The sequence below is a fragment of the Zea mays genome, chromosome 5, assembly GCF_902167145.1.
Source record: "Zea mays cultivar B73 chromosome 5, Zm-B73-REFERENCE-NAM-5.0, whole genome shotgun sequence".
Lineage (NCBI taxonomy): Eukaryota > Viridiplantae > Streptophyta > Magnoliopsida > Poales > Poaceae > Zea > Zea mays.
In genome coordinates, this window is record NC_050100.1 from 12,776,347 (window position 1) to 12,917,359 (window position 141,013).

General features: G+C 45.2%; 12 protein-coding genes and 1 long non-coding RNA gene across 18 annotated transcripts; 8 read left to right on the plus strand and 5 right to left on the minus strand.

Annotated features, from left to right (window-relative positions):
• Window positions 1-9,999: 9,999 nt before the first annotated feature.
• LOC103625966 (choline/ethanolaminephosphotransferase 2) lies at window positions 10,000-10,810 on the plus strand. The gene is made up of 4 exons (XM_020537651.1): window positions 10,000-10,033; window positions 10,121-10,171; window positions 10,326-10,403; window positions 10,638-10,810. The coding sequence occupies exons 1-4, from the start codon at window positions 10,013-10,015 to the stop codon at window positions 10,737-10,739; spliced, it is 252 nt and encodes an 83-aa protein (XP_020393240.1). The 5' UTR covers window positions 10,000-10,012; the 3' UTR covers window positions 10,740-10,810.
• A 17,315-nt stretch (window positions 10,811-28,125) lies between these two features.
• Window positions 28,126-31,542, plus strand: LOC100191788 (putative pinin_SDK_memA domain family protein). 3 transcript variants are annotated; one of them, NR_163963.1, is made up of 11 exons: window positions 28,126-28,290; window positions 28,375-28,476; window positions 28,567-28,632; window positions 28,741-28,893; window positions 28,994-29,107; window positions 29,528-29,599; window positions 30,120-30,203; window positions 30,297-30,397; window positions 30,545-30,612; window positions 30,726-30,810; window positions 30,923-31,534. NR_163963.1 is itself a non-coding variant. In NM_001360670.1 (10 exons), exons 1-10 carry the CDS (start codon window positions 28,216-28,218, stop codon window positions 31,301-31,303), a joined length of 1,233 nt encoding a protein of 410 aa, NP_001347599.1. In that variant the 5' UTR covers window positions 28,159-28,215; the 3' UTR covers window positions 31,304-31,529. The 3 variants fall into 3 exon arrangements, 1 of the variants encoding a protein (NP_001347599.1); NR_163964.1 differs by having other exon boundaries at window positions 28,159-28,290; window positions 30,545-30,810; window positions 30,923-31,542; NM_001360670.1 differs by lacking the exon at window positions 30,545-30,612 and having other exon boundaries at window positions 28,159-28,290; window positions 30,923-31,529.
• Window positions 31,543-34,174: 2,632 nt separating this feature from the next.
• LOC100126971 (ethylene receptor1-25) lies at window positions 34,175-39,371 on the plus strand. 2 transcript variants are annotated; one of them, XM_008646365.3, is made up of 7 exons: window positions 34,175-34,359; window positions 34,513-34,629; window positions 34,752-35,698; window positions 36,297-36,665; window positions 36,978-37,244; window positions 38,496-38,623; window positions 38,821-39,371. In XM_008646365.3, the coding sequence occupies exons 3-7, from the start codon at window positions 34,793-34,795 to the stop codon at window positions 39,053-39,055; spliced, it is 1,905 nt and encodes a 634-aa protein (XP_008644587.1). In that variant the 5' UTR covers window positions 34,175-34,359; window positions 34,513-34,629; window positions 34,752-34,792; the 3' UTR covers window positions 39,056-39,371. The 2 variants fall into 2 exon arrangements, with proteins under 2 accessions (XP_008644587.1, NP_001295562.1); NM_001308633.1 differs by lacking the exon at window positions 34,513-34,629 and having other exon boundaries at window positions 34,224-34,359; window positions 38,821-39,238.
• Window positions 39,372-40,356: 985 nt separating this feature from the next.
• Window positions 40,357-41,593, plus strand: LOC100381526 (uncharacterized). Its single transcript, NR_145329.1, is given in 1 exon segment — window positions 40,357-41,593. It is a non-coding gene; the product is annotated as an uncharacterized lncRNA (long non-coding RNA).
• On the minus strand, window positions 40,886-41,722 carry LOC100277538 (uncharacterized). Its single transcript, NM_001348011.1, is given in 2 exon segments — window positions 40,886-41,542; window positions 41,659-41,722. A coding segment is annotated over 1 exon segment (171 nt). The 5' UTR covers window positions 41,496-41,542; window positions 41,659-41,722; the 3' UTR covers window positions 40,886-41,324.
• Window positions 41,723-42,550: 828 nt separating this feature from the next.
• LOC103625967 (pentatricopeptide repeat-containing protein At2g13600) lies at window positions 42,551-46,682 on the minus strand. The gene has a single exon (XM_008646366.4). The coding sequence runs from the start codon at window positions 45,570-45,572 to the stop codon at window positions 43,206-43,208; it is 2,367 nt and encodes a 788-aa protein (XP_008644588.1). The 5' UTR covers window positions 45,573-46,682; the 3' UTR covers window positions 42,551-43,205.
• On the plus strand, window positions 43,112-49,061 carry LOC103625968 (pre-mRNA-splicing factor 18). Its single transcript, XM_008646367.4, has 2 exons — window positions 43,112-46,735; window positions 48,482-49,061. The coding sequence occupies exons 1-2, from the start codon at window positions 45,998-46,000 to the stop codon at window positions 48,872-48,874; spliced, it is 1,131 nt and encodes a 376-aa protein (XP_008644589.1). The 5' UTR covers window positions 43,112-45,997; the 3' UTR covers window positions 48,875-49,061.
• Window positions 49,062-56,181: 7,120 nt separating this feature from the next.
• LOC103625969 (uncharacterized) lies at window positions 56,182-58,505 on the plus strand. The gene is made up of 5 exons (XM_020537930.1): window positions 56,182-56,593; window positions 56,678-57,057; window positions 57,137-57,484; window positions 57,590-57,856; window positions 57,948-58,505. Exons 1-5 carry the CDS (start codon window positions 56,446-56,448, stop codon window positions 58,503-58,505), a joined length of 1,701 nt encoding a protein of 566 aa, XP_020393519.1. The 5' UTR covers window positions 56,182-56,445.
• Window positions 58,506-58,572: 67 nt separating this feature from the next.
• LOC109939426 (uncharacterized) lies at window positions 58,573-59,512 on the plus strand. The gene is made up of 5 exons (XM_020537611.2): window positions 58,573-58,737; window positions 58,810-58,920; window positions 59,000-59,078; window positions 59,167-59,271; window positions 59,356-59,512. The coding sequence occupies exons 1-5, from the start codon at window positions 58,574-58,576 to the stop codon at window positions 59,491-59,493; spliced, it is 597 nt and encodes a 198-aa protein (XP_020393200.1). The 5' UTR covers window position 58,573; the 3' UTR covers window positions 59,494-59,512.
• A 3,418-nt stretch (window positions 59,513-62,930) lies between these two features.
• LOC103628008 (serine/threonine-protein kinase RUNKEL) lies at window positions 62,931-63,923 on the plus strand. Its single transcript, XM_008648299.1, has 3 exons — window positions 62,931-63,419; window positions 63,612-63,739; window positions 63,833-63,923. Exons 1-3 carry the CDS (start codon window positions 62,931-62,933, stop codon window positions 63,921-63,923), a joined length of 708 nt encoding a protein of 235 aa, XP_008646521.1.
• An 18,774-nt stretch (window positions 63,924-82,697) lies between these two features.
• LOC100216792 (Ethylene-insensitive protein 2) lies at window positions 82,698-88,914 on the minus strand. Of its 3 annotated transcripts, XM_020553108.2 has the most exons (9): window positions 88,704-88,902; window positions 88,458-88,512; window positions 88,238-88,306; window positions 87,676-88,079; window positions 86,649-86,735; window positions 86,369-86,482; window positions 86,060-86,269; window positions 84,480-84,656; window positions 82,728-84,014 (listed from the first exon to the last, which is right to left on the minus strand). In XM_020553108.2, exons 4-9 carry the CDS (start codon window positions 87,925-87,927, stop codon window positions 83,274-83,276), a joined length of 1,581 nt encoding a protein of 526 aa, XP_020408697.1. In that variant the 5' UTR covers window positions 87,928-88,079; window positions 88,238-88,306; window positions 88,458-88,512; window positions 88,704-88,902; the 3' UTR covers window positions 82,728-83,273. The 3 variants fall into 3 exon arrangements, with proteins under 3 accessions (NP_001346429.1, XP_008681281.1, XP_020408697.1); NM_001359500.1 differs by having other exon boundaries at window positions 82,698-84,014; window positions 87,676-88,306; window positions 88,704-88,914; XM_008683059.3 differs by lacking the exon at window positions 86,060-86,269 and having other exon boundaries at window positions 82,701-84,014; window positions 87,676-88,306; window positions 88,704-88,909.
• Window positions 88,915-89,214: 300 nt separating this feature from the next.
• Window positions 89,215-94,117, minus strand: lox5 (linoleate 9S-lipoxygenase5). The gene is made up of 9 exons (NM_001112505.1): window positions 93,684-94,117; window positions 92,691-92,980; window positions 91,937-92,180; window positions 91,501-91,845; window positions 91,282-91,388; window positions 91,066-91,173; window positions 90,666-90,973; window positions 90,290-90,553; window positions 89,215-90,200 (listed from the first exon to the last, which is right to left on the minus strand). Exons 1-9 carry the CDS (start codon window positions 93,892-93,894, stop codon window positions 89,414-89,416), a joined length of 2,664 nt encoding a protein of 887 aa, NP_001105975.1. The 5' UTR covers window positions 93,895-94,117; the 3' UTR covers window positions 89,215-89,413.
• An 11,692-nt stretch (window positions 94,118-105,809) lies between these two features.
• On the minus strand, window positions 105,810-106,945 carry LOC100280642 (oleosin 18 kDa). Its single transcript, NM_001153560.1, has one exon. It carries the CDS (start codon window positions 106,840-106,842, stop codon window positions 106,282-106,284), a length of 561 nt encoding a protein of 186 aa, NP_001147032.1. The 5' UTR covers window positions 106,843-106,945; the 3' UTR covers window positions 105,810-106,281.
• Between the last annotated feature and the right edge of the window lie 34,068 nt (window positions 106,946-141,013).

Consider the following 141,013-nt stretch of genomic DNA (forward strand, 5'->3'; position numbering starts at 1 on the left):
TCATGTATAAGGGTGAGACATCTAGTTCTAGGCAACCAACCCGTGCCAAGTTGCCTAAGAAGGAAATTCCTAATGCATCAAATGATCATGCCATTTCATTTAAAACTTTTGATGCATCTTATGTGCTTACTAGCAAATCCGGCAAAGTAGTTGCCAAATTTGTTGGGGGCAAACACAAGCATTCCAAGACTTGTGTTTGGGTACCCAAAGTTCTTGTATCTAATGCCAAAGGACCCAAAACAGTTTGGGTACCTAAAGTCAAGAACTAAATTTGTTTTGTAGGTTTATGCATCCGGGGGCTCAAGTTGGATACTCGACAGCGGGTGCACAAACCACATGACCGGGGAGAAAAGGATGTTCTCCTCATATGAGAAAAACAAAGATCCCCAACGAGCTATCACATTCGGGGATGGAAATCAAGGGTTGGTCAAAGGTTTGGGTAAAATTGCTATTTCACCTGACCATTCCATTTCCAATGTTTTTCTTGTTGATTCATTAGATTACAACTTGCTTTCTGTTTCCCAATTATGTCAAATGGGCTACAACTGTCTTTTTACTGATATATGTGTCACTGTCTTTAGAAGAAGTGATGATTCAATAGCATTTAAGGGTGTGTTAGAGGGTCAGCTATACTTAGTAGATTTTGATAGAGCTGAGCTCGACACATGTTTAATTGCTAAGACAAACATGGGTTGGCTCTGGCACCGCCGACTAGCCCATGTTGGGATGAAGAATCTTCATAAGCTTCTAAAGGGAGAGCACATTTTAGGACTAACCAATGTTCATTTTGAGAAAGACAGGATTTGTAGCGCATGCCAAGCAGGGAAGCAAGTTGGCACTCATCATCCACACAAGAACATAATGACGACTGACAGGCCACTGGAGCTCCTACACATGGATCTATTCGGCCCGATCGCTTACATAAGCATCGGCGGGAGTAAGTACTGTCTAGTTATTGTGGATGATTATTCTCGCTTCACTTGGGTATTCTTTTTACAGGAAAAATCTCAAACCCAAGAGACCTTAAAGGGATTCTTGAGACGAGCTCAAAATGAGTTTGGCTTAAGGATCAAGAAAATAAGAAGCGACAATGGGACGGAGTTCAAGAACTCTCAAATTGAAAGCTTCCTTGAGGAGGAGGGCATCAAGCATGAGTTCTCTTCTCCCTACACGCCACAACAAAACGGTGTAGTGGAGAGGAAGAATCGAACTCTATTGGACATGGCAAGAACCATGCTTGATGAGTACAAGACTCCGGACCGGTTTTGGGCCGAAGCGGTCAACACCGCCTGTTACGCCATCAACCGGTTATATCTTCACCGAATCCTCAAGAAGACATCATATGAACTCATAACCGGTAAAAAAACCCAACATTTCATATTTTAGAGTTTTTGGTAGCAAATGCTTCATTCTTATTAAAAGAGGTAGAAAATCTAAATTTGCTCCTAAAACTGTAGAAGGTTTTTTACTTGGTTATGACTCAAACACAAGGGCATATAGGGTCTTTAACAAGTCCACTGGACTAGTTGAAGTCTCTTGTGACGTTGTGTTTGATGAAACTAACGACTCTCAAGTAGAGCAAGTTGATCTTGATGAGATAGGTGAAGAACAGGCTCCATGCATCGCGCTAAGGAACATGTCCATCGGGGATGTGTGTCCTAAGGAATCCGAAGAGCCTCCAAGTACACAAGATCAACCATCCTCCTCCATGCAAGCATCTCCACCAACTCAAAATGAGGATGAGGCTCAAAATGATGAAGAGCAAAATCAAGAAGACGAGCCACCTCAAGATGATAGCAATGATCAAGGGGGAGATACAAATGATGAAGAAAAGGAGGATGAGGAAGAACCAAGACCGCCACACCCAAGAGTCCACCAAGCAATCCAACGAGATCACCCCGTCGACACCATCCTCGGCGACATTCATAAGGGGGTAACTACACGATCTCGGGTTGCTCATTTTTGTGAACATTACTCTTTTGTTTCCTCTATTGAGCCACACAGGGTAGAGGAAGCTCTCCAAGATTCGGATTGGGTGGTGGCGATGCAAGAGGAGCTCAACAATTTCACGAGAAACGAGGTATGGCATTTAGTTCCACGTCCTAACCAAAATGTTGTAGGAACCAAATGGGTCTTCCGCAACAAGCAAGATGAGCATGGTGTGGTGACAAGGAACAAAGCTCGACTCGTGGCCAAAGGGTATTCACAAGTCGAAGGTTTGGATTTTGGTGAAACCTATGCACCCGTAGCTAGGCTTGAGTCAATTCGCATATTATTGGCCTATGCTACTCACCATGGCTTTAAGCTCTATCAAATGGACGTGAAAAGTGCCTTCCTCAATGGACCAATCAAGGAAGAGGTCTATGTTGAGCAACCTCCCGGCTTTGAAGACAGTGAGTATCCTAACCATGTTTATAGGCTCTCTAAGGCGCTTTATGGGCTCAAGCAAGCCCCAAGAGCATGGTATGAATGCCTTAGAGATTTCCTTATTGCAAATGGCTTCAAAGTCGGCAAGGCCGATCCTACACTCTTTACTAAAACTCTTGAAAATGACTTGTTTGTATGCCAAATTTATGTTGATGATATTATATTTGGGTCTACTAACGAGTCTACATGTGAAGAGTTTAGTAGGATCATGACACAGAAATTCGAGATGTCGATGATGGGGGAGTTGAAGTATTTTCTAGGATTCCAAGTCAAGCAACTCCGAGAGGGCACCTTCATTAGCCAAACGAAGTACACTCAAGACATTCTTGCTAAGTTTGGGATGAAGGATGCCAAACCCATCAAGACACCCATGGGAACTAATGGGCATCTCGACCTCGACACGGGAGGTAAGTCCGTGGATCAAAAGGTATACCGGTCGATGATTGGTTCATTGCTTTATTTATGTGCATCTCGACCGGACATTATGCTTTCCGTTTGCATGTGTGCAAGATTTCAAGCCGACCCTAAGGAATCACACCTTACGGCCGTAAAACGAATCTTGAGATATTTGGCTTATACTCCTAAGTTTGGGCTTTGGTACCCTCGGGGATCCACATTTGATTTAATTGGTTATTCGGATGCCGATTGGGCGGGGTGCAAAATTAATAGGAAGAGCACATCAGGGACTTGCCAGTTCTTGGGAAGATCCTTGGTGTCTTGGGCTTCAAAGAAGCAAAATTCGGTCGCTCTTTCCACCGCCGAAGCCGAGTACATTGCCGCAGGACATTGTTGCGCGCAATTGCTTTGGATGAGGCAAACCCTGCGGGACTACGGTTACAAATTAACCAAAGTCCCTTTGCTATGTGATAATGAGAGTGCAATCAAAATGGCCGACAATCCCGTCGAGCATAGCCGCACTAAGCACATAGCCATTCGGTATCATTTTCTTAGGGATCACCAACAAAAGGGGGATATCGAGATTTCTTACATTAATACTAAAGATCAATTAGCCGATATCTTTACCAAGCCACTTGATGAACAATCTTTTACCAGACTTAGGCATGAGCTCAATATTCTTGATTCTAGAAATTTCTTTTGCTAGCTTGCACACATAGCTCATTTAAATACCTTTGATCATATCTCTTTTGTATGCTATGACTAATGTGTTTTCAAGTCGATTTCAAACCAAGTCATAGGAATGTTGAAAGGGAATTGGAGTCTTCGGCGAAGACAAAGGCTTCCACTCCGTAACTCATGCTTCGCCATCACTCCGAGCAACTCTCTATTCCTTGGGGAGAAATGAGCATCAAAGAAAAGGACTTCATCCTTGGAGGAGAGAGTAAAAGCTCAAAAGCAAAAGGACCGGATTTCGTCTTTGGTATAATCTTAACTCATTTACTTTTGACCAAAGGGGAAGAAATTACTAAGGAGGGCTCTAATGATTCCGTTTTTGGCGATTCATGCCAAAAAGGGGGAGAAATGAGCCCAAAGCAAAAGGACCGCACCACCACCACCAAATTCAAAAACTTAGTGCTTTCCAAAAGTCTTTATCATTTGGTATCCTATTGTGTTCAAAAGGGGGAGAAAGTAGTATTTCAAAAATGGTATATCAAAACCCTCTTGAACACTAAGAGGTGGATCTCTTTTAGGGGGAGTTTTGTTTAGTCAAAGGAAAAGCATTTGAAACAGGGGGAGGAAATTTCAAATCTTGAAAATGCTTTTGCAAACTCTTATTTATTTACCTTTGACTATTTGCAAAAAAAAAATCTATAAAATGGATTTACAAAAAGAATTTGCAAAAACAAAACTTGTGGTGCAAACGTGGTCCAAAATGTTAAATAAGAAAGAAACATTCCATGCATATCTTGTAAGTAGTTTTATTGGCTCAATTCCAAGCAACCTTTACACTTACATTATGCAAACTAGTTCATTTATGCACTTCTATATTTGCTTTGGTTTGTGTTGGCATCAATCACCAAAAAGGGGGAGATTGAAAGGGAATTAGGCTTACACCTAGTTCCTATATATTTTTGGTGGTTGAATTGCCCAACACAAATCTTTGGACTAACTAGTTTGCCCAAGTGTATAGATTATACAGGTGTAAAAGGTTCACACTCAGCCAATAAAAAGACCAAGTTTTGGATTCAATAAAGGAGCAAAGGGGCAACCGAGGGCACCCCTGGTCTGGCGCACCGGACTATCCGGTGTGCCACCGGACAGTGAACAGTACCTGTCCGGTGCACCAGGGGACTCAGACTCCAACCCTTCGCCCTCGGGAATTCGCGGAGGCCGGCGCGCTATAATTCACCGGACTGTCCGGTGTGCACCGGACATGTCCGGTGCGCCAACGAACCGCGGCCTCCGGAACTCGTCATCCTCGGGTTTTCACGACAGCCGCTCCGCTATAATTCACCGGACTGTCCGGTGTGCACCGGACTGTCCGGTGTGCCAGCGGAGCAACGGCTCTCTGCGGCGCCAACGGCTCCCTGCGCAGCATTAAATGCGCGCGCAGCGCGCGCAGACGTCAGGGCTGCCCATACCGATGCACCGGACATCAAACAGTGCATGTCCGGTGTGCACCGGACACCCAGGCGGGCCCACAAGTCAGAAGCTCCAACGGCTAGAATCCAACGGCAGTGGTGACGTGGCAGGGGCACCGGACTGTCCGGTGTGCACCGGACTGTCCGGTGCGCCATCGAACAGAAGCCTCCAGCCAACGGTCAAGTTTGGTGGTTGGGGCTATAAATACCCCAACCACCCCACCATTCATAGCATCCAAGTTTTCCAACCTCTAACCACTTACAAGAGCTAGGCATTCAATTCTAGACACATACAAAGAGATCAAATCCTCTCCAATTCCACTCAAGCCTTTAGTGACTAGCGAGAGAGATTTGCCGTGTTCTTTTGAGCTCTTGCGCTTGGATCGCATTCTTTCTTTCTCTCTTGCTCTTGTGATCAACACTCACTTGTAACCGAGGCAAGAGGCACCGATTGTGTGGTGGCCCTTGTGGGGAAGTTTTGTTCCCGGTTGATTGAGAAGAAGGAAAGCTCACTCGGTCCGAGGGACCGTTTGAGAGAGGGAAGGGTTGAAAGAGACCCGGCCTTTGTGGCCTCCTCAACGGGGAGTAGGTTTGCAAGAACCGAACCTCGGTAAAACAAATCCACGTGTCACTCTCCTTATTTGCTTGCGATTTGTTTTGCGCCCTCTCTTGCGGACTCATTTATTATTACTAACACTAACCCCGGCTTGTAGTTGTGATTATTTTTGTAAATTTCAGTTTCGCCCTATTCACCCCCCCTCTAGGCGACTATCAGTCCGGTGTGCCAGTATGGGCGCGCCTGCCTTCTGCGCGCGCTGCGCGCGCATTTATTGCTCTGCAGGTAGCCGTTGGCGCGGAGATAGCCGTTGCTCCGGAGACGCACCGGACAGTCCGGTGCACACCGGACAGTCCGGTGAATTATAGCGGACTAGCCGTTGGAGTTTCCCGAAGCTGGCGAGTTCCTGAGGCTGCTCCTTCGTGGCGCACCGGACACTGTCCGGTGTACACCGGACAGTCCGGTGAATTATAGCGCGGGAGCCTCTGAAAATTCCCGAAGGTAGCAAGTTCATGGTGGAGTCCTCTGGTGCACCGGACACTGTCCGATGGTGCACCGGACACTGTCCGGTGTACACCGGACAGTCCGGTGCCCCCAGACCAGAGGGCCTTCGGTTGCCACTTTGCTCCTTTGTTGAATCCAAAACTTGGTCTTTTTATTGGCTGAGTGTGAACCTTTTACACCTGTATAATCTATACACTTGGGTAAACTAGTTAGTCCAATTATTTGTGTTGGGCAATTCAACCACCAAAATTATTTAGGAACTAGGTGTAAGCCTAATTCCCTTTCAAAACCGCTGTAGGAGGTGGTAATATGGAGGGACTATTTTATTGACGTGACGCGATAGTAAGATATAGAGAGAGAAATTTAGAAGGAATCGATACAGATAGTCTAAGACAATAACCATGAGATGGAAAAAATTCTACATCCCAGATACAAACACCTTCTTCTGCAGATACTCATATCTATCATTTGAAGGTCCACAAGAACGGATCAAAATTTACAATTTAACTTTTTAATAATTTGTTTTTTCCTATTTATATGGACCATGAATGTGAGGGAGTGCAAAACAGTTTCTTAGTATCTCGGATGCAAATTATTTTTTCTAGCAAACTCAAAGAAATCGTCCGACAATAGACACAGAAGTGACGTCGCTTGCGCACAAGTCCACGGCCCTCGTATAGTTTAACGTTCCCGCCAAAGTGACCCGCTAACCGTTCCACGTAAGTTAGCGAGGAGCGGCAAGTAGTCGCAGCGGCCCAGTCACGCTAGCCTCTGTCCCTGTTCTGTCGCTCAAGTCGTGATCGCTGCCTCTCTACGACTACGAGGACTTGACCTGGAAAAAGAATAACAAAGCTAGTAATCGCATTTTCTCCACCGGTAACACTTCTCATTGGTTCTCTAATCAAAATAGTGCTGCGCGCGAGCCAGTGGACCGAATCGGAGTCATCGGCCATCCCTTCCCCGTTCCCGCTAGTCTCTGCGCGTATAAGAACCGCCTCTCTGTCACGGACCGAAGCCGCGGAGAGCTCAGCACTCAGCAGTCAGAAGTCAGCAGCACAGCACAGACCACACGGAGCGCGCAGCGTCGATCGGTCTCGGTCTCCGGCCATGGCGGTGGCTCAGCAGCACCACATCAAGGCGCTGACGCCGACGTGGTTCCTCGTCAAGGTTACGCCGGCCCCGGCGCCGAGGGAGGGCGGTAAGAAAGCCGCCTACTCGCCGCTGCTACTGTCGCCGGCGGTGTGGCAGAGGGCGCAGAACGAGAAGGAGAGGGACGAGGACGGCCCCGAGCGCGCCGCCGGCGGCCTGCCGGTGTCGCCGAGGGTCGGCTGCATGGGGCAGGTCAAGGGGAGGAGGAGGATAGGCTGCTCGAGCGCGCGCGGACCTGCGCCCCCGAGGGGCTCGGGCTCGGGCTCGGGGTGCCGCGGCGCCGGCGGCAAGGTGGCGAGTCTCGTGCTCGGGATGTTCGGGATGAGGCGGCGGAACGCAAGGAGGGCGTCGCGTGCCTGCGCCAAGGTCAGGGACGTACCGCGTGGCGGCGGCGCGGCCTCCGCGCCGGGGAGCACTCGTGGTGTCCGTCGCGGGGCGGCCGTGTCGGTGGACGTGTTTGATCCGCCGTTGCCGGTGGTGAGACGGCCCGTGACCGACGGCAACGCGCCGAGCCTGTGGGAGCGCCGGCGCGGCGGCAGGGCCTTGGAGGGTCTTCAGCTGACGTAGACCGCTGCAGAGCTGGAGCTGCTTGCTGCAGGGACACACCACAACTGAGGTACAGGCACAGGCTAGAGCCGGCGATGCTGTGTTTGTGTGCTCTCTAGTCTTCTAGATCAGCTTTAGCGAAGTTTTGAAGGCAGGAGATTTTTTTTTCTGGTTTCAGAAGAGAACCGTTTCTGCAAAATTCCTATATATGACAATGATGCCGCGTTCCTGAGGAAGTCTCAGCGCGCGTACCTCAGTTTGTTTGCTGTTGTATCTCTACTACTTATTAAGTAAGCAATAGTAGTCTGCCTCTGACATGTTCTGCCAAGGATGTGTTCTGCCCCGCTCTGGTTCTGCCATCTACACGCCTCCTGCATGTGGGTCCTTGTCCAGCAAAAAATTTCACGGCCGCACGAGTTAAACCTGATCAGTTCAGCCATCAAACACAATATAGTTCAACATTAGAGTTCTTATTGTTGAGTCCGAGCCAACGCTTATAAGCTGCTCTATGTCTCCTTTACTAGACAGTATGGTACTAAGTTTTTTGCAAGACAATAAAACAGGCGTTCTGGGCTGAATTTTTGGTGCGGCCCATACTCCAGCTAGGTTTGGGGCGGCCCATACTCCAGCGACGGCTCTCCCCCGTCGATCCATCGTCTGAACCCTTCCTCCCTCTCACCCTCTCTCAACCCGAAACCCTAGCGCTCTCCTCCCTCCTCCCCACGCCTCCATCTCTCTCACCCCTCTCCCTCAACCGCCCCGATCTGGTTACCCGAGCGCGCATGGTGGAGAGACGGGAACGCCGACGAGCGCCCTCGTGCTCACACCTCTATCTCCCCCTTCTCTCTCCCTCAACCGCCCTGATCCAGATACACAAGTTCATGCAAGGCAGAGAGACGGGAGCAATATCCGGGATGATTCGGGCGAGCGCCTCACGTCCGCGGTTGTTGGGAGCTTCGCTCACCATCTCGTGCTCGCCTTTTACTCCGCTCATTCACCGGTAATGGGGTCGACGGCGTGGATCAAAACCGCCTGGGTGCCTTGGCATCATTCAACCGCCGCCGAGCTCCATCCGCAACAAACTCGAGCGGCCCTGCCTCAAGTCTCCGTCAGCGGACCCGGTCGTGCAGATCGTAGGGAACTTCGCCCCCATCGGTGAGCAGTCGCTGACTCCATCTCCAACGACCCCAGCGAAGACAGGTGACACCAGAGGTCCTGACCACGCCATCAATCAAGCAAAAATGGAACCAAAGGTTCGAGCTCCGCAAGCGGCAAGCTCCTTCTTCATCCACGCCCTCCCTCCGCCTTGGGAACCATAGGTCCGAGCTCTGCAAGCCCCCTTCCCCCTTCCTGCACGCCCTACGTTCTTGATTGATTCCTGTTTGCTTGTGATTTTGCATTTCGGAAATCGAATCTTGTCGTTCTTAGGGATCATTGGGGGCGATTTTAGGATACTAGAGTCTAGGGCTAAGAAATTGTATGGCATCCTGGAGTAGTAGGGCTGGAGTCCTTAGGCAGATGCCAGAGGCCTATTGCCGGGATCTCGTCGAGTTCGGCACCCAGCCTACGCCGTGAGATCGAGGTCGGACACGAGGCCGCTGCCTGGGCTCGCCGCCCTTGGGTTTCTTGTCGGTGCTGCTGCTCTTTGGGCTCCTTTGGCCGAAGAGCTTGGGCATGAAGCATGTGGGTTGGATGCAGGCGGGCTGGGCGCAGGTACTTGGGTCGGAGCTCATGGAAGATCTCATCAGCATCGACAAGACCGCGTAGCCTGCCTGAAAGATCAAAGTCGGAGACATGATGTGGCCATCCTCTCTCACGAGGACGTTCTCTGTCTTCAAGTCTCTGTAGACCACCCTAATCACGTGCAGGTACTCCAGCGCAAGGAGCACTTCTGCCTCCACCATCTTGCTGTCATTCCGTTCCTATTGGTCACACTGTCCTGATCTAGGCAAATTCGAGCTTTCATGGCGCTAATGTTCTGTAATCCGGGGCCCCGACCTTTAGCTTAGCATGAGGAACCATCTTTAGCTTTGGTGAGCAATCTACAGGGACAGGGGCTGCAAATAGCCACAAAAGCAACGGCTTTTGCTAGGTGCCCCCGTCTTGCAAGGCCGAAAAAGCTTGGTTTGCATATGTTCTACTTCTTCTGGATTAGATTAAGTAAACTATGCTCGCGTTCTTCCTTCAACCTAATGCTTGCACACATCAAGCTGTCGCTTTTTTTTCCTAGCTATCCACGCTGAGTGCTAACATTATCTTTTTATTCATTGTTTGGTTGACTGATGCTGGGATGATCTGCAGACCGAACATGGTAAGAGTTCAATTCACATGCTGTTACAATGAACTGTGCTTCTTTTAATTTGTTGAAATCCTGAGTATTGATGCATTTGTTTTCCAGATTACACTGACAGGTTTCATGTTTCTACTGACATCAGCATTCCTTGGCTTTGTAAGTAAAGTTTTCAATACATATGAAATGGTCCTGTATTGTTCTTATATATATAATATATGTGCAAGCTTTTTCCTTTCTTGATGATCATAGTACTACACTACTAATAATTCAGAAAGTTTGAGCATTATTATTGCTTCCATTCTACGTGCAGTTATATTCACCCCATCTAGATACAACACCCCCCAGATGGGTTCACCTTGCTCATGGACTGCTTCTCTTTCTTTATCAGGTTTGAAAGTCTTTATGTGCAATTCTACCACTTCTTTTTAATTCAAGGCATCTTCACATCCATGGTATTTAGGTTTTCGTAATCAATTTTGTGGATCTTAGGACCCCTGAATATCTTTCTGAACTTCTCATTGGGGTTTTCGATTTTCCTGGGATCTAATAGCTTCATTTTTTTATTGAAATATCATGTCAATCCTTCCATTTTTTTAGTTTACATCTAATGGTGTTTATGCAGACTTTCGATGCCGTGGATGGAAAACAAGCAAGGCGTACCAACTCATCAAGTCCTCTAGGCGAGCTTTTTGACCACGGTAGTCTCCAGTTGGAATTTAAGTAGATGTACTCAGTTTTAAGAAATATCGTATGATGCTGACAAGTTTGCATCCTGTGCAGAATGTGATGTGCTTGTGTGTGCTGTAAGACCACCTGTCAATATTTTTTATTTCAAGTGCAATGATTTTCAAGTCGTTGTGAGCTCATTATTGTTTTATTTTGTATACTAGCATCTGCCATAATGCAGAGTCATGACCTGGCTTGTGCTTGGTGAGCTGGGGGCCGACAAAACCGCTGCAGCCTCAGCCGGCACTGCCCGCCACATGGTGTCACGGACCTGCTGCAGCGTCATCGTCGGTTGAAGGTGTTGCCCTCGACAGGTGATCTCTAATTGCATTTAACAGACATGTATGTTAATGAGGTTTTACTGGCAAGTATCTTTCGCTACGATTATGATTGCTGAAGCAAAGATTACGATATGTCAACCACAAAATATATTAACATTTATGTACAAGCAAAGCAAAAGTATGTGTCACGCCTTAGTTTGCCAGATTATCTGCAAAGCTAAGCTCAGGTACAAGTCCAGAAAACTTCATTTTTCGTAACATATATTTTGTTGTAAATTGTGATAGAGGACAATATCAAATTTTCATATTTGAATGAGAATGGTGTCGTTTTCCTTGTCCTTCCTATATTCAATGAAGCTATTCTTTTAGTACTTATCATGATGATTGTCATAGAAATAGAACCACATAATATGATTTTGGTTAATTTTGCATGAAAACGTGGGCAGCATTTACATGTCTTCAGTATCAAAATATAACATATCCAACTACTCGACTACATCTACCTCCTCTCATTACTATAACATCCACCTTGTTTGTTTCTACTGCTAACAGGGGTTTACAACATCCCTCCCTACTGCCATTGAGGTTGAAGGGACAACAAGGATGGTGGAAGAGCAAACGGCTATGCAGATCTTGTTGGTCTATAGGCAAATGAGGTTAATATCTTCCAGAAAGGCGACACTTGGTACCCTGGTTGAACCACTTAGATTAACGAGATAAGGGATTTTTTAATTAGGCATAAATTGAGGGATTTTTTTAGTTAGGCATAAATTGGATTCAAATCTTGGGTCCGCCACTGATGGTTCGTAAAGATAAACATGGGAGCTTAATGTTTTATTTTGTTCACATGTCAAAGCAATTGGAAGCCTCTCTTTTTTGTAGGAATCTATAGATAAATGCACTGTTGAAATTGATGGTTAGTCACACCAGTAGTCTGCTCCTCAGGTTTTGCTGGTCTCACGCTTCTTATCATAGGTGACGAGAGCAAAGTCAAGAAGGAAATACTTGGCCCCTTGCCCCCTCCCCTCTCAAGGTTGGTTTTTTTGGTCATCCCTTGTACTGGTTTGGCTCTGCTATTCTTACTATTTTTGTATTCATTTTAAAAAATGTAAGGACGAACTAAAATCCACACTGATTTTGTAAAAATAGAACAAAATAGATGTTCAGTTTAGTTTGATGTCACTACATGTCGTCAAAATGAACTAGCTATCGAGTTCCGAAGTTGAGTGGCATATTTGTGATTGTCTTTAGCGACTTGATTTGATTGTGGTTTTCCACTTCCCCAAGAGCCAGCAAAACTATTTGATTGGTAACTAGGTGAACTTCAAAACATCAGTGCATACATGGACGATACATTGACATTTAGATCGAGGGAAAAACAGCAGTGTGATATGATATCATTCGTTGTGCAATTGAAGTCTCACTGCATTATCTGTTTTAAAAATTAAAATACAGCTTAAGGTTTTGAAGATCAGTTATCAGTATTTTGTCCAGCTAATTTACTTGCTCCATCGATGGGAAGTGGGCGAGGATTTGGGTGAGCTGTCTGCGTTGAAGGCGGGGAGGGGTTTGGGGAAGGGTGTCGTTGGTGGGGAGGAATTTGGGGAGCGGCTGCCGGCGTTGAAGGCGGGCGAGGATTTGGGGCGAGATCCGGCGTTGAAGGCGGGATGGGCTCGGGCTCTGGCTCTGTTGGCGTTCGCGTCGTAGAAGGCGGCATCTCGGCCAGAGCAGCGCGTGGGGAGGAAGACGCGCGTAGAAGGAGACATTGGGGAAGGGCGTTCGCAGCCGTTGGGGAGGGGCACCGTTAGTGGGGAGAAAGCAGCGCCTGGGGAGAAATATATGATTTTTCAAATATAGAATTACCACACCTGCGCCTATTGAATTCAGCCTGGAAGCTGCTCTGGGAGTTCTGCCAATCAGGCACATCATAGAATCAGCATAAATAAGGCACACCCTTTTTTTGGGAGATTCTGCACTTGCCTAACTAAATGATCCTCACGATGGAATAAAATTCACAGTATGTATGTTTATACCTTCTATCAATGATTTTACTAACCTTAAATTATTTTGATTAGATATCCATTTGGGGGCAGCAAAACTCAAGACAACAACTACGTAGCGCGTCAAGATGGCCATCGGGCAGCACGTAAGCGAGGATATCATATTGTGACTCTTTTGTCTAGGCTTCATTGGTCCCTCTTCCTCCAAGGCCCCGAAGATCTGCGCGACGATCACTATTCTCCGTGCTACTCGGGCGGCTATGAACATCGAGTTCAGCAAGGACATACTCCTTGACAAGCTCGCTAAGCTCAGCAACATGCAGATGTAGCAATGCATCGAGAGTATCCTTTTTCTACTTTTTCTTGTTCAAATATTTGGATTTTGGACTGCTTGAGGTACTTCTGTGATGTTTTGTGTGAATTTGCATCTTGTAGGGAGGCTCAACTTTTGAATCTATTGAAGCGCCATGATCAAGAATACAATGTTGATGAGATCAGCATGAATGACAAGCTCACCAACTGTGGCCATCAGATAACTATTATGTGCATATATGTGAATATACTTGTACGGTATATTAACCTCGCTTTTTTGCTGACTTGAGTTCATTGTTGTTTGAATTATTGTTCTAGCTTGAGGCGTGTGCTCATTCATTCTTTGACGAATTACGAGAATCACATGCAAGACTCCCTAACGGACGCCCATTTCCTCCACTATTCAACTTTAAGCAGGAAGTAAGTGATTCCAGGACAAAAATGTTTCCCATTGTGTCCCTAAATATTAGTCCTTTTTGAAAGCTTGATTACATATGAAAAATGATGTCAATTGGCCACAGGAAAATAGTGTTAATACATTCACTGTATAGTGTATACTTCATTTTGGTGGCATTTTACTGACACGCGAATACATGATGATATGCATTAGTGGTAAAATCACATGCACCGAACATGTCTTGCAATGTTCTATGTTGCCTGTCATGCATTGTGCCCTGCTTTTTTGCAACAACATGGTTGATTATATATGAGTGCTGCTTTCTTTCTAGATAGCATGCCTGAAGGAACACATTGCTGCTACCATAGCAGTGCAATTCTTCAGGTGGTGATAGCTATTGGTGGCATTCATGGGGCTTGCATTGTATAGTTTGGGTAAATGGTATGGGCCGGTGGGTGGGTGATGTCGAAGCCACAAGGTGGATGAGAGATGGGCTGTTGGTAACATGACTCTGAAATTAAGAACTTTGCCTTTTTTAATTGTGTTGGGCTGTGGCTGTGATTTCCCGCTGTAAGTTTACAGCTAGATTATGCACAAGAACCAAAAAAACTTTGTGGGGGAAGAAAGTGGAACATATATTGTTAGTGAAGAGGTAACTACTATATGGGTGAAGTGCAAAGATCCATACAACCAGTAACAGGCTATATTATTAGCCTTGCTCTTAGATAAGTTGTATGAAATGGAGGCGGCTAGGGTTATTAACATGGGGAAGGAGGAACAAGGAAATAGCCTCATCTCCCCAATATGACTCCCCACCACAATCCAATCCCAGCCGCCCTTCACTTCGTGAAGGCAGTTAAACTCAGTGGCGCGGTCACGTGTGTCTTGCATGATTGCTTCCTTATAATCTGGACTGACGCTTTCCTTTAAACCGCATAGATCCCTGAGCTATATAATCAAATTTGTTGTGTTCCCTTCCTTTGCAGCTAGCAAACGCACCACCGGAGCTTGTCAGCAGGCTATTACCAGAGCATGCTCGACGGCATTCAGGATTCGGTTCCTTATTTGGGAGTGGACCGTAGCCCGTAGGAAAATCTCGTTTTAATGTTGGGCTGCTGTACGCTGTCAGAGGGCAATCTGCATATCCCAAATCTAAGTTTTAGAACCTGACCATCTTGAGTTGCCAGCCTTAGAAAAACCCGAGGTGGCCTCTTGTGTCCATGCTCTGTCAGTAGCGAGCGGCACATAATGCTGGGGGGGATGGTTAGGTGTATTGTTAAGCACAGAGGGTAACTGACTGAGCTAATGTATTTTCACGTTTCATGTCTGTATCGAACTTGTACCTATGTACCCTGTACCAATCGCAGCTGATGTAATCATGTAAATGCTTCTAAACTACTTCAAGTTATCATGATGGCCAATTCGCAATTTTACAGTACACCAAACGCCCCAATCATTTCATTCTTGTTTTTTTTTAGGTTAGTGTGTTGGTTTGAAGACGAGGAATGGAGTGATTTATATCTGTTTTTTTATGATGGAATCATGGAATCAATGTTTGTAGGGGATGGAACCAAACCATCCGTGTTGCATGGTTTTAGGGACGAAATTGTTCATGTCCTATTTTTGTTTCAAGGGGTCAATGTTATGTTTCATGATTTTAGGGATGGAATCATTCATGTCCTGTGTTTGGTTGGTGAGTCTTTTTCCTACGTGTCATTATCTCTATACTATCTATTAAGTTAATAGTGTAGATGACGGCACTACCATGACTTTACCCTCCCCAGACCCCACCGGCAGATATGCGGCCCGTCGCGACATCTATTGGTCATTCCAGTTTCAAGGCCTAAGCATGGCGGCCTTGCATCGGATGCCCAAACCCAACATAACTAGCTTCAGTTCAGTACACCCGGTAGCTCGATAGCCCGACAATAATTAGCAACAACGACATACACGTAGAAGCGGTAGTTGAGTTTAAGTGCAGAAACAACCTAGCTCCAGCAGTGTGTAGCTAGCAGCAAGTCTACCGAGCAGCGCAATAGATTTTTTATTGCCTCTCACTTACAAGTATATTGTAGTATCTGTTCATGTATGCACACACTCACACCAAAACGCACACCAACTCTCCCCTAGCGTACATAAGCAGACCATGACTCCACCCTCCCCTAGGCCCGCGCACGCTCGCCAACACCCGTGTCACCTCCCGCACCCTCCGCACGACACGCCCCAACTAGCCTCTCGCTTCTCGCATTCACGCCGATTGGCTCTCGCAACGAACTGCCTTCGCCCGCAAACCATGACCTCCACGCCAGTCGCCAGTTTTCACGCCATCCGCAACATCTATGCCATGTCAGTCGTCGCATCCCACCCGCCCACTCCACAACATACTCTCGCCCGCTTCTCCACCCGCACCAAAACGCACACCAACTCACCTCTACCGTACACAAGCAGACCATGACTCCACCCCTAGGCTCGCGCACGCTCGCCAACACCCGTGTCGCCTCCCGCACCCTCTGCACGACATGCCCCAGCCAGGCTCCCGCTTCTCGCGTTCGCGCCGATTGGCTCTCACAACGAACTGCCTCCGCCAACAAACCATGACCTCCACGCCAGTCGGCAGTCTTCACGCCATCTGCAACCTCCATGCCATGTCAGTCGTCGCGTCCCACTCGCCCACTCCACAACAGACTCCCGCCCGTTTCTCCACCCGCAAGAAGGAGGGTGCCCACTTAGATAAGGTTGCATCGGCTTCTCCCGTAGCTGCCACTGCCGAATGGCGATTGGTTCCAATAATTGGTGGGAGCTTTGCTCACTAACCTAACCGGCCAACAACTCACGATCGAGTATTCGAGTGTTATCCCGCCAGATGCTCGTCCACAAGCTCGATGATGCCTAGATGAAGCTGACGCTGAGGTTCCGCCTCGCCGCCACCCCCGCAACGCCGTGATCGGCCTCAGGTCCGGATTTGGACCCGCAACAGTAGCAGTAGCCACCGTTGTTCCCGACCACAAGGCACCATCACTGGCGATGGAGTCGCCGACCAACAGTGAGTCTCCCCGTGATGCCCAGATGAGGTTGACGTCGAGGTTCCACCTTACCACCCAAGTGATGTTTGTTATTTCGTATATATGTTTCATACTAATTTTTTACTCCCGTGGCAACGCACGGGCACGAACCTATATATATATATATATATATATATATATATATATATATATATATATATATATATATATATATATATATATATATATATATATATATATATATACTAGGTAAGTGCCCGTGCGATGCCACGGAACATAAATTGCGAACTTCTCGATTTGTATATCAGTTATGCTTCCTGTGGAGCAAGGAAGCGAACGCAAGCCAGCCTTTTGTATTAGTGCATTCTGTTCAGCTCTTACTTGATCATCTCGTGTTCTCGTATGTGCCATGGCCGAGTGGCAAGCTCAACACTGGTATTGTTGTCTTGTCTCAAATGAAGTTCAGTTCCACAAGTTAACCGGAAATCTTCATGAGTGATAGCTATGTCAGATTCTTCCGCGCATAGGGCAAGTAATGCAAGTGATAGCTGTGTCATTTTACCCTCATTTTCTTGGGCATCACTTGTCTCAAATAAAGTCCATTAGAGGTTCGCAATTTATGTTCCGTGGCATCGCACGGACACCTACCTAGTTCTACAATGAAGGGCTTGTAGAGCAGCCAGCAGCTATCTCACCGTGCTGGCCTAGAAGCCAACTCTGTTTTATTCTTCGGAGGGAAGAGAAATCTCCACTGCTAAATACTCCCTCTAGTGATCTAGTCACAGGAACTTGTTTAGAATAAAAACTGGTCGAGCCTTTAAATCTACAAATGATAGTAGCTATTTTATTTTTTGTATTTCTAAAATATGTAAATTATATGTATAGATTTATATTCAGGATACCTATAAATATTTTGTATCCGAAAGTTTGTACGAACATATTCTAAGATAAAATCTTTCGTGAAAAATGCTTGCATATTGGACTTAGCACGATTTTTTTGCAAGTATCTGGATAAAAATCTACATAAATAACTGGAAAGTTTCTAAGGTAAGTAATGAACGATAAGTTTGTGTGCCTGGAAGGAGTAGAGTGGTTCCTTATTGATAGTAATGTCTATGAACAAATGAGGTCATTTGAAAAACTTAAAAATAATTAGGCTAAAAATGATTTTAGTGGTTGTTTTTTAAGAAAATCGTCTATAGAAATTATATTTTGACAGACGGTTTCAAAAAAATTTGTCAATAAAAATCGTGCATTTCTATAGGTTTCTTAAGGAACCGTATTTACAAATAACATTTCTATATGTGGTTTTTTTTTAAAAAAATCGCCAATAAAAAGATATTTTCACATGCGGTTTTTAAGTTGGGACCGTCAATTTTATTTTACTGGCACTCGGTAACCGAAACAATTTATAAAAATTACCTCCTAACGCAGACCAAGAGCTGTTTTTACTAGTGACGGGACATGTTGGTTTGGTTTACCCTGCCGGTGAATGGATGGGTGACATGTGTATGTTTGACCACAAATTTCTAACTAAGGGCTAATTTAAAATTTTAAATTCCTTCTGAGTCTAGAGATTAAGAGAAAATTAGATTAATTTTTCTCTCAATCTTCAAGAATCTCGAAGGATTAGCCATAAACATATATTCTCCGCACTTACCTCGATAGAGAAAATTCGTTAGTTTATTGGATAATTTTCGAGCTTTAGGACTAGTTTGGAAAACCCCTATTTTTTAAAGAAATTTCTATTGTTTCAAATAAAATTAGTTTATTTTTTAGAAAATAGAAATTCCAAACTAGCTCTTTATTTTTTTTGGTCGGGAAGTTTTCCCTTTTTTTCAACCAAGCTTGTCTTAGGAAAAAAAACAGCATCGAATACGCATGAATATAGGTAGAGATGTCTAAATGGGCCGCTCGGCCCGACTTGATCCGGATTCGTTGAAGCACGACCCGCTTAAGCACGACACGAATAGACTCCATTAATTATCTAAGCGGGTCGGACTGCACGACGGGCTCAACTCGCCGAACGAGCCCAACACGGGACGGCCCCAACTGGGTGGGTCGGCCCGATAAGCCCAACCCGAAAATGAACACCGTACCGGCTCGAGCCTGCCAATACATAAATCAAGCTTAAAATTAATTTATTATAAAAAATTGAACACATTTATAAATCATAATTGAAGTATATAACTAAATAAAATAACATATACTACAATAATACACATTTCACGATTAAATGATAGATTTTAAATAAAAATAAAGCTAGTATTTAATGTTTCACCTATTAAATAGGTCGAGGACAGGGATCGTGCTCGGGCTAACTCGACGGGCCAAAAAATTCGGAACGAGCTTGGCAGTCGTCCATGCCGGGCTAGGCCCAAGCCTGCATAGAATTGTTCTGTGTCGGGCTAGAATCGAGTCTAATTAGTCTTGTGAACTCGTGCTTATTGGCATGTACTAGGTGGGTGCCCGTGCGTTGCAACGGAAACATAGAATACTACGATAACTTATGTATAAATATGTGTTATAGTATAATGAGAAATGATTTTGTAATCCATTTATATCCATGTGTTTGGTTGCCTGTATTTGCTGGTACTTGCATCGCGGGATGCGATGAGCTGGTGTTTGGTTGTTGTCAACCAGGCTCTACGCGTGTGAGGTGTGTGTTTGGTTACCTGGGTACAAATGTGGAGTCAGGCTCGCACGATACTTAAAGCACCCTGGGCCAGGCTCTGCAGGCGCGAGCAAATTATTCGCATCTCTGGAGCCAGGCTCCCGCCGACCTGACTCATGCAACCGGGTTACCGGGAGAAGCCAACCAAACAGGCGGATATGTGAATTGCCAGTGTGTTGCTACAATTTCTATATATCACAGTTATGTTGCAGTTACGTTGCTACGATTTCTATATATCACATAGTTAGACCTTGTTTAAACAATATGTAGTACAATGCTGGTGTATAATTTCGTCTTCTTTGAGTGTTGCACGAGCACGACATGTCACAAGAGCTCAAACCAATAAAACTGGATTAAATTGAACCACACGTCAATCAGTGATTGACAAGACAACACATAACTCTTACTTTCAAATGAGTTCCTTATTGCAGCAATTATCAAGCCAATTTCAGATAAATATTAAGATGAATTAGAACTGTTTGAACCAACTTGAGAGCAAAATATAATCTTGTTTGATGCATATTATAGCCATAAATTTACATGGGAGATGTGAGTTGTGACATAACCAGAAAATAGGCATGCCAAGCATGTGTCTAAGCAACAACACGGCAACAGGCATTATTGCATTCAAACAGGGCATGAGTTGGTAAAGTTTGTTAAACTGAATGCTAAAGTTTCCTCCAAGAGTACTCTTGTGTTTTCCTTTGGTGATTCAAAGCTAGCATTTATAGGAAAACATGTATGAGCCTAGCTACAATAGCAGATGTCGTCCACGGCACCAAGTTCGTCCATTAAAAAGGGACCTCAACTCTGGTGGCTACCCTAATAAAATTGTGCCCCTTCCTAGAACACCAACTCCAGGCCATGACAAGGGTTGCGGAGCAGAGACCGCTGCGTCACATGCCATCATGTCATGCAGACATGAAAGCTGTAATTGGAATTTTATAGTTAGCACACATATTGCCATTACATTACTTTTCCACAGAACTGTATTTTCGTGGAGCATATAAAGGAGAATTTAGTGTCTTACCAAGTCATCTCTCCTCCTGCAGAAGCAAGACAAAAGCCTGAACAAGGGAGCTCTCCAACCTAACTTTTGCAATATCCTGAAAAATGGACTTGGCCTTCTCAGAACTTATAATGAGATTTTGTGGATGCTTAGTAGGTAAAAATTAACAAAGCAGAGTTATACATATAAAATGTAAAGTCAGTTAACCAAGCTTCAAAGACACCCAGCGAAGGCACTACCTTCAGCACCGTATTTGAAAGATATTCAGAGTTCAGTGAAGTACCATTTAGATGTGACCACCAAAGGATATAGAAATGTAGTTTACAGTGGTGATCATGACATCGATGTACCTTATATTAGCACACAATACTGGATTAGGTCCCTTAATTTCTCTATCGTAGATGACTGAAAACCATGGTATGTGGACGGGCAAGTTATAGGGTAAATCAATCTTTTTCCCCTGCACGTTAAGAGTGCTTTTTACTTGGGACCAAGTGGAACTCAGACATTCGGCTATCACGCTCAGGAAACAATGCAACAATCAGTCTAACAAATCTAGAAGCTAATTGGTGATAACAACAGCTTTTTTGGCGAGTGCAGAGGTATGCTGGTGGCAGAACTTACAGTGCATGCATTATAATGCCACTGACGCATATTGGAATAAGCTAGTCTTGGAACTACAATCTTCTTCTCAAATGAGTACTGGGTTTCTGAATATGGTATGCTTTCTGAATATACCGACATTGATCTCTAAAAGGCTTAATATTCATTAGTTTTGTTCTCTGCTAGCATCATCAATGAACAGAGAGACTGTAGGGGCACCACGCTAGCACATATAGGTTGAGGTGGAGCAGGAGAGGACATGAGAGGAGCCATAACATACCTTTGAGCTGTAGGTCGAGGTGGTCGACGCTCCACAGCAACTTTGCTACAACATGGAGGCTGTAACACAAACAAAAGGATAGGAATCAAAACTATAGTACTGAAACAACCATGCCATCAAATTGCAACTTTTAACCACCCCCGTGTCAAACAAACATCATTTACATTTTACAACTTTCTAACAGAACATAATATAATATTACTATCTGTGCAACTGTTGCCCATATATTTGGAATTAGAAGAATGGGAAAAGGTGCAAACACCATCCAAGTTAAAACTAAAATTGGAGCTAGAAAAGAGTTCATGTTATTGCATAAGTAAATTCTGAAAAAGAAAATCAGATTTCTGGAAGCATGAGCTCGATAGCAATTTGATGAGGAAGAAGAGGCATGCCTCGCACTTGGAGCAGGCGGGGTATTTCGGCTCGAAATCAAAAGGGAAGCCCAAGGAACCCATGGAACCTATCGAACGTGATGTGCGCCACATGCTGCACGTCCATGGGCAACCCAATCTCCATCCCATAGTTGTCGTCTTCGTCTTCGCCTTCGCCGCTGCTCGCCGGCCTGCACCCAAGCAAGGGCCTGGATATGTGAGTGTAAGGTTGTTACTTTGGATCCAAACAATATGATATAATCAACATTAAGAACATGCAGAGGCATCACCTCACACTTTGAGGAAAAAAACAGAAGATGATGTTCCAAGTCATGAAGTCAGAGATAGTATTAATAACTTTGAAGACTGACCCTATTACCTATCTGACTGAATGTAGATGCATCGTAAGAAACACCAAACACAAGCAGCATTGCAGTAGGCATTGTAGCTCACGTCAGCGCTAGGGAAATGACCTCGTGGAGTCACTGTTACATATCACAAGCACTGGCAAAGTTAATACTAATGAAGATGCACATAAACTGATAATGAACATGTTCACAAACTTATTGCTCACATGTTATATGTGACGAACAACATTCACCCAACTACAGGCAAAAATCTATTGGTGTAATCACAAACAGAAAATGACAGCTACGGTAAACAAGCTAGTTGACATGATTATAATCTAAATTCTTACTTGAAATACAATTTGCCTTGTTAAATTGAAGATTAGTAGATCACCTAGGAGTGCAGCCAGGATGGTATCAATGGTGATTCCAACCCACCTGTAAAACAAAGTGACCTCTATAAATTTTTATAGAGAACAAATGTAATTTTCTACTCAAATGTAATTACCATATAAGCTATAAGAGATCAGACAATCGACAACATCATAAAATCAATAAGCTTCTAGCGGTTCAGCAACAATTTCAGGAGAAATCTCTGATAACAAAAATAAAGCTTAGGGTAAAAGGAAAGAAGCAATTAACTATTGTAAGAAATAATTATGGATTTATGACTTGCAGACACTATATAGTAAAAATGCTGGAATATAAAAGTGAAGGAACAAAGATAGACTTTATTACCTACGTGCGCATGTGTGGACAGAATTTAGAGATACTAAAATAACAAAGGATCCTAGATCTCAAAAAGATTCTACGTGAGCATACTAAAAAAAGTGGTTACTTCTTTTTTTTGAAATGTAGAAACATGGTTACTTCAATTTGCACTCATTTTGAAGCGAAGAAACATGGTTCATTCGGTTTGCAAGGCAAGTACTTTTAACAATAAAATATTATTCTCCTTCCTTTATTTCAAAGTATAAGTCTTTTGAATTTTTTGGGTACAAAGCAAAAGCAAAAAAAACTATGTACGTAGAAACTTTGCAGAAAATAATTTGAGATGTAAGGTTACAGAAAATAATTTAAGATCATCTAGAGAAAGATAACTTGATCAAAGAGGGTGAAGTAGTTGCAGCAATGGTTGTCTCCCTTTCTGTTCCACCAAGTAGATCCATTAGTAATAGTCTTAGTGCACACATTTACAAAAAAACAAGATAAATTATTCAGACAAGGGAAACTATTACCTTGTAAAAAATGAGCTGCTTTAAAGATTTCCTAGCTCTTGAATGACAATCTACCAGACTAAAGATAAAATGTTAGTGTTGCCTATTTCTGACTGCTTGCAACAAGAGGCATGATTCTCACATAAAGAAAATATAGGTGCTAACCAACCTTAGACACAAGCTTTTCCTCATTAAGGTAATATATGTATTACGTACAACAAATAAAGATGATGATCATTTTGACCAGATGTGAGAGTTTTTTTGTTTTAGAGACACTTAATCATTAGACAAGGATACTTCCTGATGAAAGAAATAAAGATGTTTCATCCGATAACTGTAGTATTTCGCTTCTCATCTTTTTTTTAATCTCTTCCACGTCTCTAGAAGCACCACATTTTTTGGCATGTATAATAAGCCTTTTTACCTATAGTGTCAGATAAACACAACATATAAGATTAATAACCACAAAATATAAGATTAATAACCGATCAAACAAAATGAGTCTCCAATTTCAACGTAATATATGTTTGGTTGATCCACCAACTTTCAACTATTTCTCCACAACCACTCAATGAGTACTTTTTGTCTTATTGGCAACCAACCTGAGTTGGGCAGTAGAAAGCCGTCACATGTTTGGTTCTTGCACCTGAACCCCTCAAGTAGCGCATCCTCCTCAGAACCCTGCATTAAAATGTATAGAGGATACAAATTGGTGGTCAAGATTTGGTCAATTTGTCATGAAAGAGGTTTAAAAAATAATAGACAGGAAAAAGGAAAAAAACCTTTTACACAGCGTGGGCATGTGCAGTTAAAGTACCGCTTCAGATCATTGTATCTCTTCTTGGTGACTGTTGCAGTCTCAATGTAGCTTATAGATACCTGACAAGTGACAACAAACAATCAGGTACACAAACAACATTAACCAGAAAGAAGCACAACTGTTACCATTGTGGATCTATGTTCTGTAATTCCTGTAGTAGCAACAAGGTTGCCAAGGCAGCACTTGCACCAGATAAGAGCAGAAGGTATCGTGTGTGTGATGGGTGTTTCAGTCAGCTACTGAAAGTTGTGGATTCTGGTAAGGTAAAGTCTGAACTAAATACCAGCAAAGGAGCTGAAATTATAAGGTCATACACACCAAAGTTGTCTCGTATATTCAGGGATGTAAACTTACCTGTGGAAAAGGAAAAGGTGGCTTTAGTACAACGCTCCAATCAGAGAAATGAGGTCCTGTACACTCCAGTCCAAGCAAAATCTCAGAGATGGGGGCAAGTTGAGTGTCCAGCTCAATTTCTATCTGCAGAAGACAGTTCTCATTATCAATCTATATCGAAGAATCACATGTATAGTGCCTCTGTTTCCGAGAGAATGCATGACCCCACAGTGCTGAAGTCTGGCAGATCTTTGCAACAGCCTAATGACGACCAGAGGAAAGATCTTAACAACATAGAAGAAACCTTGCTCACTGAAGAAGTAAAGCAGCTTCGTGCACAGGTAACTTTATGAGTTTATGTCATTGATAAGCAAATAGTTTGATCCCCTTTCCAGAACTAAACGAGATGGTACTGTTAGACATGCGACCAGGCCGGAGCCGAGAAACTAACAGTCCTTACGCCCAATTGGCCAACAGATCTGGCGGCAGGGCCACTAAGTGACTTTTTATAACCAATTAGGGGAAAGGAAATGGAGAGGCCAGGGGGATCTGGGCAGCTAGGAGCACTCACAGTTCTTGGCGAGTTCTAAGGAGTTCATAGCCTTATCGAAGAGGTCGGCGGCGTCATCGTACTTGGAACCAAAAAGGGCCCAGCTCGAGAAGTCGAGAGCTTCTTCTTCGCCTTCTTCTTGGCTGCCGTGGAGGACGCAGTGGACCAGTATCTGGTCCCCGCGGGCACTGAGGTCGGACGAAGCTGTCCTTGCTTGGAGAGCAGCGTGGATCTCGCCGAGGAGATCGCGACCCTTGTAGGAAAGCAGCCCAGTGGGGGAGTGGATCGTGGGGAATCGGACGCGGTGGAGGTTTTCGACGCGAGCGAGGTTTTCGGCGCGGCTCGGTGGAGGAGGATTTCGCGGGGGCGAGGCATGGGCGCTGATGGCTGCTACGGAGGCGGCGGCGAGGATTTCGTCACTGTTTTGGTGGAGCGTAGGGACACGGGGCCGGGGGCGCGCGGGGGCACGGTGAAGCCATGCTGTGGTGGACGCCCTCGGTAGGAACATATAGATTAGTAGAGATAGTACATACTTGCAGGTCTAGAGAGGGGGGGGGAGGGATAAAATAGTGCGACATGTAAGTAACGGGTGTGTCCATACTTATATTGATAAATAAATATAACAAACCCCGCTCATGTGGAAGCCTCGAGAACTGGGTCTGCTCCTTTTATTAAAAAAACTCGACCTAGGGGATAAGACAGACCACGTGCACTATATTAAAAAGAAGACATTCTCATGCAAGTCGAGAAAACTCCTGAACCCTGTCCTACCCATACACAATGACACCGTAGCCCATGTGAGAAACGACCAAGACCGGACCTTAGACCTATGCTTTGGCGTGTGACAGATGAGAGGATTTTTTTAACCAAACCTAAAATTCGCTCCCACGGGGAGTCAAAGTCAGGACCTAAAGAGTGTTATTCAGACCACCTAACCAAATCAGCTAGAGGCTCTTTCGCGATCTGCCCCTTTTATTGAAGGACAGAAGTGTACATATGCAGTGAAACGCGCATTGATGATGTGAGAAATATGAAGTGTGATTGTACATCTGAACATATTAACTGTTTGCCATCTTTTGTGCAGTTTCAACAGGAAAAAGACGAACAATAACCGTGACCATGAAATGTAGCGCTTAGTAAATTATAAAGTCATAATATAACAGTATATATTAGAGGTAATAGTTGCACATCCAATAAACCCAAATAACTCAATAACAATAAGTATGTCACATAATTTTCTACGTGAAGAATGAAGCATTAACACTTTTGTCCCTATATCTTATCTTCTGGTTGTTGTCAAACTAAACTTCAATAAAGCAGTTCATCAGCATCCAAATTCCAGGTTGAAGAAATGACGTAAAGTTGTAAACAAGTCAAAAAAGATCAAATTCAACTTTGGAGAAAGAAAGCAAAAGAACTTGCATATAGACAGGGAAGTTAATATTGAAACAAATAGGTGCTGATCTATGTGAGTTACTTCACTGCATATCAACAAGATAACTCATGGATACAAAACTGAATGTCGCTTCCTGTTTCTAAGTCGCAGAAGGTTAAATCAGCGTAAAGACAAGAGCAGTACCAGCATATGCTTTTGCAGCTTCTCCTGATAGCACCACTAAAAGCTTGCAGATCTCCTTTATATCCTCTGCTTGCATAGTTCCTGATAGCACCAATTGAATGCCCTGCTTGTGTTTGCAACAATGGCAGGAGGTTAGAGGCTATTTGGACTGTTTCGGCAGTAATGTATAAAGATAAATATCTTGTATAAGTATTAGAAGTCGGTATACCAAAAACAATGGTTGGCTTCTGGCTGAGCTGCTTGCTTTTGATCCAGCCCTAGCAGGAGTATATGTAGAGAACAGCAACAAACAAACAAACAAACAGAAATAGTGGTTGCAGAGTAATTATGGTACTTTCAATTGAAGTCACAGGCCTGACATGACCTGATGAACACGATACAGTACTCAACCGCTTTTATAGATCATAGCAGCAGTGATGCTTCACAGTTTCTCTCCCTCCCTCCCAAGAACAGAGGACAGGGAACCCAAATCTGCCCAGATTCCTCCCGTTCCCCCGGCTGCGGACAACTAAAATTTTTGTTCTTTCGCAGGAAAAAAACAAAGGAAAAAAATTCGACGAAAAAAGGGAGGCGTTTCTCTCTCTCTCTCTTTTCACTCTCTGTTCCGAGGCGCCGGAAAACCACTAAAACACCTGGAGCCGGCCCTCGGACGGATCGACGAACGCGGGGGAAATGGAAATCTTCTGGAGGGAAAAAAGGGGAAACTTTTTTGGAGACAAATAGCAGACCACAAGACAACACGTTGAGGAAGCAAGGGAGGGGAATGGACTTGGCTTGACTCACGTCGGGTCATCGGTGTAGGTGCGACCGGACTTGGGTTGACTCATGTCGCGGCTCTGCCTTGGACTATGCGGTGCCGGTGGAGGCCACTGGCGAGGAGACAGCGAAGGCGACGACAACCGTCTCCGTGGCTTGTCCGGCATCCACCGCTGCGACGCCGACCGCGGCGTTCCCTTCTTGCTGTTGCCATTCGGAAGGCGCTGTTCGAGGCCGTAGCCCGGCGCGGGGGCGGTCTTGGCGGACGTGGGGGTGCTGCACGCCGTCGTGGTGGCGGCGAGGAGGCTGTCGAGCTCCCTGAGGCTACCCTGCGCTGCGGCCTCGCTCGGAGGAGGGGTTGCGCGGCAGCTCGAGCGCCCTGCGACCCGCCGGCCTTCTGTCGATATCGTCGGTCTAGGTTGCGTCGGCGGCGAGATCGGAGCTGGGCAGTTAGGTGAGAGAGTAGGTGAGAGAGGGGGCGTGGGGAGGAGGGATGGCGGGTCATCGCCTTACGCCGCCGGATGTCGCGGGTCGCGGAGATGCGCGGCGGTGTAGCGGAGGGGTTCGCGGCAGCGGGCGAGTGGGTCTGAGGGCGTGCGAGATGCGCGGCGGCGGATTTCGCGGCGGGCGGCGGATTTCGCGGCGGGCGTGGGGTTGCGCGGGGGCTGGCAGGCGTGCGGCAGCGTGGGTGGGGGGGGGGGGGCGTTGGGTAGCGGCGGGGGCGGTCTACATTTGGGTCTTAATAGTTGTAGAGATAGGTGACGAATGGAGCTATTTTTCCGTCGGTATGGTATAGTAATAACCCGGTTTGTCATCTCTAGACTAGGGTACCCAAACCCGAGCCGTCGTCCCCAGTGTGGCAGTGTGCCGCTCGACGCGCAGCCAAACCCAAACCCTTCCTCCCTCCCGACGGGCGACGGCGATGGCCGCCGCGACAGAGAAGACGGCTGAGGACATCCGCCGCGAGCTCCAGGAGCTCCAGCGCCAGCACCGCGAGGTACACCTCTTTCTTTGTCCGGCGCATCTCGAAGCCCCGAGCCTCCGTGCCGTCTGCCCTGACCCCCGTGTCGTCCCGTCGCAGATCACCGAGCGCCTGCGCGACCCCCGTGGCCTTCGCCGCGGCGCCCCCGGCCCTGGTCCTGGACCTGGCCCCCCCCGCCCGCTCCGCGGCTTCGTGAGACCCGTGAGCTTCTCACATGCCCCCACTCACTCCTCGTTTCGTTTAATCTATTTGTGTGCGTGCAATACATTTTTTTCAATGTTTATGATGTAGCATGTGGGTGCGGAAGTGGCGGATCAGGCTCCGCAGAAGCGTCGGCTGCTATCGGCCGTAGTTAAGGTATCCTCTATTTTCTCTCTCTTTAATCTCGGTTATGATTGCACAGTTTGTAATGGTCTGTTTGTTGAAACCCTAAAATTATCTCGTTGCTTGCCGTAACAAATGGAGGTTGATGGCGCTGAAAATAATGAAGAAGGCACAAAGGATGCCAATGGGGAGGGGCAAGAGGCGGGTTCAGGTGCCACTGAAGGCAGTGACAGGAGGACTTTCAACACTGGCGGGTTCAGAAGGGACGGGAGCCTGTGGATGCAGAGGAGGGTGGTGAGTACTGACTAGAGCTAAGTGTGGATGTACTGTGGGTTTTCTATTCATTGGGTTATATATGCTTTTGTGGAGCTTACCTTGTTTCGTTTGGTTATAGGACTATAATTCGCTGCCAGAGCCAGCTCCAAGGGAGCTTCCCAGGAATGAGGACCCGAGTTTGGTGAGAAGGAATAAGAGGATGCTGGGGCAGCTTCTTGTCGGTACATTAGAGGTAAAGCAATTCTCTGCACACTGATGAATCTGTACTTCTGCAAGAATGCATATCAACCTAATGTGATAGTTAATTTCTATTTCTGCCTCTAGTATTCCTTGAAAAAAAGTTGATTAGCTTTAACCTGGCCTGTTGGCCAGTGCCCAGTATTAGCAAACCCGCCAGCTGGACATCAACTTAACAAAATACTAAATCCATTTAGTATCTTGTTCCCACAATGTAATATTTATGCCTGCGAGTTTGATATGCACTTATTCCAATCTAAGGAGCTCTGCATTGACATGTTGCTACCTAGCATTACACCCAATTTCCAGGATTTCCTATCTTTCGATGATGGGTGTGCCAGTGCCTTGCACAACTGTCTGGTGTGACTGCTTGTGAAATTTTGCTTACCTTATTATACTCGTCCTTGCAATGCAGAAATTTCAACAAGAGGATAAAAAGCTATCCAACTCTGAGGCTTTTCTGCGCAGATCAGAGACTCAGCGAAAGGTTTGATCACTTTTTCCATCAAAGTTAATGACTGGTATTCAGTAGGGGCTATTTTTATGATGTAATAAGTGCTTTTGTATTGTGATTTTCATATGTGCATAATCTATGATAACATGTCTGGTGTTCCTATGGGCACAGCTTCTTGTGAAATTGTGTACAGACTACAGAGTGCATCTGGCATTTGTTTCTGAATAAACAAAAACGATTTATAACACATAGTATCTACAGGAATGCCAATTTTGATGTTGAAATTTATTCGTGCTAAGAAGGAACTTGTTAAAAATGAGACCTTGATATTCCGCATGCTCTCATACTAGGGTATACTTAGGATAATGCATCGTGGAAACAATCTTTAGTAATTGTGATTGATAGCACACAGTCAGATGCTCTTTATATTTCCAAGGAATTCTGTGTTCTCTTTAATTTGTCGCATCTAACATATGTAACTTGATGTTATAGATTCAATCACTAAAATTCATTTAAACATATCATGGATACTGAAATAATTGATTCGTTTTAGGCTGAGCAAAAGGTTCGTGAAGAAAGTGAAAGGCTGCGACAGCAGGAACGTGAGCAAATTGCAGAGAAGCGTAAGCGTGATATGGTAAGTTCACGGCTTGTTTTCATCTGTTACAACTACATATTTCAATTGATATATTTACTTTGCAATCATACAATCTTTGATGCTCTTTTTTAGACGCTCCGCGCTCGTGTAGCTGCTAAGGCAGAAGAAAAGAGGTTGGAGCTGTTGTACATTCAGTGGACTGAGCATCATAAAAGGCTGTCCAATTTCTTAAGGTAACTTTGCTGCTTTGCATCAATCTTCACTTTAACTTAGACCCAAAACTTGGAATCCTCATTTTCTTCACTTAAAGCTGTTTCACATGTTTATGTAGTAATTCTACTCTCTCGTTTGATGGATCTGTTATTTTCTGTGTTCTGCAGGTTATTTTTATTTCTGGTCCAAAAGTGTCCATATTGACAATTAAATTGAGGGAAGATACATTCTAATTGTATGCAGACCTGATGTTTGATAACTATTAGTGTATCTGTTTACATTGTATACTAATGAACAATATTTGTTCCATGTTTGACTCTTATCTCATTACCCCCTTACGTTTGGCAGGACAAAAGCTGAGCCACCTATTTATTACATGCCAACTAAACCAATTATTGATGATCCAGCCATTGTTGAGCAGAACAAGGAAAAGGTATATCATAGTGTCCTACTCAAGAATTTTATAACTTGTGCATACACATGTTCTTGCTCCTGTTCTATGAACGTTGTTTGTGGGTGAATCAAACTTGTGAGAAACACTACAGGTATTCGAAGAATGGAAATCTATGCGCAGGGCTGAGCTGACTCGGTTTCAAAAGCAAGTTGAGGAGCAATATCTCTCAAATGTGGAGAGGCAATTGGAGAGGATCCAGAATGCCCGGAACGCTCGGAAGGCGAATGGGCCTGGTAACATGCAAGAAATGGACAAGGAGCTGGACACCCACAGGGCGGAGCATGGTCCAAAGCCTCGGCGAGTTCCCGAGGAGGGCGGCAATGATGATGACGAAGATGCAGAGGACATGGCTGCGGAAGACGAGCTGATGGATGAAGTTTTGGGCATCAACGATGCAATCAATGAGGACCCATCCAAGCCGTCCGAAGAAGCTACTACTGAAGGTCAGCCAGCAACCGAGGAAGCACAATAGGATTCTTTGTTCACACAAGGTAGGCGTACCATTCCGGCATTCCGTATGCTTAGTTGCCGTCTTGTTGGGTGCTGTCTGTGCGTGTATTTTTGTTAGACGTCCCCCAATGGTTAGACTGTGTTTTAATATTGTTGTTTTGGCCTTTTGATGTTGAGGCCATACAACTGTCAATTATTATCTTATAATTGTTGTAAGCATACTATAATTGTTACCATGATTTGGTCGTTTTTTTTGTCGTCAGACGTTTATTGCCAGCAGGTTATGTTCTTTCACTACCCCGTGTAGCTGCCACTGTTGCTAGCGCATCCATCGTTCACCCATGTGTGGGAATGCACAATTTGACAGCTATCATCACTCATCAGCAAAAAGAACATGGCATTTAAGTAAATCCATTCGTTTCAATCAAATTATAAGATGTTTTAGTATTTTAGATATATTGTTTCTAGTATAAGTTTAGACATAGAGTATATCTAAATGTAAAAAACATGTATTTAGTAAATCTAAATGCAAAACAAAAAAAACTATATATAAAGAAACCAAAACATCAATGAGAAGTTGGCAATAGTTTGCCAAATATACCAACTCTAGAGTTACAAAGCCTATAGAGTTTCAAGAGTTGCAGTATAAATTTTTGAAGTATCTATTTTGCTGCTAAAAAAACTCTAAAAAACAACATATATATGGAGTTTAGAGTTATTTACCTGTCACTACTAGTGGTTATGAGAAAACAATTTAAACTCTAGAGCTGCTCCACCTAAAGTTTGAGTGGAGCTATTAGAGCAACTCCAGTAGTTCTCTAATAGACTTCCTAAATCAATAATTTAAGTAGTTAACACAAAAACTCATCTCCAACAGTTCTCTAAATGAACTTTCTAAATTTAACAACTTCTCATCTAACCTTATTTCCTCTCTACATTTGGCAACCATGTAGCAACTCCCTAAACAAAAATGTTTACTGCATTATGTAGATAATGAAGGTAATTGATAACATTTGTGACTTTATTTTTTTATGTGGATAGATACAAAACAAAACTATAACCTATATTTGGAGAACTCACATTTTTTTATTCCCAACGTTATTTAGCAACTTTTTAAATCTGTGATTTAGAGAGCTAAAATTTACATAACTATTAGAGTTGCTCTTATAAAGTAGAGCAGAGTCATACTAAACACGTCCATAATTTGAATGAAGTAACGAATAACATCTGTAGGTGCGTAGAAGCCATCATGTATAATTCTAAACAAGCTAACTTTTTACAAGGAAAAAATGAGTGCGTCAGTATTACTATGTATTACTCCCTCTGCTCCAAATTATAATTCGTTTGTTTTTTATCACGTTTTACCGATTTATCCTATTCAATTTTTTTTGCAAAAAATGAAAATTCAAAGACACATTTAAAGTATATTATGTGCTAAACAATATCACAACAAAAATTAACAATAATAATATTTTTTTTGAATAAGACAAGCCGGTCAAATAAAAAGCTCAAACGAATTATAAATTGGAATAGAAAGAATATTTATTATGTCTACTCAGTCTTGTTCAGGGAAAACACACTCAAGAAATTTTACAAATCGTTTTGAATAAGAATTCGGATCAACACCTGATATTGAAGGGGGACGAACTTGAGTGATTTGACTGCATGCTCGACCCTTTTTGATGTACTGAACTCCTGCAATATGTCTAAAATACCAAGGTAAAGAACAACATCGTACTCCTCAATGGTATCCGGGTTTTCAAGTTCCGTGTTCATGTCCTCATGCACTTTCCGAGCTTGAGCTGGCATATTCACCCCCAACTGTACACGGAACCTGAAAGCACAATACAGAATACACATGAATCGGCAACAAAATCCATCTAGATTTTTTTAGCAAGACTGAGAAAACTACTCTCCAACAAATTTCTATTTCAATTCCATCATTTGGGAATGGGCAAACATTCTAATCATATGGAAATATTCGTGCGAGTATTGTCCATCAATCCAGTGGTGGAAGAACATAAAAACAGTAAGAGTATGATAGTGATTCCAATGCAAGTGTATAAAATAGACAAACGTATAAAAATTTCAATATTGTAGAAGTGAGATTTTAAAAATCGTTGGATAAATTCAACAAATATATATCTAATATTTTAGCCGCTTAAAAAAACTTTCTACAATCTCACTTCTACAAAAAATATTATTAAGAGTATGTTTTTTTAATTATTATTAAGAGTATGGTTCAAAATGAAAATTCACTTTTTTTAGAGTATGGTTCAAAACGATCCTTTTTAGGTTAAGTTTGAATAAGACGTGCCGGACTTAAAATATATTATATACTAAACAGTATTATAGTAAAATTAATAATAATTATATTTTTTTTGAGATGAGTCGATCAAACTTAAGATTAAAAAATTAAAGGAAATTAAAAATTGAAACATAGGGAGTATTAATTTATAAACTGTTGGAAAGACTCCAATGAGTAATGTCCCATCAGATAAGAGGACACCCCCTGTCATCTTTTTGGCCTACCTTCGTCGTATCTCCAAGAGTCTAAATTTTATTTTTAAAATTATTATCTAAAGAATGATTTATATAAAAACATTTTATATATTTTTTCTAATCTCCAACAAATTTTTATATCTTATTTGAGCCATTAATGTTTCCTATCTTTGACTAACAAGAAACACATAATAGATGATGACTATATTTAGATAATCGTTTAAATAAGTTGTTGGAGTATTTTTTTTATAAAAAATCTCTACTCATATGAATTAGAAAAACTTTGGAGTTGCTTATGACTTTTCATGCCTTGTCTGTAGCCGCATGATGCAGATACAATACAGTATGGACACAGTGCTTAACTACCCCGTATGACCATATCACTGCAGAAGATAGCGTTCAGATCAAGACAGAAAACAAGCAAGACGATCTTAACCAAACAGCCGTCCACTGCCTTTTCTTTCTCCCGTTCACCCCGCCGTGCACGCTCTTTTTGTCCCTCGTGCCGACGACCGACCGACCGCCGCCGCCTCAAGGTCTTCGTAAAGCCACTCGCCGGCAACGAGCAGCCACCAGGTATGCCAGCACCTTCTCTTCCATTCCTGCTGTACGAAACCGAGCACGCAAACCCTAACTTAAGCTAATTGGGTATTTGTATTCGGATCTCATCTAATTACAGGTGTTTACATGTATTATGCCTACTAACTAACGCTGATTTTCGTTAAAAAGTTATCGGGTGTACATGTGTACATCCATTTCCTTTACTAGGGCCGTTTGGAATTGCAAATGGGAGTTGGAGCGGCGAATGACATGTGGCATGTCTTGTGGGATTTGCATGCTCTGCCAGTACGCGTGCTGCGTTCATGAGCTTATGCTATTCAAATGCCATTTGCTACGCATTTATGGCTATTTGGGATCGGGAACTGGCGTGGCAAAAACATTTTATCGATATGTTTCTTCTTCTGCAGGAAGATGTTGTGAGGACTGATGCAATAACTAAGCTTGCTGGATGGACGGATGCGATTGCATAGAGCCACTATGGCCTACCGATGATCTTCTCGTCAAGTATCAGTACATCTCAGACTTCTTCATAGCCCTTGCGTACTTCTCGATTCCATTGGAGCTCATATATTTTGTGAAGAAGTCGTCCTTCTTCCCATACAGATGGGTCCTGATCCAGTTTGGTGCGTTTATAGTTCTTTGTGGGGCAACCCATCTGATAAACCTGTGGACGTTCACCACACATACAAAGACCGTTGCGATGGTCATGACCATAGCGAAGATTTCTACAGCAGTCGTGTCCTGTGCAACTGCTTTGATGCTCGTTCATATCATTCCCGACTTGTTGAGCGTGAAAACTAGGGAGTTGTTCTTGAAGAATAAAGCTGAGGAGCTTGATAGAGAGATGGGACTTATAAGGACGCAAGAGGAGACTGGTAGACATGTTAGGATGCTTACACATGAAATCAGAAGTACTCTTGATAGACATACAATTTTGAAGACTACTCTCGTTGAGCTAGGAAGGACCTTGGGTCTGGAAGAATGTGCATTGTGGATGCCATCTCGAAGTGGCTCAAGCCTTCAGCTTTCTCATACTTTGCGCCACCAGATTACTGTTGGATCATCGGTGCCAATGAATCTTCCTGTCGTCAATCAAGTGTTCAGTAGCAACCGGGCAATCATAATACCCCACACATCTTCTTTGGCGCGGGTTCGACCTCTTGCAGGGCGATATGTTCCACCAGAAGTGGCCGCAGTCCGTGTACCTCTTCTACATCTTTCAAACTTTCAAATAAATGATTGGCCTGAGCTCTCAGCAAAAAGCTTTGCAATCATGGTTTTGATGCTTCCATCTGATAGTGCTAGAAAATGGCATGTGCATGAATTGGAGCTGGTTGAGGTCGTTGCTGATCAGGTTCGTGCTGTATCTTTTGCTATGGTTACTATAACATACTACTTCCATCCAGAGAAGGATGTAAATTTACTTCTGTCTCTATTCAATTCAAGCTATCTATACTTTTACTAAGTTTATTAAAAATATTATCAATATATATATCATCGGATAGGTGTATTTTGAAAATATGTTCCATGACAAATCTAACAACACTTATTTGACAGTGTTTTTTAGTTTTTAGTAAATTTAGTCACGGTTTGACTCGGTACTATGCTAGAATTACATTCTTTTCCGGATGGAGTATATGCTTGTAGGAGAGGAAAAACATGTTTACATCTTTCAAAATCATATGATACTGCTCAGTGATCATGATCAATTAAGGCATCCGTTAATTGAATAGGAAAGTATATTCACAGGTGCAATGCAATGATGACAAGACTACCTTCAAATCAATACATAAGTTCTTTTTTGAAAGCATTGGATTCTGAACCCAACTACCCAAATGCAAAAGACATGTGCTCTTGCTTGTTTTGCGATATCTACACCTTTCTGAAAGATAAAAGTTTAAATGGGTATTGCTAGCAGATCTATTGTTTATCTTTTTTTGTTTCTTCACCAGGTAGCAGTTGCACTATCTCATGCAGCTATTCTCGAAGAGTCCATGCGGGCACGTGATTTACTAATGGAGCAGAATGTTGCCCTGGATTTAGCTCGAAGAGAGGCTGAGATGGCTATCCGTGCTCGCAATGATTTCCTAGCTGTTATGAATCACGAAATGAGAACACCCATGAATGCAATAATAGCCCTTTCCTCCTTGCTTTTGGAAACTGAGCTTACTCCTGAGCAGCGTCTAATGGTGGAAACAGTACTGAAAAGCAGCAATTTGTTAGCAACACTCATCAATGATGTTCTGGATCTTTCCAAACTCGAGGATGGAAGCCTTGAACTGGAGATTAAAGCATTCAATCTTCATGCTGTTTTCAAAGAAGTATGCACCACAGCTAATACTCTTTCTGCTCCAGATTATAGGTCACTTTAGCTTTGCTCCAAGTCAAACTCTAACTTTGACCATGTTTTTTAAAAAAAATATCTTAACTTCCACAAAATCAAATAAATGCACAAACAAGACATTTCATGGAGGATTAATGAAACTGATTGACATTATTGTTAGTGTATATTTCTATAAGTTTGTCCAAAGTTAGAACTTAGGTAAAGGAAGTGACCTATAATTGGTAATAGAGGGAGTATCAAACATCTAGATACATGATGCAATAGCTCTAATTCTTATTTGGTATTACAGGTGATGGGTTTCATTAAACCAATTGCATCTATCAAGAGGCTATCTGTATCGGTTATGTTGGCACCAGATCTGCCGTTATGTGCAATTGGTGATGAAAAGAGACTCATGCAAACTATTCTGAACATCTCTGGCAATGCTGTAAAGTTTACCAAGGAGGGACACATCACGCTTGTAGCTTCCATTGTGAAGGCTGACTCTTTGAGAGAGTTCAGAACCCCAGAATTTCATCCAACTGCAAGTGATGAACATTTCTATTTGAAAGTTCAGGTGATATTCTAGAAGAGGCTTGTTTGAATAATTTTCCTTGAGCTTGTCAATGAGCTCATGATCTTTCCATAGTATCAATAAAACAAGAAGATTTATCTGCAAATAGTTGTATGCACTGTTCCCTCTTTAATAACAATAATAACTTAAAAGATGACCTGCATGCGTTGTGCAGAGCTCCAAAATTCAAAAATGAAACTGGAGCCATCCATTTGGTTGTCCCAAGTAGCAGTTTTGTAAAACCGAATTGCAGCCTGTCGAAAAATCTCAACTCTTTCATTGTACAACATTTGTAATCTGTTGTCTTATCTCCTTATGTGTGACTGAATTTCTCATGCACTCTGGTTTTGGATCCATCCACTATGTTCCTCATAATGAAGTATTTCATGCTTATTTAGTAGCAAAAGACAATATTTTTTCTTGAAAATCCTCTTAATTAACACGTGCATTTTCTTGTATGAATCGTTACCTATTCCTTTTAATCATGTATCTTGGTAATTAATTGCATTTGCATCATTAAACCTGGCTCGACTCTTGTGTTGCTTGATAGTTCATTTGTCTTGTCTATAAACTATGTGGGTCTCAGCTCTGTATAGGTCCATGTACAATTTTCCAATTCTTCCTATCAAGTTTACAAAAACAGGTGGGGCCTGTCCAGCTGTACCTGACTATGATTTGGGGTGGGTGGGGTCTGAATCTTTTACTTTATTCTTATAATCTCATGGTGTAGAATTTCTGCTGGTTGGGCCTGATGACATTTGGAATCTGATTACTTCTTTACACCATTGTGACATTAGTTGACTGTCATTCACTGCTTTTTATTTGAGTTGCCTGGATTGAATTAGTCTCAGGACTGACATAGGATAGGACCTAATATCGCATTAGCAAAAGCTAAAATGGTCTAGGATTAGAAGTGCTATACCAAATCTTCCATGAACTCCAGATAGCCCAGAGTCTTTTATAATGCCACACACAGAGCTTTGGTATGTTGAAAAAAATCATAGGTCAACCGAACTAAGTTATCACAACATTTACTCAAACTATATCAGAATTCAGAAGGTACAGATGCTTACATAAATTTCATTTTAGTTGATACCACCGGTCCTGGGTTTCATGCTTACAACTAGAAAAGGGTTCTATTTTTTCAGATTATGAACATACCATGGAAACATGAAGCAGGGTTTTACTTTTATATATGCTAGCAATTGTTATCTGTTGTGTTGCTTTACATTTCTGTTACTTACTCTTTTGCAGGTAAAAGATACAGGCTGTGGAGTTAGTCCTCAGGATCTACCTCATGTATTCACAAAGTTTGCTCATCCTCAAAGTGGAGGAAACCGAGGGTTTAATGGTAGTGGTCTTGGCCTTGCCATATGCAAGAGGTAGTTTGACCTTACAGCTCCTTTCTTGTAGTTCCTTCTGAAAATTGTGTTCTGGTGTTTTTTGTGACTCTTGACTTTCTCCTACGCAGCACATTTATTTATTTATTTTATGCATTGCCAGTACATGGCTCATTAGTGCTAACCTGGTCATCAATTCTTATTAGAACTCATCAGCATCTCTGCAAAATTCTGCGCAGGTTTGTTAGTCTTATGGGAGGGCACATCTGGATCGACAGCGAAGGAACCGGAAGAGGTTGCACCGCAACATTCGTCATCAAGCTCGGCGTGTGTGACAACACAAACACCTACCAGCAGCAGCTGGTTCCTCTAGTCTGGCCAAGCAGTGCAGACTCCAATTTGTCTGCTCCGAAAGTGCTGCCCGACGGGAGAGGATCTGTTTCCCTGAAATCTCGGTACCAAAGAAGCGTATGAGCTCAGTGTAAATGATTGACGGCATAGTGCCAAGTAGGGGATCGATTAGTGCCATTGTCTAATTTTGTTTGTAACCCAGTCATAGCAACATATAGTGTACAAATAATGTAAAGCCAATGGAGACTGCAGCTGTGTATCTGGGTAGCAACGCTGACTTGCTGCATTGAGTAGTATGTCCTACCAGCGGATTGAATTGCTTGTTCTGGGGTGTGCGGCGCGCGCCCCGTTGATTGTTCTGTTGTAACTTGTAATCCCATATTAATCGTGTAATATGAAATTCAATGCAAATACACGGTCACAAGCTGTTTTCGGTGCCCTCGCTCCATCAGTTGGTTCAGATCGTAGATGCTGCCAGTTGCATGTGTTAGATAGGACTGGAAAATAAGCTCGAGGCTTGCGAGCCGGCTCGAGCTCGAAGTGTTTCGCGAGCCTCGAACGAGTCGAGCTCCTTCTTTGAGCTCGTTTTTATAGTGAGCCGAGCCGTCTCGTTCCAGCTCGCGAGCCTTACAAAAATAATTAATTTATAGAATAATAATGAATATTAGATAATTTTATGGATAATAGCTCATTTTTTAGTTTTTGATGATGAATATATTATAATTTATAATTTAAATTACTCATAATGTTGAATGATTCTTTGATGATGAATATATTACAATTTATAATTTAAATTACTCATAATGTTGAATGATGATTATATATTTCAAATTTATATAATATTAATTCACTAAATAGTGCAACAATAAATACCATAATATGGCTCGTGAGCCGAGCCGGCTCGCGAGCCAATATTGAGCAGAGCAGCCTCTTTCGCTAGCTCGTGGAATAGACAAGCCGAGCTCGTTTAGGCAACCTCGGCTCGTTTTCAGCCCTAGTCTTAGAGTTGTTTGGAACCTCTATAGCTAATAATTAGTTGCTAAAATTAGCTTGGGAGGTTCTAAACACCCACCTCTGCTCGGCTCGTTCAGGCAAGGTCAACTCGGCTCGTCCAGTCCTTAATTTTCAACACTCAAGTATAATTTTAGATCACTGAATTTGCTATTTTATTTTCTTCATATATTTATTTTATTATTATTTTATTTTTTTTTCTTATACACATTTTGGGCCTTAAATATTATTAGCACACTGATTTCTTGTCTATCTATATCTTTTTGGACATTTTAAGCTGCAACTAGTAAACGGGCATCCCCTGTACGTATGGTATGGGTTAGGACGACCCTGCTTCGCTTCAGCGTGAGTGTGGCGCCAATTTTGCATCAGCGTTTGCTATCATCGTCACGACGAGAATGTACGGTGAATATACAAAGCACAACACAACAATTGTGTATATATAGAATAATGAGAAAAGGCAACCTCAACATACGATGCGGACGAGAAAAGAGCAATTGATGATAGACTGATACCCACCACCAGTACCACAGTCCACGCTCCTTTTCTTTTCTTTTTTTCCCTCCTTTGTATTGCACAAATCAGTGAGCGTGCAGTCGATAAAGACACACTTTCGGGACCTTCTTTGATCATGGAGGCCACAAGGCAAGAGCTAGGGTTCTAGGAAAAGTTGGAACCCCTTTTATACCAGTCAAAAAACAACAGACACTATTTTACAACTAACCCCAAACAAGAACCAATTTTTTTCCAAGAAAACAAATGTCTTCATCTCCTTTAATATGCACCACTACTGTGTGATCCACGAAATCACCATGCAGTTCGTTTGACTTTAATTCGTATCAACTTCTACTACTTTTTATCTAGAGTGAATTGTAGCTACAGTAGTCCGAACAACTAGACCCGTGTAACAAAAAAGCAAGGGACGTCACGAAATTACATGGAAATAGAAGTATGAAAGGCTGGAGATCGAAGCTCAAGATTGACTAGTTCACGTGTTTTGAGCGTACGATCTCTCTTCACGCTTACGCAATTTGCGCCTCGGATCATGCGCACCTTTTTTTTCTAGAGAAAAAAAAATACTCTTCAACAACAACAAAACAAAAACCGAGATGATACTCTTTTCACAGGACGTAGTGCTACTGCTGCACGACTCCTCCGATCTACCCTCCAAGGGCTTGTTCGGTTATTTTCAATCCATATGGATTGGAGGGGATTGATATGGATTGAGAGAGATTTTGACTTGCTAGGGATTAAAACCCCTTCAATCCCCCTCAATCCATATGGATTGGGGTAGAACCGAACAAGCCCCAAAGGAGAAGAAACGGAAGAGGGGGGGGGGGGGGGAGGGGGGAGAAGAAAGTTCTCTGCCAGCTGCTACGAGCTAGAAGCTGCTGGGCGCCCGGCCGGAGAAGGCCATGGCGAAGAGGAGGATGACGAGGTAGAAGAGGATGACGACGAGCTTCATCTGGAACATGGCGAAGAAGAGCTTCACCATGAACACCAGCAGCAGCGCGTCGAATATGATCGTTATGGCCACCTCCAGAGGCTCCATCGCCGCCGACCAGACCACCAGCAAAGGTGAGATCAACACTCTCTCAGCTGGGACGGACCAAGAAAACAAAACGAGAAATCGGTAAAGGTGGATGGGACCGGTGCGGTGAGTTAGGGGAGACCAAGGCGAGGGGAGAAAACCAGCAGAGTAGAAGAAGACGCACCTGACCCCTGAAGGCGACGCGTTTTCCGCTTCAGTGACACTGCTTCGCTTTGGAGCTTTGGCCTATCTGCACTCGCGGACCGCAAACCGGATGCATCGCCATTTACAGTAAAATATTCCTGCAGCGGTGGACTGTATGACCAACTGTACCGGACCCAAGGCGAGCTCGAACCTCAGATATGGCGTCTTGCAGTGGATACCCTATTCCTCCACGTGGACTGTCTGCGGGGGAGGCGGAGTGCCGAGCGGGAGGTAGGTAGGCGGGGTAGGAGAGTGGGAAAAATAATATAAAACGTGGGAGTTGGTATAAAGTTGAGATGTAGAGTAAACATGAGCGCAGAGAATTGTTGTATAGAGTAGAGAATATTGCTGATTAGGACGGAATATTCTTTTTAGAGTGGATTTTTAGAGTTGAATGAGTGCGGATAGCCTGATTGCGCGAGGCGACGAGGGTATGGCCAGACGGCGGGATGAGGAAGGTTCGGAAAGAAAGGAGCTGGCCAGCCGACGTGAACCACCGAGCTGACGGGTCGGACGGGCGCGGGGTGTGAAGCCGCACCCGCGCGTACACACCACCGCGGATGATGGATCACCCGTCAGCGCCACCGACTAGGCTAACCTATGTTCGTTTATTATAAAATTCGTATATTTTTATATAAATTTAGTTAAGTTTTAAAAGATTTAACTCTTCCGGAGACACGCGGTGGATCCTGATGACACGTCAGCAAGGACTAGTACGTTCTTAAAGAACGTCGCGTACCGACGAAATCGAATTAGAAATCGGCTAAGCTAATATTGATCCTATTATTTACAGTTACACTCCCAAAACTTTTCAGAAAGACCCATCAGGGAGGAGTAGGTGATGGACAATAAGATAGAGATAAACAAAGAGATAAAAGAATATTAGATGTATTTTGATCGACAATTGACCGCGATCCTCTCATATATACAAGACTTCATTAAAGGTTATCTTCTTGTCCAACGGAATGATGGATCCCTTCATAGTTCATAGGGACTCAACTCAAAAGAGAACCCATAGCACCAAACCAGGGTCATATGATCGTGAGTCAGTGAAACCAGCCCATTTAGTATATTTGCATCCTCTGAATCATCACCACTGTAATCTTCACTTTGTGTGTAGACAGATTCAAACTTTTGGAAATAGAAGCTGTAGTATCTCAAATGTTCTTCTAAAGCTGGTTTACATCAAGTCCTGTGTTGCCAAAAGTTTCAGGGACTGGGTAAAATAAAGCATCATGACAATAATGTTCAAAATAAGTGTACTCTAATTGCAGAACTTCAGAGCAGAATGCTCCAGCATGAAAGCATTCATGACCTGCCAACATAATCTGCTGATTGCTTTTGTTTGGAGGAGATATCCTTGAATGCTGTGCAAGCCACTGCATCAGGAGAACCCACATTCAAGAAATTAATTGTCCATCAACTCTGTTCTGCTACTTTACCTTCCTGAATACTGAGAAGATGCAATAGTCCTCATATGCTCAGAAGTCAGAACTGTCCCACTGCTGACTAACCATCACAATAAATTCAAGTAGTAAGTTCCAACATCAGCAAATCCAAGATCTCATAAATTTCCAATGATAAAGGATGCTTCTCTTTCCAAGAAAAGAAGGCATGGTATTGTCCCCTTAATTGCAACCAGCTGCACCCAGCATCTTTCTTAAGGCTAGCCCCTTGCATCAGTATCCTCGTCTCAGCAGCATCTTTCCATTTACCACAAGATGCATACATGTTTGAGAGTAGCACATAGCCTGCTGTATTATCCTTTTCCAACTCATGAAGTTTCTTTGCTGCCCTCTCACCAATCTCCTTGTTCCTGTAAGTGCTGCAAGCACTCAGAAGAGATGACCATGAACTTGTGTCTAATTCACTTGAAACCTTCATGAGAAGCTCTTCGGCTTCTGGCAAACAGCCAGCTCTAGCTAGAACATCAACCATGCAAGTGTAGTGTTTACTTTTAGGTGGGATGCCATGTGCCTGCATTGTTTCAAAATAATGTATGGCTTGCTCCACCAAACCACAGTGGGAACAAGCAAATAGAATAGCTAGAAATGTATGTTCGTTTGGTGCTATTCCATTTTCTATCATATCCTCAAACAACGAAATAGACTCTTCAGCAAAGCCATTTTCTGCAAGTCCCTGAACCATGGCAGTCCATGTGATATTATTTTTCTCAGGCATTTGATAGAACACCCTCCTGGAGCTGTCCAAATCCCCTGACTTGGCATACATGTCACAGAGAGCAGTCCCCATAAAGATGTTATCTTCGATTCCAAGCTTGACAATCTCAGCATGAACCATCCTCCCCATCTCTAAAGAGCACAAGTTTGCACATGCAAGCAGAACACTTGACAAGGTGATTTCCCCTGGAATATGTCCTGAAGCCAACATTGCATAAAAATAATTTAGTGCATCACCAAATCGTCGATTTTCTGCATAGCCAGAAATCATTGTATTCCATGAAACTGAATTCCTTGCAGGCATCTTATTGAAGAGCCCCTCTGCCTCCACCATTTTTCCATTCCAGCTATAACCTGAAATAAGAGAGTTCCAGCATACTGTGTTCTTTTCTGGGAGGGAATTAAAAACTCTTTGAGCATACGTGCATTGCTTGCATTTGCAGTACATGTCAATCAAAGAGCTGGATACAAACAAATTGGTACTAGAGCCCATCTTCAGTGCATTGGCATGTATTCTTGTTCCTCCCCTTAAGTCTTGAAGGGTAGCACAAGCACTGAGCACACTAGAGAAGCATGAAATGTTTGGCCTGCAACCGTCAGCAAGCATCTGGCTGTAAAGCTTCAATGCTTCTGCAGTATCACCTTTCTGCTCATGCCTTGCAATCAATGTACCCCAGGAGACCTCGTTCCTCGCAGGCATTGCATCAAGAACCCGTCGTGCTCCATCAAGGTCACCCAAGTCAGCATACACATCAAGTAATGCAGTCCATGAAACAACATCTCTCACCTCCATGTCATCAAACACCCTGCGTGCCGCAGCTGCATCTCCCATTCTTAGATACAGAGTGATCAAAGAATTGTGTACCTCGATACTCTTTTCAAACAAGTTGCATTTGACTGCCAATCCCACAACACCCATGGCAAGATCAAATTCACCAGCACCAACACAGGCCTTGATGACACAAATCAGAGTAACCACATTAGGTCTCACACTGCAGGTTAGCATCTTTCGAAAAACAGTGAATGCATCCTTATGGAGTTCATTGCGGACAAACCCAGAAATCATGGCTGTGAAGAAGGCAACCGAGTGGAGTGGGCATCGTTCATACAGCTCAACCGCATCCCTTACAGACCCACGCTTCATGAGCGCGTCGACCATGGTTGTGTACGACACGACACTCTTCTCGGGCATTCCGTAGAACAGCCTGCGGGCGGAGGCAATGTCCCCGGCCTTCACGTGTTCTGACACCATGAAGTCGTAAGTGAAGGACGATGCCGCATCGGCGGCAACGCAGTCTCGGAAGGCCTGGTCACGGTCTCCGGCGCGCGCGAAGGCAGCGTAGGCTGTGAGGAGGTTCGATGCGACGGAGCGGTCGGTGGCGAGTCCAGAGCGGAGGGCATGCGCGTGTAGGGAGAGTACAAGCGGTAGGCAACCGGAGGAGGGCGCGTAAGAGGGCATGGTGGTGGAGGTGGCGCTCATAGCGCGGCAGAGGCGGAGGAGAGAGGCACAGGTCTCAGAGTACGTCTTGAAGTCCTTCGCCGTGGGCGCCAGCGGTGGACCGTTAGCCAGGCGGAGCTTGAACGCCTTTATCGGGAGGGTTAAGGGAGAAGGGTCTTCCTCCGGTTTACTCCTTGTTGTCGGCGAAATCGGCGCCTTTGCCAGCTCCGGCGATGGCCGTGGCGGCCGTGGCCGCCTCGTGCGGACCGCTCTCATGCTTCCATGATTCGAACTTTTGAACTTCGAAAAACTTCGCTGTTCTCAACTATCGCTCTCTCAAGTCATGCGCGATAGTGGGATGCTCAGTTGGGCTGGCTGGGCCAATCGGCAGAATCTGCCCTGACACAAACTTAATCTGGGCCTAATTCTGTCAGCCCAAAATACGGTTAGCCACCGTTCAGCCAGAAAAACAACCTTCCGCAGTTCCGCTCCAATTGCGTCCCCGGGAATCCGGAAGGTTCGCGCGAGAGCTCGAGCTCCCCGTCTCTGCACCAGACACCAGTGCACCACCAAATCCGAGCCGAATCTTCTCGACCCCGCTCCTCCCCCGCCCTCCGACCCAGCGCCATTTTCACGATCCTAAGGTCCTTGCCCGACCAAACGACCCGTGACCTCCGCCACAGCTGCTGCAGAGCTAACCAATGGACGTGCTGAAGCGCGAGCTGCAGCGCAAGCGCCAGCTCCTCAACGCCGATTTCGGCGGCCGCAAGATCATCCGCCGCGCCGAAATCGAGGCACGCGAGCTCCAGCGCATCCGCGAGGTCGAGCGCCAGCTCCTCCTCCAAAAGCAGCACAGGCATTCCCGCCCGCTGTCCTCCCCCTCCAGTTCCTCCTCAAGCTCCTCGCCCACCTCCGCAGCCGCTGACGCCGACGCCGACGCGTCGCGGGCAGAGAGCGGCTCCAAGGAGTCGCTCCCGAGGGAGGAGGTCATCCGGCGCCTGCGCGTGCTGCGGCAGCCGGCCACGCTCTTCGGCGAGGATGACATCGCGCGCCTCCGCCGCCTCCAGGTCCTGATCGAGGACTCCGGCGCGCTCGCCGACATCGACGCGGCGGAGATCGGGGAGGGCCAGACCAACGACTTCCTCCGCGACATCCAGGCGATGCGTGCTAAAGCTGCGACTGTCACGAAGCCCAAGGCGGCCGGCGCGGAGGCCGAGCGTGGGGAGGGCGACAGCGTATCGATAGATGTGCCGTTCGAGGAGCTCTGCGACGAGGACAAGATCACTGCGTTCTTCAGGAGACTGTTGGACGAGTGGACCCAGGAGGTGGACGGTATGCCTGAGGCGGAACGGAGGACGGCAAAAGGGAAGGCCGCGATAGCCACCTGCAAGCAGTGCACGCGATACCTCGACCCTCTGTTCAAGCAGTGCAAGAAGAAGGTATGGAGCATCAAGTGTCTCAGTAGTATCAGTTTGAATGACCTAATGCTTATTGCGAACGTTTGGCTGGATGAGTTCATAGGTTTGTCAACCCGTCTGATAGCATGCTTTAATTTGAACTTTTAATACGGTTTTGCTTAATTTGTTTACACCATTGAATATCTATTATCTACTGCTTAGTGATAAAGGAAGTGTAGGAAGCGTGAATATTATATTTGTCACTAGCGGATTGCGTGTGATATAGTGAAGGAATGATGATACAAGTTGTTGTTAATACTTACATTTAAATTGATCTTATCTTTTGTAAAAAATGGATGCTGTCTACACTCTATCTACGCCTTACCCAATGAATTGGTGATGCAGTTTCTGATAAATATTTGTTCAAATCTGTATCTGAACTATTTCTTCTATTGGCTGAAGATTCTTACAGCATCAAGTAATCCATTTAAGGAATACAACCATACAGCGAAGACAACAGAGATATGGTGTATGCTGTTTCTAACCGTATGGGTTCTAATATTATTGATTTGTCTTCTGAGATGTTTAGAGAGGAACCCTTTGTAACATAAGAAGGGATTTGTCGTAAGAATTCACTGTTGCCCTTGAATAGGAGGGCATCATCCTAAATGCACAAACACAACCATCGACGATCAGATTACAACTTGTGTTCTAAGTAAGCCTGCTGATTTGTTTAAGATCTGCCCTACCTTCCAGTATTGGCAACTAGTTTCCATGTAAGGTTATTTAGTTATTTCTGAATATCTGTAAATTTTTGTTAAGAGTCATTATCACAGCCACTTTGAATCATTGTAGGCTTAGAATAATGTTTAACCGGAGGACTGCCTTCTTCATGTCTTATATATGTTTGTTGAGTTATTGCATATCTAAGAACAGGGGCAAATTTAGGTCCATTATCAGGGTCCACTGACCAGATAAAATCTACAGATCCTTTAGTAAAACACCAGATAAAATCTACAAATCCTTTAGTAGAACACTGTTAAGACTTAGGACTTAAGAAAATCCATATAATTGTTAGAGTGGACACACTAATCAGTTCAACCTAAAAGCTTAAACTGGGATAATCTAGTCTATCCACTTATACACTTCAACACTCTCACTCTCGTGCACCCAGAGAGAGATGCAAACCAGATAGAAGGGCGCAAACGTGGAAGGAAATAAATGGGTGGAGGCACAAATAAAGTCTCTGTCAGGATTCGAACTTGAGACCTCTGGCTTTGATACCTAGTGTGGATGCATTAACCAGTTTAACCCAAAATCTTAAACTGATGAAGAATATAGTCTATCCACTTATAAACTTAAACAATAATCATGTTCCTAGCTAGATTCAACCATCTAAGGAGCCATGGAATGATGTTTGTTTCCTATCAGATTTTTAAATTAGCCACACAAGTGAACTAGGTTAAGCACTGAAGCTATTCTAATTTCTAACTACAGCACTTTGCTTCCTTCTTATTTTATAAAATTAGAGTATGGTAAGTGCAGATTCTTGGCAACTCTAGTTAGGGATGGTAATGGGCTCTAGGTTTTATACTATAAAGTTTAAGGATCGAATTAGGATTGGGATCTATTTCTATTCATTTTTTAACTAAAAATAATTAATGGCTTAATCGAATTGTGAAGAGATTGTGATCTATTACCACCCCTAAGTCTAGTAGATCTTATGTTCCTATGTGCAGACAATCTTGTATCACAGGATTCAGTTCATTCTTTTGCACCAAATTGTAGGCTCTCCCTTCTGATGTCCGACAAGCATTGCTGGAGGTGGTCAGGTGCTGTAGGAGACGAGACTACTTGGCTGCAGTGGACAACTATATCAAGCTAGCGATAGGTAACTCGCCCTGGCCAATTGGTGTGACCATGGTTGGTATTCATGAGCGATCGGCTCGCGAAAAGATCTACACGAACAGCGTGGCTCACATCATGAATGATGAGACGACCAGAAAGTACCTGCAGTCTGTGAAGAGGCTCATAACATTCTGCCAGAGGAAGTACCCCACTGATCCATCAAGGTCGGTAGAGTTCAACAGCCTGGCAAATGGTAGCGATCTGCAGTCTCTCCTGGCGCAGCAAAACGCGAAGAATTCAGAAGAAACGCTTCGGTTAGTGGCAGCGTCATGAAAGGTTGGATTATATCTGTCAGCGGAATTCTAGGCAAGTTCGATTCTTGTGTGATTTATTTGTGATACGAATTAGTACTTGTAAGAACCTGAATTGTATGTTCGGTCGTTACTCGTTACTGCCTTACTGAACCGTGGAACAGGAACCTAATTTAACTGGAGCACAGCATACTGATACTGTTTGTGGACATGGTGACGGTTCACGAAATGTAACTGTTGAGCACCATATTGAGCGGGCGGACGGTCCGGCCTGTCCGCGGTCCGGACAGTCCGTGCCTGTGGGCCGGACGGTCCGCGCATGCGCAGAGCAGTTTAGGGTTCCGAGTTTTGTGCTATGTTTGTTGGCTAGATTTGCGGAATTAATCTGGAATCCAGTCATGTAAAGGGTCCAGCCCCCCTCCTCTATATAAAGAGAGGTCTACGGCCGATTTGTAATCATCAATCGAATCAATATAACTTCTATTTCGCATTTTATCATAGTAGTAGTTCTAGTCTAGTTTAGGTTTAGCTATCCAATCCCCAAATTCTTCGCCTCTCTTCGACTCTACGCCGATTAGAGGAGTCTAGGTCGGCCGGTCCGAGCCTAGACAACCCCTAGGATCTCTCCTCCCCGACGGGGTCCCTCCCGGGAGCGAGATCCAGGCGTCGCCGGTGATCTTCCGCCGCCCCTGCGCACGCGCGGACCGTCCGGCCGTCAGGCAGGAAACCCTAGCCCCTGTGCCAGGTCGCGGACCGTCCGGCCCCAGGCCGCGGACCGTCCGCGCCTGACCAGAGAGCACCGCCGCCGGTTCTTCTTGAGTATTTGGCGCTCCGAAAAAGCGTCAACATACTTTTTGGCGACTCCGCTGGGGAAAACACATCTAAGCTCATCAAATCGGCCCTCAATGGTCGGTTCAAGGGATAGCTCTGATATTTCTCCAAGCAACATCATAGAGCCGACTTGGGAAACCTTGCCGGCTGACGAGCAGCTCCAGTTCGAGGAGCACAAGGAGCGGATGATCCAGGAGGCGAAAGCAAAGTTCTTGGCCAACTTCAAAGTGGACAGGAACAACAAGGTCGTCCGACATCGGGCGACGGATCCAGCTTCGCTCCAACCCACGCCAGATATTCCCAATGTAAGTAATACCAACGATCTGCAATCTCTTAGAAATTATGTAGAAGACCAGCGTGAACAAATGCAGAACATCATAGGGGGTATGCAAAGCGATCTTAAGAGGCTAGTACGTGCATTTGATAAATCTAGTATCGCCAATTTTCCTTCGCACGAGGTTGAGTTAGGAGGTAACACGCGTAACACATCGGCTACAGGTTGTCATGACCAGTCACAACCCCTTTATGGGATGCCGATGGACACGTACCCTGAGCAACCGCAAATCGACAGCAAATCAGCCGATCTGCACATGCCCGGACCGTCCGCACGTGAGCGCGGACCGTCCGGACCAACAACAGTCGGGCCTATTTTTAATGAGTTACCTAGATATGCACCCGAGCCACCACATATGACACAGAACCCAAACTACCCAGTCGGACGGTCCGCATACAATGACAGACGGTCCGCATATAACAACGGACGGTCCGGGTACGTAGCCGGACAGTCCGCGCGTGAGTCTTTTGAGGAGGATTATTACCTGAATCCTCACCCGTCCCAGCAACACTTCCCATCACATTATGCAATGCACCAACCCATTAACACTACTAGAAATATGCTTATTTAAGACGCACATTTTAAGACAGATATTAGTACATTTTATAGAAGTGTCTTATATCATACGGTGTTGAGCAAGATAAGACATTTTTTTGACAATCCGTCTCAAATAGAAAAGTTTTTTGAGACAATTATGTCATAACAAATGTCTTATATGGATTTAAGACATATTTTTATTGTAAACCGTCTCAAATAAGGATAGTATTTGAGTCATCACTACTTTAACAACTGACTTAGATGGCAGTGAGTATTCTAGACACGTCTATGTCTGAAACCATCTCAAATAAGGATACTATTAGAGTCGTCTAGACTATAAAAACCGTCGTAGATATGAGTGAGTATACTAGACACTTGTAAATATCAAACCGTCTTCACATGATAGTTCTCGCAAGACATATGACAAACATAATAAATAATGAATTTATTTTAAATTGATGATATATATTAAATAGAATGTCAAACTTCTCTCTGTCTCTTGCTATAATGGTCAAATGGACTATTCAAACTGCCTTAGATGTTAGTGAGTATACTAGAAACTTGTAAACATAATACCGTTTTCTTATGATATTTCTGATAAGATATATTGTGAAAAAACGTAGTAAATAGTAAATTTTGCTTAAAGTGACTCTAAATAAAACTATACGTTTGAAATATGGATATTTTTTATTTTCTCAATAACAATATATTCATATTTATAATATCGTCTATTTGTACGGTATAAGCAACCTAATAAGAAGTGGTTAATGTTATGAATATTTCTCTTTCTACACATTTTACACATATATACAATATTTCTTAATGATATATCAAAACTGGTCTTGTATTGTAGTGGTTAAAGACTTATACTGCTCTTGGTAAGATCCTGAGTTCGAGTCTTCGAATTGCCTTCAATTTACTGAGTTTTTTTGCAGGTGCGCGTGGAGTCCGTTCCTGCGCTGGTGGCCGTCGAGCGGATTCCGTTCCTGCGCTGGGTGCGCGTGGAGTCCGTTCCTGCGCTGGTTCCTGCGCGCAGGAGTCCGTCCCAGCCCAGCGTGGAGTCCATCCTTACTATAAATACATGTATAAGTTTCCTTTGATAAACTCATCCTACAACTATTTAACTCATCGTCGAAATTTGAGTTTTTCCCCAGCTTTGTTGAGTATTTTCTTCTCATTCATTCATCTTTCAAGGTAACTTAGGTACCATTAAAATATTTCATGTAGTCCTACTAGTTTATTAAATATGTGATATTTTTACATTAAATATATGTTTTAATTCCTTCAAATTATGTTAGGATCGTATAAATTTTGCCTGCATAATAACATTAATATTTTTAATTATGACAAATGTTTTAATTATTTAATTAATTGTTTATTTGTTAGTTATTAAAATAACTTTATAACAGATGAAAATATAACAAATTACCTAGTTTTTTCCCTATATCATCTCATGTTGTTTGCGTCTAGTTTATGAGGCAATGTAATATGAAACTTTAATTATTTTTTCAGATATGGACAGAGAGCAGTGGATGTATGGAATTGATCGGTCTGATATCAATTATTTCCGTCATGTGCAAGGGTTCATAAAGGTGGCTGAAAAACATCGATTAGATAATAAGGCAACAGCTATCTTATGTCCTTGTGTGGACTGTAGAAACTTTGATCCAATTATCGACTCACGTGTAATCCTCGGACACTTGATAATGCGTGGTTTTACATCTGGGTACACATGCTGGACAAATCATGGCGAGTGTTCTATTGGTGATAACAATGGAAACACTGAGGGTCCTTTAGATACTAATGGCGGTCCTATGGATACTAATGAGGCGAATGACCATTATGTGCATATCCAAGATACAAAAAGTCATTTTGCGGACGCGACGATTGTTGATGTGCCCGTCGATCATCTGGAATACATGATACATGATGTTACTGTAACTCGTAATTTGAGTGAGGCTCAAGCATCACAAGTACGTGAGATACTAGTTCGAGAGCGTGAGACACCATTATATCCGGGAAGCAGTGATAATCGACTGAGTTTTACTACGGAACTTCTACGATTCAAGGTGGCTAGTGGATGGAGTGATAAGAGCTTTACAGATTTGTTAATTTTTTTAGCAGACAAGCTGCCTAAAGGGAATATGGTGCCACGAAGCACAACTAAAGCAAAGAAGATTTTGTGTCCCATTGAGTTGAAATATGAGAAAATACATGTTTGCCCCAATGATTGCATTATATATTGGGGAAAGCATAAGAACAACATATCATGTCCAACATGTGACACATCACGCTACAAGAAGATTGATAACCTAGAGGAATTGGGCTCCAATGAGAAGAAAAAGATTCCTGCAAAGGTTTTCTGGTACTTCCCTGTGATACCTCGATTAGAAAGACTTTTTGCTAATCCAGCAAGTGCAAAACTTTTGTGTTGGCATGCTGACGAACGTAAGAAGGATGGAAAGTTGAGGCACCCTGCAGATGCTTCACAATGGAGAGAAATTGATAGTAAGTATGAAATATTTGCAAAAGAATCACGGAATATCCGATTCGCTCTCAGCACCGATGGTATGAATCCATTTGGCAATATGACCACTACCCATAGCACATGGCCAGTATTATTAAGCATATATAACCTGCCACCTTGGTTATGTATTAAACGGAAGTACATCATGTTGTCAGTATTGATCCCTGGACCAAAACAGCCGGGCAATGATATTGATGTGTATCTTGAGCCGTTGGTACAAGACTTGTTGAAGCTATGGGAAACTGGTGTTGAAGTTTGGGATGCTTGTAAGAAAGAATATTTTAACTTGAGGGCCTTGCTTTTTTGTACCATCCATGACTATAAAGGCCTTGGAAACATTGCAGGATTATCCACTCAGGGATACAAAGCGTGCTATATTTGTCAAGAGAATACAAAGAGTCGTTATCTAAAAAACAGTAGAAAAATTGTATACCTGGGACATCGTAGGTGGACACGCAGAAATCATCCATACCGAAAGAATGTTGATGCATTTGATGGGAGTATTGAAAATGAAAAGGCTCCATCACGCAGGTCTGGACATGTGGTTTATGAGAGTGTGAAGGACATTGAAAATAAGTTCGGGAAACACAATTTAGCATTGTCTGGAATTTGGAAGAAAAAATCCATATTTTGGAGGTTACCTTATTGGCGCGATCTAAGTGTGCGTCATTGTCTTGATCTTATGCACATTGAGAAGAATGTCTGTGAAGCTTTGATTGGTACAATTTTTAACATAAAAGGGAAAACTAAGGACAACACCAACGGCTAGTGTGACCTTGATGAGCTGAACATTGAAAAACCCCAGGAATGGTATACTCTGACCAAGGAGGAAAAAATTAAAGTTTTTAATCTGTTACATGATGTCAAAGTTCCATCTGCTTATTCAGCAAATATTAGAAGGCTCGTGTCAAAGAAAGACCTAAAACTTTCAGGTATGAAAACTCATGACTGCCATGTTTTAATGACACAGATCCTCCCCGTGGTCCTCCGTGGGTCTTTCAAGAATATCAAAATACGAGATACTGTCATTAGATTATGCTATTTCTTTAATGAAATAAATTCAAAGGTGCTAGATATTGAAGCCCTTGACAACTTACAAAGGGAATTGGTTCAAACTTTATGCCAACTTGAGATGTACTTCCCACCTTCATTCTTCGACATCATGGTACATTTGACCGTGCATCTAGTTGAAGAGGCTAAGATTTGTGGGCCACATTTCTTACATTACATGTATCCGATCGAAAGGTTCATGGGAATCTTGAAACGCTTTGTTCGGAATAAGGCACGCCCGGAGGGTTCTATTGCAGAAAGTTATGTAATTGAGAGTGTCATCGATTTTTGTGTGGACTACATGGATGAGGTGGCACCAATTGGCCTTCCACTGTCACGCCATGAGGGAAGACTTAAAGGGCAAGGTGGACTTGGATTGAGCACAGAGATACCAGATCAAGAATTGCTCCATAAAGCTCATTTCTTGATCCTTCAATCTACTGAAGACGTTTCAAAGTACATTGACAAACACAAGAAACGGTTGAGAAAGAAAAACCCAGAAATGGTGGACGAAGACATTGTGAGGCTCCATAACAAAGAGTTTTGTGATTGGTTTCAAAAGCGGTGTGAAAACAAGGTACCAAAGAATGACACTGTCAGACGGTTGGCACAGGGACCCTCGTCCAGTGTAGCGACATGGCAGAGTTACGACATTAATGGATACACTTTCTACACAGTACAACAAGATGGTAAAAGCACCCGACAAAATAGTGGAGTTTGCAACGACGCGATAACTGAGGTGTTTGATCGCAATAAAAAATCGTCATATCTAAGGAAGGACACGTATTATGGACAATTAGAACACATCTGGGAGTTGGACTACACACTTTTCAAGCAAGTTGTTTTTCTTTGTAAGTGGTTCAACCCTAAAGGTGTTGTCGTAGACCCAAAATATGGGGTTACCACTATAGATTTTAGACGAGAAGCTTACAAGGATGATCCATTTATTCTTGCAAAGCATGCAAATCAAGTTTTCTATATCGATGATCTTGCAAACAGGCATCATCGAGTGGTGCTCAGGGGGAAAAGAAGAATTGTTGGTGTTGAAAATGTAAATGACGAAGAAGATTATGACCTCTTTAGTAATATGAGTAGTTTAGATAATATGGTCATAAATATGGAATGAGTTTGGACTTAATGTAAATTATTATTGTTCTAATTTCTATATATACGGCTGCTTAATATTCTGTATCGCTGTTTATTATAATTTCTATCTATATACATATATTCTAATATAAACAGAAAAATATGACTCCACCTATCCACAATTCCCAATTCCACATTGCATCGTATTAGGCTATCTGCGTCCCTAACCGCGTTTCTCCCCACGTCCCGCGTTCGGCAATCCTCGTCCCGCGCCGTCGTCCTGCGCTGTCGTCCTGCGCCGGCGTCCTCCCCTCATCCCGCGCCGGCGTCCTCCCCTCTTCCCGCGCCCCCCATCCGCCGCTGCGTCCCTCCCTTCGTCCTGCGCCCCGGCGTCCATCCCCTTGTCCCGCGCCCCGGCGTCCTCCCCTCGTCCCGCGAGCTCCAGGCGGCCGGCGTCCCTCCCCTCGTCCCGCGAGCTCCAGGCGGCCGGCGTCTTCCCCTCGTCCCGCGAGCTCCAGGCGGCCGGCGTCTTCCCCTCGTCCCGCGAGCTCCAGGCGGCCGACATCCTCACCTCGTCCCACGGCCGCGTACCAGGCAAGATGGATAAATGTTTATTAAGATGGATAAATGTTGCTCCCAGGCAAGATCCCTGTAGTGTTTATTAAGATGGATAAATGTTGCTTAGAGGTTTGGTTGTTGTATAATTTTTTCGATCATGTTTGTTATGTGTGCTATGGGTAGGATTAGCTATCTGCTATCTGCTAATGTATTTCCAATTTATAGAATTGGGTTCAAATGTAACATGTCTCTTGCACATTTGCTAAGGTAGAAGTACTAATAGTGTATCAATATAGTTTAATGATCTATATTCTTTGATGCTGCTAATGCCTATATTGTTTTCGAATATAATTATGTACAATGGGTACTGATGGCGCTAATTCAATAGGATCAAATGAGTTCTGAGTCATCTTCTGATACATCTGGGTCATCAACTTCAAAAACCTCTGGGTCCACAAGTACCTCATCTTCCACTAGCTTGCATTCAGAGGACATTGTCGAAAAAGGTTCTTGTACTTCTGCCAGGCATAGAACGAAACGAGGTCACGCCAAATGCAAGAAGCTAGAAAAAGGAGGTCCCCGTCGTCTTACGTTTGATAAAAATGGGATTGCCCAGTCACCGGTAAAACATGTCAATGAATTCTCAAGTTATTGTGGTTATATAGCACGCATGCGTGTTGATATTAGGATAAAGGATTGGCGAAAAGTGCCTACAGTGGTAAAATCAAACCTATGGGAGGATGTTTCAAAGAAATTTGTCATGCCAAGGGATGAAACCCATACCCTCAATGTTAAGAAGGTCGCTTTGAAATCTATGAGTAAGGATTGACTTCTCCAGATTGTTTGATCCTGTTTGCATCATTTCTTGGGATTTATAATTTTTTTTTCTTTTATTCGTACAGGCCATGCATGGAAGGATTTCAAGTGGAAACTAAATATAAATTATGTCAAGAAGGACAAAACTCCATTTGAGGACTATCCAGAACTCAAGAAAGAGTGGTGGCCAGACTTTGTGGAGTGGGTTACCTCTGATGAGTATATTGCTCTAGGAGAAAAGGGCAAGCAAAGCCAAAGCATGAATAAGTTCCGACAAAAACTAGGTCGGCGAAGCTATACTGTACAAAAGAGAAAATGGGCAAAGGAAGATGCACAAGCATTAACCGAGGGTAAATCTATTCCATTTCAAGACATGCCAGATGGTCGTCATAAGGATTGGGCAAGGGCGAGGAATCCTTCTGGCGATGTGAACATAACAGAGTCGCATCCAATCATACAGAAAATTGTAATGTTCCTCTCCACACATAACTTGTCCATTTAATTTTCTTACCATATTTGGTTCACACATAAAACTGTTTTTACAGGTAGATCTAAATGAAAAGTCAGTAGCTGGTACCTTTACACCATTGGATAATATGGACATACTAGCAACAGCAATAGGGAGTAATCATCCAGGGAGGACAACAGGGGTGAGTGCTTATGTGGGTTTAGGGATGGGTCTTGCTCAAGGTGATGGCCCTCGTAAGAAGAAACGTAGAAGAACGAAAGAGTATGTCAAGAGGATTGTGGATGAGTACGAGGCCAAGTTTGAGAAACTGACAGCCCTGTGTCACAGTATGGAGCGTCGATTAAACAATTCTGAGAGTTGCTCATCTTCAAAATTTGTTGATACACCAGACCATGCAACACATCATTCAGTTGACTCATTACAAGTAACTTCATCTACTTGCAGCACATATGACTTATCAGATAACATAATCAATGTTCCACTAATATTCTGCATTTTCCCTTAATTCTTCCAATGTTTAACATTTCAGGAGGTGATGAAATGCAAGTTGGTGGTGCAGATAGGTCCGCAATCTGTTGTGGTCGCTAGAGGGCAGGCTTACCCTCCAAAGGATGTTGTAACCGTCCATGGGATTGAGCGGCGAGATGACCACACAAAAGTGCAGGTTGATTTTGTGTTTGACAACTTCTTGGAATTTCCACTCCCTATTCCTATCGCTGGTGGTGATATGTTCACTCTTGGCGAAGCCAAAAATTCATTTGTGTTATGGCCTAAGTCAGGCATACAACTAGCAGAGGTACACTTTGTGGTAACTTCAACCTAATGAACTTATTATTATTATTCACAACTTGGTTAATGCCATGTACTTGTTTCTGAATTTTACATAGGAAACAACAGTTCATGCAAAGCCTCAACAAGTCCCACACACATCGCCTCAGGTACTCCATCACACACCTGAAAAGGATAAAATGCCAACACCAACAATGGGTACCGAGGATATAGATGTCACACATAGTGCCTCCAATGTTAGTAAGAAGAGGAAACATAAGCATAGAAAACATAACAAAAGCAAAGAGAAGGAGCAAAAAACTTCACAACAGAAAAACATAGAAGATGATGGTCTTGATCCCCTTTGGACTCCCCCCTTTCATCAACGATCTCCACCACCAGTTCCAAATAATAAACAATTTGTGCTAGGGCAGCCTTTAGTATCTAGTGCATTGCTTAAGAGGATGGGTAAACAGAGCCAGTGTTTCCACAAATGGTATTTTGCTATGACCACGCCAATATCTCGAAGGCAAAGTGCCACACACTTCATGGTACGATACGAAGAACATGATTTTCTTGAAAAATCTGGGGTCTATGCAGTAGAATTCAGTGATGTATTTCACATCTACAATGATCTTGCCCTTGACATATCCTTACATCGGAGTTGGATGCTGTGAGTGAGATCTACCATTTCCTATAAGTGTCTACTTTTTGTTCTTTATCTAACTATTCTTTTAATAGATGCATGAGGAAGATAGACAAATACAGAGGCATAGTTGGCTTTTTAGATCCAGAGATGATCATTTTAAAGAGAATCAATGAAGAGGCTGATGAAGTCGAAGCATACATTGTGAAAGCATTGCTTGCTCAGCAGGACAAGGAGTGCATATTTGTTGTTTGCCAGGAAGGGTAAGGCCTAGCACTAATAACACTCTATAGTTTTTTAATCTGTATCTTAATGTTCTATCTTCGTCATTTCAGTTACCATTGGGCCTTGTTAGTTATTTTCCCAAAATGGAATACAGTGTACAATATTGACTCCAAAGGTTACCAATCCCCTAGCTGCTATAGTATTAAGAAGCTATTCGACGAGTGGGTATTACCTTTATCATAATTCTATTTTCCTCTATATTTCAATTGTTATTTACACCGTTAGTCACCATTATTGTAGGGCTTTTGGTGCTTATGTCGACAAAAAAGGTCGCCATAACAAGAATTTTGGTCGCACAGTTATATGGAAACATTTTCAGGTAATCATGTCCTTAACCTGAAATTATTAGCAACACATATAATTAGACATTCCCGCTGGATATTTTCCTTATGAATGACATCTTTTAGGCACACATACAACCACCTGGCAGTATGCTTTGCGGACAATATGTGATGTACCACATGTTATCCTTTGCGGATAATCTTAGTTTGGACCGTGATCGATATCCTCAGGTTGTTTTTATAGTCTACATTCTATTTTACTCAAACATATGCAATATGACGTTATAAATATTTACATGGTTTTTGTTTTTCAAGGGTCGTGCTGGTTTTGCAACCTGTCCATTATTGCCTGATGAGATAGCAAATGTCCGAGAACGGTTGCTCGACTTCTTCATGAATGAGGTGATAGACATTGGTGGATCATGCAGGGTTGAGGGTGCTTCATATAACTAAATCTAGCATTGCTTCCTAGGTAAGATGTTACATTCATATAACCTTTTACATCATATGCCACATTGTGAGGTGTTCATATGTGTCTAACTAATAATTATTGTGTTCTCCTATTTGTTGTACAGGAAAATATGGAATGGCCGCACCAGTGTGGAGACTTGATTTCATATATATTTAGTTAGGCACAACGATAGCGCAAACAATTGATTACCAAGTTTGTTAATTAGTATTTTAGTTTGGATATAGAGTACGCTTATGCATGAGCTATTTGACAATGTTTATTTATGAGATATATAATGGTAATTATGAATGATGTCATCCTACTTTCATATATTTGATGGACATCACATATGCATCTAGATTTTTCTCCAAGTTTCAGCATATAGTACATAGGGCTAGGTGTCAATCCGGATTGTGGCGCCCGACGAGGTGGGGGCGTGGAGAGTGGCAGGGAATCCTCATCGTTGTACTGAAGCTTACATCAAAGGTACGCGTTATTTAGTCTAAACTTCATTGACTTGAGAACACACTGCCATTTGGTCCTGTTTCTCTACTTATAGTTGTCATGAGTGGACATGTTGCACCCCCAAAGTCATCGAACTTCTTTGTTGAATTTGGGATGGGCAGTGGATATCACAAAAAATATACATCCAGTTCATCCAAAGTGCAGGTAACTGTTTTATTCAGACATATATGATTAATCATCATTCATCAATATGTGAACTCCATTGAGCAAGTATTTTGATTATGTTGATTTTGTATTACTAAGATCATGTAATGGATATTGTCAGTTTATTTTGTTGCCTTATTTCATAAATTGATTCACATGTTTGCAATTAAATTATATATGATATTATGTTTCATACATTGATTTTTCGTTGTACTATTGTGTGTTGCCAGAGGAATGATCTCAGCATTAAAATTGATTTCTTGCATGCACTACGCACCACCACCACCACTTGACAACCTTCTATTTCAGTATCTGTGATATTGATTTCTTATTTGTTATTCAAATTCACACCGCAAGTTGCTAAGGTTGAATGGACAACTTGAGAGAATTCCAAAACGTTTTCTGTTTCTGAGTACCATGATTGATAAGAGACTTTACTGTTTTTGCATGAGCATATAATATTCTGACTCATGGAAAGTAATGTAAACCTGCTACATTTACGCAGGCACTCCTGAGTGAGATGAGCTGCTAGTTACAAGTGAAATAACAGGCAATGTTATTTGTTAATCAAGGCACTACTACCCTCATGCAACTTTCTGCACTGTTGATAACGGGGATACTGATTAGTGATCAGTTCATCATCACAGCTCGTCTCAATTATCAACACTGTAACAACAGACATGTTTCTTGGACTGCTACGATCCTCCAGTGATTGCCTCCAAAGGTGTCAGAGTTCAGGTGACATTGCTCCACTTTGAAGTACTGCTCTGAGGTATCTTTGGCCACTATAAAAAGTCGCTATGCTGTGTTCTTCAGGCTAGCTACCTTCCGTAGATATTGTCTTTACAGGGGATACTTTTTACCTACACTTTTGTACAACATATGCTCTACAGAATCCTTCAAGTAGCAGGAACTGTCACAAAGGCAATGGCAGTGACGCCTTCGGGAATATTCTCTGTCCTGGCGCTAGGATGGCTAGGGGATCATATCTGTGTTTCCTCCGTTCAAATGTCTCCCACCTTGCTCCAAAGTGGGCTTTCCACTGCTGCTGTGTGGTGTAGGGTGCCAGATACTGTATCATCCCAATACCAGCCTCTTCACAGAACTCCACTATCTCTTTGTTCAGGTTCATTGAATGTGCAATGCTGCCGTAACCTGAGAGAAACGGCGCTGAAGAAAGGAACCCCACTAGCTAGGTAGAAAATTTCCTCATCTGGTATGACTACTGACTGGCTGTTGACGGGCCAGTTGTGAAACTACTGATGTCATAAAGGAGTAATGCATGTGCCTTCTTAGCTCCTATTCAATGTTCTGCGTGCAATGCATAAAAGGTACTGAAAGTAATATTGGCAATCCTCTTTGTGTAACACTTCTTTACCATGTTCATCAAACTTCAGATTGACTAGATTTGGTTCATGTGGTGGTGTTAAATTTGGTTGATGCAACACAACCAAAGGTTTAAGGAACATATGTGTGTGTTAAGGCACTACTTTCTACTGATTATATTTATATGTTTTTTGAATGGACAGAGAGTTGGATGAAAAGGTTCGTGATGCACTTCATCTTTACATTGAAGCCCGCGGCATAAATGAGAAGCTCTTCCGTTTTCTCCAAGCTTGGCTTTATGTAAAGGATCACTGCAATCTTGTACGCTGGTTCAAGAGCGTTGGTTCATTGATCAGTGACCAAAGCCAAAGCAAGGTACATTGCTGTCTTTGCGCTTCGTCTATGTTGGTTCATGTATCATTTCCATGTGGAACATCTCTGTTTTATCTATAACCAAGTGCCATACTAAAATTGTGCCCACGGTAGATGTACAGCATTCAGATGTATTAATTAGTTAGCATCAACTTATCCATGCAGATTCTGAAAGCAAAAAGTATGTTCTGCAATAAAGGTCGCTTGGTAGTATTGTTTGGAACTGTACACATTATGGGTGCTGGATATATCAATGCAATCTGAATGCTGCCTTGCAATTTTTTCAAACCATAATCGACCATGGCACCGACCAGCCTGGCTAACCATGACTAATCATAGTGCATAACTGATCATCTTAGCACTGATAAGATCATAAGGCTGACTAACCGCGATGAGTTGAACAACTTGGTAACCTTCCTGCCTTTTTTTCCCAATCAGATGTCAAGAACCCCGCGCTGAAGAATGATCATCTGAAAGGCGGTCGTGGAGCAGTTTTCTCCAGGATGGATAATTGTCCTAGGATAAAGTGAATTATATGCAAAGTCGCGCCAGCGAGGAGTTTTGGTTTATCTTTAGTTTTTATTCGCCGGGGAATCAGTGGTATGGTGGTTGAATTAGTTATCATTAGTCCTTGTGATCTGCTACCCTATCATGCTGAGGTGCTTGTCAGATTCTCAATTATTCAAACTCCACATTTTCCATCGAAGCGCAAGAAGCACGTATTGAGAGGCCCTTTTTTATCTCATACAAAGATCGCCTTTTATTGTCACGTTCTAATTATGGGGTGTAGCGAGGTCATGTGTCCGTTTTGGTGCATGCAGCACTGCCACGTTTAGGCTCTGTTTGTTTTCCTCCTAGATGTTATTTCCCTCTTATGTTATATAATTTATATAAGTTAGATTATCTTATAGCCATTCAATCTCATATGGCCATTTCCTTTATTTAGTATTGCTCTATATTATTTAATATGGTATTTCTGTTTCACCTGTGTTTTTTGGTAAAATTTATGTGCTTCCTGAGGTGTACAATTCACTTCAATGTTAATAATCAGATGACAAACACTGTGACAAGCATGAACCAGTATATTCTTTCATTATCAGATGACAAACAATTGGTCCCCGAGCTCATTTCTCTAATAGAACAGGGAACTGATGTTCTGCGTGTGAAGGCCCTTTTGTTTGTTGCTCTGCTTTGCAAGAATAGTCGAAGGTGGCTTCCTCATTTCTTTTGCAATGCAAAATTAATATCAGCTGTTGATAGACTGGGAAAGGAGAAGGAGGGTTTTATTCATCATTGTACAGAAGCATTTGTGCAGTTGGTTGCTTCCTTGGTCCCTGGTATTCTTGACACTGTCTCCAGCGATATACAGCAGGTTATGGTTGGCAAACGCCATGGACCTGTTACTGCTTTAGCTGGGCGAGCTCATCCAAAGAGCACAATTCATCTGTTCCCTCTTATTCTTCATCTTCTGGGAAGTGCATCCTTCAAGCATAGAGTTGTGACAGGCCATGTATTGCTTCAGTTGGCAAATCTTATTAAGATTTTGGAGGCACCATTTCAGGTATGATTTTTTGTGAACTTTATGGATATTTCATCCTGATGAGATGAGAGTATGTTGAGATTTTGTTCATTATACAACTGCAACTTTGGTGCTTGTCTTTTCAATGTTTTGGATCACATGAACTTTATGGATATTTATGTGTTTCTGCCCTAGCTACCCATGGCCATGCTAAATGTTCTTTTGGGATTTCAGGTGCTATTTAAGAACCTTACTGTTGACATAAAGGATGTGAAACCAACGTCCCTGCTCAAAGATCGTCTGCGTGAAGTCGAGGGAAATCCAAAGCTCGGCTCCCTTGGTCCACAACTGCAATATAGCAAGTATGCCTCCAAGTTTCTGAAAGGATTGTTATATTTCATTTCGTATTTAATCTGAACTTCTTTTGTTGCTGATAAATTACTTGCTTTATCTAGAATTATGGATTTGGCTTTGGATAAGGCTAATAGGGAGATAATACATAGGCAAGGATCATCAAGTTTGACGTCGGCAACGTGGTCATGGTGATTGGCCGGAGGAACACCAGACGTGTAGGAGTCATCAAGAACAGGGAGAAGCACAAGGGCAAACAGTTGTATTTTAATTAGTTTAGATTTAGAGTACATTTATGTATGCGTTGTTTGACAATGCTTATGATATATTGAATGGTACTTATTTATATTATATTAATTATAACGTTGTTCAATATATGTGTATGTATATTTCTCTTTCAAATTATTATAACATGATATCTGAAAAAATGATTATAAATTGAAGAATGTACTGCCATGTAAGTCATTTCGTTTAATTATTAATAAGACGGTTACCAAAATGTCTAATATCAGTATCCTAAATAAGACGGTTTTTAAAACGTCCATTATTAGTCACCTAAATAAGATGGTTCCCCTATTGTAACGTCTATTATTGTAGGATATTCGAGACGGTTTGATAAATACTTTATGACTTTTAATGTTTGTGTTCTCTACGGTTCGTTAGAAGCAGTGTCTTAAAAAAAACTAATTCAAGACAGTTTATCGGACGAAATGACTTAAACAAATACATTTTTCAGACGGTTTATCAGACAAAATGACTTAAACAAATACCTTTTTCAGACGGTTATAAATTAAAAACTGTCTTATATAATATCTTTTAAGACGGTTTATAACCATCTTAAATGTGGGACATCTTTTGCGACTCCATCAAAATTGGACACTTCATAAGCGTCTTAATAACTGAAAATTAACTGTCTCATATAGCATGATCTGTAGTAGTGTAATTCAGGATCCAGAGCCCAGGAAAGCTTTCCGGCCCCACCTAAAAGGCCGGAAAGAAACGATCAAACCTATGAGCCATATAGGGCAAATGGAAATGCACCACGTAGCTCAAACCCATGGGGGAAACGACAACATACTAATATGCAACCAACCCCACCTGTGTTTGACCAGAGAGCCGGTGGTCTTCCACCGGCTGCCATTGATATAGTGAGGGAAGAAATAGCCGGGGCGTTCCGAGATAAGCTCGGAGTAAGCATGGTCCCTGGGGGGCAATCATATCGGAAACCTTATGACAGCCGATTTGATCACCACTCGTACCCACAGGGAACTAGAATACCCGAATTCGCAAAATTTTCGGGTGATCAAGGGAAAAACACGCGCGAACATATAGGCCAGTTCTTAGCACAATTGGGAGAATTGGCAGACACAGAGGCATTTTGCGTGCGTTTATTTTCATTATCGCTAACAGGAACCGTGTTTGCATGGTATGCCACTTTACCTCCTAATTCCATTTCATCATGGGGGATCTGGAACAAAAATTTCATGATCATTTTTTCTCCGGTGATTATGAATTGGATTTGGTAGATTTAGTGTCATTGCGACAGACAAAAGACGAATCGGTTAATGATTACATCCGGAGATTCCGCGATATAAGAAACCGATGCTTTCAAATTCATTTAGCAGAAAAACAGCTAGTAGGATTAGCCTTTAATGGTCTACGATATTATTTAAAAGAGAGATTAGAAGGCATCCAATTTTTTACACTAGCACAGTTACACCAGAGGGCTTTGGCTTGCGAAAGCCGGAGCAAAAAAACTGCTAAAAAATGCGTCACAACGTACACATAATAGAATGCGATCAAAGTAGCTCAGATGACGAATCAGCAGAAATGTACGCTGCTGAAATGGTTTGGACAAAACAGGCCAAATCTTCGGCTTGTGCTTCCTTACAGCCGGTTCAAAAGAAACGGCAAGAGGAGGTAAAGTTTACATTTAATGTTGGTAAATGTGATAAAATATTTGATGAGTTACTTAAAAATGGCAATATCAAAATAAATCACACTGTTCCATCCGCCGACGAGCTAAAACGTCGTGCATATTGCAAGTGGCATAACTCATTTTCTCATGCCACTAATGATTGTAATGTATTTCGGCGACAGATTCAATCGGCCATTAACGAAGGACGATTGAAATTTCAGGAAATGCAGGTGGATACAGAGCCCTTTCCGATGAACATGATTGACTTCGACGGAAAGAAAGTCCTGGTTCGGCCAAATACAGCCGATAAAGGCAAAGGCAAGGAAACAATCATCGGCAATGCTAAAAAGGCCGATGGGGATTGTAAAATTTCTTGCAGGAAAGTGGTGGCCGAGAAGACTCCCGATGGAGGGGAGACCCTGAAGGTGACCATCACAGCCTCTAGCACTGGGGGCAAGCGCAGGCAGAGAGACAGATGCAGGAACCCGTGCTGCGTATCCCGGACGGTCCGGCACGTAGGCGCGGACGGTCCGGGACCCCATCGGACGGTCCGGAGAGCTCCGGCGGACGGTCCGGCCGTACTCAGGACTCGCAACGGCCACGTACTTTCAAACCACGACGACCAGAGATAGGTACGTGGAAAACAAATACATTCAAGACAGCTGGTCGGTTGGTTAAAGCCGGCCCAACTTTTGATCAATTATTGTCTAAATACGTAAAAAAGAAGGTCGGCCCCAGTGACCGGCCAGCAAAGCGACCCCGCTCACCCATTCATGAGCAGCGCCAGGTCAGGCCGATTGGACCACCCCACCAATCGGAAGAAATGAAAGGTCATACTATACAAGTGAGACCTAACTTACGTGCATGGACACCTCCACCTCCATATCTGAGAGCACCTAGAGGGGGGGGGTGAATAGGTGATCCTGTAGAACTTAAAAACTTAAGCCACAAAACTTTGATTAAGCGTTAGCACAGTTAATGCCAAGTGGCTAGAGAGAAGATCTTGCACAATACGATAACCACAGGGAGTTCAACACAGATAAGACACAGTGGTTTATCCCGTGGTTCGGCCAAGTACAAAACTTGCCTACTCCACGTTGTGGCGTCCCAACGGACGAGAGTTGCACTCAACTCCTCTCAAGTGATCCAATGATCAACTTGAATACCACAGTGTTATGCTTTTCTTTTCTTATCGCGTTCGCGAGGAATCTCCACAACTTGGAGTCTCTCGCCCTTACACTTGAAGTTCACAAAGAAGCACGGAGTAAGGGAGGGAAGCAACACACACAAATCCACAGCAAAATGCGCACACACACGGCCAAGAATCGAGCTCAAAAGACTATCTCAAAGTTCTCACTAGAACGGAGCTCGAATCACTGAGAATGACAAACGAATGCGCAAAGACTGAGTGTGGATGATCAAGAATGCTCTAAGGTTGCTTGGTGTTCTCCTCCATGCGCCTAGGGGTCCCTTTTATAGCCCCAAGGCAGCTAGGAGCCGTTGAGAGCAAATCTGGAAGGCCAATCTTGCCTTCTGTCGTCGGGGGCACCGGACAGTCCGGTGCCCGATTTCCTTCCTAAAATGGCGCTGCCGACCGTTGTAGATCTGGGAGCCATTGGCGCACCGGACATGTCCGGTGCACACCGGACAGTCCGGTGCCCCCTCCCGACCGTTGGCCCGGCCACGTGTCGCGCGCAGATTCTGCGGCCGACCGTTGGCCCGGCCGACCGTTGGCTCACCGGACAGTCCGGTGCACACCGGACAGTCCGGTGAATTTTAGCCGTACGCCGTCGGCGAATTCCCGAGAGCGGCCACTTCACGCCGAGTCAGCCTGGCGCACCGGACACTGTCCGGTGCACCACCGAACAGTCCGGTGTGCCAGACTGAGCTGAGTCCTGGCTGTACACAGCCAAGCCTTTTTCACCTCTTTTCTTTTCTTCTTCTTTCTGTTTCTAACACTTAGACAAGTATATTAGTATACAAAACCAATGTACTAAGGCTGAGAAACATACCTTTACTCTTGATTTGCACTTTGTCCATCCATGAGCATAAATTCACATTTAAGCACTTGCGTTGGCACTCAATCACCAAAATACTTAGAAATGGCCCAAGGGCACATTTCCCTTTCAATCTCCCCCTTTTTGGTGATTTATGCCAACACAACATAAAGCGACTAGAACAAGTGCAATATCACTTCAAATAAAACTCAAATTTATTTTGATTCAATTTTGGCATATATGGATCATCTTTTGCCACCACTTGGTTTGTTTTTGCAAATCAAACTCAAATCTCTATCTCTAAGTCAAACACACATGTTGAAGCATAAATAGAGTCATTCCAAAAGAGATTGATCAAAGATTTCAAAAACTCCCCCTATTTCCCATAATCAACACTTCTCCCCACAAGAGGCCAACTTTTGACAAAAGAGACAATGCAAGAGTTTTGACAAAACAAAAAGCTCTATTTTACTATTTTCAAAATTTCTCAAGTGGTAGCTGATCCATTTATTGCTTTGGCCTTTATTTTCTCCCCCTTTGGCATCAAGCACCAAAACGGGATCAATCTTGGCCCTTTAACCCCATTGCCTCACCAAAATCTTCAATTAAGAGCAAATAGGCAATAAGAGTTAAAAGATGAACTTGTAATAAGTTACCCTCTCATCGGAGTGCAGTGGAAGTCTTTCATGGTCCAAGTCCACCTTTTCCCTTTCAATCCTCCTTCGAGACTAAATCATCAAACTCAAGCACATGGTTAGTCTCAAAGGGTCAAGTTGTAACACATCTCCCCCTAAACATGTGCATCACTTTGCAACGGACTTGTGAGGTCCAGGGAGTGTTTGTACAACTTGAGCACCACAATAAGCAACAAAATGCAGAAGGAACATGATCAAAGGCATAAACACAAGTATGCTATAAATCAATCCAAGTTCCGCGAATCTAAGACATTTAGCTCACTACGCAACCTGCAAAAGGTCTTCTCATCTAGAGGCTTGGTAAAGATATCGGCTAGCTGGTTCTCGGTGCTAACATGAAACACTTCGATATCTCCCTTTTGCTGGTGGTCTCTCAAAAAGTGATGCCGGATGTCTATGTGCTTTGTGCGGCTGTGCTCAACAGGATTTTCCGCCATGCGGATAGCACTCTCATTATCACATAGGAGTGGGACTTTGCTCAGATTGTAGCCAAAGTCCCGGAGGGTTTGCCTCATCCAAAGCAGTTGCGCGCAACACTGTCCTGCAGCAACGTACTCGGCCTCAGCGGTGGATAGGGCAACGGAGGTTTGTTTCTTAGAGTTCCATGACACCAGGGACCTTCCTAAGAATTGACACGTCCCCGATGTACTCTTCCTATCGACCTTACATCCAGCATAGTCGGAGTCTGAGTATCCAACCAAGTCAAAGGTAGACCCCTTTGGATACCAGAGCCCGAAGCAAGGCGTAGCAACCAAATATCTAAGAATTCGCTTCACCGCCACTAAGTGACACTCCTTAGGATCGGATTGAAATCTAGCACACATGCATACGCTAAGCATGATATCCGGTCTACTAGCACATAGATAAAGTAAAGACCCTATCATTGACCGGTATGCTTTTTGATCAACGGACTTACCTCCTTTGTTGAGATCGGTGTGTCCGTCGGTTCCCATCGGAGTCTTTGCGGGCTTGGCGTCCTTCATCCCAAACCGCTTTAGCAGATCTTGCGTGTACTTCGTTTGGGAGATGAAAGTGTCGTCCTTGAGTTGCTTCACTTGGAACCCAAGGAAGTAGTTCAACTCGCCCATCATCGACATCTCGAATTTCTGCGTCATTACCCTGCTAAACTCTTCACAAGACTTTTGGTTAGTGGAACCAAATATTATGTCATCGACATAAATTTGGCACACAAAAAGATCACCGTCACAAGTCTTAGTGAAAAGAGTTGGATCGGCTTTCCCAACCTTGAAAGCATTAGCAATTAAAAAGTCTCTAAGGCATTCATACCATGCTCTTGGGGCTTGCTTAAGTCCATAGAGCGCCTTAGAGAGCTTACACACGTGGTTGGGGTACCGTTCATCCTCGAAGCCAGGGGTTGCTCCACGTACACCTCCTCCTTGATTGGCCCGTTGAGGAAAGCGCTCTTCACATCCATTTGGAACAACCTGAAAGAATGGTGAGCGGCATATGCTAGCAAGATACGAATTGATTCTAGCCTAGCCACAGGAGCAAACGTCTCCTCAAAGTCCAAACCTGCGACTTGGGCATAACCTTTTGCCACAAGTCGAGCCTTGTTCCTTGTCACCACCCCGTGCTCGTCCTGTTTGTTGCGGAACACCCACTTGGTTCCCACAACATTTTGCTTGGGACGAGGCACCAGTGTCCAAACTTCATTGCGCTTGAAGTTGTTGAGTTCCTCCTGCATGGCCAATACCCAATCTGGATCTAGCAAGGCCTCCTCTACCCTGAAAGGCTCAAAAGAAGAGACAAAGGAGTAATGCTCACAAAAATTAACTAATCGAGATCGAGTAGTTACTCCCTTGCTAATGTCACCCAAAATTTGGTCGACGGGATGATCCCTTTGAATCACCGCTCGAACTTGGGTTGAAGGTGCCGGTTGCGCTTCTTCCTCCATCACGTGATCATCTTGTGCTCCCCCTTGATCACACGCCTCCTTTTGATGAACCTATTCATCGTCTTGAGGTGGAGGATGCACCGTTGTTGAGGAAGAAGGTTGATCTCGTTCATCTTGTTCCTGTGGCCGCACTTCTCCAATCGCCATGGTTCGTATAGCGGCCGTCGGAACATCTTCTTCATCTACATCATCACAATCAACAACTTGCTCTCTTGGAGAGCCATTAGTCTCATCAAATACAACGTCGCTAGAGACTTCAACCAAACCTGATGATTTGTTGAAGACTCTATACGCCTTTGTATTTGAGTCATAACCTAACAAAAACCCTTCTACAGCTTTGGGAGCAAATTTAGAATTTCTACCCTTCTTCACTAGAATGTAGAACCTGCTCCCAAATACACGAAAGTAAGATACATTGGGTTTGTTACCGATTAGTAGCTCATACGAAGTCTTCTTGAGGAGACGATGAAGGTAGACCCGGTTGATGGCGTGGCAAGCCGTGTTCACGGCTTCCGACCAAAAACGCTCGGGGGTCTTGAATTCTCCAAGCATCGTCCTCGCCATATCGATTAACGTCCTGTTCTTCCTCTCTACCACACCATTTTGCTGTGGTGTGTAGGGAGCGGAGAACTCGTGCTTGATCCCTTCCTCCTCAAGGAACTCCTCCACTTGAAGGTTCTTGAACTCGGACCCGTTGTCGCTCCTTATCTTCTTTACCTTGAGCTCAAACTCATTTTGAGCTCTCCTTAGGAAGCGCTTGAGGGTCCCTTGGGTTTCAGACTTATCCTGCAAAAAGAACACCCAAGTGAAGCGGGAAAAGTCATCAACAATAACTAGACCATACTTACTTCCTCCTATGCTCAGATAGGCGACGGGTCCGAAGAGGTCCATATGTAGCAGCTCCAGGGGTCTTGATGTTGTCATCACATTTTTGGTGTGATGAGAGCCTCCCACTTGTTTCCCTGCTTGACAAGCTGCACACGGTCTATCTTTTTCGAAATGAACATTGGTTAGACCTATCACATGTTCTCCCTTTAGAAGCTTGTGGAGGTTCTTCATCCCCACATGTGCTAAGCGGCGATGCCACAGCCAGCCCATGCAAGTCTTAGCCATTAAGCATGCATCTAGACCGGCCTCTTCTTTTGCAAAATCAACTAGGTAAAGCTTGCCGTCTAGTACACCCTTAAAAGCTAGTGAACCATCACATCTTCTAAAGACAGACACATCTACATTTGTAAACAAACAGTTATATCCCATATTGCATAATTGACTAACAGATAGCAAATTATATCCAAGAGACTCTACTAAAAACACATTAGAGATAGAGTGCTCATTTGAGATTGCAATTTTACCTAACCCTTTTACCTTGCCTTGATTCCCATCACCGAATATTATTGAATCTTGGGAATCTTTGTTTTTGACGTAGGAGGTGAACATCTTCTTCTCCCCCGTCATATGGTTTGTGCATCCGCTGTCAATAATCCAGCTTGAACCCCCGGATGCATAAACCTGCAAGGCAAATTTAGGCTTGGGTCTTAGGTACCCAACTCATGTTGGGTCCTGCAAGGTTAGCACAAATATCCTTAGGGACCCAAATGCAAGTTTTGTCTCCCTTGCATCTTGCCCCTAATTTTCTAGCAACTATCTTCCTATCCTTTCTACAAATAGCAAAAGAAGCATTTAAAGCATGATATATTGTAGAAGGTTCATTTACTTTCCTAGGAACATTAACAACATTTCTCCTAGGCAAATTATGAACAGCATTTCTCCTACCAACATTTCTATCATGCACATAAGAAGAACTAGAAGCAAACATGGCATGAGAATCAAAGGCATTATATGCATTACAACTCCTATAAGCATTTCTAGATTGTCTCCTATCATGGTACATAAAAGCATGGTTCTTTTGCACACTACTAGCCATAGGGGCCTTTCCTTTCTCCTTGGCGGAGATGGGAGCCTTATGGCTTGTCAAGTTCTTGGCTTCCCTCTTGTAGCCAAGTCCATCCTTAATTGAGGGGTGTCTACCAATCGTGTAGGCATCCCTTGCAAATTTTAGCTTGTCAAATTCATTCTTGCTAGTCTTAAGTTGGGCATTAAGACTAGCTAATTCCTCATTTAATTTAGAAATTGAAACTAAATGATCACTACAAGCATCAATGTCAAAATCTTTACACCTATTACAAGTTTCAACAATTTCTACACAAGAATTAGATTTACTAGCTACTTTTAGTTTAGCATTTAAATCATCATTAAAACTTTTTAACTTAGCAATAGTTTCATGACAAGAAGATAATTCACTAGAGAGCATTTCATTCCTCTTAATTTCTAGAGCAAGAGATTTCTGAGCTTCTACAAATTTATCATGTTCTTCATACAACAAATCCTCTTGCTTTTCTAACAGTATATTCCTATCATTCAAGGCATCAATCAATTCATTAATTTTGTCTACCTTAGTTCTATCTAATCCCTTGAATAAGCATGAGTAATCTATCTCATCATCATCACTAGACTCATCCTCACTTGAAGAAGCATAAGTACTAGTATTAGGAGTGCTTACTTTCTTCTCCCTTGCCATGAGGCAAGTGTGACGCTCGTTTGGGAAGAGGGATGACTTGTTGAAGGCAGTGGCGGCGAGTCCCTCATTGTCGGAGTCGGACGAGGAGCAGTCTGAATCCCACTCCTTGCCAAGATGAGCCTCGCCCTTTGCCTTCTTATAGTTCTTCTTTTTCTCCCTCTTGTTCCCTTGATCCTGATCACTATCATTGTCGGGACAGTTAGCAATAAAATGACCAAGCTTACCGCATTTGAAGCATGAGCGCTTCCCCTTGGCTTTGGTCTTGCTTGGCTGTCCCTTGCGACCTTTAAGCACCGTCTTGAATCTTTTGATGATGAGAGCCATCTCTTCATCATTAAGTCCGGCCGCCTCAATCTGTGCCACCTTGCTAGGTAGCGCCTCCTTGCTTCGTGTTGCCTTGAGAGCAAGGGGTTGCGGCTCGTTGATCGGACCATTCAAGGCGTCGTCCACGTACCTCGCCTCCTTGATCATCATTCGCCCGCTAACGAATTTCCCAAGAACTTCTTCGGGCGACATCTTGGTGTACCTGGGATTTTCACGAATATTGTTCACCAAATGAGGATCAAGAACGGTAAATGACCTTAGCATTAGGCGGACGACGTCGTGGTCCGTCCATCGCGTGCTCCCGTAGCTCCTTATTTTGTTGATAAGGGTCTTGAGCCGGTTGTATGTTTGTGTCGGCTCCTCACCCCTTATCATCGCGAACCGTCCAAGCTCGCCTTCCACCAACTCCATTTTGGTGAGCAAGGTGACATCGTTTCCCTCATGAGAGATCTTGAGGGTGTCCCAGATCTGCTTGGCATTGTCCAAGCCGCTCACCTTGTGATACTCGTCCCTGCACAAGGAGGCTAGCAACACAGTAGTAGCTTGTGCATTTTTATGGATCTGTTCATTAATAAACACAGGGCTATCCGAGCTATCAAATTTCATTCCACTTTCCACAATCTCCCAAATGCTTGGATGGAGAGAAAACAGGTGAGTACGCATTTTGTGGCTCCAAAATCCGTAGTCCTCTCCATCAAAGTGAGGGGGCTTGCCAAGTGGAATGGGTAGCAATTGAGCATTTGAACTATGCGGGATGCGCGAATAATCGAAAGAAAAGTTTGAGTTAACCGTCTTTCGTCTATCGTGGTCGTCGTCGTCCTTTTGGGAGGAGGAAGATTCGTCGTTGTCGTAGTAGACAATTTCCTTGATGCGCCTTGTCTTCTTCTTCCTCCCGTCTTTTCTTTTGTGGCCCGAGCCTGAGTCGGTGGGCTTGTCATCATTGGGCTCGTTGACGAAGGTCTCCTTGTCCTTGTCGTTGATCACCATCCCCTTGCCCTTAGGATCCATCTCTTCGGGCGGTTAGTCCCTTTCTTGAAGAGAGCGGCTTTGATACCAATTGAGAGCACCTAGAGGGGGGGTGAATAGGTGATCCTGTAGAACTTAAAAACTTAAGCCACAAAACTTTGATTAAGCGTTAGCACAGTTAATGCCAAGTGGCTAGAGAGAAGATCTTGCACAATACGATAACCACAGGGAGTTCAACACAGATAAGACACAGTGGTTTATCCCGTGGTTCGGCCAAGTACAAAACTTGCCTACTCCACGTTGTGGCGTCCCAACGGACGAGAGTTGCACTCAACTCCTCTCAAGTGATCCAATGATCAACTTGAATACCACAGTGTTATGCTTTTCTTTTCTTATCGCGTTCGCGAGGAATCTCCACAACTTGGAGTCTCTCGCCCTTACACTTGAAGTTCACAAAGAAGCACGGAGTAAGGGAGGGAAGCAACACACACAAATCCACAGCAAAATGCGCACACACACGGCCAAGAATCGAGCTCAAAAGACTATCTCAAAGTTCTCACTAGAACGGAGCTCGAATCACTGAGAATGACAAACGAATGCGCAAAGACTGAGTGTGGATGATCAAGAATGCTCTAAGGTTGCTTGGTGTTCTCCTCCATGCGCCTAGGGGTCCCTTTTATAGCCCCAAGGCAGCTAGGAGCCGTTGAGAGCAAATCTGGAAGGCCAATCTTGCCTTCTGTCGTCGGGGGCACCGGACAGTCCGGTGCACACCGGACACTGTCTGGTGCCCGATTTCCTTCCTAAAATGGCGCTGCCGACTGTTGCAGATCTGGGAGCCGTTGGCGCACCGGACATGTCCAGTGCACACCGGACAGTCCGGTGCCCGCTCCCGACCGTTGGCCCGGCCACGTGTCGCGCGCAGATTCCGCGGCCGACCGTTGGCCCGGCCGACCGTTGGCTCACCGGACAGTCCGGTGCACACCGGACAGTCCGGTGAATTTTAGCCGTACGCCGTCGGCGAATTCCCGAGAGCGGCCACTTCACGCCGAGTCAGCCTGGCGCACCGGACACTGTCCGGTGCACCACCGGACAGTCCGGTGTGCCAGACTGAGCTGAGTCTTGGCTGTACACAGCCAAGCCTTTTCACCTCTTTTCTTTTCTTCTTCTTTCTGTTTCTAACACTTAGACAAGTATATTAGTATACAAAACCAATGTACTAAGGCTGAGAAACATACCTTTACTCTTGATTTGCACTTTGTCCATCCATGAGCATAAATTCACATTTAAGCACTTGCGTTGGCACTCAATCACCAAAATACTTAGAAATGGCCCAAGGGCACATTTCCCTTTCAATATCCACCTATGCCATATCCATACACATATTTACCTCCGCCGTATGTCCCAAATCAAATGTGGGGCATGCCACCATATCCATTTGGGATGCCACAGTACCCCGCCTGGGGGGCACCCCAAGCATCTGTTTTTGACAGGTTGACGCTACCAGTACAAGACCGATTGAGCACTGCTCAATCCGGTCACCAGGCACAAACCCAACAGGATTGCCGGACTACTCGGCCTTCAAGGCCGACCAATCCGGCAGGGGGGCATATGCCTGTAGCAACTCAAAGAACAACAAAAAAGGACATCATCAAAATAGGCACCGCAGATGTTGTCATACAGGGAGACAATAAAAGGCCGATGATTTTCGGCGAATCGGCCAACACAACCGAAAAGGATACGGCTACTATCAAAACAGCCGATCCAAAATACTCCATGCCTCGATGGTGCCCAGCGGGATTGACACGATCCCAAAAGAGAAAATTACAGCGCCTAAGAGCAAAGGAGAGCCAGGAGAAGGAGGCGGAAAATACATTTAATGACACACATCCACTATACCCGCCACCGCAAAAGAAATGGAGACCGAAGGCCGTTGAGAAAAAACAGACGGTCATAGAAATAGAAAGTCAACCTGCACCAGGCGCGGACCGTCCGGCCCCCGCACACGGACCGTCCGCCGTTCACCAGGAAGCCTCTGGACAACCTGCACCAGGCGCGGACCGTTCGGCCCCCGCGTGCGGACCGTCCGCCGTTCACCAGGAGGCCTCCAACGACACGACAACATCAATGGAAGAGGACGACTTGCTGGGAGAAGACCTGGTCGACTACGAGGCTTCTCCAGAACGCCCAGGTATGGATGTAAATATTATTACATTTTCTGCCGATTGTACTATCATCAGCGACGATGAACCTGTTGTTGCCCAGTTTGATTTTGGTCCTAAAGAAGCCGCCTTTACTAAACCAAAGGAATCGGTAAATCATTTAAAGCCGCTCTTCGTGCGCGGTCACATTGATGGGATGCCGATTGCTAAGATGTTGGTAGACGGAGGGGCGGCTGTAAATCTAATGCCTTATTCATTATACAGAAAATTAGGTAAACAAGATGACGAACTTGTCAAGACCAACATGACCCTCAGCGGTGTTGGAACTGATAGTTCGATCAAAGCCAGGGGAGTCACATCCGTTGAATTAACCATCGGGACTAAGACCCTTGCTGCTGCATTCTTCGTCGCTGATGTAGAAGGAAATTACAGTTTAATTCTAGGCAAAGATTGGATTCACGCCAATCAATGTATACCTTCTACATTACATCAAATGCTAATACAATGGGTAGGCGATGACATAGAACAAGTACATGCTGATGTATCGGCCTGCATCGCTGTGGCCGATGCCCCTGTACTCTGGACTTATGAGACTGCTACATGTCTCACAGGAGTAGATTTTTCTGATTATCAATTCATAAGTATAGATAAGAAAGGTTTCATTCCTATAATGCTAGAGCCGATGGAGAATCGGCTAAATCCTAAATAAAGTTTAAATGATGAATACACACAAAACTCATGAGTCTCTGGCCACGGACAGTTCGGCTTCCAAGGCCGGATGGTCTGGTCTTTCACAAAAGGGTTCGGACTTTAAGACCGAACATATATCACAACAAAAGGATAGTATTATGGATGATTCGGTCCCCGAGGCCGGAAAGTCCGCCATCATACAAAGATCATCTAATTCCTCTGCGAGGAACATGATAGAGGAATTCCGAGATCTTGATAAACTAGGACAGGGGTTTACATCGGCCGATCCTTTGGAGGAGATTGACATAGGAGATGGTAAAACTCCAAGGCCGACTTTTGTAAACAAGACCTGGAGACCGATCCTAGAAATTAGATGATCGGTCTATTGAAGGAATATTCAGATTGCTTTGCTTGGAATTACACTGAGATGCCTGGATTAAGCCGAGAGATCGTAGAGCATCGGCTGCCTATCAAGTCTGGTTTCAGACCTTTCAAGCAAAGAGCTAGAACATTTCGTCCAGATCTTCTCCCACGCATCAAGGACGAAATCCACCGGCTACTAGAAGCTGATTTTATCAGACCTTGCAGATACGCAGAGTGGGTCTCCAATATTGTGCCGGTGGAGAAGAAGGAGTCAGGTAAACTTAGAGTATGCATTGATTTTCGCAATTTAAATAGAGCAACTCCTAAAGACGAATATCCTATGCCCATAGCCGACACATTAATCAATAATGCATCAGGAAATAGAATTATTAGCTTCCTTGATGGTAATGCCGGATATAATCAGATTTTCATGGCCGAAGAAGATGCGTCTAAAACGGCCTTTATATGTCCAGGCTTCATTGGTTTATTTGAGTGGGTTGTCATGACATTTGGTCTGAAAAATGCTGGTGCCACTTATCAGAGGGCTATGAATTTGATCTTCCATGAATTGTTAGGAAACACTGTGGAAGTTTACATTGATGATATTGTAGTCAAATCGGTTGAGTTTAGTTCTCATATAGCTGATTTGCGCAAAGCCTTTGATAAAATGCGTCAGTATGGTTTGAAAATGAACCCACGTAAATGTGCTTTTGGAGTGTCGGCTGGTAAGTTTTTAGGATTTGTCATACATGAACATGGTATAGAGATAGACCCTGACCGAATCAAGTCTATTCGGAATGTGGGGCCTCCGACCTCTAAGGTCGAGGTACAGAGGTTCCTCGGCAAGGTGAATTATTTATGAAGGTTTATTTCTAACCTAGTCGGGAAGATTGATGCGTTTACCCCTATTCTTCGGCTTAAGAATGATGCCGAATTCGCTTGGGGGTGGAACAGCAAGAAGCATTTGATCTCATCAAAAAATACTTATCTTCGGCTCCCGTATTAAAAGCACCACGAGCAGGAGTGCCATTTCGATTATACATTGCAGCTGAGGATAAGGTCATTGGGGCTGTTCTGACACAAAAAACTGAGGGGAACGAGCATGTGGTGACATATCTAAGCCGAAGGTTGGTGGATGCTGAAACAAGGTACACTTTTATTGAAAAGTTATGCTTATGCTTGTTTTATGCCTTCACCAAATGTAGATGTTATTTACTGTCTAGTCATTGCACTGTTTCTAGTCAAGACGATGTGATCAAATACATGTTGCATAACCCAATTATGAGTGGTAGAATTGGTAAGTGGGCTTATGCACTAATAGAATATGACTTGGCCTATGAACCACTGAAATCTATGAAAGGCCAAGTCGTAGCGGATTTCATTGTAGAACATCAGATTAATGATATTCATGAGCTATACATGTCATTCCTCACTATTACTCCTTGGACTTTATATTTTGATGGATCGGTTTGCAATGAAGGGCAAGGAATTGGCATTGTACTTGTTTCACCAAGTAATGTCTCCTTTGACTTCTCTAGCCGATTGAAAACTTATTGCACTAATAATCAAGCTGAATATGAGGCCCTCCTATTCGGTTTAGAACTTTTAAATGGTATGGGAGTAAAACATGTGAAGGTATTTGGTGATTCTCAGCTGGTTATCCAACAAGTGTTAGAAGAATATCAATGTTTTGATGGTACTCTAAATAGTTACCTTGAGAAATGTTGGAGCATAATCCATTCTTTTGACGAATTCAGTATTCGGCATATTTCTAGAGTTGAGAATCATAGAGCTAACAATTTGGCACAAGATGCATCAGGTTATCGGATAAAGAGAGGGAAATTTCACAAAACTGAAAATCTGATAACCAGTGCAGAACCAAATTCCCAGGTCGCGGACCGTCCGCGTGATGACGCCGGACCGTCCGGGGTTACCAGAAAAGTTCTCTTAATCGATTCAGCTGACAATGAAGCCGATGCAAGTGATTGGAGGACACCTATACTTAATTATTTACGAAATCCCAATATCAGGACAGATAAGAACATTCGGCGAACAGCTTTCAAGTATGTTTTGATGAGTGATGAACTTTACCGCCGAACAGTCAATGACATCCTACTTAAATGCTTGGGCCCAGATGACGCTATATTAGCCATGGCCGAAGTACATGAAGGAATTTGTGGTACTCATCAATCAGCTCCAAAGATGAAGTGGTTGTTGTGAAGGTCTGGTTTTTATTGGCCTAGTATGATAGCTGATTGTTTCAAGTACTACAAGGGTTGCCAAGTGTGTCAAAAATTCGGCGACCTACAGTTGGTCCCTGCAGCCGAATTACATCCTATCATCAAGCCTTGGCCGTTCAGAGGATGGGGATTAGACTTTATTGGAGAAATTCATCCTTCATCTTCAAAGGGGCATCGGTTTGTGTTAGTTGCCACTGACTACTTCACCAAATGGACTGAAGCCGTTGCTCTAAAGAACATGACACACAAGGAGGTAATTGAGTTTATAACTGAGCATATCATTCATAGATTCGGCATTCCCCAGACCTTAACAACAGATCAAGGTACCTCTTTTATGTCAAAGGAGGTACGTGAATTTGCTGAATTATACAGAATTAAGCTGCTTAATTCATCTCCATATTATGCTCAGGCCAATGGTCAGGCCGAGTCTAGCAATAGGACATTGATTAATTTGATAAAAAAGAAAATATCTGATAATCCTAAACATTGGCATAAGATTTTGTCTGAGGCTTTATGGGCTCATAGAATATCTAAACATAGGGCTACTAAAGTATCTCCTTTTGAGCTTGTCTATGGGCAGGAAGCAGTGTTGCCTGTGGAAATAAGTTTGAATGCTATCAGGTTTGCCAGACAAAATGATCTAACTGCTACCAATTATTATGATTCAATGATGGATAATATTGATGAGGTGACTGACAAAAGGATGATAGCTTTGGGAGCAATAGAAAAGGACAAAATCATGGTAGTCAGGGCCTACAACAAGAAGGTCAAAGCAAAATCATTTCAAGTAGGGGACCTGGTGTGGAAGACCATTTTGCCTCTAAGGAATAAAGACCGGAAGTTCGGGAAATGGTCACCAAGCTGGGAAGGCCCTTATAAAGTAAAACAGGTGATGTCTGGCAACGCCTATTTGCTACAAACATTACAAGGCAAGGACTTGCCTAAGGCTTTGAATGGGCGTTTCCTCAAACAGTACCATCCTAGTATGTGGCAGGATGCCTAAGAGAACCGATGTAATCACATCGAGTTAGTTGCTTTTGGTTTGCTCAGCTCCACCAAAAGGCAGGGGGGCATATGTTGAGCACCATATTGAGCGGGCGGACGGTCCGGCCCTGAGGCCGGACGGTCCGCGGTCCGGACAGTCCGCGCTTGTGGGCCGGACGGTCCGCGCATGCGCAGAGCAGTTTAGGGTTCCGAGTTTTGTGCTATGTTTGTTGGCTAGATTTGCGGAATTAACCCGGAATCCAGTCATGTAAAGGGTCCAGCCCCCCTCCTCTATATAAAGAGAGGTCTACGGCCGATTTGTAATCATCAATCGAATCAATACAACTTTTATTTCGCATTTTATCCTAGGAGTAGTTCTAGTCTAGTTTAGGTTTAGCTATCCAATCCCCAAATTCTTCGCCTCTCTTCGACTCTATGCCGATTAGAGGAGTCTAGGTCGGCCGGCCCGAGCCTAGACAACCCCTAGGATCTCTCCTCCCCGACGGGGTCCCTCCCGGGAGTGAGATCCAGGCGCCGCCGGTGATCTTCCGCCGCCCCTGCGCATGCGCGGACCGTCCGGCCGTCAGGCAGGAAACCCTAGCCCCTGTGCCAGGTCGCGGACCGTTCGCGCCTGACCAGAGAGCACCGCCGTCGGTTCTTCTTGATTATTTGGCGCTCCGAAAAAGCGTCAACAGTAACATAAATGGCAACGGTAATAAATTTGAATAGGTTGTTATCAACTTCTAGTATGGCACATGATACGATTGTGGTATATGATTATGATTGGACTTAAATGTTTAACGTTATCGTGTTATCGTTTATCGTGTACGTTACAAATATGTAAACCAAACGAACTCTAGCCAGGAATCGCCAAATTTGGGTCTTTGATCTGGTGTTCTTATTATACATGACCGACGATTTGTCATTGTTGTGCATTCCCTCGTTGATCGTTCTCAGTACAAGAAATGATCATTAAGAGCAAGAAATGATGGATCGTTATACCTACACCAAATTTCTCATATTTCAGACTACTCAAAACCTCAGGTTTCCTCATCTGTGTAAACACCAGCTTTTACTTTTAACTACTATTCCCTCTATTTCAATTAACTACAGGAAATTGAAGTTTTATAGTTATACCTCCACCAAATTTCTCATATTTCAGATTACTCAAAGCCTCAAGTTTCCTCGTCTGTGTAAACACCAGCTTCTACTTTTAACTACTATTCCCTCTATTTCAATTAACTACAGGAAATTGAAGTTTTTATAGATACATAGTTTTTGTTGTGCACCTTGATAGTACATTATGTTAGGTAAAATTAATGTATCTAGAAAAACTATAATAGCGCAAAGCTTAGTTGTGTCTTCCACCAAAAATGGAAGAATCCAGGTGAAAGGCCAAACCGCCAAAGAGAGAGGGTGGCACATCTTGGAGAGCGATGGATGGTGCTGGGCTCGGACCGTGAGCAAGTTAGACGAATGGGAGCAGGCACGTGGAACAGGAGGGCGCGTATCCGACCAAGGAAGCTGGACCATGAGCGACACTGTTGCAGGCTTGCAGCAACCTTGCTCTTCGAAGGGGTCGGTCGTTTGCTTTTTCCCTTGACCGGTCATCCAGAAGCCCCACCAGAAAGGCCGACGGCAGCGCGCACGTTTGCGTCGATCAGGGTGGCCGCTCCCGCTGGAGGGGCCATGTCGGATTCTGGCCAGGGGAGCCGACGACGTGGAACAGAGGAGGCGACGATGGATCCACACGAGAAGGCCGCGCCAGATCCAACCAGGAAGACGGTGAACCCGACCGTGAAGGTCGCGATAGCGTTGAATCCGGTTGTGACGGCGATGAAGAGAATGGGAGGGCGGCTGGGCGGTTCATCCAAGCAGGGGGCTACGCCGGATCTAGCCAGGCGAAGGAGCGACGTCGACGACAGGTGAAGCTTGAAGGGGCCAGGCAAGGGGTGATGGTCGTGCCTGTACGTGTGGCTGGCCCACAGCGACACTCGCACGCTCGCATGGCTAGCCCGCAACAGCGACGGCGCTTGCACGGCGCCCGTGCTCTCTGCCGCGGCTAGGCAAACGTGTGTGCATGAGGCACCACAACAGAGGCAAGGAGGCGAGGGCGCCAGATCTGGGGCAGGGAGGCGGGGGCGCCAGAGAAGACCTAGCTCTTATACCATGTAACAGATTGAGATTACACTTCCATTGCATAGAGAATGGTTACATATATACACCTATGGAAACCCTAATCCAATAGAGAATGGTTACATATATACACCTATGGAAACCCTAATCCTAATGGAGCGGCAACCACATACATGGATAATATAGGAACACACTATAACAGGAAGGGCATCAACAGGTTGAATGTCTAGTTAAGAGCTCATCTATTTCCCCTTCATCTGAGTTACCTTCACCTTCTTGTTTAACCACCTTTTTCATTTGAGGGCTTCATCTCGAAATTTTCTGAAACACTATGGTATGGTACTGGTACGATGATAGCACAAACCTCTGGAACTGGTTGCATCCACTACACAACTGATTTTGGCTCCTCATTGGTTATAGATGGTGATGGTTCAGCTTCAATCTATCCACAAATTGCTCGGCGCCACCATCAGAGGCGTCCGAATCATACTTAATCTCAAAAGTTGACTTCTGAAGACCCTCCAATGAATCCCTTGGAACAGCATCAACAGAGGACCCCTTAATTTCTTCATCTGCACAATTATCCAGATAAAGTTCTCCGCAGATGGACTGACTTCTTATGACCTTCCGATGAACCCATAAGAACAGCTCCAACAGAACAGCTCTGAACTTCTTCATGCTCAAATTTTTTCAGAGATGTTGCTTCTCTCTGAGTAGTGCCTAAAGCTCCTCTTTGTGAGTGCATGGACGATAAATGAGTCTGAGCTTCATTACTTGCTGATTTTAGTGGAGTAACAGCAAGTAACAGTGTAAATCCAATCGATGCACATGAAATTAGGACTACAACAGAATATGGAAGTATAGCAGGGCTTCCAGTATCTCCTTTCAGGTTGTTTGTCCAAGTGCTAGTACCAAACATAATTTCTGCTGTGAAAATTATATTTGTGAACACCACAAGAAGGAATGCGAGGAAGGCAAAGATTTCAATACATAAAGCTATCCTGTATCTTCCCATCAATAATCTTGACGAGGAAACACGTAAAATGGGTATAATCGATGAAGGAAGAAGCATAGCCTGGATAACTGGGCACATAATAAGTAACTGATATATCCCTTCAGGACCAGCAACCTTCGCAAAATAGATATTAAGAACCATGGCCAGACCCTTAGGTAGCAGATGATGTGCCGAAAGCGGCAGTTTAACACCAAAGAAGTTCTCTGAAATTACTTCACCACTAACAATGCATGTCAATGAGATGATATGGCTTGAAAAGAGAAGGATCACTAATAGCACAATTGGTCCTGCAGGATTTGTGAATATCTGCAGAAGGAAAGAATCCACAGAAGTCAGGAAGGGGTTCCATGCAGATTCCGAACTAAAAGTAATTATTAGATATGTAACAACCAGAAACTTAAGTTGTTTAGGAATGGGAAGTAATATGCTTTCTAATTCAGTGTAACCACTGATTTTTATCGTCCACCTATGGATGAACTAAAAAGCATTACAGTTATCATTTTCTTAAAATTGTGCCAGACAGGTCTCAAACCTGACGTACTGAAACAATGCCATATCTAAGTTCAATGCACCAAGCAGTTCATCAAAAAGTTTTAACTTGCTGAGGGAAGGTAGACATCAGATATACAATTCAACAATTTAGGGTAATTGCAAATCCAAACACGTAACCATAAGAGAAATGCAACATGCTGAAACCGTGGTTCTTTTTCTTGGTAATGATAAAAGAAGATAACATGATTTAGCAAATAAGCAGAAACTGGAGATACATACCTGGTGCATTAGCTCTGTAGCATCTTGAAAGTTCATGACCACTGTCTCACTGGATTCATCTGCGGCTGAACTCAGGAGAATATAATTCACAAGGTAAATCCCAGTAAATATAAATAATATAGAGAAAAGGTGGTCATGAAACAGGGAACCAAGGGTATGAGATGATCTTCTCTGGACCTGCACATATGATATCTGAATTAGCATACATCAAACCAAGTGAAGTCAACTAAGCTTATAAGCAAACATCAGATAAAAATTGATTTGTTTTTTGTGAAATGGAAGAGAAAGTAGAAAAATACATTCCAACCAGCTCCTCATGAGTTATACTGGTTATTAGTGTGATGGACTTCCGGGGTCATTGAAACCCCTGTGTCGTTCCATGTTCCAAGCCTGGAACCTCCCCTGGCTTTGTTCGGTTGTATGGGAATTTAGAGCTTGTTCGATTAAGAGTAGATTAAAGGGGATTAAATCCCCTTCTAGTCAAAACTGAATAGAAAGAGATTTAATCCCCATCAACCCCGATGCAACCGAACAAGACCTAAGGATAGCCAGGGAGGTGTCTCCTCCCCCCCCCCAAATATCTAGGTTTTTAAGTACATCCCAACCACTTGGCATGTATTATGAATTGCCATAACTAAAAATACTAACAACCTTAATACCATTTATTTGTTGAGTCCATTATATTGCGCTTTTACTAAGCAACTCTGTATGCATTCTTGATGAAGATCGATTCATAAGTAATGGATCATAACATGCAATAAAGAAGACTTGTTTCTTATTATGAGAACTCTGACAACACAAAAAGAAAACAAAAGCCTCCAAATAGTGACACAGGCTGCTCTAGAAATTGAAAGCGGCAGAACCAAATACCAATAACCTAGTCATGAATCATGATAAAGTGCTTTCTTACTCTTTTTTCATTACATTTGAAAGGATAAAACCAAACATGAAGCAGCAGAACCAAACACCAAACCTAGTCATGAATCATGATGTTTTCATTACATTTGAAAGGACAAAACCCTAACATGAAGCAGCACATCCAAACACCAATAACCTAGTAATGAATCATGATAAAAACATTTGCTTAATCTGTTTTTATTACATTTGAAAGCCCCAAACCCCAACAGGTCACCCAGAACTCCCACCAAAACATACAAATGGACACAGTAATTCTCTGCTGAATGCTTGCAGCCATATTTATACACAGCCGAGAGCTACAGATATGGCTGTGATAGCTTCCTAGTTAATGCAGAGAATTAATACCTCAATCAGCCTTTATTTTCCTTAACTACTAGATAGAATCCTACTACCACTAAAGACTGAACCTGGACACTAATCTGCACCTGAACTCTAATCCGGACACACAAGATTATTTGCCAACAACATTCAGCACCCCATGGTCAGCTACAATTTCCCAGACATCACTTTTCATTACATTCAGCACCCTGAGGTTTGTTGTTGTTGGATCACTTTCAACATGCAAGACACATTCATTCAGGATTGATAAGAGAACGTGCTTGTACATGCCATCTGAACACTTTACCTAAGCATTAGCAAGATACGTTAGAAATTAGACTTACCTGAACAAATGCCGAATGCGTATAAAAGTTGTGTACTATTATATTTGCGCCAAGAAGTGCCATCAGTGAATAAGCGCTTTCACCACTCAACTTGGGAAACATCGCATTCATATTGACTGGGGTATGTGGGTGACTGATTAATAAACCAAGCACAAAACAAAGAAGTGTAAATCCAGCTATACAGGCATTACATATCCCAGCCACCTTATCCTAGAATGAGCATGAGTAGGAAACAAGAATTACATAAGGTCGAATACTTAAGAAGGTTATCATTTTATGATGGGGTTATTTTGGGATTTATAGATTTACCAGTCGGGAGAGTGTGTATGGTAGTAGATTAACAACAACACTTGCAAAACATATGGCTGTGATAAGATTGTCATGTTCAAACACAAGGTTGAACCCCACTGCCATGCCTGCAATCTGAAGTAGCCAAATGTTAAGTGTTACACTTATAAGATGAGAACTACGGCATGCTCTGGTAAGGAGTAATGAGTACTCCAAAAATAAATGCATGCATAGCATGATTATATAAACATCCCAGAATGAATCACAACAGAGCGAAAAAATCTTAAGTTTGTAGGCATACCATTGTCAATTCAGAGGTCAATAAGGATAGCCATGCCTGGAGACCAAGAACAACACATATCACCTTACTGTATTCCAGGCAGCAGATCTATCAGTCATGTAGAAGTACAGAATAAGGTTGATATCTCCAAAAGACTACACAGGAAACAGTTTAAAAGGCTTTAGAATGAAAAGAACACTAAATTGATAGAACTTAAACTCCAAGCTATAAAGTTTATTGTTGGCAGTTCTCCTTGTTTCTTATTTGCATCTAATACTAAAAGAAGTAATTTTCATTCATGCCCCGGTCCGTCTGTCCCTCCACTCCCCAAGCATAATTCCTAACCGGTTTTACTGAGAGTAGCAGTACGTAATGAATTAGAGATACGAATCCTAATTGGTTTACTGTTGTGATGAATTAGAATAAGAATCCAAATTAGTTTACTGTCTCGTCCTTGACCCGAACTCACAACATGTGAGTAACTGAGTTAAAATAGGGCATGTCCAACGAAGTATAGAGTCTGATTCCAAGATGTATTGGAACGGATAATGCAATACACATGCATGTTTGCTTGTTGAAAGATAAGAGACAAATGATACCTTAGTTTCCTATTATCTGTACTGTCATTATATCCATGAAACCGAGGTTATTGTGAGAAAATACTGTATATTTTAAAGTCCTCACCAGCAACCCAGAAATAATCTTAACAGTAAGAAGTAAATACAGGCACAGAGTAACTAAGTTACATTATATTTCACTCAGAAAGGGATACGCTTCTTTTTAGATTCTGAGACAAACATTCAGAACTTGAGAATCCAAGCCTGCCCTTGTCTACTCAAAGATAAGTGCCAGGTCCATAGACCATAGATGAGATGCCAAATCATTGTTATGAATTGCATAAGAAACGCAACATTTTCAAGGTTATGCTAAGCACTACTATGTCAACTAAAATTAGTGAGATCTCTGCACAGTGGTTGTATTGACTGGCAAGAGTTCCACGAATTATCTCTGCAACGGCAAGAACAAGAAAGATCACAGTAAATCGTACCTCTGCAAGATTCTTCCCAGTGACCATGCCGATACACGTTGACAGATATTGGAATAAAATGGCTGAGAAATTGAAGAACAGCACCAGTAGCACAAGATCATAGCCGAACCGAGATCCAGCATCCACTGCTACCAACCACTTTCCAAGGTCAATATATGCCATCGAAATCAAGAGCGTTGGTCCAAGGGTTTGGAAAAGTTTATGTTGAGCATCCCCAGCAGCCAGAGATTCTATACTATGCACACTATTCATGGTGCAGAAATAATGTTAATCAGCGAAAGTATGGAAGACACCAGACCACTAAGCTTAATAGCGAACAGTAAACCAAACTCAGGCCATCTTGACTCTCTTTACGATCCAATTAGTCGATTGCCACTCCTCAGAGAAGATGATCATCCACAGCACTGTAAAAACCAAGGGATGTGGACTTTAACTTGCTTCACAAAGAGTTACACCACATAATTCTTACAGGGATGTGGGCTGCTATCATACTATGGCTAAGAGCCTAAGATGATAACATGTATGCCCCTTATGGAAATTATAAGAGCACTGTATAAGCAACCATGAACTAGTGATGAGGTGTCTTCGTAGTTCCTCCCAACTGAAACCTCAACAGTTAAGACCGAGCCACCTGCAACGTGATCAGAACATATCATATAGAAGGCAGCAAGTAGTCAGACAGAATCCTCTTCCAAATAAAGTGTAGTAATAAAACCCCAAAAGAACTTATATAAAAAATAAAGGATGCCTCCGAAGGGGCAAACCCCTTTTTCAGCTGTTACCTTTTATTCCAGAATTCCCCCCTTTTCCGCTTGGAATTCCCCTGCCACGAGAACTCTACAACAGGAGCGAGGTGAAGACCGAGAAATGCGCTGTAGGAAAGAAAAAAAAACTGCGAGCCCTACTGATCGTGAAAGCGGATTTCTGGAAAGCTTTGGGGATCTTTCTACGGTGCCTTCCTTGGCTAATGCGAGAGAAGAACGGAAGAAGAAAACTGGCTCCTCATCTTATTTGCTCCTCGAACATACCTCGGTGGGCGAGAGACCATGGCGGGGAGCAGGGATGGGCCAACGCGTCGCAGACCGAGATAGAGGCGGCGGGGTGGTGGCGGTGAGCAGTAAGACGTGGGAGGCGTGGAGAGTGTACGACCCCAGCTAGGAAGAGCGGTGGCATTCGCAGGGCCGGCAAACCGCCAAAGTCGGCGGGCGGCGGCATCAGGAATACAGTACACATGAGTACAGTACTCCATGACACCTGACGGCTTGTTCGTTTGTATTGGATTGCGTCCGGAATCGTTTGAGCTAATAAAAATTTATACAAATTAGATAAGCAATCCGGTTAGAAATCGTTTCGACCCACCAATCCAGCATAAAGGAATAAGCCCGGGACAAAAACGAATACCCGTGTCATCGTCTTCGGAACCGGCAACACTCACATGCGTGAACGGACGGAAAAAGTAGTCCTATTTTATTATCATATTGGAATCAAATGCCTATTACTTTTTTTTGAAGTATAAGTTTTGGCTGGAGACTGATAGGCTAAGAAATGAACTGACGAACTTTATTATTAACCAAGAATTACATACATGACAACAATATTCAAGCGTGGACTCCTCTCTCAACCCTACAAAGATCATGGTATGATCTCCATCCCCTACCCTGAGACTGACAAAACCAATGAAGAAACACATCGCACGGCGCAGCACAACAATTTACTACGAGACACAATCTGCCCAGGCTCATATGGAGATGCTGTTGGGAATGCCCATGGCAGTAAGCCCCTCGGCCTTCTCGCCGGTAACGTCCGACGTGTTGGGGTACAGCAGCATGTACGGCATTTCCACAGGCCCCTTCCGGTTCTTCAAGTCCGGACTGTCGTTCATCGTCTTGATCCGATTCTCAATCTGCACCAGCCGGCTCCCGAATCTTTTGAACGCATCCAGCGCCTTGGCGTCTGACGTCCAGCGATCAGGCTCGTCACGCTGGCCGAGGTACACCTCGTCGGAGGAGTGCTTGGAGAGGATCTCGATGAGCGAGATGCCCAGGATGGTCTGGAACTGGCTGGTGATGGTGCGGATGAACACCATGTCCGCCTCCTTCTGCCCCGCTCCCAGCTTCTTGTAGTCGTGGCTGCCTGGCTCCGGCATCGGGCGCCGGCTGGCCGTCGGCCGGTTCGGGAGGTACCCGGCGTATGGGTACTGCCCAAAGTTGACAGCCGCGTGCAGCGCGGATGCCACCCAGATGATGGTCGTGCACGCCCTAGCCAGCTGCTGGACGGTGTCCATCCTGGGCCACCAGTCTCGGTCCTTGAGGTCGCCGTGCGCCTCCTCACGCACCTCCTTCCACCACGCCTGCAGCTCCACGTCACGCTGGAGCTCGCCGTCGTTAGGGTAGTAGATGTCCAGGTACTCCTTGACCCACCGCTCGATCGCCCACCAGATGACGAGCCCGTCAACGGCATAGGGGTAGTCCTTGATCAGCAGTCGGACACCATATGGGCTTGACTGGTCCGGCACAGCCACACCTCTGAACGCACGCAACCACAACCACGTCAAGAACCGAACAGTTTTCTATAGGCGTTTAGTGCTGCTCACCTCAGTGTATTGTCTACGTACCTCTTGACGAGATCTGCTGGGAGAGCCTGCTCGTTGAAATTCCAGCTCTTGTACACGTCTGCCGACATCCCCAGCGCGTACTTTGCAGGGAACACGGTGCGCTCGAAGACGCCGCCGGCGTTGATGAGTGTCTGGCGTGCCAGGGCGTTGATGTTCAGCGTGTCACGGTAGTGCGGGCTCAGCAGCTTGTGCACGGGATGCACCACGCTGAGCTGCCGGTTTGTCGCGATTACGAACGGCTCGATCACCGCGTGCGTGTTCAGCCTGCAATGCAATGCAAGCCACACAATTAAGATTAGTGCTTCAGTTATCTATGTACATTAATTAATTAAAAGGAAAAAAAAAGAGAAAAAGGCACCAGAAACATTTCTTATACCAGTGGCTGATCAGCTGATGCCAGGCAGAGTCGTTTACGCAGGCATAAGCCTTGGCGAGCTGCCAGACGTGGCCCTCGACGCCGGTGTGAGCCGGGGTGTACACCTTGCTGACCGCGCCGCGCTGCTGGCCGTCAGGGTGGGGCAGGCTCAGCTCGATGGCCAGGGGCTTCAGCGTGCCATCGTCCTTCAGGAACAGTAGGGTCCTGCTGGCGTAGATGAAGTTCCCCTCCAGCTCGTTGATCTCGTCGAGGTACGGCATGAAATGGTCATGGTGGTCTAGGATGAAGAGCCTCTTGTTCCTCAGTGCCTGCACAGGGTTCGTTACGCGGAAATCAGATCAGTCGATGGTTTTAAGCGGCTTTCGGTTGTACGTGCGTGCGTTCATGCAGTCCAGCATACGTTCTGCACCGACAGGCCTCCCATGTTATGCCGGATGTGAGCTTCAGTGATCTTGCTGGTGTGGTCTCCGTACTGCCTTGGGTCCAGGGTGCTTTTAGCGGGGAACTCCTGAGATACGAAATATATATATAAAAAAAGGCCTTTAAGGCTCTGTACTCAGTTAATATATGGGGCAAGGTGTATTTTTGCCGATCCAAATGATGCAAGAACGCTAACCGTCAGACGTTTGATGATTACTGGGTTCACGCCTGCAAGTGTCTCTCTCGCGAACTCTTCGTCAGTCCTCCAGCCAAACTTAAACTCCGGAGCCTTTTTCAACACATCTGGTTTTATACCAACCAAGATTCAGCCTTAGCCATGGTAAATTTTTTTCTAGTTCAGGCACCGGCCGTTTAACATAGAAAGATTCCAAAAAAAAAAGAAATTTGGGTTTACCTGATTTGATGACATTTGGAAGGGGCATCTTTAGCGGGTGGTCATGGCTACCGTTCGGCAGAATGCTTCGAAGGAACTCGCTGGGGATCTTCTTCCTGATCTCTGCTATCAGTGGGTTGTTGGGTGCCTCTGGGCCCAGCTCGTAGAGCCCGAGGATATCCTCAAACGAATCGAACTCCTTGGGCGTGTCATCGACGAAAGTCCCCAGTGTTGGAAGAACAGCCTCGATGATCGTCTTCAGCGAGTACCCAAGGAAGTCCGACATCTTGAGATGCCCAAAGCGTTCGTCACGCGGGACGTAGATGTTCAGGTTCAGCAGGAAAAGCCTGCTCTCCGAATTTGGGTCTGCGTAAAAAGGTTAACTCAGCAAGGATTTCAGCCAAATTTCTGGCATCCTGTATGGTATGGACTAGCACTAGCTGACTTGAGCTAGTACCTTTCTTTGTTGGGTGCCGGCCAGTTCTGCAGCGACGGGGATACGGGTGTTCTTGGCTGCCACCGAGGATCGGCCGAGCGTGCTCTTCGCCCTTGTCGGGATCACCAAGGTCATTGTAGTAGTCGTAACGGTAGACGCGATCATGCTCCTGGTATGGTCCAGGATTATCGTCGCCACGGAGAATCTTGAGCTCATCTTGCCGATAAGGCACCAACGCCGCCGGCATTTTGCTCGGCAGATAGGTCTGCAAGCAACACAGGATTAGAGTGAGACTGGCCTGTTTTTTTCTATATATAGCCACGGAGTAATATAGTGCTGGCAGAAGTAAAACGTAGGATGAATATGCCGTGATGGATCAACCAGTTCTGGCCTTCTGGGTCAACAAACGAGCATAATGAATATGCCCTGATGGATCCTTTCCACAAACCTAATTAAGCAGCACTACTTTGCGTTAATTTAGTCATATGCTACGTAAATGCAGTAGAGAGCCCTAACAATAATACGAAGTGATGAGTGTGTGGATGCGGTTGTTTGGTAGTACGTGTTGTGTAGGAGTATACAGATACATATAGCAATGATTGTCCTTGTCTTGTCCATATTTTTGCTTCTAGCAGCAAAAAAAAAAGTAACCTCAATTTTTGTAATTAGTTTTTTAAAACTCCTTCTCTGTTAATATATGCCCGGTAGATCTCCTCCTGCTGGTCGCTTTTCAAAAAAAAAAATCGTGACATGCATCAGAAAGATTAATACTCACGTCGTTGGCGAAGAAGATGCGTTCCTGGGAGTAGAGCTTGTGCGGGTAGACCCACGAGTTGGCGACGAAGACGACGGTGCCCTTGCCTGGGACGCCCTCGAGGGTGAGCGTCTTGAGGAAGAACTCGGCGTGCTGCAGGTTCCTGACCAGGACGGCGCCCGGGATGCCCTGCGACTCGTCCCACTCGAAGCTCACCCGGTACACGGTCTCCCCGTCCGCCGTGGACTTGAGCGACACCACCGCCTCCTCCAGGTGCGCCGCCTTCCCCACCTTGCCACGGCCCCCGTTGCCTGGGATCCACCAACCCATGACAGCATGACGGCGAGGTTTCGTTTAAGCACATTATTAGCTCCACACACACACACACAAAAATAGTACTAATAAACAAGGTTTACTATACGACATTTCAGCGGAGATTACAGTACGGCCGGCCGGGTCCTAAACGCCTGCATGCAATCAGATGACGCTAGCTGGAGCGTTGCCGTGGAAGCGATAGCGAACATGAAACCGCAGTCGCGTTCGAGATTCAGAATGCCACACCACCCACACACAACAACTGTTCCAGCCCGGAGAAAATTCCAAAAAAAAATACATCCCTGTCTCACTGTCTGTCCGTGTCCATGGAAGCAGAGCAGGCAAGCAAGTTTCTTAACCGCAATCATGAGTTCGTCGCAGAGACACGGACCCAGCCACCGCGGGTGCAACGGACCATGGACCAGCGACCAACTCTCACGGGTCGCGCGGTGTCGCTCCTGTCCGTCTGACTGTGTGCTTGCCATGCCGGACGGGTGACCAGTCCAGTACAGGCAGGAAGAGACGAAACGTAGAAACCGAAATGGACGGCGAAACGCGCGGTGGCCGCATGCCCGTGCGTTCCGGTCCGGCCACGGGCGGCGAGCCGGCGAGCGAGCGCGGCCGGCGTCACGTCACGGCCCCGTGGCCACCGGGAGCGGGCGTGTTCAGATAGGTGGCGTGGGGCAGGGGCTCGCTTACTGGGGTCGGCCGCGGTGGCGCTGACGAGCTGGAAGGCGACGCCGTCGTCCCAGCCGAGGATCCTGTGGACGCCGTCGAGGAGCGAGGCGTTGAAGTCGCCGACGTCCAGCACCTCCTTCTTGACCAGCCTCACCGTGCCGCGGATCTTGCCCTCGCTCCACGCCTCCTTGTTCTTTCCCGTCAGCCGGTCCGCGACCCCGTGCCAGAACATGGCCGCTCTTCGCTTTTCTCGCTCCTCGCTTCTCAGGAACGCGGTGGCTGGCTGGTGGATGGGCTTCCCTGCTCGCTCCGTCCCTCGCCTGCCGATGTGATGTGCCGGCAATAAGCGAAGCAAGGCAAGGGAAGGGAAGGCACAAGGCAGGCGTGTATGGAAGTGTGGAACTCCTGCTGCCCTGCGCCGCGATATATAGGCGGCGACGGCTGCTCGCCTCGGCTTTATGCTGCGCCTACTCTTTACTGCTTACTGCTCTGCCAGCCAGTGATGTAGGCGACAACGACATGTACTACTACACGATAAGGAAAGGGTGAAGAAGAAGATGACGACGAGGACGATGATGATGAGAAACTAGTTTAAAAAATGCGGGGATTAAGATTGGATAGTACGTATTACATAGTATGGTATGGTATGGTATACGTCGGCGTCACGGGTTTGGGGACCGTGCGGCTTATGGTAATGGTGATCCCGGTAAGGCCTTGTTCGTTTACGTCGGATTGCACCCGGAATCGTTCCAGTTGATTAAAGTTTATATAAATTAGAGAAGCAATCCGGCTAAGAATCGTTCCGACCCACCAATCCGACACAAACGAAAAACGAGATCAGAAAGCCATCAGGCTGGGAGCCGGCTGGCGGCTGCCCCGGGCACATGCGCGGTTTCTCCGGCTCCAGCTGGTCCACGCCGGCGGAGCCAGCAACGGCGCAGGTGTGTAATTGCAACCTGCAAGCGAGCACGGACGAGCCCAGAGGCCAGAGGCCGAGCTGACTGTGTCCATAGCGCCGAGACCGAAACCGCGGCGGAAACGGGCTGCGGTGCCATGCGCATCCCACATCGACTCCGAGGGCGACGACACACACGAGACACGTCGTCGCGAGTGCACTGCAGACCCTTCACTAGGCTCCAGCGCTGAGTCGTCCTACGGAGCTGCTGCCGTCGACGACGATCATGTACAGTGGCCGTGAGGGCCGCGCGTCGTGACGGTCGCGTGCCGTCCTCAACGTTGTTTCCTCTCGGTGGTCCGCCCTGCAAGCAGAACAGGGAAACAGGGACTGGACATTGACCGGCCGGTCTTAATTGCGCCTGGCTTGTGTTAGTAGTAAATTACGTAGCTGAGGAGGTGCGTAGTGTTGATCCTCCCGGTCCCGGCCCCGGTCATGGCAAGGCATCCGCCGGGGCCACGGAATAGACACCGTGTAAAACTCGAACGAAGAGAAAGGCCGCGGTTTCGGTTTCAGTTGCTGCACGTTTCGCCGACACCGATGGACATGGCTGTGTAGCTCAACTTTCTTCATATCATAACCAATGAAGTTAGACTCACTTTCTAAATAATTGTTTATAATAATAGTTGACAACACTAAAAACTACCCCGAGAAGATCTGCACCAGGCGCTAGCTTCTCGTGCTAACCGATGGCGGATCGTACGAGCGACCGATTCCGCGTACATATATACTACAGGACTAAACAATTCCGGACGCCATTTGGTACGGTGAAGGCGAGCCTTCGAAAAATAGAGGAGCAATAAATTTCTCCTCCAGATTGTTTTTGGCCCAGACAAGTCTCTCGGGTCGAGAAAGATCATTCGTCTTTGCTTTGCTTGTAAACCAAGCTCAGGATGGAATGCAAGAAGGCGACAGCGGTTTTTCCAGATGGAAGATTGGTGGTCTGGTCACACTAGGCGTGTTACGTTTATAGAGACTAATTTTTAATCTCTTTGTTCTTTTTTAGTTTTTAAATTGACAAATATAGAAACTAAATATTTAGCAATTTAGAGACTAAGATAAAATAAAATAGATAGAGTAAAATTTAGTCTATAAAAACCAAACATCTCTTAGCTAGCTGTTTCACTGTGTAGCGGTTTGTTTCGGATTATAAATCTACTTAGATTATATAATCTAAATTATTTTAAATTAAGTGTTATTTTAAAATAACTTGGATTATATATTTTAGTTATATTGTAATCTAAAACAAACCAACCCTAGATTTTGTTTTTCATTGACGGCTTAACGCTATGCTGTATACGCGTACCTCTGTATAGATACGCACTCCCTTGTGTCATACTCTCCTATCCAACGATCATCGTGGGGTTATTTGGCTTTGAAGAATCAGTTCATTCTAAATAAAATGTACATCATAACTTTATTCCATAAATTTGATAAAATAAATTCCTATATTTCTCGTATTATTACTAATTATTAGCTTATGAAGAATAAAATGGTGATAAATCAACTCATTACATTCTATAAACAAACAAGAAAGTAAACAGTAAAGAGATAATAGACTACCTCGTGTACATATATATATATATATACACACACTATGCACAAGCGGATCAATCATTCACATTCAGGACGATTGCCTACTAGATCCGAATGTTAAGATGCTCAGTTGCTCCGGCTCTCTCTCCTAAACATAATAAACTAGGGAACGGTACCTTTTGACACTGCAGTAAATTGGAGCAAAGTTGGGCCAGACGACCAGATCACGATGACCATGGGGCTAGGCTAGCCAGTCTGTCGTTATTTGGGTTGCTGCTGCTGTCGCTGTCGGACACTCAGCTGGCGTCGAACTATTCTTTTAATAGTCACATCAAAGCAAAAGAAAAACAAAACAAACAAATAGTAGCTTCATTAGCTCCTAATTCATCCAAATAAAAAGATATAAGACTGTCCGCAATAGTTCCCTCTAAATTTCTCCTCCTATATCACTCTTTTGCGTCACATCATCAACATTTCATTCCCTACTTTTTTATCTCCCGCAGCGATTCTCCCTCTATACTCCACTACAACTATAAAATATCATTATCCAACTCTATTAATCATCTATTACTATTTTTTCTTCACCTATTAAAAAACAGCCGTACAAATGAATAGTTGAAGGGGGACAGCGAATTCACGCTAGGTACAGCGTGTGTTGCTGTTCACATCTGCTGTGTGGGAGGCTTTGGGTGTGTTTGGTTTGACTTTTGGCTTTGGCTTTTGCCCCCCCTAAAAGCCAAAATCCAACCAAAGGGCTGGATCCAGAAAACAGTTTTTTCTAAAAGCCGACTTTCTCGTAGTGCAAATCTGAAAGCACCTCTAGACCTGCTTTTAGTGGCTTTTCGGATCGAACTGTGAAAACATATATCGAAGAATTTTTAATGACTTTTAGTGGTTTCCACCAAACGGTTTTTAGCTTTTTAACATCTTACAGCTACAGCAGCTTTTTCCACAGCTCACAGCCCACAGCAACTTTTTTCACAGCCACAGCCCAACCAAACAGACCCTTTGTAGAGGATGTCGTTGCGGCCGTAAAGGACTTCTGTAGCCGCTAGATGTAGGGGAGAGGGCGGCCTCGCGGACACGGCTGCAGACAGCCTAATATCTTTACCTAAGAGTACGCTTATAGTGAAAATTCGAAGCCGGCAGGACACGTGCTACACGGGCCTGATACTATTATATTCATTGCTCCTGGACGTGACGGGTACGTGCCTGCGTGGACACGTTGCCACACACGTGAAGCACTGGCAACGAAGGTCCACACCGAAATGCTCATCGAAACCTCCAAATCTGTGGGGGTCACACATCATAATCACATTCCATTCAATTGTCCTCATCTTTTAGTTTACTGGCTACCTCGGTTTTGGACCAGATGGATCTTTTCATCGCCGTGATGCACGTGGTCTGCCTTAACTTTTAGAGCTTACTCAGGGCAGTTGTTCATAAATGTAAAAGTAATTATATATGTACTCTATTCATCGTCTATTCATCACCTAGCTATAGCCTATAGGGTATGCTCGGTCACCCGACCATCCTGGCGGCGCTCGCCCCAGTGCGGCTTCAGCCCGCACGGCTTCACCCCGAACGTCTCGTTTCCTGGCCACTTTAAGTCATTCCAATCAACACTAAGACATTCTAATAATATTAAGTTATTTTTTAGAAAACATTAAGTTATTATTATTTTCAATCATTTTTTCTGTTTATTTTCAAACATTTCTTATGTTATTGGTCCAGTCATTCCAAAAAATATTAAGTCATTTTAGCGTCCAGACAATATTTAAGCCACTCTAGATAATTTTAAGTCATTTCAAAGAATAGGTAACATAAATATTAAGTCATTTTCAGTAAACATTAAGTTATTATTGTTTTCAAACATTTTTTCTGGTTTTTCTTAGGCATTTTTTATGTGATTGGTTCAGTCATTACAGAAAATATTAAATTTTTCTAGCGTCCAAACAACATTTAATTCATTACAGGTACCTTTAAGTCATTCCAAAATTTAGATAATATTTAAGTCATTTTATGCTACATTAAATCATTCAGAAATATTAAGTTCTTTTAGGCGAGGGATTTGGCTCACGGTGGCTCGTCTCGACTCTTGCGTGGGAGACGGCTTCGTCGGCTGGTTGGGGTGGGCGCAGGGGTGGCTCGGTCAGCTTGCTGAGCTGGCACGAGCGAGCCGCGCCGGAGCGCCAGAGTGGTCCAGGTGATAGACCGTTGGATATATCATATAGGGTGATGAATATATAAATAAAATTTGTTTTGCACTTTGAATGGATTCAAACAATACTTAGTGTATGTATTCTATATACTCCCTCCAGTGCAGTAAAGGTAGTCGTTTAGGACATGATTGTGCATACCAAGAAGTGATTAATTATCATAGAGTTTTCCCTGTTTGTCCCTATTAAATAGGGATATGGGTGCATTAGTGTCACTAAAACAAGCAGGCTTGATTGGTTGCTGCAGCAGCTCCAAGGCATTCTAGATTGGAGGTCTCAAGTTCGATTCCTCTTAAATGCATCTTTTTTTGTGCAATTACTAGGGGCAACAACGTCCAAATCCCAGACCCACACGCGCTAGTCACGTGCAGGATGACTTCTTTTACTGCACCGGAGATTTATCATCATATAGTTGAATATAGACATAAAAACCAAGAGCTAAAATTAATACTATTTTGAGATGGATGGAGTATAATAACTGGTGGAATGAATTGCCTTCTGGAACAAAAAGGATATGATTGGCCAAAAAAACGCAAAAGAACAGACGACATACAATTATATGGAAGCACGGATCGAGTAGTAAAACTAATAGACGACGTCACCAAACGCACGCACCAGCAGCTAGAGAGAGACGCCAACTCATTCGTGAAATTGACTAGATATATATTAGATTGTCCTTCAGTGATTTGGATGTCTGGGATGGGATTTGCAACCATGCATAAGAAACATAACAATCGTAAGAAACGCAAGGTGCCAAAAAGCTGACGAAATAGCCATTTATTGCTGAGCCCCGCTTCGGGCTCGTCGGAATGGAAAAGCCAACCACTGAATAATAGGGCATGTTTGTTACCACGTGCCTATTGTTAGCTAACTGATTTTAGCTTAGCTTTAATGCAATCTAAGCACGAGACCTAATAAACAGATTGATTTTTTTTTAAAAAAACACGTTTTTAGTTACTTGTTAGTTAACTAACTAGCTAATAACTATAACTAATTTATGGGACGAGTTGAGTCCATAGCCTAGCGTCATGCTCCGGTCAAAGATAGTATTCGAAGTTGCATGCATGGCCCAGTGCCCATAGATTTGGCGTCAGTCAGTGTGTAATGGAGATTTCTTCCATGCTCAAAAAGAAAGATACACGTGTTTTTGGTAGCCAAGCCAAAAGCAAGGACCATGAGAAATTAATTTTGCACGTTTGTTACACCATGACAATGACAAAATACAATGTTTTGAATTTGATGCCACACCAATGCGATGAAGATTTATGCGACTCTGGCGAACCCTGCGCATCAGTGCCGCTTCTTGGAAGAAGTGCTACTAGATTCGGCGTTCTTTTTTCTCTTCCTAAGCAGCTCAATTTTCTCTTCTTTCTTTTCTTTGCCCATCTGGTTCAAAAGGAAACAGGACAGTTGTAAAAGCCATCCGAAACAGACGTTAATTATAATTTGAGGTAATAGAGAAAGGCAATCGGAAGCAAGACAGATCAAAGACTGCGAATCTATGATAGAACTGTCAACTAATTATTGCAAAAAATGCACGCGAAGGTAGATAACAAGAAAAGATCTTACCAATATCAATCTAACAAATGCACTACACTAGGAACCTTTTTTAACTGGAACAGAAGTTGTTTCTGAAGAGAGCATTATCAGGACCAGTAACTATACTCACATAAATGACTAGTAGTGCGCAAAAGATAGAGTGCACATACCTTCATAGCTTTATAAAGGCCTCTCTGCTTGCGAGACATGAGAGCAGTACCAATGTCGTCGTCATCCTTTTTCGCTTGGTTAATGGCATCCTCCCCACGATCTGACTGGATATTATCTTTGGCATCTGGTGATTAATCTGCTTCCTTATTTGACAGATTAGAGAAAGCAACGCCATACATCTCTATCTGTCACAAGTCCAGCAAAGAAATGGTGATTCTAAAGCTGGATTTTGAAAAAGCTTTTGATAAATTAGAGCATGCGGCTGTCACTGACATATTGAGGCATAAAGGTTTTGGGGACAAATGGATCCATTGGATTTCAATGATTTTAGGATATGGTACATCACAAGTACTTTTAAATGGTGTCCCTGGAAGACGTTTTCACTGCAGGCGCGGAGTCAGGCAGGGGGACCCCCTGTCCCCTCTTCTCTTTGTCCTGGCAGCAGATCTCCTTCAGTCAATTATTAATAAGGCTAAAGACTGTGGCATCCTCAATCTCCCAATCCTGCATTCATGTGGGGCTGACTTCCCGATTATTCAATATGCAAATGACACTATTCTGATCTTGGAGGCTTGCCTTAGACAACTTTTCTTCCTCAAAGCAATGCTTAATTCATTTGCAGAATCCATAGGCCTCCATGTGAACTATCACAAATCTAATATTTATCCCATCAATGTCTCAGATCAGAAATTGGCAATCTTAGCAAATACGTTTCACTGCAAGGTCGGGACTATGCCTTTCACGTATCTCGGACTTCCTTTGGGACCTAAAAACCCCAACTTAGGAGTGCTCCTCCTCCTCATTCAGAAGATTGAAAGAAGACTCACATCAACTTCTATCTTTTTATCTCAGGCTGGCAGATTATAAATGGTCAACGCGGTATTCTCCTCTCTCCCAACATATTTCATGTGCACCCTGAAACTCCCAAAAAACAGTAATCAAGCAGATTGACAAATTTAGACGGCACTGCCTTTGGAGATGAGCAGACATAAACGCAAAGTTATGATTCATGAGGGAAATAATCCATTTTAATAACTAAATTGAAAGTCTTTCTATCTATTTATTGTTCTACATTTCAAGTTAAATTTCAGTGTCAAAGTTTAGATCTAACTTCTAACTGCCTATATTTTAGTTCAACCAAATCTTATTTATTTTAGAGAGAATAATTTTGAAAGAAAGGAAATTCTCATTTAAAAGTCATTTAAATTCTTGACCGTTGGAGAATTTCTACTAAGTCCCAAAATAGGATTTCAGGGTGTTACATTCATGCAAGTTTGAAGGTTACCATGCAGGATATTGGAGAAAACTATAGTAAGTTTTGTTATAAGCCAAAATTCCAGGCAAGATATAGCAGTACACAGTGACAACAAAAATAGGAAAAAATCAGAGTACAATCACCTAGTGCATTTGAAAAGAACACGAGTCAAGCCGAGAAAAAGACAATGTAATATTAAACATACAAAGCATACCTGCGGCAGTTATGGATTCGTTTGACTTCAACACGTTCACCATCAACAGCAGGTAATGTCGCAAACAGATGTTGGATACCTGTTCGATAAAGAAACGAACAGTTAATGCTGAATAGAGACAGTACTCCATGAACTCATGAATAATCATGTTTAGTTCATCTGATATCTTTCAAGGACAAGCCTATCAAGCTTGTAAGTTGGTGTACGATTCAAGAGTCTGTTTGCGAGATCCCTGTTTTCTTAGCAACAGCCTTTTTAACCTTCCTTCGATGGACCTTAATCTCCCTGAAATCAAATGAAATAGGAATATACTTAAGAAAATAAGCACACTGAAAATAAAAGATCAAGATTTTTATCATCATATTTCACTGAAGTTAAATGTAATAGGAATTATTCCTCGAGAACGACGTGGCATTCTTAGGGCCTGTTTGTTTGAGCTGCAACGTGCTGGTTTTCTGCTTATGGATGTTGGCTTTTGCTATTAACTTTTGTAATTAGTTTTTCGGCACACCAAAAGCCAAAAAAAACTCATCCAAATGTGCTTTTCAGCTTTTAGTTCATTTCCTCAGAAGCCAGCTTTCCAGCTTTTCAAAAGCCAGCTCAACAGCTAGGCTGTTTGATTCAGCTTCTGGTTTTTGGCTAGCAGAAGCCCGCAAAGAGCTGACAACAAACAGGCCCGTAGCATGATCTTATTCAGATACTCTAACCACTCCTAGAGAAAATAAATACAGTATGTCTATGCCCAACAGTATGGCAGTAGTGAAATTATAAAGTTCTGCAAAAATGCTAATCACATAGAGCACCTACACCAAGATATATATCATAAGACAACCAAAAGGACCCCACTAGTTTGTCTCATGAAAATGCAGTAAGATATTCATCACCAACATACAAGGAGCCAAGAGGTTACTACCCTTAGGGCCAGTGAGAAGCAGAAGTTGAAACAAACAACAAGCTTTTGGAGCTTCTTTTGTGGATTCTCGTATGTTCTAATGGTTAGCGGTAGTGATATTCCATATCTTATACACTTCATCATACAGAATTTCAATCCAAAATCACCTTTTCCAAAGTCACAATCCATAATAACTTTTTAAAATGTTACAGGCCCTTACAAATATAGCAAAATGTAGCATTACGTGCACAAGAGTCCATGCTGCACAGCTAAAGGCATTTGTTGCCCACACTAAGTTTTCAATTGAAGATACAAATTGCCACACCGACCGCATGCAATGATTTAATAAAAGAAAAGGAGACATACTAATGCACACAAAAAAGATGCTCTTGATTCATAAAACCAAAAAAACTCAGGTTACTTATTATGAATAAGTAGATGTTCAGATCAGTTATTCAACCATTTAAAATATCAGTTCGTTAACAATGTACTTAATCATTCCATACAAAATGTCTGTTAAGATCTTGAGTCTTGACTCATCTTTGTTTAGTTGAAAGTGAATCTTGTTTACCCTTTTCAAGTTTTTCCCATAAAAAACAATTGATGGTGGTTTAGTTGAAGTTGATTATTCAACCTATTGTTAAAGAAATAACAATCAAAACACTCCTTAATACAGTTACTGTTCCATTACTTAACAGACATAAAACATTTTTCAAACTGGAAAATTGTAGACAAAGTTATTAGTGGAATATTATAATATTCTCCATCCAATATATAGAGCACTAAGGCATTAGACAAAACTATCACATCCTCCCAAGTCAGTGACTTCTTCTGTAGCCTCCCTGAACTGAGGTTTGTGGCACAGATATTTGGTACGAAAACGAAAGGCTACCTGAACTTCTCAATCAAAGGGTCATGAACAACGAATGCAATATACTTCATGTGATAGTAGGTCTTGTGGTTCCCTTCCACCTTCTTCTTTGGCTGTCGTGGAAAGACCCCCTTTAGAATGCATCGATAGGAAAATGTCAAAAAATGAGCTCAAGGATTCGAACTACCATCTTAAGTAATATGTGACACACGAGCCATGTAGAAGACAGTGACTCCATAAAGGGCTGAACAAATAGTGGTAATTAAGCTCAGCTGGCAAAATAACTGTCAAAAAATGACTAAGGGGGTGTTTGGTTTTAGAGACTAATTTTTAGTCCCTCCAATTTATTCTACTTTAGTCACTAAATTGTCAAATATGGAAACTAAAATAGAGTTATAGTTTCCATATTTTGCAATTTATAGACTAAAGTGGAATAAAATGGAGGGACTAAAAATTAGTCCCTAGTAACCAAACACTACCTAAATTTCCTAGTTACAGCACATATGGTTAGCATCAGCAACCCACGAGCTTATCCAGAACAGTACGCCGTCTACATGACGGCTCGCCGGCAATAAACAGCGGTAATCGGGATATAGTGAGTTAGTGACGAACCTGAAGATTGAGTTAGTAACGAACCTGAAGATTACTAGGCTAACTTGCAGGTAGTTGACCGCCTTAGTCCTCGGATGTACTTTGCCGCATTACCCTCCTTCTTACCCTAAAACACGGTAAGAACAAGGCACATCAGAGAAGGCCTTTGAGAGGGGCGATGAGACGATTACCGCAGGACGGTAGTGCTTCGGCATGGCGGCGGGGGCAGAGTGTTGAATAATTAGACAAATTCCAAATTAAATTCCGAATATAAATCATGACCAAATCAGAAGAACTAAAATAAAAGCCAAATCAGATGATGCGAACTGATTAGACTTACTGATAGTTGGCGCGCGCCAGAATGAGCAGGGTCGACGATGTCGAAGTAGCGAATCAACAGGGTCGACGAGGTCAGAAGATCACGAGCAGTCGCGTGAAGACGCTTCCAAAAACCTTATTCGCCCTCTCCCGGTGCAGGATCTAGAAGACGAAGGGTTCCGGAGACCTGCTCTCCTGATCGCAGATGCACCTCTGCGGTCGGGACGAAGGGAACTAAAAGGCGACTCAGCTATGAAGAGAGGCGAAAGCGAACTGGGATCTGGGATGATTTGGAGGCTGGCTGCCGGGCTCCTTTTATAGGGTCCAGTCCGCGACCCCCGTGCTTATCCGCCCACGAAAATCTCGCAATCAGTTGAGATTTTATAGCGATCGGTTAGGATAAGCGTAACAGCCAAGAAACCAAAAAATCAAACGGCAAAAGGTAGCCGCGCCCCCACAAGGCGAGGGGCCGGATTTCGGCGGACCATTCACGCGCATGTCGTGCGCCCGCGCCCTGCCCTGGCCAGGCGAGGCGAGCGAGCGCGTGTGGCTCTCCACACTCTCTCCTCTCATCCATGACTTGGTGAGTGAGTGTGGCTTCCATATTTAAGTTAGCTCTACTCCACAAGAGCTAGCAATATGGTGCTATTGGTTCCACCTATCCCTTAGCCATCCACTTGTATGGGCTTTTGAGATTTTCCTGGGATTTATTAGAATTTCTTAATTGGGCCAAGCCCATAAATCCTAACACAGAGGTCGCTCTCCGTGCCAAAAAAAAGAAGGAGAAACATCTTATATTCTACTTTATCAAATAGTGTCATCTACAGTTCTATTTCATCTATCTTACCATATCTACTGGAGTCATTCATTCTTAGGATATTGGTGTAAAACAACTAGGTGAGGGTTTTGGTGTAAAACAACTAGGTGCCCCGATGTTATCGTAAGACTGTATCCAGTAAACAAGTATAGTGAACGTAAAACTTTAGATGTTTCGTAAGACCGTCTTTAGTAATTAGAGAATGTAAAACTTTAGATGATACTAGTAAAATTTAAAATAAAAAATGAATAGGAGACAAATAGTAGAGTTTAAAATAAAAAATAAATAAGAGAGATGACACTATTTTTGTAGTAAGCTTAAAAAGAAAATAAATAGAAGATGAAATAGAAAATAAATAGGAGATGAAATAGAGCAACTCAGCTCATAAGATTAACCAAATTTATTAATTTTGTTACTCTCTACCACGAGAGAAAAGTAGACTAATCCAAGGCGAGTGAAGTAAGCTATATAAAAATGAAGTAGGCTATATAAAACTAGAGAGTGAGGAATAAATAGCCTAAAAGTATAGAGCAAAGGTTGATGAATAAAATTTAAAGAGGCATTCATAGAGTTCGTTGGAGATGATTTTCTTTTGAATGTTTCTCTTAATAATACTCAAATTTACGATAAAACAACGTTCAAGTAACTGGGTGGCAAAACAGTGGGCCACAACACTAAACGTAAGTAACTGGGTGGCCAAACAGTGAGCCACCCAGTGTGCGCCCGAATAGCTGCAGACTGAGCTACCATCATCATTTCATTCTCAAAATAATGCAAGATAAATCAGAAACTGATTATTCAGCAAAGAGACGATACATAACAATTAGATGTCACAAATTATTCAGCAAGAGAATACATTGACCAATTTTCCACAACAGACGACGATCATACAGCTGATGCATGCACAACACAACCAGTGACCAGAGTGCCCAGCCACACTAGCAAAGCTCAAACATTACCTTCCAGACAGACTTATCACTTATTCCCCTAGCAAAGTATATTCACATCTACGACCTGGAGCGGCGATGAACAGACACCGGAATTCAACTGGAGCGGCGATGAACACACACGACGAACACCAGGACATACGTAACACACACTCGGGGGGAGAAAGACGAAGGACGGAAGGACGGTCACCCACACGTACAGGAACACAGCATTCCGCGACGACCCTGCTGGCTGCTGATACTGATAGACACGCACGCGCGCATCTATCCATAATCCATGCATGGATGACTTGCTTACGAGGAAGCCCTGCCGCCGCCGCCAGCGCCGGCACCTGCACCTCCCCCGGCGCCGGCCTCCTGCGCCCTGCCCTGGATGGCCTGGCCTGCCTGCGCGGTCTTGTGGCCCGCGTGCGCCGCGGCCTCCGCCATCCTGCGGTGCGCCTCCTCCACGTAGTCCGGGGTGCGCTGGAACGCCTGCCGCGCCGTGTTGGCGAGGCACGTGAGCGAGGACAGGCCCCCGAGCCCCAGCGCGCCCGACGTGAGGAACCCCATGACGGCCGTCCCGATGAGCAGCGCGGCGGGGACCAGCACGGGGCTGAAGATCAGGAACACCGGCGTGGCCACGGCCAGCCCCACCACGGAGGCCGTCAGCGCCAGCCCCGACAGCACCAGCAGCAGCCCGCCCAGCGGGAACAGCGTCGCCACCGTCAGCGCCTGCGACGCCGTCGGCCCCTTGTCGTGGAGCATGCCCTTCACCTGCTCACCCATCGGGCGCCCGCCTCCTCCCTGCTGCTGCTGCTGCCCGTAGGTGGCGTGGGCGCCGCCGTAGATGCCGCTGCGGTCACGGTCCGCCATTGCTGCCGTCTCGTTGGCTAGCCCCTGCGAGCGCGGTGCCGCCGGCCGGTGCAGTGATCGATGGATCGAGGAGGAGCTTTGCAAACAAAGTGACGGAGTAGTTAAGTGGAAAGACTGGACAAGACCGCCATATATAGGTGACGAGAGCGGTGACACGTAGCGGAGGGGAGGGGGGTACGTGGCCCGGGTCGAGGCTTGCATGGAGTACACCGCTCGATGGAGGCTGACACGGCACGCGCGGCCGGAGGCGGGAGTCCCGGGATGTCAGATTCACGGCCACGGGAGCCGTGTCGTGGTCGTGGGTGCATGCCAGCGCTAAAAGGGGCGTACATGTGTGCACATTTGCATGCATGGACAGCCTCAGACGGTCGCCGAGCCGTCGGCTAGCGTGCTTGGCAGTATGCTCCAGTAGACGTCGTACTGTTGTGTTATAGAATTCATATGGGAATTCCATTCATAAAGAGTCAAATTAAAGAGTTTGGTAGGATTCAGATAAGATAGAGTATATGGGCAGACACACATGCATGGTGCATTAGCATCGCCGCCCTTCTCTCCAACCTATAGGAGTATCTATCTGCAATAAAGCACCAAAAATTGTTATTTAAGGCTTGCTTGGTAACTTCTCTGAATGTGTCTAGGTTTTCTCAGCACATACTCCCGTAACTTCTTTATTTAGCTTGATATTTCCATTCAGATGGTTACTTTTTTAAATGCCATTGGTTTCAATATGACTTGAAGTACGTATAATAATTAGTTTACAGTTGATCGAGCAAATGCTAAGATAGAGAAGAAGGGATAAAAGAGAAGAGGTCGACTCTCATGCAAGCAAAAACTCGACGTAGAGGATCAAAAGCCTATGGATATACTAGGTGAGTACTCGTGCGTTGCAACAGAAACATATAATAATATAATAACTTATATACAAAATGTGTCTTATATTGTTATAAAAAAATATTTTATAATTTATTTGTAATCCTAGCCATACATAAATTTTGTTATTTTAATTTAGCTGTTTCACTACTATATTTCAACCATCAGTATCATGCAGGCTTCGATATATGACACGATTTGCATGATCTTATCATTGAAGAGCACGTGTTACACCTGCCGGTAGAAGTTCCCTCGTACATTGTCAGTCATCAGGTACGCACCATCATACACGCTTGCTTAAACAAAAAAGCAAGTGTATGTGTTTGCGAAGAGAATTAAAGGCAGACCGACCGACGGTGGCGAGTGGTTATTGTTGTTGGTCCTCCTCTGTGTCACCTCTGGTGTCAAGATGACGTCATAGTCCTTGATATAGTAGTCGTCGGACGCGCACGACATCGCGAGTACCGATGACTCTTGGCTGGGCTGCCAAACGAAGTGCACCCTGGGCTCATCAGCGAGGTAGTACACCTAGCCGTTGCACCACCGGATGTGCTACTCCTCTACATAAATCTTGTTCGAGGACACTCACACAACATCAGCAACGGCCGTCGTCCCAGCGCACAAGAATTCATGGTCGGTCAGTAGTGACTTACGTGGGAGGTTGAGCTTCAGGTGGATGATGAGCTGGACGGTGTGACAGCGTCATTGTCGGATGCGGTGCCCAGAACAACCCGAGAGCCGCCGACATTGGCGACGACCATGAGGTCCCCCTATTTGAAGATGGACAGCGCGGTGCAGCCGCTCTGGACCGCGTCCAAGCGGCGGCTGCGGCGGAGCTTGCCGAACACAGCGACGCATGCGGCCACGTAGTACTGCTTTCAGAGGTCGAACTGGCAGTCGCCAAGCTTCTTCTCGTCATCGATGAGCGACGCCAACGTGAGCGCCTCCTGCCAGTGGTGTTTGTTCGGGGTTTCCAAGTAAGAAACATGGATTCATCTTTGGTGTTGGTTTATGAAAATGACTCACATGTCAGATCCATGGAAAAAATATTACGAAGAATAAATGTCACACATATAAAAAAATAATTTAAGTTGAAAACATTATTCAAACAAAAGAAATTGCATGCAAGGCTCTTTTTTAAATACTACTTCCTCCATCCAAAAATATAATTCAGGAATCTCGTTGATAATTATCTACTACTACACATTGTGCAAAGGTAGCAGGTGGGCTTTTAGAGAGATGTAGTAGATATTGTTATTGTAACAGATATTGACATAAACACGCATGCGGTGTAGTGGTAGCTACGAGCATAGGTGTTTGAGAGGTCGCAGGTTTGAATCCCATTAGAGAGAGGGCCACATTTGTGTTTTTTTAATTTAATTTTAGCTAGGCGTGGGATGCACGTGGGAATGGGAATAAGGCCACATTTGTGTTTTTTTAATTTAATTTTAGCTAGGCGTGGGATGCACGTGGGAATGAGAATGAGATTTGCGGGGAGGGAGGAATGAGAAAGACAGTGCGGGGAGGGGTAATAGGAATGGTAGAACACTGGCAGAACACGGAATGACAGCCGGGAATGGGAATGGGCTTTGCGGGGAGCCGGGGAGGGGAATGAGAATGGGAATGGCAGAACACGGAATGGCAGCCTACCCCCTACCGCCTTAATAAGTAGTAGAGATTACGTTATGTAGGAATTAATAGAGAGAAAGTAAGACACATATAATGATATAATTTGGCCAATAGTCAAACACTTGCGTTTACTATTGGGATGATAGGTTGAAGGATAGGCTTGGTGGAATTATGAGAAATCTTTCCATCTGATCAAAATTTCTAAGTTTGACCGGTCTATTTGTAAAATATAAAGGTAAGGTAAGACTCCTCTTTTATTTTTTTCACTAAATCACATCTATACCCCTATACAAGGCATCATTTCAAACTTTGCAATAACCACCCAAACAAGTGTGCACCCCGGTCTTTATTACCTCTCTTAAATGCACCCAGCCAAATATACTCAGAACCATTCCATCTTTTGAAACCAAGAGACGAGATCGGTCTAAATCTCTTCTTTCTATTACCCACTCAAATCCAACTGAAAGGGAAATAGGGTCAAACATTTTCCTAAATAATTTTGGTGGTTGAATTGTCCAACACAAATAATTGGACTAACTAGTTTGCTCTAGATTATATGTTCTACAGGTGCCAAAGGTTCAACAAACCAATAAACAGATACGAAATAGGGTTCAAAAGAAAGGAGCAAAATAAACCGAAGAGAACCCTGGTCTGGCGCACCGGACTGTCCGGTGTGCCACCGGACAGTGTCCGGTGCACCAGGGAGGATCGTCCTCAAACTCTTCACCTTCGGGTTTCTCCAGGCGCACTTCGCTATAATTCATCGGACTGTCCGGGTGCCACCGGACTGTCCGGGTGCCACCGGACTGTCCGGTGCACCAATCGGAGCAACGGCTATTCGCGCAACGGTCGACTGCACAATGCCCTAACAGAGCTACAGTTCGCGGCAGAAGTCAGAGCAGGCGCTAGACGCGCACCGGACAGTGAACAGTACCTGTCCGGTGTGGCACCGGACTGTCCGGTGCACCAAGATGTTAGAGCTCCAACAGTTGGATGACATGGCTGCCGCACCGGACAGTGTCTGGTGCGCCCATCGACAGCAGCCCAACCCCAACGATTGGTTTGGTGGTTGGGGCTATAAATACCCCCAACCACCACCACTTCAAGGCATCCAAGTTTTCAGCCATTTGCATTCAATACAAGAGCTCTAGACTTCACTCCAAGACACAAACAAGAGATCAAATCCTCTCCCAAGTCCAAAATCACTCCAAACACTTAGTGACTAGTGAGAGAGAGATTTTCATGTTCATTTGAGTTCTTGTCGCTTGGATCGCTTTTCTTCTTCCCCATTCTTGTTCCCAAGACACTTGTAATCAAAGCAAGAGACACCAAAGTTTGTAAATTTCAGATTTGCCTATTCACCCCCCTCTAGGCGACTTTCAATTGGTATCAAAGCTCGGTACTTCATTAGAGTCTAACCACTCAAAGTGATGTCGGGAGGATCCGCCAAGAGGGAGATGAAGACCGACACAAGCCGCGGGAGAGCTCCATCAAAGGAGTCTGGTGCCAAAGGAAGGGAGGAATCACCTCCCTGCGTCAAGTCGGATTGGAGTGGCGATAAGAAGAAGAAGATGAAGAAAGTGGTCTACTACGAGTTTGGAGCGCAGGTACCATCCGTAGGGGATGAAGGGTATGATTCGAACGAAGTTGCCCAAATCCAGCACTTCAACTCCCAAGCCACTACTATACTTCTCGCCTCTCTAAGTCGAGAGGAGTATAATAAGGTGCAAGGGTTGAAGAGTGCTAAAGAGATTTGGGATGTGCTCAAGACCGCGCACAAAGGAGATAAGGTGACAAAGATCACCAAGCGGGAGACGATCGAGGGGGAACTCGGTCGGTTCGTCCTCAACCAAGGAGAGGAGCCACAAGCCATGTACAACCGGCTCAAGACCTTGGTGAACCAAGTGCGCAACCTCGGGAGCACAAAATGGGATGACCATGAAATGGTCAAGGTTATTCTAAGATCACTCATTTTTCTTAATCCTACACAAGTTCAATTAATTCGTGGTGATCCTAGATACAAGCTAATGTCTCCCGAGGAGGTTATAGGAAAGTTTGTGAGCTTTGAATTGATGATCAAAGGCTCCAAACAAATCATTGAGCGAGGCGCCACCTCCACACTTGAGGTGCAACCTGTCGCATTCAAAGCGACGGAGGAGAAGAAAGAAGAGTCTACGTCAAGTAGGCTCCCCATCGACGCCTCCAAGTTCAACAACGAGAAGATGACGCTAATCATCAAAAGCTTTCGCCAAATCCTCAAGCAAAGGAGGGGGAAGGATTACAAGCCCCGCTCCAAGAAAGTTTGCTACAAGTGTGGTAAGCCCGGTCATTTTATTGCTAAATGTCCATTATCAAGTGATAATGACAGGGGCGACGACAAGAAGAGAAGAATGAAGGAAAAGAAGAAGTACTACAAGAAGAAGGGCGGCGATGCCCGTGTGTGTCGGGAATGGGACTCCGATGAGAGCTCCATCGACTCCTCCGACGAGGACGCCGCCAACATCGCCGTCACCAAAGGCCTTCTCTTCCCCAACGTCGGCCACAAGTGCCTCATGGCAAAGGACGGCAAAAAGAAGAAGGTAAAATCTAGAGCCTCCACTAAATATGCAACATCTAGTGATGAGGATAGCTCTAGTGATGATGAAGAAAATTTGCTTGCTCTTTTTGCCAACCTAAACATGCAACAAAAAGAAAAATTAAATAAATTGATAGGTGCTATTCATGAGAAGGATGAACTCTTGGATAGCCAAGAGGACTTCCTTATTAAGGAAAATAAAAAGAATGTTAAGGTAAAAAATGCTTATGCTCAGAAGTGGCTAAGAATGAAAATTTGACTAAGGAGCTTAGTATTTGCCATGACACCATTTCCAACCTTAGGAATGAGAACCATGATTTATTTGCTAAGGTGGAAAAATCAAATGATTGTCATGATTCAATTATCAATCTTAAAAAGAATAATGCTAGTTTAATTGCTAAGATTGATAAATTGAACGAATCTCTTGCTAGCCTTAAGATTGAAAAATTATAAATTAATTAATAAGGCTAAGAATTTAAATGTTTGCAATGATATTGTTTCCAATCTTAGAAATGAGAATGCTATTTTACATGCTAAGATTGATGAATTAAATGTTTGCAAACCCTCTACATCCACTGTTGATCATGTTTCTATTTGCATGAGATATAGAGATATTAATGTTGATGCTATTCATGATCACCTAGCCTTAATTAAACAACAAAATGATCACATAGCACAACTAACTAGCAAAATTAATGAGCATGAGATAGAGAATGAAAAATTTAAATTTGCTAGGAGCATGCTCTATAATGGGAGACGCCCTGGCATTAAGGATGACATTGGCTTCCAACAGGGAGGCAATGTTAAACTTGATGCCCCTAAGAAATTGTCTAACTTTGTTAAGGACAAAGCTCCCATGGTTCAGGATAACGAGGGCTATATTTTATATCATGTTGGTTACCCGAACATAAGATTAGGAGAATTCATTCTACGAAGTCTCACTCTGGCTCTCATCATGCTTTTATGTATAAGAGTGAGGCATCTAGCTCTAGGCATTCCACCATGTTAAAATGCCTAAAAAGAAATCTCCTATTGCATCAAATGAATCTAATGTTTCATTTAAGACTTTTGATGCCTCTTATGTGCTTACTAACAAATCAGGCAAAGTAGTTGCCAAATATGTTGGGGGCAAACACAAGGGCTCAAAGACTTGTGTTTGGGTACCCAAGGTGCTTGTTTCTAATGTGAAAGGACCCAAGACCGTTTGGGTACCTAAGAACAAGGCCTAAATTGTTTTGTAGGTTTATACATCCGGGGGCTCAAGTTGGATTATTGATAGCGGGTGCACAAACCACATGACAGGGGAGAAAATGATGTTCTCCTCGTATGAGAAAAACCAAGATCCCCAAAGAGCTGTCTCATTCGGGGATGGAAATCAAGGTTTGGTCAAAGGACTTGGTAAAATTGCTATATCACCTGACCATTCTATTTCCAATGTTTTTCTTGTAGATTCTTTAGATTACAACTTGCTTTCAGTTTCTCAATTATGCAAAATGGGCTACAATTGTCTTTTTACGGATATAGGTGTTACTGTCTTTAGAAGAAGTGATGATTCAGTAGCATTTAAGGGAGTATTAGATGGTCATCTATACTTAGTTGATTTTAATAGAGCTGAACTCGATACTTGCTTAATTGCTAAGACTAATATGGGTTGGCTCTGGCATCACCGACTAGCCCATGTTGGAATGAAGAATCTTCACAAGCTTCTAAAGGGAGAACATATTTTGGGACTAACCAATGTTCATTTTGAGAAAGACAGGGTTTGTAGCGCATGTCAAGCAGGGAAGCAAGTTGGTGCCCACCATCCACACAAGAACATCATGACGACCGATAGGCCGCTTGAGCTACTCCACATGGATCTATTCGGCCCGATAGCTTACATAAGCATCGGCGGGAGTAAGTACTGTCTAGTTATTGTGGATGTGCCACCGGACTGTCTGGTGCACCAAGCGGAGCAACGGCTATTCGCGCAACGGTCAACTGCACAGTGCCCTGACAGAGCTACAGTTCGCGGCAGAAGTCAGAGCAGGCGCCAGAGGCGCACTGGACAGTGAACAGTGTCTGTCTGGTGCGGCATCGGACTGTCCGATGCACCAAGATGTCAGAGCTCCAACGGTCGAAACCGTTAGAACCCTAACAGTTGGGTGACGTGGCTGGCGCACCGGACAGTGTCCGGTGGCGCACCGGACTGTCCGGTGCGCTCATCGACAGCAGCCCAACCCCAACGGTTGGTTTGGTGGTTGGGGCTATAAATACCCCCAACCACCACCACTTCAAGGCATCCAAGTTTTCAGCCATTTACATTCAATACAAGAGCTCTAGACTTCACTCCAATACACAAACAAGAGATCAAATTCTCTCTCAAGTCTAAAATCACTCCAAACACTTAGTGACTAGTGAGAGAGAGATTTTCGTGTTCATTTAAGTTCTTGTCGCTTGGATCGCTTTTCTTCTTCCCCATTCTTGTTCCCAAGACACTTGTAATCAAAGCAAGATACACCAATTATGTGGTGGTCCTTGTGGGGTCTAAGTGACCCATTTGATTTAGGAGAAAAGCTCACTCGGTCTAGGTGACCGTTTGAGAGAGGGAAAGGGTTGAAAGAGACCCGGTCTTTGTGACCGCCTCAACGGGAAGTAGGTTTGCAAGAAACGAACCTCGGTAAAACAAATCACCGTGTTATCCGGTTTTCATTTGCTTGTGATTTGTTTTCGCCCCTCTTTCGGACTCGATTATCTTTCTAACGCTAACCCGGCTTGTAGTTGTGCTTAAAGTTTGTAAATTTCAGATTTGCCTATTCACCCCCCCTCTAGGCGACTTTCACCAACGACCTAACTTATTTGAATCATCTCTCACTCATGAATCATGGCTCCACCCGCGATCCCCTCATAGGCTAAGCCACCGACTCCTCGTTATCCTACACATTGCCACCCCTCTAATGCACCACCACCATTCCTAACCGTCGTTGTCTCCCCCCAACCACCAACCTTCCCCTCCGCCGCCACCATCGCAGTGCAACAAGAGCATCTTGAAGTCAGAGATGCTTTGGTCATCGTTTAGTTGAGCAACGGCGGCGCGTCGTAGATGATAGTCGCCTAGAGGGGGGGTGAATAGGGCGAAACTGAAATTTACAAATATAAACACAACTACAAGCCGGGTTAGCGTTAGAAATAAAAACGAGTCCGCGAGAGAGGGTGCAAAACAAATCTCAAGCAAATAAGGAGTGTGACACGTGGATTTGTTTTACCGAGGTTCGGTTCTCGCAAACCTACTCACTGTTGAGGTGGTCACAAAGACCGGGTCTCTTTCAACCCTTTCCCTCTCTCAAACGGTCCCTCGGACCGAGTGAGCTTCTTCTTCTCAATCAAACGGGAACAAAGCTTCCCTGCAAGGGCCACCACACAATTGGTGCCTCTTGCCTTGGTTACAATTGAGTTTTGATCACAAGAACAAGTGAGAAAGAAAAGAAGCAATCCAAGCGCAAGAGCTCAAAAAGAACACGACAAATCTCTCTCGCTAATCACTAAAGCCTTGTGTGGAATTGGAGAGGATTTGATCACTTGGGTGTGTCTAGAATTGAATGCCTAGCTCTTGTAAGTGGTTGAGAAGTGGAGAACTTGGATGCAATGAATGGTGGGTGGTTGGGGGTATTTATAGCCCCAACCACCAAACTAGTCGTTTGGTGGGGCTGACTGTCGTATGGTGCACCGGACAGTCCGGTGTACACCGGACATGTCCGGTGCGCCAGCCACGTCACCAAAGCCGTTGGGTTCCGACCGTTGGAGCTCTGTCTTCTGGGCCCGCCTAGATGTCCGGTGGCGCACCGGACATGTACTGTAGAGTGTCCGGTGCGCCAGCATGGGTGTGCCTGACTTCTGCGCGTGCTGGCGCGCATTTAATGCACTTGCAGGTAGTCGTTGGCGCCGAAGTAGTCGTTGCCCCGCAGTTACAGCGGACAGTCCGGTGTACACCAGACATGTCCGGTGAATTATAGCAGAGCAGCCGTTGTGAATTCCCGAGGCTGCCAAGTTCCAGAGCCGCGTCCTCTTGGAGCACCGGACACTGTCCGGTGTACACCGGACAGTCCGGTGAATTATAGCGCGCCAGCTCTGAAAATTCCCGAGGCTGAGGAGTTCAGCGCGAAGTCCCCTGGTGCACCGGACACTGTCCGGTGGCACACCGGACAGTCCGGTGCGCCAGACCAGAGAGCCTTTCGGGATGCCTTTAGCTCTCTATTTTGAACCCAACATTGATCTTTTTAATTGGCTTGTTGTGAACCTTTGGCACCTGTATAACTTATACACTAGAGCAAACTAGTTAGTCCAATTATTTGTGTTGGTCAATTCAACCACCAAAATTATTTATGAACTAGGTGTAAGCCTAATTCCCTTTCAATCTCCCCCTTTTTGGTGATTGATGCCAACACAAACCAAAGAAAATATAGAAGTGCATAATTGAACTAGTTTGCATAATGTAAGTGCAAAGGTTGCTTGGAATTGAGCCAATATAAATACTTACAAGATATGCATGGATTGTTTCTTCATTTTTAACATTTTGGACCACGCTTGCACCACAGATTTTGTTTTTGCAAATTCTTTTGTAAATCCTTTTCAAAGTTCTTTTGCAAATAGTCAAAGGTAAATGAATAAGATTTTACGAAGCATTTTCAAGATTTGAAATTTTCTCCCCCCGTTTCAAATGCTTTTCCTTTGACTAAACAAAACTCCCCCTAAATGAGATCCTCCTCTTAGTGTTCAAGAGGGTTTTGATATATCATTTTTGAAATACTACTTCCCCCATTTGAACACTATAAGATACCAATTTGAAATTTACCAATTGAAAATCTCCAATTTTAAAATTAGGTGGTGGTGCGGTCCTTTTGCTTTGGGCAAATATTTTCTCCCCCTTTGGCATGAATCGCCAAAAACGGAGTCATTAGAGCCCTTGAAGTACTTTCTTCCCCTTTGGTCATAAATAAATGAGTGAAGATTGTACCAAAGACGAAGTCCTTTTGCCTTGAACTCTCCCCAAAAAGACGGATGATGCGCAGAGCGACGGCGAAGGATGAGTTACGGAGTGGAAGCCTTTGTCTTCGCCGAAGACTCCAATTCCCTTTCAATACACCTATGACTTGGTTTGAAATAGACTTGAAAAACACATTAGTCATAGCATATGAAAGAGACATGATCAAAGGTATACAAATGAGCTATGTGTGCAATTTAGCAAAAGAAATTGCGCGAATCAAGAATATTGAGCTCATGCCTAAGTTTGGTAAAAGTTTGTTCATCAAGAGGCTTGGTAAAGATATCGGCTAATTGATCTTTAGTGTTAATGTAAGAAATCTCGATATCTCCCTTTTGTTGGTGATCCCTAAGAAAATGATACCGAATGGCTATGTGTTTAGTGCGGCTATGTTCGACGGGATTATCCGCCATCTTGATTGCACTCTCATTATCACATAGCAAAGGGACTTTGGTTAATTTGTAACCGTAGTCCCGCACGGTTTGCCTCATCCAAAGCAATTGCGCGCAACAATGGCCTGCGGCAATGTACTCGGCTTCGCGGTGGAAAGAGCGACCGAATTTTGCTTCTTTGAAGCCCAAGACACCAAGGATCTTCCCAAGAACTGGCAAGTCCCCGATGTGCTCTTCCTATTGATTTTACACCTCGTCCAATCGGCATCCGAATAACCAATCAAATCAAAAGTGGATCCCCTAGGATACCAAAGCCCAAACTTAGGAGTGTAAGCCAAATATCTCAAGATTCGTTTTACAGCCGTAAGGTGAGCTTCCTTAGGGTCGGCTTGGAATCTTGCACACATGCATACGGAAAGCATAATATCCGGTCGAGATGCACATAAATAGAGTAAAGAACCTATCATCGACCGGTATACCTTTTGATCCACGGACTTACCTCCCGTGTCGAGGTCGAGATGCCCATTAGTTCCCATGGGTGTCTTGATGGGCTTGGCATCCTTCATCCCAAACTTGTTTAGAATGTCTTGAGTATACTTCGTTTGGCTAATGAAGGTGCCCTCTTGGAGTTGCTTCACTTGAAATCCCAAGAAGTACTTCAACTCCCCCATCATAGACATCTCGAACTTTTGTGTCATGATCCTACTAAATTCTTCACATGTAGACTCGTTAGTAGACCCAAATATAATATCATCAACATAAATTTGGCATACAAACAGGTCATTTTCAAGAGCTTTAGTGAATAAAGTAGGATCGGCCTTTCCGACTTTGAAGCCATTAGCGATAAGGAAATCTCTAAGGCATTCATACCATGCTCTTGGGGCTTGCTTGAGCCCATAGAGCGCCTTAGAGAGTTTATAGACATTGTGAGGATGCTCACTATCTTCAAAGCCGGGAGGTTGCTCAACATAGACCTCTTCCTTGATTGGTCCATTGAGGAAGGCACTTTTCACGTCCATTTGATAAAGCTTAAAGCCATGGTAAGTAGCATAGGCCAATAATATATGAATTGACTCAAGCCTAGCTACGGGTGCATAGGTTTCACCGAAATCCAAACCTTCGACTTGGGAGTATCCCTTGGCCACAAGTCGAGCTTTGTTCCTTGTCACCACACCATGCTCATCTTGCTTGTTGCGGAAGACCCATTTGGTTCCTACAACATTTTGATTAGGACGTGGAACTAAATGCCATACCTCATTCCTAGTGAAGTTGTTGAGCTCCTCTTGCATCGCCATCACCCAATCCGAATCTTGGAGTGCTTCCTCTACCCTGTGTGGCTCAATAGAGGAAACAAAAGAGTAATGCTCACAAAAATGTGCAACACGAGATCTAGTAGTTACCCCCTTATGAATGTCGCCGACGATGGTGTCGACGGGGTGATCTCGTTGGATTGCTTGGTGGACTCTTGGGTGTAACGGCCTTTGCTCTTCATCCTCCTTGTCTTTATCATTTGTATCTCCCCCTTGATCATTGCCATCATCTTGAGGTGGCTCTTTTGCTTGTTCTTCTACTTCATCAACTTGAGCTTCATCCTCATTTTGAGTTGGCGGAGATGCTTGCGTGGAGGAGGACGGTTGATCTTGTGCATTTGGAGGCTCTTCGGATTTCTTAGGACACACATCCCTAATGGACATGTTCCTTAGCGCGATGCATGGAGCCTCTTCATTACCTATCTCATCAAGATCAACTTGCTCTACTTGAGAGCCGTTAGTCTCATCAAACACAACGTCACAAGAAACTTCAACTTGTCCAGTGGACTTGTTGAAGACTCTATATGCCCTTGTGTTTGAATCATATCCTAGTAAAAAGCCTTCTACAGTCTTAGGAGCAAATTTAGATTTTCTACCTCTTTTAACAAGAATGAAACATTTGCTACCAAAGACTCTAAAATATGAAATATTGGGCTTTTTACCGGTTAGGAGTTCATAAGATGTCTTCTTGAGGATTCGGTGTAGATATAACCGGTTGATGGCGTAGCAGGCGGTGTTGACCGCCTCGGCCCAAAACCGATCCGAAGTCTTGTACTCATCAAGCATGGTCCTTGCCATGTCCAATAGAGTTCGATTCTTCCTCTCCACTACACCATTTTGTTGTGGCGTGTAGGGAGAAGAGAACTCATGCTTGATGCCCTCCTCCTCAAGGAAGCCTTCGATTTGAGAGTTCTTGAACTCCGTCCCGTTGTCGCTTCTAATTTTCTTGATCCTTAAGCCGAACTCGTTTTGAGCTCATCTCAAGAATCCCTTTAAGGTTTCTTGGGTTTGAGATTTTTCCTGCAAAAAGAACACCCAAGTGAAGCGAGAATAATCATCCACTATTACAAGACAATACTTACTCCCGCCGATGCTTATGTAAGCAATCGGGCCGAATAGATCCATGTGGAGTAGCTCAAGCGGCCTGTCGGTCGTCATGATGTTCTTGTGTGGATGATGGGTTCCAACTTGCTTTCCTGCCTGGCATGCGCTACAAACTCTGTCTTTCTCAAAATGAACATTGGTTAATCCTAAAATGTGCTCTCCCTTTAGAAGCTTATGAAGATTCTTCATCCCAACATGTGCTAGTCGGCGATGCCAGAGCCAGCCCATGTTAGTCTTAGCAATTAAGCATGTGTCGAGTTCAGCTCTATCAAAATCTGCCAAGTATAGCTGACCCTCTAGCACACCCTTAAATGCTATTGAATCATCACTTCTTCTAAAGACAGTGACACCTACATCAGTAAAGAGACAGTTGTAGCCCATTTTGCATAATTGAGATACGGAAAGCAAATTGTAATCTAATGAATCAACAAGAAAAACATTGGAAATGGAATGGTCAGGGGATATAGCTATTTTACCCAAACCTTTGACCAAACCTTGATTTCCATCCCCGAATGTGATAGTTCGTAGGGGATCCTGGTTTTTCTCATAGGAGGAGAACATCTTCTTCTCCCCTGTCATATGGTTTGTGCACCCGCTGTCGAGTATCCAACTTGAGCCCCCGGATGCATAAACCTACAAAACAATTTTAGTTCTTGACTTTAGGTACCCAAATGGTTTTGGGTCCTTTGGTATTAGAAACAAGAACTTTGGGTACCCAGACACAAGTCTTTGATCCCTTGTGTTTGCCCCCAACAAACTTGGCAACTACTTTACCGGATTTGTTAGTCAAAACATAAGATGCATCAAAAGTCTTAAATGAAATGCTATGTTCATTTGATGCACTAGGAGTTTTCTTCTTAGGCAACTTAGCATGGGTTGGTTGCCTAGAACTAGATGTCTCACCCTTATACATAAATGCATGGTTAGGGCCAGAGTGAGACTTCCTAGAGTGAATCCTCCTTATTTTGCTCTCGGGGTAACCGACAAGGTACAAAATGTAACCCTCGTTATCCTGAGGCATGGGAGCCTTGCCCTTAACAAAGTTGGACAATCTCCTAGGAGGGGCACTAACTTTGACACTGTCTCTCCTTTGGAAGCCAATGCCATCCTTAATGCCAGGGCGTCTCCCATTATAAAGCATACTTCGGGCAAATTTAAATTTCTCATTTTCTAAGTTATGCTCGGCAATTTTAGCATCTAATTTAGTTATATGATCATTTTGTTGTTTAATTAAAGTCATGTGATCATGCATAACATCAATATCAACATCTCTACATCTAGTACAAATAGAAGTGTGCTCAACGGTAGATGTAGAGGGTTTGCAAGATTTTAATTCTACAACCTTAGCATGCAACATATCATTCTTAGTTCTAAGGTCGGAAATAGTAGCATTGCAAACATCAAAATCTTTAGCCTTAGCAATTAATTTCTCATTTTCAATCCTAAGGCTATCAAGAGAAATGTTTAATTCTTCAATCCTAGCAAGCAAATCATCATTATCATTTCTAGGATTGGGAATTGAAATATTACAAACATGAGAATCAACCTTAGCACTTAAATTAGCATTTTCATTTCTAAGGTTGGCAATAGTGCCATGACAGGTGTTTAGCTCACTAGATAGTTTTTGACATTTTTCTATTTCTAGAGCATAAGCATTTTTAACCTTAACATGTTTCTTATTTTCCTTAATTAGGAAGTCCTCTTGGGAATCCAAAAGGTCATCCTTTTCATGAATAGCACTAATTAATTCATTTAATTTTTCCTTTTGTTCCATGTTAAGGTTGGCAAAAAGGGTACGCAAGTTATCCTCCTCATCACTAGTATTATCATCACTAGAAGACTCATATTTAGTGGATGATTTGGATTTAACCTTCTTCCTCTTGTCGTCCTTTGCCATGAGGCACTTGTGGCCGACGTTGGGGAAGAGGAGTCCCTTGGTGACGGCGATGTTGGCGGCGTCCTCGTCGTCAGAGGAGTCGGTGGAGCTCTCGTCGGAGTCCCACTCGCGGCACATGTGGGCATCGCCGCCCCTCTTCTTGTGGTACCTCTTCTTTTCTCTCCTCTTGCCCTTCTTGTCGTTATCCCTGTCACTGTCACTTGATAATGGACATTTAGCAATAAAGTGACCGGGCTTACCACACTTGTAGCAAACCTTCTTGGAACGGGATTTGTAATCCTTCCCCTTCCGTTGCTTGAGGATTTGGCGAAAGCTTTTGATGATTAAAGCCATCTCCTCGTTGTCGAGCTTTGAAGCATCGATTGGTTGTCTACTTGGTGTAGACTCCTCCTTCTTCTCCTCCGTCGCCTTGAATGCCACCGGTTGTGCTTCGGATGTGGAGGGATCATCAAGCTCGTTGATCTTCTTTGAGCCCTTGATCATACATTCAAAGCTCACAAAATTCCCGATAACTTCCTCGGGAGTCATTAGTGTGTATCTAGGATTACCACGAATTAATTGAACTTGAGTGGGGTTAAGGAAGATGAGTGATCTAAGAATAACCTTAACCACCTTGTGGTCATCCCATTTCTTGCTCCCGAGGTTGCGCACTTGGTTCACCAAGGTTTTGAGCCGGTTGTACATATCTTGTGGCTCCTCCCCTTGGCGAAGACGGAAGCGACCGAGCTCCCCCTCGATCGTTTCTCGCTTGGTGATCTTGGTGAGTTCATCACCCTCATGCGCGGTCTTGAGTAGATCCCAAATCTCCTTCGCATTCTTCAACCCTTGCACCTTGTTATATTCCTCTCTACTTAGAGAGGCGAGGAGTATGGTTGTGGCTTGGGAGTTGAAGTGCTCGATTTGGGCTACTTCATCCTCATCATAGTTTTAATCCCCTACGGATGGTACCTGTGCACCAAACTCAACAACATCCCATATACTTTTGTGGAGCGAGGTTAGATGAAATCGCATTAAATCACTCCACCTAGCGTAATCTTCACCATCAAAAGTTGGTGGTTTGCCTAATGGGACGGAAAGTAAAGGTGTATGTTTAGAAATGCGAGGGTAGCGCAGGGGAATCTTACTATACTTCTTACGCTCTTGGCGCTTAGAAGTGATGGACGCCGCGTCGGAGCCGGAGGTGGATTCCGATGAAGAATCGATCTCGTAGTAGACCACTTTCCTCATCCTCTTTTTCTTGTCCCCACTCCGATGCGGCTTGTGGGAAGAGGATTTCTCCTTCTTCTCTTTGTGATGTGAAGAAGATCTCTTCTCCTTCCCTTTGGAGGAGTCCTTCTTCTTCTCCTTCCTCTTGGTGCGGGACGCTTCCGATGAAGTGATCTCGTGGCTTGTAGTGGGCTTTTCGCCAGTCTCCATCTCCTTCTTGACGTGATCTCCCGACATCACTTCGAGCGGTTAGGCTCTAATGAAGCACCGAGTTCTGATACCAATTGATAGTCGCCTAGAGGGGGGTGAATAGGGTGAAACTGAAATTTACAAATATAAACACAACTACAAGCCGGGTTAGCGTTAGAAATAAAAACGAGTCCGCGAGAGAGGGTGCAAAACAAATCTCAAGCAAATAAGGAGTGTGACACATGGATTTGTTTTACCGAGGTTCGGTTCTTGCAAACCTACTCCCCGTTGAGGTGGTCACAAAGACCGGGTCTCTTTCAACCCTTTCCCTCTCTCAAACGGTCCCTCGGACCGAGTGAGCTTCTTCTTCTCAATCAAACGGGAACAAAGCTTCCCCGCAAGGGCCACCACACAATTGGTGCCTCTTGCCTTGGTTACAATTGAGTTTTGATCACAAGAACAAGTGAGAAAGAAAAGAAGCAATCCAAGCGCAAGAGCTCAAAAAGAACACGGCAAATCTCTCTCGCTAATCACTAAAGCCTTGTGTGGAATTGGAGAGGATTTGATCACTTGGGTGTGTCTAGAATTGAATGCCTAGCTCTTGTAAGTGGTTGAGAAGTGGAGAACTTGGATGCAATGAATGGTGGGTGGTTGGGGGTATTTATAGCCCCAACCACCAAACTAGCCGTTTGGTGGGGCTGACTGTCGTATGGTGCATCGGACAGTCCGGTGTACACCGGACATGTCAGGTGCGCCAGTCACGTCACCAAAGCCGTTGGGTTCCGACCATTGGAGCTCTGTCTTCTGGGCCCGCCTAGATGTCCGGTGGCGCACCGGACATGTACTGTAGAGTGTCCGGTGCGCCAGCATGGGCGTGCCTGACTTCTGCGCGTGCTGGCGCGCATTTAATGCACTTGCAGGTAGCTGTTGGCGCCAAAGTAGCTGTTGCCCCGCAGTTACACCGGACAGTCCGGTGTACACCGGACATGTCCGGTGAATTATAGCGGAGCAGCCGTTGTGAATTCCCGAGGCTGCCAAGTTCCAGAGCCGCGTCCTCTTGGAGCACCGGACACTGTCCGGTGTACACCGGACAGTCCGGTGAATTATAGCGCGCCGGCTCTAAAAATTCCCGAGGCTGAGGAGTTCAGCGCGAAGTCCCCTGGTGCACCGGACAGTCCGGTGCGCCAGACCAGGGAGCCTTTCGGGATGCCTTTAGCTCTCTATTTTGAACCCAACATTGATCTTTTTAATTGGCTTGTTGTGAACCTTTGGCACCTGTATAACTTATACACTAGAGCAAACTAGTTAGTCCAATTATTTGTGTTGGTCAATTCAACCACCAAAATTATTTATGAACTAGGTGTAAGCCTAATTCCCTTTCAGTAGAGCACGAAGAGGTGGCAGAGGACCGACCTAGTGCTAGAGACAAAGGTGAGCAACAGAGCCATGAGGTAGGACAGCGTCTGCGCAATAAGGGCTTCACATCCTGGTGCGTTGGCGCGCCAAGCGAGCTCGAAGTAGGCGACAGCGAGGGCCACGAGTGATGGGAAGGAGCGTGAGGCAACCGTGAGGTCCTCCCATAGTCTCATCTCGAAAGGTGGGTGGAGTGTGTGATGAGCAGGTGGAGGACGGTGGCGAGTGCGTCGGGAGTAGAGCTGACATCAGGGTCAGAGGGGGAGTTGAGGGCTACGATGAGTGTCTACAAGAGAGAGACGAGTAGCGGGTGAGAGATAGACATTTTTACTAGTTTATAAAGTGCCAATATTGAATCTATCATGTTCTTTTATTAGAATGCATATATTTAACGGGTAGTTTTATGATGACAATGTTTCCAACAACTATATATGTTTTTAAAAACAAGTATATTTTGAATCAACAAACTAATAATAGGCATTTTTTCCATAACTATTACAAGGTTTTAACGACCAGAGATGAATGAATTAGATAAACAAAATTAAACAATCTTAGCCTATGCCAACACTATTTCACCACCCATTGCATTTTTATATGACCAATTAATGCGCCGAGACACTTCGTTAGACCGTGTACAACATTTATCAATATGGCCACCCAAAATATTGTTTTGTATTGTAAATTGTACTTTTCACTGAGTGAAGTTTGAATATAGATATAGAGATAGATAAACTGTTGAATATAGTCTTGGCTTGACGAGACAAGCAAATTGTCCTTGAAGTGCATAACTGAAATTCAGCTACTGTATATCACACTAAGATAAAAGCAACCCTATTTGCCAAGCAATACTTCAAGCACACAAATATTGATAACAATGTAAATGCATGGCATATGATCTCATGCATATCAAATTTAAAGTGTTAGGAGATCTAGGGTTATCTCCGGCAGCTACCGTATCTCATTCTCTATTTCAAACTTTATTCTGCAAACAATGTCATCCATAATGTAAATTCTCTATTTTACGAGATCTGCTATAGACAGCCTAAGAAAGCCTCAACATAAAGAGGGTGTTAAAAATAAGTGAATTATGGTTAATCCAAGACACGAAACAACAATTACATTTTTTTAGAAACATTATTATTAGAGTTGTACATACGGAAGAAAAATTGTGTCAATTCATTGAGGTATGGTATGCTACAAGTGAATATTTGAAACAAGAAATGGATTCAAATTTTGGAATAACAGATCCTTCTAATCTAATCTATCTGTCGGGGACCATAATTAGGGGTACCCTCAAGTCTCCTAATTCTCAGCTGGTAACCCCCATCAGCATAAAGCTGCAAAGGCCTGATGGGTGCATATAAGTCAGGGATCGGTCCATTCGAGGGACTCGATCACGCCTCGCCCGAGCCTAGCCTCGGACAAGGGCAGCCGACCCCGGAGGATCTCCGTCTCGCCCGAGGCCCCCTCCAGCGAGGAACATACTTCCGGCTCGCCCGAGGCCCTGTCTTCGCCAAGAAGCAACCCTGACCAAATCGCCGCGCCAACCGACCAGATCGCAGGAGCATTTAATGCAAAGGTGGCCTGACACCTTTATCCTGACACACGTCCTCCAGTCGACAGAGCCGAAGTGACCGCAGTCACTTCGCCGCTCCACTGATCGGCCTGACAGAAGGACAACGCCGCCTGCGCCGCTCCGACTGCTGTGCCGCTCGACAGAGTGAGGCTGACAGGCAGTCAGGCCCGACCTCAGGCACCATAGGAAGCTCCGCTCTGCCCGACCAGGGGCTCGGACTCGGGCTCAACCCCGGAAGACGGCGAACTCCGCTCCGCCCGACCCCAGGCTTGGACTTGGGCTCAGCCCCGGAAGACGACGAACTCCGCTCCGCCCGACCCAGGGCTCGGACTCGGGCTCAGCCCCGGAAGACGGTGAACTCCGCTCCGCCCGACCCAGGGCTCGGACATGGGCTCAGCCCCAGAAGACGGCGAACTCCGCTCCGCCCGACCCAGGGCTCGGACTCGGGCTCAGCCCCGGAAGACGGCGAACTCCGCTCCGCCCGACCCAGGGCTCGGACTTGGGCTCAGCCCCAGAAGACGACAAACTCCGCTCCGCCCGACCCAGGGCTCGGACTTGGGCTCAGCCCCAGAAGACGACGAACTCCGCTTCGCCCGACCCCAGGGCTCGGACTCAGCCCTGGCCTCAGCCGACGGTCTCCGCCTCGCCCGACCCAGGGGCTCGGACTCGACCACGGCCACGGAAGACAGACTCGACCTCGACCTCGGAGGAGCCTCCACATCGCCCAACCTAGGGCGCGGACCGACCACGTCGACAGGAGGCGCCATCATTACCCTACCCCAAGCTGACTCAGGCTACGGGGAACAAGACCGGCGTCCCATCTGGCTCGCTCCGCCAGATAGGCAATGATGGCGCCCTGCACGCTCTGTGACGACGGTGGCTCTCAACCCCCTTACAGAAGCAAGAGGACGTCAGCAAGGACTCGACAGCCCCGACAGTTGTCCTTCCGCCAGGCTCCAGCGCTCCTCCGACGGCCACGACACCACACGAACCGGGTGCCAAAACCTCTCCGGCTGCCACGACGGCATGTACTTAGGGCGCTAGCTCTCCTCCGCTAGACACGTAGCACTCTGCTATACCCCCCATTGTACACCTGGATCCTCTCCTTACGCCTATAAAAGGAAGGACCAGGGCCCTCTTACAGAGGGTTGGCCGCGCGGGGACGAGGACGAGACAGGCGCTCGCGTGAGGCCGCTCGCTCCCTCTCCCGCGTGGACGCTTGTAACCCCCTACTGCAAGCGCACCCGACCTGGGCGCGGGACGAACACGAAGGCCGCGGGATTTCCACCTCTCTCACGCCCGTCTTCGGCCGCCTTTCTTCCCCCCTTCGCGCTCGGCCTCGCGCCGATCCATCTGGGCTGGGCCACGCGGCGACATTTCATTCGTCGGCCCAGGGACCCCCCAGTCTCGAAACGCCAACAGTTGGCGCGCCAGGTAGGGGCCTGCTGCGTGTTGACGAACAGCTTCCCGTCAAGCTCCAGATGGGCAGTCTCTAGCAACCTTTCCAGCCCGGGACGGTGCTCCGTTTCGGGAGTCTTGAGTTCATGTCCCTCGACGGCAGCTACGACATGATACTCCTTCCCCCGCCGTGCGACAACGACAATGGCGGCCGACAGCCCGCCCGCCGGCGGCGGAATCGACGACGTCTTCCCCGCGTGGTGGAAGAACAACATTCAAGCTCACCAAGGCCAAGCAGGAGGCGGCCCCTCGTCGGCTGTCGAGCAAGTCGACGGCGCCGGCGCCCCAACAGGGGGCGCGTCGGGCATCGACCTCGCGTTTGAGATGAAGACGAGCGCCGTCTCCCCGCGACACGCCAATTCCAAGCAAACGGACGACGCCAGCACGCTCGCGAAAGGCTTGCTGGGCGTCACCCTCGTGCCTGAGACAACGGTGCAGTCAGTCCCCGACGTGACTTCATCACCGCCCGTCGACCAAGAGGTACCGACCGATTCCCATCTCACGCCCCTTGGATTCAGCCTCGACCCGCCAAGCGGCTTCACTTCGGCGGATGCTCTCGTAGAGGCGAGTCCAAACCCTCTGGGGTATCGTATGCGGTCACCCTGGGACCGGCTGATGGACGTCTCGATCTACGGGCCCTCGGGGTCCGAGGAAGATGACGAGCCCGACTTCTATTGGGATTTCTCTAGACTTGGCAACCCCAATGCCATGCAGGACTTCATGACCGCATGCGACTACTGCCTTTCCGACTGTTCCGACGGTAGCCGCAGCCTCGGCGACAAGGACTGTGGCCCAAGTCGTGAATGTTTCCACGTCGATCTAGGGGGTCCCTTCGAAGGCAACCATCTCGGTATGCCGGAGAACGGTGATCTCCCTAGGTCTGTGCCTCGCGTTGACATCCTACGGGAGCTAGCTGTGGTCCCCGTTCAGGCGAGGGGTCATGACCCACAGCTTGAGCAAATCCGCGGGGTGCAGGCCAGGCTCGACGAGGGAGCAGGAGCACTTGAGCCGATCCGCCGGGACGTCGGGCAGGAATGGGCGGGCCAGCCTCCGGTCGGAGAAATGCGTCATCTACCCTAGGGTATCCAACACCGCATCGCCGACGATGTCAGGGTCAGGCCGCCACCCGCATCCAGTGGGGTCGGCCAGAACCTGGCTGCAGCGGCAATGCTTCTCCGCGCGATGCCGGAGCCATCAACCACCGAGGGGCGGCGAATCCAGGGAGAGCTCAAGAATCTCCTGGAGGGCGCCGCGGTCTGACGGGCCGAAAGCTCTGCCTCCCGAAGGCAGGGGTACCCCTCGGAACATCGCGCCGCGACTTCCCGATTCATGCATGAAGCCTCGGTCCACACCGGGCGCACACGCAACACAGCGCATGCGGCCCCGGGACGCCTCGGCAACGAGCACCATCACCGCGACCGTTGGGCCCACCTCGACGATAGGGTGCGCCGAGGCTACCACCCCAGGCGTGGAGGACGCTACGACAGCGGGGAGGATCGGAGTCCCTCGCCCGAACCACCCGGTCAGCAGGCTTTCAGCTGCGCCATATGACGGGCGCCGTTCCCGACCCGGTTCCGACCCCCGACTACTATCACAAAGTACTCGGGGGAGACGAGACCGGAACTGTGGCTCACGGACTACCGGCTGGCCTGCCAACTGGGTGGAACGGACGATGACAACCTCATCATCCGCAACCTCCCCATGTTCCTCTCCGACACCGCTCGCGCCTGGTTGGAGCACCTGCCTCTGGGCAGATCTCCAACTGGGACGACCTGGTCCAAGCATTCGCCGGCAATTTCTAGGGCACGTACGTACGCCCTGGAAACTCCTGGGACCTCCGAAGCTGCCGGCAGCAGGCGGGAGAGTCTCTCCGGGACTACATCCGGCGATTCTCGAAGCAGCGCACCGAGCTGCCCAACATCACCGATTCGGATGTCATCGGCGCGTTCCTCGCCGGCACCACCTGCCGCGACCTAGTGAGCAAGCTGGGTCGCAAGACCCCCACCAGGGCGAGCGAGCTGATGGACATCGCCACCAAGTTCGCCTCTGGCCAGGAGGCGGTTGAGGCTATCTTCCGGAAGGACAAGCAGCCCCAGGGCCGCCCACCGGAAGATGCCCCCGAGGCATCAACTCAGCGCGGCGCCTAGAAGAAGGGCAAGAAGAAGTCGCAAGCGAAACGCGATGCCGCCGACGCGGACCTTGTCGCCGCCGCCGAGTACAAGAACCCTCAGAAACCCCCCGGAGGTGCCAACCTCTTCGACAAGATGCTTAAGGAGTCGTGCCCCTATCACCAGGGGCCCGTCAAGCACACCCTTGAGGAGTGTGCCATGCTTCGGCGCCACTTCCACAGGGCCGAGCCACCCGCGGAGGGTGGCAGGGCTCGCGACGACGACAAGAAGGAAGATCACCAGGCAGGAGAGTTCCCTGAGGTCCACGACTGCTTCATGATCTACGGTGGGCAAGCGGCGAACACCTCGGCTCGGCACCGCAAGCAAGAGCGTCGGGAGGTCTATTCGGTGAAGGTGGCGGCACCAGTCTACCTAGACTGGTCCGACAAGCCCATCACCTTCGACCAAGCCGACCACCCCGACCATGTGCCGAGCCCGGGGAAATACTCGCTCGTCGTCGACCCCGTCATCGGCGACGTCAGGCTCACCAAGGTCCTCATGGACGGAGGCAGCAGCCTCAACATCATCTACGCCGAGACCCTCGGGCTCCTGCGTGTTGATCTGTCCTCAGTCCGGGCAGGCGCTGTGCCTTTCCACGGGATCATCCCCGGAAAGCGCGTCCAGCCCCTCGGACAACTCGACCTTCCCGTCTGCTTCGGAACGCCCTCCAACTTCCGAAGGGAGACCCTCACGTTCGAGGTGGTCGGGTTCCGAGGAACCTACCACGCGGTACTGGGGAGGCCATGCTACGCGAAGTTCATGGCCGTCCCCAACTACACCTACCTCAAGCTCAAGATGCCGGGCCCCAACGGGGTCATCACCATCGGCCCCACGTACAAACACGCGTTCGAATGCGACGTGCAGTGCGTGGAGTACGCCGAGGCCCTCGCCGAATCCGAGGCCCTCATCGCCGACCTGGAGAGCCTCTCTAAGGAGGTGCCGGACGTGAAGCGTCACGCCGGCAACTTCGAGCCAGCGGAGACGGTTAAGTCCGTCCCCCTCGACCCCAGCAGCGACGCCTCCAAGCAGATCCGGATCGGCTCCGAGCTCGATCCCAAATAGGAAGCAGTGCTCGTCGACTTTCTCCACGCGAAGGCCGACGTCTTCGCGTGGAGTCCCTCGGACATGCCTGGCATACCGAGGGATATCGCCGAGCACTCGCTTGACATCCGAGCCGGAGCCCGACCCGTCAAGCAGCCTCTGCGCCGATTCGACGAAGAAAAGCGCAGAGCCATAGGCGAGGAGATCCACAAGCTAATGGCGGCAGGGTTCATCAAAGAGGTATTCCATCCCGAATGGCTTGCCAACCCTGTGCTTGTGAGAAAGAAAGGAGGGAAATGGCGGATGTGTGTAGACTACACTGGTCTAAACAAAGCATGTCCGAAGGTTCCCTACCCTTTGCCTCGCATCGATCAAATCGTGGATTCCACTGCTGGGTGTGAAACCCTGTCTTTCCTCGATGCCTACTCAGGGTATCACCAAATCAGGATGAAGGAGTCCGACCAGCTCGCGACCTCTTTCATCACGCCCTTCGGCATGTACTGCTATGTCACCATGCCGTTCGGCTTGAGGAATGCGGACGCGACGTACCAGTGGTGCATGAACCATGTGTTCGGCCAACACATTGGCCGGACGGTCGAGGCCTACGTCGATGACATCGTAGTCAAGACGAGGAAAGCCTCCGACCTCCTTTCCGACCTTGAAGTGATGTTCCGATGTCTCAAGGCGAAAGGCGTGAAGCTCAATCCCGAAAAGTGTGTCTTTGGGGTACCCCGAGGCATGCTCTTGGGGTTCATCGTCTCCGAGCGGGGCATCGAAGCCAATCCGGAGAAGATCGCAGCTATCACCAGCATGGGGCCCATCAAGGACTTAAAAGGCGTACAGAGAGTCATGGGATGTCTTGCGGCTCTGAGCCGCTTCATCTCACGCCTCGGTGAAAGAGGCCTGCCTCTGTACCGCCTCTTAAAGAAGGCTGAGTGCTTCACTTGGACCCCTGAGGCCGAGGAAGCCCTCGGAAACCTGAAGGCGCTCCTCACGAATGCGCCCATCTTGGTGCCCCCCGCTGCCGGAGAAGCCCTCTTGATCTACTTCGTCGCGACCACCCAGGTGGTTAGCGCCGCGATTGTGGTTGAGAGACGAGAAGAGGGGCATGCATTGCCCGTCCAGAGGCCAGTCTACTTCATCAGCGAGGTACTGTCCGAGACCAAGATCCGCTACCCACAAGTTCAGAAGCTGCTGTACGCAGTGATCCTGACGCGGCGGAAGCTGCGACACTACTTTGAGTCTCATCCGGTAACTGTGGTGTCATCTTTCCCCCTGGGGGAGATCATCCAATGCCGAGAGGCCTCGGGTAGAATCGCAAAGTGGGTGGTGGAAATCATGGGCGAAACAATCTCGTTCGCCCCTCGGAAGGCCATCAAGTCCCAGGTCTTGGCGGACTTCGTGGCTGAATGGGTCGACACCCAGCTCCCAACAGCTCTGATCCAACCGGAGCTCTGGACCATGTTCTTCGACGGGTCGCTGATGAAGACAGGAGCCGGCGCAGGCCTACTCTTCATCTCGCCCCTCGGGAAGCACCTACGCTACGTGCTACGCCTCCATTTCCCGGCGTCCAACAATGTGGCTGAGTACGAGGCTCTGGTCAACGGGTTGCGGATCGCCATCGAGCTAGGGGTTCGATGCCTCGACGCTCGCGGTGACTCGCAGCTCATCATCGACCAAGTCATGAAGAACTCCCACTGCCGCGACCCGAAGATGGAGGCCTACTGCGATGAGGTTCGGCGCCTGGAAGACAAGTTCTACTGGCTCGAGCTCAACCACATCGCCCGGCGCTACAACGGGACTGCGGACGAGCTGGTTAAAATAGCCTCAGGGCGAACAACGGTTCCCCCGGACGTCTTCTCCTGAGACCTGCATCAACCCTCCGTCAAGATCGACGACACGCCCGAGCCCGAGGCACCCTTGGCCCAGCCCGAGGCACCCTCGGCCCAGCCCGGGGTACCCTCGGCTCAGTCCGAGGCACCCTCGGCTCGGCCCGAGGCATCCTCAGTTCAGCCCGAGGAACCCTCGGCCCCCGAGGGCGAGACACTGCACGTCGAGGAGGAGCGAAGCAGGGTCGCGCCTGATCAAAACTGGCAGACCCCGTACCTGCAATATCTCCACCGAGGAGAGCTACCCCTCGACCGAGCCGAAGCTCGGCGGTTGGCGCGGCGCGCCAAGTCATTCGTTTTGCTGGGAGATGGGAAGGAGCTCTACCACCGCAGCCCCTCGGGCATCCTCCAGCGATGCATTTCCATCGCCGAAGGTCAGGAACTCCTACAAGAGATACACTCGGGGGCTTGCGGCCATTACGCAGCACCTCGAGCCCTTGTAGGAAACGCCTTCCGACAAGGTTTCTACTGGCCGACGGCGGTGGCCGACGCCACTAGAATTGTCCGCACCTGCGAAGGGTGTCAGTTCTACGCAAGGCAGACCCACCTGCCTGCTCAGGCTCTGCAGACGATACCCATCACCTGGCCTTTTGCTGTGTGGGGTCTGGACCTCGTCGGTCCCTTGCAGAAGGCACCCGGGGGCTACACGCACCTATTGGTCGCCATCGACAAATTCTCCAAGTGGATCGAGGTCCGACCCCTAAACAGCATCAGGTCCAAACAGGCGGTGGCGTTCTTCACCAACATCATCCATCGTTTTAGGGTCCCGAACTCCATTATCACTCACAACGGCACCCAGTTCACCAGCAGAAAGTTCCTGGACTTCTGCGAGGATCACCACATCCAGGTGGATTGGGCCGCCGTGGCTCACCCCATGACGAATGGGCAAGTAGAGCGTGCCAACGGCATGATTCTACAAGGACTCAAGCCTCGGATCTACAACGACCTCAACAAGTTCGGCAAGCGATGGATGAAGGAACTCCCCTCGGTGGTCTGGAGCCTGAGGACAACGCCGAGCCGAGCCACGGGCTTCACGCCGTTCCTTCTAGTCTATGGGGCCGAGGCCATCTTGCCCACAGACTTAGAATACGGTTCCCCGAGGACGAGGACCTATGCTGACGAAAGCAACCAAGCTAATCGAGAAGACTCGCTGGACTAGCTGGAAGAGGCACGGGACAAGGCCTTACTACACTCGGCGCGGTACCAGCAGTCCATGCGACGCTACCACGCCCGAGGGGTCCGGTCCCGAGACCTCCAGGTGGGCGACCTGGTGCTTCGGCTGCGACAGGACGCCCGAGGGTGGCACAAGCTCACGCCTCCCTGGGAAGGGTCGTTCGTCATCGCCAAAGTTCTGAAGCCCGGAACGTACAAGCTGGCCAACAGTCAAGGCGAGGTCTACAGCAACGCTTGGAACATCCAACAGCTACGTTGCTTCTACCCTTAAGATGTTTTCAAGTTGTTCATATACCTCGCTCCCACGCAAAGTTTAGTCATCAAGGAAGGGTCAGCCTTGCCTCGGCAAAGCCCGACCCTCCCTCGGGGGCTAAAAGGGGGGAACCCCCTCTTGAAAGGGAAATGTGCCTTTGGGCCATTTCTAAGTGTTTTGGTGATTTAGTGTCCAACACAAGTGCCTAAGTGTAAAAAGGTGGACAAAGTACAAATCAAGAATTAAGGTATGTTTCTCAGACTTAGTACATTGTTTTATGGACTAATGTATTGTGTCTAAGTGCTGGAAACAGGAAAAATCCAATTGGAAATGTCTTGGCTCGAGCAGCCAAGAATCTGCTGAGTCTGGGAGCACCGGACTTTCCGGTGGTGCACCGGACAGTGTCCGGTGCGCCAGGCTGACTCGGCGTGAACTCGGCGCTCTCGGGAATTCGCCGACGGCGTACGGCTAAAATTCACCGGACTGTCCGGTGTGCACCGGACTGTCCGGTGAGCCAACGGTCGGCCGGGCAAACGGTCGGCCGCGGAATCCGTGCGCGACACGTGGCCGAGCCAACGTCGGAAGGGGGCACCGGACTGTCCGGTGTGCACCGGACTGTCCGGTGCGCCAACGGCTCCCAGATCTACAACGGTCGGCTGCGCCGTTTAAGGAAAGAAATCAGGCACCGGACAGTGTCCGGTGTGCACCGGACTGTCCGGTGCGCCCGAAGATAGAAGGCAAGATCAGCCTTCCAGAATTGCTCTCAACGGCTCCTAGCTGCCTTGGGGCTATAAAAGGGACCCCTAGGCGCATGGAGGAGAATACCAAGCATTCCTACAACATTCCTAAGCACCAAGACATCGATTCCACGCATTTGGTTCATTGTGATAGCATCTAGAGCTCTTGTTGAGTTGTGGACTCATTGAGTTGTGTTGCGAGCTCTTGTTGCGACTTGTGTGCGTGTTGTTGCTCTGATTTTGAGTCTTGTGTGCGTTGCTAGTTTCTCCCTTACTCCGTATTTCTTTGTGAATCTTAAGTGTAAGGGCGAGAGGCTCCAAGTTGTGGAGATTCCTCGCAAACGGGATATTGAAAGGCAAAGCAAAACACCGTGGTATTCAAGTTGGTCTTTGGACCGCTTGAGAGGGGTTGATTGCAACCCTCGTCCGTTGGGACGCCACAACGTGGAGTAGGCAAGCGTTGGTCTTGGCCGAACCACGGGATAAACCACTGTGTCATCTCTGTGTTTGATCTCTTGTGGTATTGTGTTTTGCTGAGACTCCTTTCTAGCCACTTGGCAATCATCATGCTAACACTTAACAAGTTTTTGTGGCTATAAGTTTAAGTTTTTACAGGATCACCTATTCACCCCCCCCCCTCTAGGTGCTCTCAATTGGTATCGGAGCCGTTCTCTTCAAGAAGGGACTAATCGCCCGAAGAGATGGATCCTAAGGGGAAGGGAATCGTGATCAACGACAAGGAGAAGGAGTCCTTCGTCAACGAGCCCAAAGATGACAAGCCTACCGACACCGGCTCGGGCCATAGACGAAAGGAAGGGAAGAAGAAGAAGACAAGGCGCATCAAGGAGATCGTCTACTACGACGACAGCGATGAATCTTCCTCTTCCCAAAAGGACAACGACGACAACGACTATGATAAACAAAAGACGGTTAACTCAAACTTTTCTTTTGATTATTCGCGCATTCCGCATAGCTCAAATGCTCATTTGCTCCCCATTCCACTTGGCAAGCCTCCTCACTTTGATGGAGAGGACTACGGATTTTGGAGTCACAAAATGCGTACTCACCTATTTTCTCTCCATCCAAGCATTTGGGAGATTGTGGAAAGTGGAATGAAATTTGATAGCTCAGATAGCCCTTCGTTTATTAATGAACAGATCCATAAAAATGCACAAGCTACTACTGTGTTGCTAGCCTCTTTGTGCAGGGACGAGTATCACAAGGTGAGCGGCTTGGACAATGCCAAGCAGATTTGGGACACCCTCAAGATCTCTCATGAGGGGAATGATGTCACCTTACTCACCAAGATGGAGTTGGTGGAAGGCGAGCTCGGACGATTCGCGATGATAAGGGGCGAGGAGCCGACACAAACATACAACCGGCTCAAGATCCTGATCAACAAAATAAGGAGCTACGGAAGCACGCGATGGACGGATCACGACGTCGTCCGCCTAATGCTAAGGTCATTTACCGTTCTTGATCCTCACTTGGTAAACAATATTCGTGAAAATCCTAGGTACATCAAGATGTCGCCCGAAGAAATTCTTGGAAAATTTGTAAGCGGGCGAATGATGATCAAAGAGGCAAGGTACGTGGACGACGCGTTGAATGGCCCAATCCATGAGCCTCAACCCATTGCTCTCAAGGCAACAAGGAGCAAGGAGGCGCTACCCAGCAAGGTGGCGCAAATTGAGGCGGCCGGTCTTAATGATGAAGAGATGGCCCTCATCATCAAAAGATTCAAGATGGCGCTAAAGGGTCGCAAGGGACAGCCAAGCAAGACTAAGACCAAGGGAAAGCGATCATGCTTCAAATGCGGTAAGCTTGGTCATTTTATTGCTAACTGTCCCGACAATGATAGTGACCAGGAACACGGGAGCAAGAGGGAAAAGAAGAAGCATTACAAGAAGGCCAAGGGCGAGGCACATATCGGAAAGGAGTGGGATTCGGATTACTCCTCCTCCGACTCCGACAATGAAGGACTCGCCGCCACTGCCTTCAACAAGTCATCTCTCTTCCCCAACAAGCGTCACACATGCCTTATGGCAAGGGAGAAGAAGGTATGTAATCAAAACAATGTCACTTATGATTCCTCCAGTGATGATGAGTCTAGTGATGATGAAATAGATTACTCTAGTTTGTTCAAAGGATTGGATAGAACTAAAATAGATAAAATTAATGAATTGATTGATGCCTTGAATGAAAAAGATAGACTCTTAGAAAAACAAGAGGACCTTTTGTATGAAGAGCATGACAAATTTGTAGAGGCACAAAAATCTTATGCTTTAGAAGTTAAAAGAAATGAAGTGCTTTCTAGTGAACTATCTTCTTGTCATGAAACCATTGCTACTTTAAAGAATGTTAATGATGACTTAAATGCTAAACTAGAAGTAGCTAGTAAATCTAATTCTTGTGTAGAACATGTTGAGATTTGCACTAGGTGTAAAGATTTCGATGTTGATGCTTGTAGCGATCATTTAGTTTCAATTTCCAAATTAACTGAGGAATTGGCTAGTCTTAATGCCCAACTTAAGACTAGCAAGAATGAATTTGATAAACTAAAATTTGCAAGGGATGCCTACACGATCGGTAGACACCCCTCAATTAAGGATGGACTTGGCTTCAAGAGGGAAGCCAAGAACTTAACAAGCCATAAGGCTCCCATTCCCGCTAAGGAGAAAGGGAAGGCCCCTATGGCTACTAGTGCTAAAAAGAATCATGCCTTTATGTACTATGATAGAAGACAACCTAGAAATGCTTATAGGAGTTGTAATGCATATAATGCCTTTGATTCTCATGCCATGTTTGCTTCTAGCTCTTCTTATGTGCATGATAGAAATGTTGGTAGGAGAAATGCTGTTCATAATATGCCTAGAAGAAATGTTGTTAATATTCCTAGGAAATTAAATGAACCTTCTACAATATATCATGCTTTGAATGCTTCCTTTGCAATTTGTAGAAAGAATAGAAAGGTAATTGCTAGGAAGTTAGGGACAAAATGCAAGGGTGATAAAAGTTGCATTTGGGTCCCTAAGGAAATTATGACTAACCTAGTAGGACCCAACAAGAGTTGGGTACCTAAGTCCCAAGCCTAAATTTGCCTTGCAGGTTTATGCATCCGGGGGTTCAAGCTGGATTATTGATAGCGGATGCACAAACCATATGACGGGGGAGAAGAAGATGTTCACCTCCTACGTCAAGAATAAGGATTCCCAAGATTCAATTATATTCGGTGATGGGAATCAAGGCAAGGTAAAAGGGTTAGGTAAAATTGCAATTTCTAATGAGCATTCTATCTCTAATGTGTTTTTAGTGGAGAGTCTTGGATATAATTTGCTATCTGTTAGTCAATTATGTCATATGGGATATAACTGTCTATTTACCAATGTAGATGTGTTTGTCTTTAGAAGAAGTGATGGTTCACTAGCTTTTAAGGGTGTATTAGACGGCAAACTTTATTTAGTTGATTTTGCAAAAGAAGAGGCCGGTCTAGATGCATGCTTAATAGCTAAGACTAGCATGGGCTGGCTGTGGCATCGCCGCTTAGCACATGTGGGGATGAAGAACCTTCACAAGCTTCTAAAGGGAGAACACGTGATAGGTTTAACTAACGTGCAATTCGAAAAAGATAGACCTTGTGCAGCTTGTCAAGCAGGTAAACAAGTGGGAGGAGTGCATCACAGCAAGAATGTGATGACCACTTCAAGACCCCTGGAGCTGCTGCATATGGACCTCTTCGGACCTGTCGCCTATCTGAGCATAGGAGGGAGTAAGTATGGTCTAGTTATTGTTGATGACTTTTCCCGCTTCACTTGGGTGTTCTTTTTGCAGGATAAGTCTGAAACCCAAGGGACCCTCAAGCGCTTCCTCAGGAGAGCTCAAAATGAGTTTGAGCTCAATGTGAAAAAGATTAGGAGCGACAACGGGTCCGAATTCAAGAACCTTCAAGTGGAGGAGTTCCTTGAGGAGGAAGGGATCAAGCACGAGTTCTCCGCTCCCTACACACCACAGCAAAATGGTGTGGTAGAGAGGAAGAACAGGACGCTAATCGATATGGCGAGGACAATGCTTGGAGAGTTCAAGACCCCCGAGTGCTTTTGGTCGGAAGCCGTGAACACGGCTTGTCACGCCATCAACAGGGTCTACCTTCACCGCCTCCTCAAGAAGACGTCGTATGAGCTTCTAACCGGTAACAAACCCAATGTATCTTACTTTCGTGTATTTGGGAGCAAATGCTACATTCTAGTGAAGAAGGGTAGAATTTCTAAGTTTGCTCCCAAAGCTGTAGAAGGGTTTTTGTTAGGTTATGACTCAAATACAAAGGCGTATAGAGTCTTCAACAAATCATCGGGTTTGGTTGAAGTCTCTAGCGACGTTGTATTTGATGAGACTAATGGCTCTCCAAGAGAGCAAGTTGTTGATTGTGATGATGTAGATGAAGAAGATGTTCCGACGGCCGCTACACGAACCATGGCGATTGGAGAAATGCGGCCACAAGAACAAGATGAACGAGATCAACCTTCTTCCTCAACAACGGTGCATCCCCCAACTCAAGACGATGAACAGGTTCATCAACAGGAGGCGTGTGATCAAGGGGGAGCACAAGATGATCATGTGATGGAGGAAGAAGCGCAACCGGCACCTCCAACCCAAGTTCGAGCGATGATTCAAAGGAATCATCCCGTCGATCAAATTCTGGGTGATATTAGCAAGGGAGTAACAACTCGATCTCGATTAGTTAATTTTTGTGAGCATTACTCCTTTGTCTCTTCTACTGAGCCTTTCAGGGTAGAGGAGGCCTTGCTAGATCCGGACTGGGTGGTGGCCATGCAGGAGGAGCTCAACAACTTCAAGCGCAACGAAGTTTGGACACTGGTGCCTCGTCCCAAGCAAAATGTTGTGGGAACCAAGTGGGTGCTCCGCAACAAACAGGACGAGCACGGGGTGGTGACAAGGAACAAGGCTCGACTTGTGGCAAAAGGTTATGCCCAAGTCGCAGGTTTGGACTTTGAGGAGACGTTTGCTCCTGTGGCTAGGCTAGAGTCAATTCGCATCTTGCTAGCATATGCCGCTCACCATTCTTTCAGGTTGTACCAAATGGATGTGAAGAGCGCTTTCCTCAACGGGCCGATCAAGGAGCAGGTGTACGTGGAGCAACCCCCTGGCTTCGAGGATGAACGGTACCCCGACCACGTGTGTAAGCTCTCTAAGGCGCTCTATGGACTTAAGCAAGCCCCAAGAGCATGGTATGAATGCCTTAGAGACTTTCTAATTGTTAATGCTTTCAAGGTTGGGAAAGCCGATCCAACTCTCTTTACTAAGACATGTGATGGTGATTTGTTTGTGTGCCAAATTTATGTCGATGACATAATATTTGGTTCTACTAACCAAAAGTCTTGTGAAGAGTTTAGCAGGGTGATGACGCAGAAATTCGAGATGTCGATGATGGGCGAGTTGAACTATTTCCTTGGGTTCCAAGTGAAGCAACTCAAGGACGGCACCTTCATCTCCCAAACGAAGTACACGCAAGATCTGCTAAAGCGGTTTGGGATGAAGGACGCCAAGCCCGCAAAGACTCCGATGGGGACCGACGGACACACCGACCTCAACAAAGGAGGTAAGTCCGTTGATCAAAAAGCATACCGGTCAATGATAGGGTCTTTACTTTATTTATAGTAGACCGGATATTATGCTTAGTGTATGCATGTGTGCTAGATTTCAATCCGATCCTAAGGAGTGTCACTTAGTGGCGGTGAAGCGAATTCTTAGATATTTGGTTGCTACGCCTTGCTTCGGGCTCTGGTATCCAAAGGGGTCTACCTTTGACTTGGTTGGATACTCAGATTCCGACTATGCTGGATGTAAGGTCGATAGGAAGAGTACATCAGGGACGTGCCAATTCTTAGGAAGGTCCCTGGTGTCGTGGAACTCTAAGAAACAAACCTTCGTTGCCCTATCCACCGCTGAGGCCGAGTATGTTGCCGCAGGACAGTGTTGCGCGCAACTACTTTGGATGAGGCAAACCCTCCGGGACTTTGGCTACAATCTGAGCAAAGTCCCACTCCTATGTGACAATGAGAGTGCTATCCGCATGGCGGAAAATCCTGTTGAACACAGCCGCACAAAGCACATAGACATCCGGCATCACTTTTTGAGAGACCACCAGCAAAAGGGAGATATCGAAGTGTTTCATGTTAGCACCGAGAACTAGCTAGCCGATATCTTTACCAAGCCTCTAGATGAGAAGACCTTTTGCAGGCTGCGTAGTGAG

Excerpts from the sequence above, each read along its gene's own strand:
- LOC103628008 (XM_008648299.1), top strand. The coding sequence starts at position 62,931 with ATGAACCAGTATATTCTTTCATTATCAGATGACAAACAATTGGTCCCC. Across the intron at positions 63,420-63,611 it reads TTTTGGAGGCACCATTTCAG|GTGCTATTTAAGAACCTTAC; the intron begins GTATGATTTTTT and ends TTGGGATTTCAG. Across the intron at positions 63,740-63,832 it reads CCACAACTGCAATATAGCAA|AATTATGGATTTGGCTTTGG; the intron begins GTATGCCTCCAA and ends TGCTTTATCTAG.
- LOC100280642 (NM_001153560.1), bottom strand. The coding sequence starts at position 106,842 with ATGGCGGACCGTGACCGCAGCGGCATCTACGGCGGCGCCCACGCCACC.
- LOC103625967 (XM_008646366.4), bottom strand. The coding sequence starts at position 45,572 with ATGAGAGCGGTCCGCACGAGGCGGCCACGGCCGCCACGGCCATCGCCG.
- lox5 (NM_001112505.1), bottom strand. The coding sequence starts at position 93,894 with ATGTTCTGGCACGGGGTCGCGGACCGGCTGACGGGAAAGAACAAGGAG. Across the intron at positions 91,389-91,500 it reads TCCAAATGTCATCAAATCAG|ATGTGTTGAAAAAGGCTCCG; the intron begins GTAAACCCAAAT and ends GTATAAAACCAG. Across the intron at positions 90,554-90,665 it reads CATCAGCTGATCAGCCACTG|GCTGAACACGCACGCGGTGA; the intron begins GTATAAGAAATG and ends ATTGCATTGCAG.
- LOC100216792 (NM_001359500.1), bottom strand. The coding sequence starts at position 87,927 with ATGAATAGTGTGCATAGTATAGAATCTCTGGCTGCTGGGGATGCTCAA. Across the intron at positions 86,736-87,675 it reads CTGGGAAGAATCTTGCAGAG|ATCTGCTGCCTGGAATACAG; the intron begins GTACGATTTACT and ends CATGACTGATAG. Across the intron at positions 84,657-86,059 it reads CGCATTCGGCATTTGTTCAG|GTCCAGAGAAGATCATCTCA; the intron begins GTAAGTCTAATT and ends TCATATGTGCAG.
- LOC103625969 (XM_020537930.1), top strand. The coding sequence starts at position 56,446 with ATGCGTGTTGATATTAGGATAAAGGATTGGCGAAAAGTGCCTACAGTG. Across the intron at positions 57,058-57,136 it reads ATCCAATCATACAGAAAATT|GTAGATCTAAATGAAAAGTC; the intron begins GTAATGTTCCTC and ends CTGTTTTTACAG. Across the intron at positions 57,485-57,589 it reads ATTCAGTTGACTCATTACAA|GAGGTGATGAAATGCAAGTT; the intron begins GTAACTTCATCT and ends TTAACATTTCAG.
- LOC103625968 (XM_008646367.4), top strand. The coding sequence starts at position 45,998 with ATGGACGTGCTGAAGCGCGAGCTGCAGCGCAAGCGCCAGCTCCTCAAC. Across the intron at positions 46,736-48,481 it reads TCAAGCAGTGCAAGAAGAAG|GCTCTCCCTTCTGATGTCCG; the intron begins GTATGGAGCATC and ends ACCAAATTGTAG.
- LOC103625966 (XM_020537651.1), top strand. The coding sequence starts at position 10,013 with ATGATCTGCAGACCGAACATG. Across the intron at positions 10,034-10,120 it reads TGATCTGCAGACCGAACATG|ATTACACTGACAGGTTTCAT; the intron begins GTAAGAGTTCAA and ends TTTGTTTTCCAG. Across the intron at positions 10,404-10,637 it reads TGCTTCTCTTTCTTTATCAG|ACTTTCGATGCCGTGGATGG; the intron begins GTTTGAAAGTCT and ends GTGTTTATGCAG.
- LOC100126971 (XM_008646365.3), top strand. The coding sequence starts at position 34,793 with ATGGACGGATGCGATTGCATAGAGCCACTATGGCCTACCGATGATCTT. Across the intron at positions 36,666-36,977 it reads TTCATGCTGTTTTCAAAGAA|GTGATGGGTTTCATTAAACC; the intron begins GTATGCACCACA and ends TTGGTATTACAG. Across the intron at positions 38,624-38,820 it reads GGCCTTGCCATATGCAAGAG|GTTTGTTAGTCTTATGGGAG; the intron begins GTAGTTTGACCT and ends AATTCTGCGCAG.
- LOC100191788 (NM_001360670.1), top strand. The coding sequence starts at position 28,216 with ATGGCCGCCGCGACAGAGAAGACGGCTGAGGACATCCGCCGCGAGCTC. Across the intron at positions 30,204-30,296 it reads AGAAGCGTAAGCGTGATATG|ACGCTCCGCGCTCGTGTAGC; the intron begins GTAAGTTCACGG and ends GCTCTTTTTTAG. Across the intron at positions 30,398-30,725 it reads AGGCTGTCCAATTTCTTAAG|GACAAAAGCTGAGCCACCTA; the intron begins GTAACTTTGCTG and ends TACGTTTGGCAG.
- LOC109939426 (XM_020537611.2), top strand. The coding sequence starts at position 58,574 with ATGAGGAAGATAGACAAATACAGAGGCATAGTTGGCTTTTTAGATCCA. Across the intron at positions 58,921-58,999 it reads ATTAAGAAGCTATTCGACGA|GGCTTTTGGTGCTTATGTCG; the intron begins GTGGGTATTACC and ends CCATTATTGTAG. Across the intron at positions 59,272-59,355 it reads ACCGTGATCGATATCCTCAG|GGTCGTGCTGGTTTTGCAAC; the intron begins GTTGTTTTTATA and ends TTGTTTTTCAAG.